The 115,340-nt window shown below is 42.6% G+C and overlaps 9 protein-coding genes across 16 annotated transcripts; 3 read left to right on the forward strand and 6 right to left on the reverse strand.

Moving 5' to 3' along the window:
• Nucleotides 1-1,010: 1,010 nt before the first annotated feature.
• LOC139658640 (syntaxin-binding protein 2-like) lies at nt 1,011-8,864 on the reverse strand (the record flags this gene model as incomplete). The annotated part of the gene is made up of 13 exons (XM_071536781.1): nt 8,798-8,864; nt 5,973-6,022; nt 5,808-5,889; nt 5,078-5,154; nt 4,900-4,975; nt 4,703-4,806; nt 4,460-4,608; nt 3,685-3,769; nt 2,719-2,849; nt 2,478-2,585; nt 1,862-1,919; nt 1,674-1,739; nt 1,011-1,091 (listed from the first exon to the last, which is right to left on the reverse strand). Coding segments are annotated over exons 1-13 (1,104 nt in total), but the record flags the coding sequence as incomplete, so codon positions are not given.
• A 2,032-nt stretch (nt 8,865-10,896) lies between these two features.
• Nucleotides 10,897-12,754, reverse strand: pet100 (PET100 cytochrome c oxidase chaperone). Its single transcript, XM_071536787.1, has 4 exons — nt 12,685-12,754; nt 12,396-12,482; nt 12,153-12,185; nt 10,897-11,458 (listed from the first exon to the last, which is right to left on the reverse strand). Exons 1-4 carry the CDS (start codon nt 12,709-12,711, stop codon nt 11,369-11,371), a joined length of 237 nt encoding a protein of 78 aa, XP_071392888.1. The 5' UTR covers nt 12,712-12,754; the 3' UTR covers nt 10,897-11,368.
• A 6,945-nt stretch (nt 12,755-19,699) lies between these two features.
• On the forward strand, nt 19,700-46,182 carry brd4 (bromodomain containing 4). 2 transcript variants are annotated; one of them, XM_071536792.1, is made up of 19 exons: nt 19,700-20,362; nt 34,045-34,456; nt 35,861-35,998; nt 36,111-36,246; nt 36,353-36,693; nt 36,873-37,256; nt 37,366-37,494; nt 39,100-39,330; nt 39,440-39,672; nt 39,850-40,181; nt 40,308-40,403; nt 40,502-40,915; nt 41,117-41,893; nt 41,999-42,105; nt 42,223-42,373; nt 42,494-42,624; nt 42,776-42,981; nt 45,141-45,399; nt 45,581-46,182. In XM_071536792.1, exons 1-19 carry the CDS (start codon nt 20,265-20,267, stop codon nt 45,647-45,649), a joined length of 4,644 nt encoding a protein of 1,547 aa, XP_071392893.1. In that variant the 5' UTR covers nt 19,700-20,264; the 3' UTR covers nt 45,650-46,182. The 2 variants fall into 2 exon arrangements, with proteins under 2 accessions (XP_071392893.1, XP_071392894.1); XM_071536793.1 differs by having other exon boundaries at nt 42,226-42,373; nt 42,488-42,624.
• A 6,230-nt stretch (nt 46,183-52,412) lies between these two features.
• On the forward strand, nt 52,413-56,031 carry LOC139658649 (lysophosphatidic acid receptor 1-A-like). Its single transcript, XM_071536794.1, has 4 exons — nt 52,413-52,588; nt 53,246-53,998; nt 54,795-55,057; nt 55,720-56,031. The coding sequence occupies exons 2-4, from the start codon at nt 53,248-53,250 to the stop codon at nt 55,816-55,818; spliced, it is 1,113 nt and encodes a 370-aa protein (XP_071392895.1). The 5' UTR covers nt 52,413-52,588; nt 53,246-53,247; the 3' UTR covers nt 55,819-56,031.
• Nucleotides 56,032-56,218: 187 nt separating this feature from the next.
• Nucleotides 56,219-84,528, reverse strand: pbx4 (pre-B-cell leukemia transcription factor 4). Of its 5 annotated transcripts, none has more exons than XM_071536784.1 (10): nt 83,826-84,528; nt 79,560-79,633; nt 65,535-65,779; nt 64,543-64,733; nt 64,269-64,404; nt 63,652-63,808; nt 62,096-62,098; nt 61,216-61,319; nt 60,272-60,358; nt 56,219-60,062 (listed from the first exon to the last, which is right to left on the reverse strand). In XM_071536784.1, exons 1-10 carry the CDS (start codon nt 84,008-84,010, stop codon nt 59,970-59,972), a joined length of 1,275 nt encoding a protein of 424 aa, XP_071392885.1. In that variant the 5' UTR covers nt 84,011-84,528; the 3' UTR covers nt 56,219-59,969. The 5 variants fall into 5 exon arrangements, with proteins under 5 accessions (XP_071392885.1, XP_071392883.1, XP_071392884.1 ...); XM_071536782.1 differs by lacking the exon at nt 62,096-62,098 and adding an exon at nt 81,104-81,217; XM_071536783.1 differs by lacking the exon at nt 62,096-62,098.
• A 3,289-nt stretch (nt 84,529-87,817) lies between these two features.
• On the reverse strand, nt 87,818-91,549 carry LOC139658647 (kinetochore-associated protein DSN1 homolog). Its single transcript, XM_071536791.1, has 11 exons — nt 91,510-91,549; nt 91,156-91,192; nt 90,773-91,052; nt 90,593-90,666; nt 89,781-89,853; nt 89,548-89,635; nt 89,373-89,423; nt 89,117-89,188; nt 88,879-89,026; nt 88,547-88,634; nt 87,818-88,453 (listed from the first exon to the last, which is right to left on the reverse strand). Exons 1-11 carry the CDS (start codon nt 91,542-91,544, stop codon nt 88,371-88,373), a joined length of 1,029 nt encoding a protein of 342 aa, XP_071392892.1. The 5' UTR covers nt 91,545-91,549; the 3' UTR covers nt 87,818-88,370.
• A 2,494-nt stretch (nt 91,550-94,043) lies between these two features.
• Nucleotides 94,044-103,518, reverse strand: LOC139658645 (endoplasmic reticulum transmembrane helix translocase-like). Of its 2 annotated transcripts, none has more exons than XM_071536789.1 (25): nt 103,028-103,518; nt 102,367-102,456; nt 101,699-101,962; nt 101,350-101,505; nt 101,133-101,202; nt 100,926-101,032; nt 100,662-100,791; nt 100,474-100,529; nt 100,203-100,329; nt 99,970-100,107; nt 99,689-99,809; nt 99,370-99,527; nt 98,732-98,907; nt 98,539-98,649; nt 98,308-98,433; nt 98,109-98,217; nt 97,728-97,921; nt 96,829-96,925; nt 96,531-96,718; nt 96,134-96,248; nt 95,813-96,009; nt 95,204-95,346; nt 94,964-95,075; nt 94,732-94,875; nt 94,044-94,634 (listed from the first exon to the last, which is right to left on the reverse strand). In XM_071536789.1, exons 1-25 carry the CDS (start codon nt 103,379-103,381, stop codon nt 94,524-94,526), a joined length of 3,594 nt encoding a protein of 1,197 aa, XP_071392890.1. In that variant the 5' UTR covers nt 103,382-103,518; the 3' UTR covers nt 94,044-94,523. The 2 variants fall into 2 exon arrangements, with proteins under 2 accessions (XP_071392890.1, XP_071392891.1); XM_071536790.1 differs by having other exon boundaries at nt 98,100-98,217.
• A 382-nt stretch (nt 103,519-103,900) lies between these two features.
• On the forward strand, nt 103,901-105,628 carry LOC139658650 (coiled-coil-helix-coiled-coil-helix domain-containing protein 5-like). 2 transcript variants are annotated; one of them, XM_071536795.1, is made up of 4 exons: nt 103,901-104,000; nt 104,280-104,420; nt 104,539-104,690; nt 105,253-105,628. In XM_071536795.1, coding segments are annotated over exons 1-4 (324 nt in total). In that variant the 5' UTR covers nt 103,901-103,998; the 3' UTR covers nt 105,282-105,628. The 2 variants fall into 2 exon arrangements, with proteins under 2 accessions (XP_071392896.1, XP_071392897.1); XM_071536796.1 differs by having other exon boundaries at nt 103,913-104,029.
• A 2,073-nt stretch (nt 105,629-107,701) lies between these two features.
• On the reverse strand, nt 107,702-111,193 carry LOC139658644 (LIM homeobox transcription factor 1-alpha-like; the record flags this gene model as incomplete). The annotated part of the gene is made up of 6 exons (XM_071536788.1): nt 107,702-107,859; nt 108,558-108,713; nt 108,836-108,956; nt 109,073-109,150; nt 109,830-109,993; nt 110,961-111,193. Coding segments are annotated over 6 exons (910 nt in total), but the record flags the coding sequence as incomplete, so codon positions are not given.
• Between the last annotated feature and the right edge of the window lie 4,147 nt (nt 111,194-115,340).

Below are 115,340 nucleotides of genomic sequence, written 5' to 3' on the forward strand. Positions count from 1 at the left end.
CTCATCTGATATGGGCCTAAATCTGGTATAATACACACCCTCCGGCAGACAAAGCATGGCTGTTACATTCAGACAGTCTATTGGGGCTTGGCAGGGGTCTGGGCCGCGGCTTTATCCCAGGCTCCTGCTGATGGAGGGGATTTCTGGATGGCACAGTTGCACATATGTGTATGATGTTAAAGGTCTTTACTCCGAGTAGTGACATAACAGCTGCCTCTGCATTACTATACATATAGTATATATATAAGGAGGTGGATGTCCGGTCTCAAGCTCTTTATGTAATATTACCATTAAGATTCCCCATTAACTATCACTACACAGTGGCAATGGTGCTTGGACATGCTGCAGAGGAACTATTAATAAGGATGCTATCATGGGGAGGTCACTTGTCATGTTGACTGAGTGGGAGGATGTTATTCCATGTCAGACATACTCTCTAAGATACTTAGTCAGTGGCAACATGGTGGGACAGCGGAGTTGTTCCCTGGTGCTGTAAACTGTAAACATTTTTAAATGAAAATGAGATAAAAACTACAGACTGACGATTATTATTCTTTTTTGCTCAAGTTAGAAAAATGTCAGTCTTACCAATAACCCATGAGGATAAATATTGAGATGTAAATTTCACACTAAGTAAGTGCACCTGTGGTCATGTCTGGTTGCCTTTATTTTGAAGGATCATGACAACACTATGATGTTTCTTTATCTCAAACTTTAGATCTATCTGACAACTACAATTCTACCCATTCTCTTTCCAATGAGTGTAATGAGCTTACCTAAGTCCCCAACTGCCTTCACAGTGCATCTAAAAACACTCCAGAGTTTTATTTTCATCTGTCAATTGTATGTCAGTATGAAAATGATGTTGTTTGTTTCCAACACTTGCTTGGATTTTTTGTTTTTTGTTAAAATTCAGACATGTTCCCCTCATCACTGATATAAGAACAGTTTTGCCATTTCTGCTTGAGATCCATGACTATATAAGCTGTATACTGCACAACAGCACTGACCTGTTCCACCTCACAGAGCTTATCAAGAGAGGCCTTGAATTTCTTCATGCAGGCTTCTGCTAGGTGCAAATGAGTGGAGTACTGTGAATCAAAGTAAATAAAGGTTATGCATTCAGTGGGGTTAATCACCAATAACGTGTTTACAGTTATGCACAAAAAGCTATTATATGGCCTATAAAATGGCCTATCTTAAAAAAAAAGCATTCACATTATTCCCATGGCCCTGAGCAGCTCAGTTAAGATTTGTGAACACAAACAAGTCTTTTTTAAAGTTAGAAACAAGAAGGACAAAACTAATTGGTGATATCATCAAGAGACACTTTGCTACACTGAAAATTAACAGGACTGAGTTTGTGGACAACAGGCCAAGTTTACTGGAATATGGGCACATTTTGAAGTTCAGAGGGGTTTAAACTAAAGTTTCAAAAGAAAACACTTTGACTCCACAGGGTTAGTAACCATATCACTGTCACAGGAATGGCTTCAGAAAGTGTCTCTTGATGACTTCAAAGATGTTCACAAACCCCGACGGAACAGTTCAAGATCATATGAGTTACAACAGTGAAATACTTCCTCAGAGAGGATTATCCCTTTGAAATAGAAAGATGATCATGAGCTGATATTAGAGATAAAGCGCTTTCTTTTCTTAATGAGATAACTCACCAAGCTCAGCTCCTTCTGATACTGGGGCATCTTCTTTAACATCTGAGAGAGATCTTTTATGTTGGCCTGAAGAGCAAGACACATTTTTTTAAACCAAACACACAGCAGAAAAAAAGCCAAATCTGCATGTTATACCAGTAACATTTGTAACAACTAAAGAAAAATAAGTACTGCAGATAAAAACTCACATTATCAGTGGACATCCTCTTACTCTCACAAAAGGTGCGGAGCAGTTCTGTCACTTTCCTGTAAGAACAGGTTTAGTTAAAGTTTAGTTACCATGGGCAGGAGCAATGTCAACGTTACACATTATTTAACAAACTGTTAACTTCACTTTTTATATATAAAAAATATATAACTTTCTGAATACAAATTCTACCCGACTACTACATATATTTTAAAAGTCAACACGCTAACCAAAAAACCAAAATAAAAAACTCCTACTATTATAAAGCCAAAATTAAAAACAAAAATATCTTTTAAATCTTTAAATATCTATCCCATGTCTTTGTAAAAAATGCACACATTAATTTGAATTAATGTAGCTGAAAGAGGAAATTTAGCTAAATGAGGAAATCAGATAAAGTGTGTCCTAATGGATGACTACATGCCTTTCAAAAGTCATTTCAGTAAAAAAAAAAAGAAAAGAAATTATGGCAGAATAAGTGAACTCATTAATCCTCTGGATGTAATCTTACAATGGAACTTGATTTAATGGTGAGTAACTTCCAGCAGTACTTGGGAAGGGCGACAACAAGACCCAACAGTGCAGAGATGAGGTTCATCTAGCTGCGTCAGACTTACTTAGTGACATCTGCTATGTGCATGTGTCTAAGCTGAATCCACAGCTCATCATCTTCATCCAGTAAAACTTCTCTCTCCTTTGCATCTCCAATGCCGGTTGTCTGATACCTTAAAAAATTAAAACAAGTGTATACAACACAAATGAGTAGGGAGATACAGTAATGAAATGGGATGTATGCATGTACACCGACGTGGCCAATCAGGTGAGCAGAGAGCTGAATTGCAGTCAGGCTTTACTCACCTGTAGATGTCCTGTTTGATATCTAGCAGGTCGTAGGCCATCGCCTGGAAGGTCAGCTCATGCAGAATAGGTGAGATGGGGTCAAAACCACGATCGACGATCAGCAACTGGGATCGCGCCTTATCAGCTCCCTAAAAACAATGAACATTATGGATAGCAACCAAAACAAAAAAGATTAGAATGATGTGAATGATGCACAGTAAAGCAGGATCTACATGCAAGCATGAAATTTATGAATACTGTCATCCATTTCCATTATGTTTTTGTGAATCTGTCAGGTCTTGAAGTCTTCCGAACAGTGGGCCTATACTTAATTTGGATCAAATCCTCAGCTTTAGTCCAACTGTGGAATTTCTGGTATGTGTGCAGGTGTGCATAACAGGTTTTTATCCATATGTAAGTTCAGTATCATTGTCAGACTTCATAATTAAGATACTGATCAACACAAACTCCAGGCACTTCAAGGTTCTTTTCAGAATAGATAATAGGTAATAGAAAGACGGAAGCACTTAAGCTAATAGCACTTTTCAACAAATTGTTAATGTGTCAAGTACGGTCAAAAGAAATATAGAGGAAGCTCAGATAAGTATGTTGATGTACCTCAGATGTGTGGGGGGCAAAAAGAGAATGGTAATACATGCCTTTTGAGACCCGTCTCAGGCGCAAGGAAATGTCAGCTAAGAAAGATAGAAAAGGAGAGAGAGCAAGGTCCAGCAAAGAGTGAGAAAAATAAGCAACAGGAAATAAAACCCAGAAACCACAGAGACACCCATAAATGGTATAAATATAGAGTTGCATCATTTCAACTAGAGTTCATCCTCTAATATGAAAAAAGAAAAGCTGGTTTAGCTGAAAATAGCAGTATGAGAAGTTGGTTCAAGCGTGTTGGCAAGAGAATACCATAAATCCAGCAGAGCACATAGGAAGCGTCGTAGGTGGTGTTGTATTCCTGAAGTGTTTCCTCACCTCTCCCATGCTGGGGTTGTCAGCTTTATGAGCATTAAGGCGCTGGTAGACCTCCTCAGCCAGTTTAGCGTTGTCCTCTGGGCCCCTAAGAGACAGAGTGGTACGCAACTTTGAACCAATCAAGTAAACTCGGTGACACACAATACCAGTCAAAAGTTTGGACACACCACGTTTCTTTATTTTTACTATTTAAGATAAGATAAGATGCACTTTATTGATCCCCTAGGGGACATTCGGGTGTCACAGCAGCAATGTACAGTACAGTAGCAGAACAAAGAGAAGGTAATAAAAAAAATAATAGAATAAGAATAGTGCAGAAAGGATATAAGCAATATACATAAACAATATAACAATATAAATATAAAACCATTAAAAAGTGTCTCAATGTCCAAAGTGTCTGAGTGGTGTTTTGTTAACATTTTCCACATTTTATAATAATAGTAAAGACATCAAATCTATGAAATAACACAAATGGAATTATGCAGCGACCAAAAAAGTGTTAAACAAATCAAAACTATCTTATATTTTCGATTTTTTAAAGTAGCCGCCCTTTACCTTGGTGGAAAGGCAAAGGCTTTGGAAAGAAATTCATACACAGGCACCAACTTCACTATTTATATTTGTCTAAGAAACAAATTCCAAGCATTTAAGCATAAGCCTTTAGATCAAAATGGCTTTAAGAGAATGAAAAACATAGTACATTCAATCAGGTGTGTCCAAACTTTTGACTGGTAGTGTAGTAATTTTACTTTATTTGTATGCGAGGCTTCTGTACCTGCGGTAGCGGATTGCAGGATACTCCTTGAGTGTGTCGCACAGGGTGGCGATCTGCTCGGCCAGATTCTCCATCATTTTGCCTTTATCTCCACTCGCAAAAGGACTAAAGAAGGAGTGCATGGAGGTGGGGTCATCGAGGGAGAACACCTGTAGAAGGGAGAGGGGTTGAGGTTTGCCTCAGTCGGGCCATAACCTGTTCAAGAGAATCAAGACGTGAAGAAAAATGGAGAAAAGTCCTCACCTGAGACTCATACGGCAGGAAAGCAACGTTGATCTCTTTTAAAGTCTTGATGACTTTGGCAACTCTGGATCTCCCAATCTCAGCGAAGAGACCATCTGGACAAGCTACAGAAGAGGAGAAAAATGACATCAACATAATTGTATATCAAAAACTGTTATTGTGTATACCACATATACATATACAACTAATGATCTTACTGTCGGTGAAGAAGATGTGTGCTGCTTTGTAAGTGAAGGCAGCGTCTTTGAAGTCACTGATGAGCGCACGGACTGACTGCAATTCAAACAAATGTTTAAAAACGATTAGGAATATGGGTAATATTAAAATAAAACACAGAGGGTCATGACATTATGAAGGGGAAGACACACATCTCACCTTCTCCACTGGTGAAATAAAATAAATGGCCTCCAGACTGGAGATGGGCTCCCTGCGTTTATTGATATCCTCCACAACTGTAAAGCGGAAGGGAAAAGGAAGACAGTTCAGTCTAAACGACCTGACCCACTTGGCCAAATGACTTCCTACTGCAGCATACAACTGCCAATAAAAGAAAACACCAATGCAAAGTGACATGCGATAATAAAAACACACCAGTACAAGCTGCCAGGACAACTTCAGTGGATGTTGGCATGAATTACAAGTGTGGAACTCGACTAGAAGGATGCAACGCCAATCTTTCATTGGACATTCAATAATTTGGTATCTTATTGAGTTTGGTGAAAAACTCTTTCTCAGGTACCAATCCAATATTTTCTGGATTGGTGGCATATGGATTACATGGCTTTCTTTTCATGCTCATCGAACCAGTTACTGAAAATTTATGTCCTGAGGATGGGGGCATTCCTAGGATAGATCACTATCATCAGGGCAGAAATATAGGAATGAGGATGAACACTTAGCATTGGCTTTGTATTGGCTCATTAAGGCCTTGCTCCGATGACTTAAGTGGCCATGAAAACACATCCCACATCATACCAGAATCACCAAAACCCTGCTTTGAGTATATTTTGTATCCCCAATTTACAATATATATGACTTCATAGCTACTAATTCATTAAGCTTTGACCCCCCAGACCATAAGACCATAAATTGACCGTATACTTACTGGTCACCCCCTCTGCCAAAATATCAGACATCTTGCAGCAAGAGGACAGAATTCGCATGCTGATGTGATCCACGATGAGGACCTGGAGGAACAAAGAAGTGTGGGTTATAAACTGAATGGGACCAAAACAATGAAAACGTCTTAATTCAATGGGGCAACTGTCACCTTCCAGTCTCCATCCTTCCTCACACTCTTGATGACCCCGTTTAGGATTTCTGTAGAGAGACAAGACATGCGATGTGTACTAAGTGTCATTTGTGAATACAGAGGTAGGTAGAAGTTCAGCTAAAACTGGAATGAAATCAACACATTTCATATTTTGGGCAAAACCATGCTTATTTAGCACCAAAGTGTGGCAGTTGATTTAAGGTGATTTGGCCAGAAAGTATGCAATATCGTGTGTAGCAGTGGTTAAATAGCCAAATATAAAGCTACATATATATAGCTTAATACCGTTTTTTCTTGATACCTGTGGTTTGATAACTCATAAAGTAAAGTCACATAAAGTCATGTGTCACAAGTCTTTGTCAAGTCAGGAACCAGGAACTATCTTGGAACCAACCCATATTTACCACTTGTATTTACTACCTGGTCAGCTGTTTCGGTGCAACGTCTTTGTGTCACATTCTTAAGTTTACAGATCAGTTAAAAGCACAGTTGGTCCATTGACTTCTCAGGCGCAGCAGCTGCGGTGGCTATACCGGCTTTCAACAAAGTCAATATTCAATTTAGTTGTAGCAGTGACCTTGTAATGAATGCTACACACCAATAGTAAAATGAACTGCAAAACCATGTCCTGAATCCCCCAACGCTTCACTACCAATGCCTAAAGGAAGTAGAGTGTGGGATGACATAATGACAAAAGAAGAAGTACAATACATGTGACGTCGCATTCTTCACTGAACTTCCTTGTTTAATATCATGAGAAACCCAGTAGCGGCTCTATAAGGCCCAAACTCTAATTACCATATGACAATTCTCTGGCTAATTGAAGTGATAGTTGGCTGATTAAATAATTAGAAAAAGCCCTCATGATTTGGAGGCTTCCATTATGCATAATTGTAATCACTATGCTATGAATTGTTTCCGTCAGTGCCACAGGACAGAGCTATCGTGTTTCAGTACTGTTCCAGGATATAGTGAACAACATAAACCAGCTAGGTAGCATTAGTTACAGTAGTTGGCAAGAATAAGAAATAATGTAGGTCTATATCGAGTGATAATATGGAAGTCAGGGTTTCAGGGTTTCTTCTAGAAAAGAGCCAGTGACAAACTGTCCATTGGCAGATTTCTGACCGCATGATGACTGAATCACAAAATATTCCATTGGGCCCTACATTAATGCAGTGCTAAAATCCCAAAGGGAATTGGAAAACATGACTACATAGAGTTCTCTTTTTGACATAAAAATAGCCAACCAATCCAAGCAATGTTAATAATGTTACACACTATCTTTCCAATGTCTCAGCCAGGTCGGGAGGCAAATTTTTGCCCAGGTAGCCTGTCTGGCCTGTAGGAGAGCTCCAAATGTTCACACTTGATTTTATTCTGTCACTGCTCTGAGTTTATTATGAATGATGATACATTTTAATTGGCATCAGTAGCAATGAAATAGGAAAGCGCTCACACACTTCTATGCTCCAACACAATTTTACTGGATGTACCATGTTTGGAGCACAAAGGCTCTTCATTAGATCAAACCCATGAGCAGTGTGCCACACTCATTCCTTTTCCTATGAGATTTCCTTATTCCAGCACCTGCATGTTTTTCTTCTCATTACCATCAATGACAAATCAAATGACAGGAACATGCAGCATTTTTAAAGAAATGCCATGGATACAAGTGGGGGTGAAAATCCATTGTGATGGTGCATTCCAAAACCTGTATTTTAAGGTGGAGTTGCATAAGAGTTTCACAATGCTCACTGCGTATTGTATTATGTACACGGGCATCATAATTTGGAAATACACAAGTTGTAACACAAGTGAATAACAAGTAGGCCTAATTGTTGGACTAATACTCCGCCCTGGGCAGGGCCAATGCCTGGGAAAAAAATCAAATCAATCAACTGTAATGTACCAGAGGATTTCATTAATTCTGACTCTTCTGGCTCATGGGGGATGGATCCAAATATTTAAACATCAAATTCATCAGTCAATATTTCAAAAGCACAAATTATTCTATAGGGTCTCCTAACATAATAATTCATAAGCAAGGGACGACATAGCCTTACTCATAAATTGAATATTAAGATATCTTTTCATTTTATGGCCGAAATCATTTTGTAAGCATAGTTGTCTTTTTTTTTTTTTTTTAGCAGATGATGACATCTCAACCTGGAATGAAACTTGGTAAAACTTTACAACTGGTGTGTGCAAATTCTAATGTGTATACAACTCCACTATAAATTATTTCATATTGTGATACATATTGTTCATCTATCAATTACATACTATTGAATGCTTTTTCTCCATTGATTTTCTCCAACTATTGCGCCAGCAAAGTCACAGGACAAATTTACTCAAGTGACTCAAAATGTAATAGCAAAACTGAGAAACTGAGGCGAGCCGAAAACACTTCCTCTAGCTAACGTTAGCATAAAGACTCCCACAGCATTTCCAGCCACTGACGCTAGCAACCTGTCTGAACAGTTTTTCTTTCACACCCATCAATGTCACGACAATAAACCACCGTTTACCCTCGGCAAATGTAGATATCAACACATGCCACATACACATACAGCGGCATACTGCTACTTTTCAAACAAAACTTGTGTTATTCCTTTGGCAACGTTTCCAAACGTTAACGTTAGCATTTTCGATAGGGACTGGAGCAGGAAGAAATCTCTCTGGGCGACCGACAGACCCTGTATTTCGTTTGATATGCTCAACTATCAAGCCGCTAAAAGATTATATGTCAATTTAAAATGTGTCTTTGGTTGTCTTATACTTCTGAATGTATACAATATTACAACGAATGGGTAACTTACTTTCTCCTACCACCGCTTTCAACCCACTGGGTGCCATCTTGACAGCAGTTTGCTAACTAGCTGGTTGGTTACTTCCTTGTTGTTAAAAATTTTCCTCTTGCTTCATGCAGCTTTTGAAAGCGAAACATTATCACCCAGTGTCTGATAGCAGTATTGCAATAAAGCAATAAAAACGTCTCAAGCGCTATTTACTTTTTTCTTCTTCAAAGAAATACCAGATTAAAAGAAAAAGTTGAGATATCTGTTATTTTATATAGGCCGACATTTATATTCATTTTAGGCTTAAACGAAGCATACAATTCCTGAAACAGATTTGCTATTTCACTTAATTCAAACAATATATCAGTATAATAAAATAAATAAAATCAATATGATCATTATCATATTTCTATAAGCACTGGTGTGTCTGTGGTGCTCAAGTGGGTTTATAATGACCATATCGTGCTTTATGGTATTTCAGCTCATATGGCATCACTAGGCTATACTATTCCTATAATATTCCTCTAAGGACATATCATTTTTTTTGTGATATCTGCATATCATCCTTCTAAAACTTGTTACAGCATTACTGATAACTATAAGAGAAAAAACACACCATCGGTCACTGCCACAACACTCTTTCATTTCCTTTTGATCACATTTTCTAAACTCCTTGTACACCTGTATAGGATTTCCTGAGGCACAGAACATGGAGCATCATGGGAGGAATATTGTCAGCCTACAATTATCACATTATGAAATACTATAACACTATATTTTGAATCCCTACAAGAATGACAGCTGTGAAAAAGAAAGGACATCTGCAAGAAACACACACACACACACACACTCTCTCTCTCTCTCTCTTTCTCTCTCTCTGGCATGCTACAATCAATCTCTCCACTGCCTCAGGAGACTGCCTGTGTGAAACATCCACTGGGCCACTTTTGATTGCCAAATGCCATGTGAGGGTATCATCTGATAAGTGTTGGGAGAAGTATTATGTTGTCAGCCCTGATGGATGAGAAGATAGACAGTGTAAGAGCGGCTGGTGTCAGATAATTCCCAGGCTCAGGGTGCCAGGCTGAGCTGTCAGTGAAGCACCAGCCTTCTCTGATAACAGACACCTGGGAGGACACAGACAGCTGTGCGGGTCTGCAGAGGGTGACGGTGTGATTTCCTGTTTTGTACATCGTATTCAAACCCAAGGCGATAATTTATGGGCTGTTGTTAGCCCATAAGCATGTCACATCATCCTCACGCCTTAAAGCAGGGGTCTCCTAGCAACCGTTGCATTTGTGCAGTGACACTTGGGCCCGGTTTCACAGACAGGTTTGGCCTAATTCTACGTATCTATCTCAAATCCTGTGTTCTTTTAACATTTGAGCATTCTCCATTAAATTTATCATTCAAGTTTAAGTTTTTTTTACGTTGTTGAGGTATATTGTTCCCGGCTTTGAGAACAGCTGACAAGCTTGTTGCCCTTCTGGTAACCTTCCAGTAGACAATTCTGAGTCACATAACCAACTCTGCAAACTCAAGACAGCTTTAAGACCACATAACCCAGTTAATGAAACACAGAGGTAGAAGGTGACTTCTCTTATGACTGTTCTTGAGCAGTTCTCTTTTTAAGGTTTCATGATGAGTATTAAGTAACCATCCCCAAACCTTGAGCAGATAATTTGGCCCATCAAAATGTTTTATGGACCATGCCAAAACAGGTCATTCAATTCATAGGGACAATTATATAACATTAATAAACTATTATTTTAGTGACTTACTAGTCAATTGTAGAGCTAAACCCAACAAAAGACATTCTTAGTCCAACAATTTAAAAACTAATAAAACAGTAGTCTATTTAGTTGACAAAATAGCATAATTACTTTTCTGATATTGTGCTTTTGTATAATACAATCAGGCAAAATGAACACTTTTGATCTAGAGTCTTATTTGATTAAGACCAACACAAATTAATCATCATCAAAATGACTAAGAGGTGGCAGTCTTAGTAATTTCCACAAAAATTACTTTTATTTCTACTTCTAATTTAAGGTTTCATCTTGTCCTTGATGACAAGGCCAATGCTTGCTTGTTTTCAAGGAGCAAATAAATGCATCTGTTACAGTAAATCAATTAGGTGAAACAAATCAAACAAACTTTAATGAAAGACAGCATTTAAAACTGACACACTAATCAGAACAGAACACATAATATACACAATACAAAATAAATTATTACAATTACGTCTGATCCAATGAGATGTTTTACAAGAAACAATCAATTAAGTATTTCTTGACACTGCCACCAAAGCAAAACATACAGTGATCTAGGCATTGAATAGCACTTCAGCAGACTTGTGTGACAGCAGCTCAGATGTGAATTTTCAACAGTCATCATTGATCCCTGGAAAACACCCAGCACACCCTTGGGGTGTATAATCTACTCAGTGATTTCCAGTGCGTCATTCTCCAACTCCAGTCCAACCTCTGCCAGTCAAGCCACTTCCCTCTTGCAGGAAAAATTGATGCTTTACCAGATGCTCTTTCAACTGTGTTGTCCAGGGGTCTTCTGCCCTCCGTCAACACAAAGTCCTCAGTTGTCAGACTCCACACCCATCTCTTTCAACAGTCGCTGCTCCTTACGATTTCGCACTCGCTCTTTGAAGTCCTCCAACTCTTTCCTCTGTAAATAAATATTACCTAATCATAAGCAACTGATCTGAGCAGCTAAAGCCGTCATATTGTGTACAGCAGTAGTTCTAAACAGATTTTGTTACAGGACTTAATTTTGACCTTGTTCGTGATTTTTAAACCTATTGTATTCAACAGAATAATTAGCAGTAAGATAAGATAGCAGTTGTTCTTTATGGATAAACAAACATCAACTGAGAAAACATGTAGGCGTTAGACAAATTATTCTAAGTATGGTAATGAGTTGTGGCTGTTGGGGCACTACTTGAGTGAAAGTGAAAAAGAAATTCAGTAAAATCATTGATTTCAAGACTTTAAAACAACCTTTCAACTTCAGACTACATGGTCACCATATACATGATGTGAAACACTTGGGTCTTGGAAGTGTTCAATAGTTGAAATTATTTTTGACACTTCTAGCAGTTACAATAAGCCCAGAAAGAACATTAGGCAAAATAGGTCAGGAAGTGGTGGCAGCATCACACCAAAGACCCTTGATAACCTCTGTGTTCATTACAATAAAGTGAAATTGGGCATTAATGAAAAATCACAAAGTCTAACTATAATGTCTGCATACAAGTGTGCTGGCACCTCAAGTCTGACACAGAAGAATGTATGACACATTGCTGTATAGACTTACTTGTCTTTGTGCAATTTTACTATCAAGTTCTGTGCATTACACTTACATGCAATTGCTCATCAGGGGGGAAGATCTCCCTCTGGATGTCATAGAAGATGTGACCATGAGAGAGAGAGAGACAGAGGCAGAGACAGAGACAGAGAGAGAGAAACGTGTTATTTCAGAAAGAACACCATAGAATATGGGTGTCACAACAGGCCCAGTCAACCTAGCCATAAACGAGGTTGCTGAAAAGACTCAACTTCATGGACCAAGATGAACTGCAGAAAATACAGATGACAATACTGACCTTTCTCTTCACTATGTATTCCTCAAAGTATTCCGCTTGATTTGAGATCCAGAACATGGTGACAGGGAAAGACAGATACAGCATCATCTGTTCAAACGGAAAAAGTATGGAATTCTGTTACATCATGACCACACTTAGCTAATGCTAACGGCTAGCTACATCAGAACACATATTTGGATATTTTGCCGATGAGAACCTAAAACTAACGAGACTGCGAAATGGCGACTGTCAAAAGTACATCCAGATATCACAAGGGCTTTGCAACCTATCAATGTTATGTTACACTTACTCTAAACACCTCTATTTTAACACCCATGTTCGCATCCAAACTTCAACCTTCACACTACTTCCGGGTTGTGAAGCTCTATGCGTAACTACTGAAAGGTCCAATCATGTGGTGAGCTACGACGCATGCACAGTGGTTGCCAGATATTGTAAATCTACCCCCAAAGACCTATCATCGATTTCCAGAATGATGGCATTTGCAGAGTTTAAAAAAATACTTTTTTCCCATATAAAACCGTCTGTCCGGACCCCAAGATCTGAAGATTACAGTTAGAATCACAGTGTGCACAAATTAAATTGAATTTCATCTATTTGCTTACGAAAAAGAACTATACTAATCCTAGAATAAATTAAAAAATGATACTATAACCTACAAATACCACAGCAACACTAAAAAAAAACAAATTTAAAGGTAAACAATTATAGCACAGTATATCCTATACCTTTAGCTAGGAGATTGATAAATATGAAATCACTACAAACTAAAGAGTACTAGAAACACACTATAGTTCCTCCCTACATGAATATACCTACAGGATTTTCGGTTAGAGTTGTAATAATTTACAATGTTTCACGCAAAAACATAATGCCATAGGATTCCAATTATCAATTTCCTATTTAGTGAGGATAGGCCTACTCATGGTTCCCTTGTATTCAAGACTGTTGGGAATTAGATGATACATTCAAGCTTTGCCATGCAAGCAGTCCATCTAAGAGCAGACGATGTCCCAGTTTCCCCATCCTCCAGTCTCCTTCAAGTTATATAAGAGATGTCAATCAAGACATATTAATAAAACACGACGTCCCTTGGTGCAGGTTAAGTAAGCTACCGGCCTTCTCTTCTCAAAGCATTTAGAAGAGCGGGGAAATCAATTTGGGGCTTTACTAAGTACAAATTAAGTACAAGTTTTTGGGGGTTTTTTTTGGGGGGGGGGGGGGTTTGGGCCTTGGGACTTGAATAAAGATACCACTAATTTTTTCCACTTCTGACAGGGACCACACAACTGTCGCGGCGCCCATAGAGCATTTTGTACTTTCCGCTAAATTCACTAACGCGAACATTCCAATTTTAGATTTTTTGTTTTTAATTATTCAGATTTCCATCCATAGCGCGTGTAGTTCCGCCATATCTCTGTCATACTCAGCTGCTGTGGCGGGTGAATTTCGTAACCTTTCTACAGGCCTATCATAGATTTTGCACACTTAACAGTAGGTCACCACGTATTTATAGTAACTTAACACTTATTAGTATCTAAAGTGTAATGCTTATTTTTACTTTAGTTCTTCGGTTAAAGTGGAGAAATGACTAGAGACTCTATATACAATGAATTCTCATAGCATTTTGGACATAGGGTGATTTGTGACATGTTGTCCACTGAGGGGCGCTGCAAACCATTTATTTTGTCCAATATTCAAAGTTAATATCGGGGAGTTGGTTGAGATCATAGTGCAATAGGTACCTGTAAAGAGCCCTTTGCTAGTCATTAAAAAAAATCCAACATATTCAGTGGGTTTTTGATCTGCATGGGCATAATTGGATCCCTGCACACGTGCCTGCAGGTAAAGATCACAACCTAAAATCATGGTATTTTATCTTCTATTGTAGCCCTATAATATTCCTATAGGGACTAGTATGGTATTTGTATATTTGCATTGGTACTTGTGGTATTTTCTTCCAATATATACAATCTTATTGTAGAATTAATACTGTTCTTTGACGTACGGGAACGACATTATTTTGAGGAGTTACAAATTGATTTTTTTTTTTTTTTTTTACTTTTACCAACATTTCCCATCGGAACTTTGCTCTTTAAAGCCCCGCTGTCTTGGACACAGCGAATTCGCCCCAGTTATCTTGCTGCAGATAAAATTCCCATCTCAGTTGCCTCAAAAATTGCCCGTGTCACACGCTCTTTACGTTCTTCACGTAAAGACCTACGTGTGACGTCATCGACAACGAGAGGTGTTCAGGATCCTCGGAGAGAAAGATCCCGCGCGCCCTGGCAACCTGATAAACCCAGGTAAACGCCGTCGTTTCAAACATCATTTTGTCAGTCATGTCGTCTCAGCAAACCGTATGACTAGACAGTGATAAACACGTTAACAACAGTATAAAGGCTTAAGACGTCGCGACAATGCCCGGCGCCAACTGAGACTGATCACTTGAACGGCGGCCTGTTCATGCTAGCTAGCTAGCTCGCTAGCTAAAGCTAGTTGGCAGTTGTCTATCAAAAGACACAATAACGGCACCTACTGTTGTAGGTAACTGACACCCCGTGCCTGTCTCACCCACCGTTAGCCACATTTACCTGACAAATAGGCCAACAAATGTTGTTACGAGCACCGTGTTAGGCATCTAACGCTAGTTTGCTCGTCGACTGTCTTGTGTTGTGGGAGACGGTGACGCCGTCACGGTGATGATGGCGCACACTCAGTCAGGCTGAGTCTATTTGCTGAGAATGCAGTCCTGGGAACAATTTGTATAAAACACACGTAAACGTTTTGACATTAATCTTCCATAAAGCTTGTTACCATTGTCTTGGAAACAAAAATGCGTTAACTGGTGCATGCTTTCAGTTTTGATATGGCACTGACGTTCATTACGAAACCCAGGCTATAATCCGAGCCCTATGGCCTAGGATCTTGGCTTTTCCGACGATGCTCGCTTGCCAACAGTCATTATTCTGCAGTTTAGCATTATATTCACCACATCTAGTAATGGCCCGTATGTCAGACAGAGTTGTGTGGGTTTGTAGTGACGATATGTGTGACTAACATGGTTTATGTAGACACAAAGCAGTGGCGTTGAGCCGATTGGTATTCTCAAACAGATTACGCTTGTAGAGGCCCGTTAACCTGGCCCTGTTGTTTTGCTCCTTTCAGGACTCTTCGTCTTTGCATTGGGTTTTTATTGTTGTGTGACGTGTTTTTGCTTTTAATGGTTGACAAATACAGTGGTAGCATGAGACATGAAGGCCAACATGATTGCAACTTACAAGTCTATCTACTAACATGAGTTATTGTGATTGGCTTCTTTACCTTAAGGTGGCACAAACATAGAAAGCTATTGCTCTGACGTGGATTCATTTAAATCTCAGTGTGCTTCAAGTGCTTCAATATACTTCAAGATCCTTGAAGTGTATTTTCTGAATCTGTTAACCAGAACTGCAGATGTTGGAAGTGAATGAACGCTGTCAGTCAGTAGTGTGATTGTCAGTGTAGTGCCTTGTCAGTGTTTTTAGGTGTAACCGCTGTTTACATTTCAACCACAAGATGTAATTATGTACATACTGTGGACACATGGGTTCAAAAGGCATGCAGATACCAGGTGGGAAGTAGACCAGATAAGCTCACAATGTTGAGATTTGTTGACCAGATTCTTCATAATATATAATCAAGTGAAGATTTTTTAATTGTGTTTCGATTTATTTAACTGGCTGCCTGCAAATTACCAACAAATTTAAAGTGAAAATGTGTGTGTGTTTCCTTACTTCCGTGGGTGTTTGTGGAAAGGGGATAATATGTTCCTCATTGATTTCTCTCTCTTAGACCTACCTATAATTTTGGTTATTATACATGTCCCATGCTAGAGAACATCTATCCTTGCACTCCTTGAAAATCTTTTACTGTTCTCTCTGGTTTAGTTGCCATGGTAACACCATCCTTGGCCTAGTTGTGAATGACCTCTGAATGAAGAGGAGCGAGTGGTCTGGGAACAAATGAAACGAGCAAACAAAATCTATTTTCGTGTGCGCGAGAGCCTCATTTATCACTTTTGAATGATTTGGCAGGAGTGTCATAAGACTTACTATAATCTTGTTAATAGTTTTCACTGTAGCAGAATATTACAAATGAAACCAAGCATTCCATGCCTTTGCGTGCGTCAGTAGGTTACCTTTTATGTTTTTGTATATTACCAGGTCATGTATAATAAAACTCCAGCATCTTGTTTGTGGGGGTAAAGTTGGCCCACCTCTCTCGTTCTCTTGTTGGGATGTAATAGACTGCCCTCTGTCATCTGTCCAAGTGTGGAAGGTTGATCTCCTTGATGGGATGCATATCTGTAGCAGCTGAGAGGCTGAAGGTGAAACGCTGTAATTTAAGAGATCACACTTAAGGATTGGAAATGGAAATTGCTGTGCCTATTTTAACTTCCTACCAATCCTGGATCTGTTTGACATACAGTATTTTCCTCTTGGCTGGTAGCTGGATGGACAGTTTCTGGGTCTGTACAATGTCAATGACGGTGATCTGGTAGCAGTGTAACACTGGTATTATGGTCTATTGACAGGAGAAGCCAAACTTGCACAGTCAAGTCTAAAAAAAAATATTGCTTTAGGCCTATTTTATGATGTTACAGTAATTTCAGATTAGTTATTACCAGATTCTTGTGTTTTGTTTTGAGTTACGTAATGTTTGGAATTCTGAAGAGAGAGGACTGGTTCAAAGGTGAGGAAGGGGTTTTGTTTTTTGTGCTACCATACATATCACCTGCACCACTATTTTTGCTTCCCTTGTTTATCCCAACACACACCTAGATGTAGAGAAGCGCACACATACACCATCTCAAGTTGGCATATTGCCTGTTCCCTCTTTTCTCCGCTCAGGGTCCCTGTAGGTTTCGGCTGCTCCGGTGCTCAGATGATTAATGGAAGTGCCTTCAGACTTTCTCGCTGAGTCTCATCTCCGTGTGCACCGCTGCCGCTCCATCTGACCCAACCCCCAATCCTAATGCAACCCTCTCCTTTGCTTTCCCCCTTCCTCTCGCTATCCCTCCCTCCCTCCTCATGTCTGAATATGTTCTTCCCCCACCCTTCGAAAGACAGGGCCATCGGTTTGGCCTTCTCTGAATTGCTGTAGGTTGGAGCTTTGTCACTCTGGCAGCTGCTGTATTGTCTCTGGGAATGGTGCATATGGCACGTGGACGGGGGAGTGGGTCTGCGAGGACAGTGTCTGAGTCTGTCTGCAGTACAGAGGGGCTGCTGCTTGTTTCATCTGGGAAATCAGATATTGCGCAGAGCTCTCGCTGGTCACCTGACAAGAGTGTACGCTGCAGAGTGTGGTGCGTTACTCCCCTGATCTCTTGGGGGTATGATGTCTGACTAATTTGGAAATTGAATTGGCCTAGTGCACTCTCAGCTGTGTGTGTGTGTGTGTGCAGGGGTGTGTGCGCATTACACTACAGATTGATTGAGAGGTGAGAGGTCAGCAGTCAGCTTGCCTCTGGCAGTGTTTGTTGAGTACCTAGGCATGTGATGTGTGGCAGATTTGACATGCTGTGCTGGAGACTAAAACTCAAGGAGTGAGAGATGAGATTTTATTAAAATGTTATCTGAAGTCAGGAATTGTCCCAGCAACACCCACCCACCAACAACCATCACTTCTTCCACCCACCCTCTTTGATTTGCTCCTGTGGTCTCTTGGCGAGTGGGTGAACAAGAGGTTAAAAGTGTAGTGTTTAATGCGGTGGGGTTAAGAGGCAGCATTGCTGGACAGGTTGGAAGAGAGGGTGTAGAGTGAGTGAGGCCTGTTTACGCCACATCTGCTCTCTTGAGATTGTATCTAGAGGTGTGACCTCAGCCTGGCAGCTCTCCTTATGTTCACTGACTCCACCACTCTGAGAGTTCCTCTGTGTCCTGCCTGCCCCTTTTTTAGGCATCATGCATTTAATAAGGTAGACAGTTGTTGCCTCAGCACTTTGACATTTTGATAAATATGATGCAGAAATTGCAAAAAAACAGAACTTAGTTTTCAGGTGAGTGAAATTGGTTCTTTACGTCAAATCAAATCTCTTGATGTGATGTGTCTTGAACCAAAAGCGTTTTGCTACAGTCCCGACAGAAATTGAAATGATCCAGGAAAAATATTCAGTTCTTCTAGAGCCGTTGATTAAAAGGATCCCGCGCCTCCTTCCGCCAGTGCAGTGTCACCACTGTACCGTCATGAACATGATTACTGCAGGCTACTCTGCTACAGGAAGGCATGGTGGGTGGTCTCCCGTTCTTTTGCTCTCTTTCTCTCTCTCTCTCTTCCCCTCTCTGTGACCGCTTCAGTCTTCCTTGTCCCTGCTGTCGACCGTTATGATAAAATACTGCCATGGTTACGATGTCTTGCATTATGTCCTGCACTCAGGATGCCAGTGGCGGGGTTTCTGAGCTGTACACGTCAAGGCTTCTCCCTCCATTCAAGTTGTTGGTGTGATGGTACACACACCGATTAGTGTAACTTAAATGAGTCACTATGACAGGAGTTAATGCTTTCATAGGTGACAGGATGGCTGTACGGTGAAGGGGGGTTACTTTCTTTAAGGGAGCAAACTTTGCCACATAACACACACCATTTTTATCTTATGTGGCTGGGTGTGTTGACATTAATAGAGTTTAAAAGTGTTTGCCAATAGTGAACAGGGGTTGTTTGCAAATAAGACAAATGTAAGAGAACCGTGCTTACTTTGAATTAGAATGTAATTTGAATTTTAATCACAGTACCGATCCCTGATGCGAACCTGTTGGACAAGTGCTCCCTTTGGTAACTCTGACCAGCATCTCTGTCTCTGCTTAAATTAACTGGTTTAGAGCTGCTGGTTTTTCTATGACTGCAAAGTCTATATTATAGATCTCCCCCGATTACAAATGTTTTCCCCTCAAAAACCCTGGTGTGGCTGCTTTTGTGTTGGCATAGTCCAGCCACAATATGAATGTGAGTGCTACTTGGGGAGAGGGTAGTGCAGATAAGGGAGCCCTTGAATTGGTGGGGGAAGGCATATACAAGATCTCTCTGAGGGAAGAGAGTGAGTGGGGGTGGGGCAGGATGAAATGGAGGGAGGGAGAGAGAGGAAGGGGGTGGGGTGCCAAAGGTGTAACAGTGAGAAAGAGAGAGAGAGTGAGCGAGAGAGGGAGAGAGGAGAGCAAGGGACCTCAAGCTATTGAGGGGGAAAGAGGGGAGGGGTGGAATGAGCAAGCGCGTAGGAGAGCAAGAAGGAGGGGTGTGTGGGCTGAGGCTCCGCTGAATGAGGAAGCAGCAGAGCCATTTTTACTGTTGAGTAACTGCACGCTGCTCCGTCTGTGCTAGAGAGAGAGAGAGAGAGCCAGAGAAACAAAGTGCTCCTCCTGGATCCCACCGGAGCCCTCTCTCCCTTCTCTCTGCCTTCCCTCTCCCTCTCTCTCTTGCTGCTGGTGTCCGTTTGAGTGGGGGAGGCCCCGGAGAGGACACACAATGGAGCGAAGAGCCCGTGGCAACTGGGCCGTTGTACTGCTGAGAGGGGGATGGGGTAGAGAGAGGACCGGCTCACACAGCTAACACAGCCCGCCGGCTTCAGGCCTCCACAGCCTCTCCTCCCCGCCTGGATCCACCCTCTTCCCAGGCTCCTTTCTGGGGCCTTTTTCCTGGAACAGCCACCCCCAAACTCAGCTTGGACTAGACTAAGGATTACTAACCGCGTACCTTGGGATTTAAGGATACATACTGGAGCCCGAAGAATAAATCCCTCCCGTGTTTTGGATGAGAGACAAGCAAAAACAAACTTATGTTTCATTCTTTTGTTCTTTTTTTTTAGTTTTGGTTTCTGTTTAGTGGAGTTCATAAATGGATTACAAGATGCATGCCAAGTCAAACGATTTGCTGGATTTTCAGAAACTGGATGCCCTTCTGGAAAAAATTGCACATTCGGTCTCTGTGAAAAGGTAATGTTTTGCGGTGAGGTAGAATCTCTTCCGAACTTTTTAAATATTTTCAGACTTACTGCCACCCTTACCATCATACAAACAAAAAATATAATTCATTGAGACACATGGTGAAATGCTCAAGAGAAGGCTAAATTGAAGACAGCCTGAAGTTATTCTTCCTGGGAACAGCACATTGTTAGCATTATCTGTAGTTTTACAACAATCTAATTTGGCAGTATATATTCAGTGTTTTGTTGAGGATTGCATTGTTGTCCAGAATTCAGCCAGAAGCCATGAACAAGCAACCTCCTGGTGAGAGAGGGGGGTGTGTGGAAAGGGGGAAGGGGCACTACAGAGGAAGAAGGGGGTGGTGTGCGTGCGTGTGTGTGTGTGTGTGTGTGTGTGTGTGTGTGTGTGTGTTGTGGCAGTAGCCAGGATTTTGAAACATCTCCTGATTCCTGGCAGGGTTTGGCTTGCTCACTCTAACTGGCTGAAAGTTAAACCTGAAAGAGCTGGCTCGATTCAGGCCGTTTCCTGTTAAAATATGCCTGAGTCATGGTTAGTCTATGTGACTCAGTTCATGTTGTCATGCACTGACTCATAGATGCTGTAGTCATTACCAGGGGATCGGCCTTAAGTTTGTGCCCTTGACTGATTTATTGGAAATAGTGGATCTTTAGCTTGCTAGATGATATCACTGCTAATTTAGATCCCCATAAGGCAGATGTAATCAAATCCATCTATATTTTCCTGGGTGGAGCATTTTATTAATATTTAGGCTTATCTTGTCTAAAACCACCATGTCTAACAACTGAAGCGGATTTTCATGCGAATTTAAAAGCTTTTTAGAAGTCATTTTCAGTGGCATCACAACCTTGAATCACTTGTACTTCTCCTGTGTTTGTCTATTACCATGGCAAACAAATACAGGTCAATGGTAGTACATTTAAAGCATCCAAAACTACGTTCAAGGCTAAAAATACAGTACATTGGGCAAGAAGTGTTAGAGCGTTGCCATAGAAACCTTGGCAACTGCCAGTGCGCTGTGTATTTTTCTTCATGCCTTGTTCCAGAGGTACTCAAATGATGTGTTACTAGACAAACGTACATGACGACAGACATACATGATACAAGAGAGATGATTGAGTTAAAAGGTGGAATATTCAACTTGGGAAGCTACTTTTTAGGGGTCTGGGAATTTTAGGGGTCTGGGAACCGCACATGTGGAGCTGGAAGATGTTTTTGTGATATCAGATCTATCCATGATCTGATAGGACTAACCATAGCAGGGTAACGGAATACAAAAATCAATATGTTTGCCCATTAAGAAGGCTTTGGGCTCCTTATCCAATACACTTCAACATTAAGATGGACTTTATTGATTGGGTCATTGCAAAAGCAAAGGATATGATAAGGATTAAAACACGATAAATAAAAGATGAAGATAGGAGATGCATCATGCTCATCAAGCTAGTAGAGTAATAATTCTCGCAATGTTGACTAGTGACAGATTTACAGATCTTTGCATTTTCATATCAAAGATGCAACAAGTAGCTGAAACGTGTCCCATGAAGGCAATTATGTTTTAATTTCAACTTAATTTCCGGTACTAGGCAATATTGTGATCTTATCAAATTGTACCGTCACTTGAACATATTGTTGCACCCTCATTTCCCATGTCAAGTTTGGCATGCTAATGAGTGGGATTGGAGTGAATTTTAGTCAATCTTTATCACTGAAATGGGAATGTTATCCTCCACTGACACACACACAATGTGTCCTACAAGATTAATGGGTCAAATTCAGTGTTTTGTACACTGAATGTACAAAATATTAGGGACATCTTCCTGGTGTTGACTTTAAGCCCCTTTTGCACAATGCACATCTCAGTTGTCTCAAAATCCTTCTTAACTTGTCTGCTTCTCTTTATCTACATCTCCTTCTTTGTGATTGGTATCTAATAAAGAAAATCAATATGGGATAATAGCTTTTACCTGGATTCACCTCATCGGCGTTACTCATGAGAAGAGTCAGTGTCCCTAATGATTTGTACATTCAGTGTAAAGAGCCATTCTTAAACTGCTACACCTACTGGAACTGATCCTGGAGGATCAAACCTGGGTCTCAAAACCCAAATTACCCCCACAACCCACATCTACCAAACGTTCCACAGGAAACACTGAAATGGAAAACTCGAAGACATGAATGCACAGAGACCAATGAATGAACATTTCTTTGTATCAGAGTGAATCAATACATCATTGCCGTGTATTGGCAGGCAGTGCAGCATTAGAGAGGTGCTGCTCCCTGGAGAAGGGTTGAAGGGGATCGTATGAAAGAGGAGAGGAAAGGTTGGATGAACAAGTAGGGAGTGGTGTTCTTGGCCTTGTCACTGTGGTGCCATTAATTATTTATTCCTTTGCTTTCAGGCAACAAAAAAAACAGGCCCTCTTTCTGACTCTTAGTGAGGGCCTCAAGTGGAATCTGCAGGCCTGCATTTTGCCTGAACTCACCCCCCTCCCCCTATACATGAATGATTAATAGTATACTTTCATGAGAGATGCAGACATTTTGCTATTATTTTTTTCCTCCTCCTTTCATGTAGGACAGTCACTGTGAGGCTACGCGCAGAACCAGATTTCCTGGTGTGAGCTGAACATCCCCCACCCCCTTCAGTAACCAGAGCCACTTCCTCTCCTCCAAACATTCCACAGCAGTCTGCAGTGATCTATGTCCAGGTCAAAGGTCAACTGTTATTCCAGAGCTGAGAGGGATGTAGGACATGCAGCAGCAGGAAGCGGGCCTTTTGATTGACCTCTATTGGAGGCTACCGCCGACTTGATTAGTCTCACATGCTGGCATTGTGCTGACAACAGGTCATTGAGACCGGTGTAGACTAATTTATCATATGGACTGGTTGGAACTCTCACTGCATATGAAGTCATCAATGCAGAACTCGGGCATCAAGAATCAGTCCGAGTCAAAAAGAACACATGCGACTCGGGTTAGAACGACTAGGCCTGATAAGATTACCTTTCTTACTGGAAAGTCTTACTGTTCTGAAGAGTATCTGTGGAAACTGGAATTTTTCAAGTGAAACTAGACTTAGAAAAGTGATTTAGGCTAGGAGTGACACCAGTAATTGACCCAGGTGAGCAAAATGTCATCAGGAACTTAGCATTGTAATTACGTGTTCACTTGAGGAAGTGGTTAACGTACATCACAAGGTTAGATTCCTCTCTGATAGCTAATCCTATCTCCCTCGTCATGATAGGCAGTGTGGGTTTGTTTGTTTTGAGAACGCAATAGTAAATCCAGTAAATCACTCCATGGTAAATCTAGTGACTGTTCCAGTGGGGCAAATTATAAATCACACTTTGCAGAAAGACTGCTACTTTAATGTTGAGTCAAATTTATTCATGAAGTGCGTCTAACAGACAGGTTTGGCAGATACAGCTTTACAGAGAACAAAGGAGACAAACGGATAAAAACAAGAGATAAGAAATGGAAACAAAAACAAACAAGGGACTTAACAAGGAGTATGTGTGTGCCTGTGTGTGAGTGAGAGGGAGAGAATATGGTGGAGCACTGGGCACCACCAGGACAGTTCACAGGAGTAAATGACAGATTGCTGGGAAGTCTGACATGCGGGAAACCTGGTGAGTCATTGTATTGTATTGTCTACTTTCTGCGGATGTATACAAGACTACGCACGCTCGAATCCTACAGTAGGTGCAGTTTGTGCTCCCACAGTTATTGCAGACGGAACAGACTGCATCTGCTGATGTGTTCCCAGAAGTTTGTTTACTCTTGTCGTGGTTACATTGCTTTAATATCAATGACTGTCACTGTGGGTATTCCTGTCGCTGATGGTAATGAGCTGCTGAGGACCATCTGGCAGTAATGTGTGTCTGTGTGTATATGATGAGATTCTGGTCTATGAAGCACTGTAGGCCAGCTGGAGCAGGCTCATATTGTGGCTAACAGCGTCTGACTGGTCCCTGTGGAAGTTTTTCTTAAGTGCCGGGTCCTAAGTCGTTAATGCCGCGGCTGTGTCTGGTCCTCGGTCCCCCAGCCATCTGCACCGTACCTGCCTGTGTCTCTGGTAGACGCTGTCTTGGCTCAGATCGGCTGCTTGCTGCTTCTTCTGTGTCCCCGTTGACCTTTGAGGAAATGGCTTTGAGTCAATCGCACAAAACGTTTGCTCTTCTTCTCAACTTGTGCCAAGAGTGAGCATCCTTCCAGATCTCCATCAGCTGCATCAGGGATCAAAATTGGCAGATTACAATCCCCAATGGGGACTTCCTGGGAGAGTCCAAGGCAACTTAATATTATGACTGATAGTGGATTTTTGTGTTCTCTTTACTTAAGGCAATAATTGGCCACAAAAAGTAATGGTGGCATGAAAAATTAACTTGCCCTCTGACAGTATCCCTCACATTCTACATCATAATTGTAACAAAAGGCCATTTTGATTGACAGTAAAATGTATTGTTACTTGACATAAATCATCCTTATTAAACTCAACAGAGACTTGCATGGAATTCTAAAATACGCTTCTGTAATCTATATATTGGGGTTTTGCTGAGAATTGTTGAGTATAAGCAAGAATATAGCAAATGGAGGTTTTATAATCAACGAACAATTTCAACATTAGAACATTTTAAGTAAAATATAGGCTACGCAAGTATAGCAAAATGGATGAATTGCAGCATAATTAGTTTTGTGCAAGATAACAGCATTAGAACTTACATACAAATTTTAAAAGAAAAAAGGTAACATATGTACAGGATGTGCTTATTTGGAAATGTACATAAAAGTCCAGATGGAGGTACCATATGTATAGACAAATAGCAATGTGCAAGACGCGTGTACATTATCATCTGTTCTCAATATCATTGTCATTATTAGAATATGGAAGGAGACAGCACACATACAGAAAAATGTAGGTTATGTGTAAGAGTTAAGTAGACTAAGTGTAAAGTAAATGGAAAAACATCAGTATCATTGATGTTTAATGTTAGTCAGTGTGAATTAAAATGCTTCACCCCCTAGGGTTCTGCGACATGGTTGTACTTGAACCCTCTTAACGACAACAGAGAGTACTCACACTGAATATAATTGGACTGATTGTACATAGTGGTACTTCAAATACACAAAGTCACACAACACCACTGTTAGCCTGTACAGTTGGGGGAAACACTGCCTACTATCAGGCTGGTAGACCAAAGCAGTTGTTTGCTGGGAAAAGTGGACAGATTTCCATCCTTAGTGGAGCTGTCTTCAAGAATTTCAAACTTTCCTCACTAAAGTTACTAAAATGATTGAGTGCCTTTCTGTGCTATAGTTAGCGTAGGGCCCTATGAAATCTGAAACTATTTTGAGACTTGCATTACCTGAGTTTGGGTTTCCACTTATTTAAATGACACTTGTCTTCATTAGATGATAACAGGTATCCATCTTAGTGTTTTTCACCTTTCAGGTTTTTCTACTGTTGTTGACTCTTGTTTGGACACTTTGCTTTAATCTCTCTAACAATCCCACATAGATTTTCCAACACACATGTACTGTAGGGATGTGCTGTAGTGACTACAGTGTAGTCCATTTTCTCATGGTCTATTATTCAGTGTAGGGTTGTCAAAAGTATCGATACTTGAAACTGATACAATACTCATTTGCAACAGTATCTATCCTCTCTCTAGTAGCAGTCAGCTGGGTTGTTCCTCAGTCAAACAATGCTACAGAGTGGTGCCGACGAAGGGGGACAACACGTCAAACTTGGTGAAGCACCTTAAGGACCGACACGCCAGTCTATATAAAGAATTTCGAGAGGATAGCAAAAGCTCCCGTTTCAACATCACTGAAGCATTAAACATTTATCATAAAAGTTAATGTACCCTGCACATCATCCGTTTTAGTTTAGCTAGCAAACCAAACATTAGCTACAGGGTGCCATGCCATTGTTCCGACGGCCCATTATTCCGAAACCCCAATAGTCCGAAAACTCCATGCCAGATGCCCGGTTTTTGACCGGACTGTCCGGTTTTCAGATGCATTGCCCGGGCCCGGTCAGAAGGCTCGACCGGACGCTGAAATGTCCGATTAAAATTATTCTGTCAATAATAATCCACTAACTCTAGCCCTGCTGATTTTTCCCTATCATTGGTGGGTATCTGTTGCTTCAACAAGCTAAAAGTGTTCTGATAGGTTCATGACTAGAGCAGGGTAATCTGCTGTGTAAGTGCAAAGTTTTGAATGAGTTTTATCGGGCCTACGTTATGGAGAAGCGTCTGTCTGTCTGTCTGTCCGTCCATCTGTCTCGTTTGCACCGGGATTTCCCCCTGCGTTGTCGGATATTAAGGGACTAGTTTGGGTCTCTTCGTCTGTGTTTTTTGCTTAGTTGCTTACAGTCTCTGCTGCAGAGGCCAGGAGGCAATATGATGTTTCACATGCTTGTGCAGTATAAGCTCACTCCCCTCAATAAAAAAGAGCAAATCATGAAGGCGATCGACACCTGTCAATCAAAAATGTGTTGTTTGATCTCAGACAGCTTTAAAATATTGTTTTCATGTTAAAGTTATATTTTAACATGAAAACAATATTTTAAAAAAAAAAGAAAGATTGAAAATAAATTTTTTCCCCCGTGGTATCGAAAATGGTATCGCATATCGATATTTTCCTGGGTATTGTATCGAAGTTAGAAATTCTAGTATCGTGACAACCCTAATTCAGTGTGTGGTCTAAACGAATATTTGCACATTTGAGGCGTGCCAGAGTTAACTAAAGCAGATCATGGACAAAATTAATCGCATCACGTTCTGCTCTCTACGGGACTGATCGGTTATTTTTAGTAATGATGTGGCCAATGTGGGCAGATTGTCTCAGTTTGGCCTCTTGTCACATTTCCTTGGAGCCTGCACAAATGTTGTCATTCTAGTTTGTCAAGATCCATCTTCTTTGCTTGTAGAAATAGTTGGATGCTTTGAGATGGTTCAGCATTGTTGTCATGGAGCCATGGCACCTTACATTGAACAAGATTGCCCTCTACTTCCTTGAACTTTGCCTACGCTGGGTTTTTGTGCGGCATTGACAATGACATAATTGGTACCAAACGCAGCTATCTGAGGAGGAGTACAAAACTGCAAGAGGGAGTGTGGAGTTGTTGTTTTTTGTTTTTTTTAAATGACACCAGAAGCGCTCTAAGGGCTGGTCTGCATCCATAGCTCTCACTCAGTTGGAGCACTACATAGTTACTTCCACTCTGTTACAATTATTTTAATGTTGTATCTAAATATTTACAAAACAATTCATAAAATCACAAAGGTTGATGTTAAACAAATATTGCAGGCCCACCCATCCATAAATTGGATAATTACAGTTCTTTGTACTGATTATCTGAGTCATGTTCGAAGCTGTTGTAAAATACCTGATGAACACACACCTGTGATCACATAACGGGCAATTTAAATATTGATGTGCTCTCTGGACATCACCACCCATACCCCCACTTAGGTGTTGCATAACAACCACTTTGTTTAGCTACTGCTTGAGGACTAGACAGAAAAAAAACATTTTATTACCATTATTTGAGTTTAAAAAATCAGATTCATTGAACGTTTGCATTCTTTTTTTTTAATATAGTGATGTGTTACTGCCATTTTATACAAGCATTTGTCCACTCAAGGCCATGCTGATCACTACAGCACAGCCTCTTGTGGGTTATTGCTCAAAGCCCCCAAGTGGAGAATATTAACCATAATACATCATTCTCAGATTCGTTTGATTGCATAGTATAATAGCTGCATTGCCCTGAAAATTGGTTTATTCTATATGTTGCTTTCTATGTGTTTATTCTATGTGTTCCCGGGTACAATTTCCCACAAAATGTGAAGTATTGACTTGCGAGGGGCCTCAACCAAAACAGGAAGAGGACTCAGATAAATCCAGATGCTGTGCAGTCCCAGGACACCTAGCTAGGTGTGCAGCATCAGCTGTTGCTGTAGTTGAAGTTCCTACAGTCCTGAAGTAATCAGGATAACCATCTCATTCACCTAGTGTATTGTCAAGAAAAATAGATCCACTCTATTATATTGGCACGCTCCAGTAGGATAGCCATCATTCAGTATCATAGTAGCCTGTTAGCCAAAATGTTCATTTTTTTTCTTCTCACGCATGGATTAGCCACTGCTACTGCAAGCGAGCATTACCCGGTACGAGGAGAGAGAGCGCCGTTTGACTGACTGATAGACTGACTGACCTGAATTTGGCTCTTGATGAACAAGTCTTGTGCCAAGGGGACAATAACTCTCCTCCTTACGCAAGTTTATTCTAGTTCCATTATTCGATTTACATTAGGACAGTTTCACATCACATCTTCTATATACATGTCTTCTCTGTACAGAGGGGGAGCAAGTGGGGAGTCTTTGCGACAGTGATGTAAAACACTAACACTAAGGGACTCAAGGAGTCGCTAAAGACATCAAGTTTTAAATTCTACTGGTTTGAATTGGCTTTAAATTAACGTTTACTGGACAAATTTGGAGTTCCACAAAGAATGTTTGGCCGTTCAGTACTCCAAAGAGTGTCAGTTATTCTGTATTTGATCCTTTTTTAAACACTTTGATAACACAAAAGTTATTTTCAAGGTATATTAATTAGCATCTTGAGCATGCAGAGGGATTAGTTTGCCCTTTAAATTTTGCCCACTGGCCCTCTGTGTCTAATAGTTTGCCCCCCCCAAACTTTGATCCTTGTTGAGAAGTATGAAGCACCTCTCTCACTGACTCACATCATGAGTTGGTGGCTGACTGTCTTTGACAGTCTTGTTAATACAAAACAGAAAACAATTAGAGCCATTTTTATGCCTTTCATGAAGCCAAACACATCAGTTCATACGGTGTTTCTTTTGTTCATCGGATATATGAGCCAGTGACTTAATGACAGGCTTCATGTCACCTTGTCACATGCACTGTACTCGTTACACGATCTGCGAGTCGCACTGGAGATGCTTATTTCATGAATTATTAAATAATGGGAATGGTCTTTAAAAGTGATGTATACCTTTCTTAAGTCTGTTTTGAGGATGCCTTTTTTCATTTGGTGTCTACTGAACAAAATTATTTTAAAAGCTTAGGTAAGTAAAATAATTCTGTTCGGTAATAAACTTTTGGCAGAAGGCAGTAGAGTGATGGGTAGAAAACTAGCCATATTGCTCACTTCATGGCTCAAATTCATCAAATTCAAACTTCTGGCCTTACTGCATGCTGGAGTATAATGATATTGAGGGATCAGATCACAAAATTGTTTATAATTTTAATAAATACTCACTAAAAAATGAGTGTGTTTTTTATTTTGGTCTTACTTGGAAAGGCTTTCAGCTTCCAGCCAGACAGGTACCACCAGTACTAGACCGGTGTGAATTCTTTTCCAGTGTTGTCATTCGACATATTGGTCAGTTAGTCAGATTCTCCATTGCGTTTCAGTGCCTCGGGGAGGCCAAGGCGGTGATCATGTGGTGTGCTAACTGCTTCCCTCTTCTCAGAAAATGACTCATCAAGAACAAGGTTAGTCACAGATCCATACAGTGGTGTGTGTTTATGTTTAAGGCCCTATTGCGAGGGTGGATTTTAGAGCGCAAGACCGGACGACCGCGCTGTCTCTGTCTAATGGTGGTTTGACTCCCCAACCTTGTGATCAATCAATTTTTTTCCTCAGAGCATTCTCTTGTTCTATATTCTATTTTTAGTCAAGTATTTCTAGATTAGTGTTTGGCCTTGGTGCTGGAGACTGTCTTAGCAGCCTCTGTGTTTTTTTTCTCGAACTCGATGTCCCTGACATGTAGCCTGAGGAGAGGACGTTGGGTAGGAATGAGGGTGCGCACTGCGTAGTGGAACACACAGTTCCTCAGCAGCCAGAGGACGCCAGGCCCCCCCCCCCAATCTGCCCACATCCCTAAACACTCCCAGGTCCTGAGACTGAGTGGGAAGACAAAGATCCACATAAAGCACACAGATACTGCAGCCAAAACCAAGACCCAACCCACCTCTGAGCTCATACTCATACTGTGCAGCTCTGTAATGGCGGGATTTTTGTGAATGAACTAATATTGGTATTCTTTAGATATGCCACAGCAACGTTTTTGTGGAAACTATGAGGTCAGACCTAGTCTTGTTTTTATGTTGGGAATTGTAAAAACAGGCGTCTAAATGAATGGTCTATAGGAAACTGATTGTGTAATTTGTCTGTGGAGACTTTTATGTCCCTTGTTTCACTTTTTCTTATTCAGCGTACATAAACTTAGGATTCACATACACACAAAAGACATCTATCATCTCCATCCAAACTGTTAATTTGCTAATTTGCAGCAGCCTTGTATTACCAGACTTTTGTCATCAACATGTTTTGGTCAGTGTGTGTGTACCGTGTGGTTAACATCAACTGTGGTGGTTAACATACGTTTCCTCATAATTAACCGTTTATGGTTATGACCTTTTGTGAGCCGATAGTGTTTGTGTTGATAGGTTATCGTTAATAGCTATAAATCAATTAGAATCTCCTGATACAAAAAAAAACCCCAATTGCATTCTATTTTCTATTTGCTCCTTTCACTGACACAGCCAAACCCGTTTGTACAATCATTCCTTTTATGATTCCGCATATCAACAACAATGATTTATCTGGACAGTAACATAAACAGGAGGTCATAATATTTCAGGAAGGCATAACAAATCCAACACATAGTCTAGTATGTAGTTCCTGGCACACTGTACTTGTAGTGAATGAGAGCATAGGCATGGATTTCTTTTGCTAGTTGCACTTTTAAACCAGAGTTTGCGGTGTCTTTTCCCCACAGTTAGGCAACATATTTTGTCTTTACATGCAGGAAATTCTTAGAGGCCTAATAATGTATGTGAAATTGCTAATTAGTGTGCTGCGTGATACGGCTTTAATGTTGTGCCTCACATGACAGCCGCTCTGGTTCCATCCTACCGGAAAGAATCAAACCATTTCTTATTAGGCAAACATTTTATGCTAGACAGTTTATGTTTGTGTTGAACTGGGGTACGTCAGAAAATTCAGACCAGTTTCTCTTGATATTGTTTTTGTATCAGCATTGGGAAACCGTAGTTTCAGTTGTGCGTGTGAGATTACGTAAGGACCTCGTCACTGATAGGCAATAGACAATAGACAACTAACCAACTCATTTTTAAGGGAAGTGCTTTGTTCTTTTATTACTCACTACGTGCATTGGATCCTTGCAAAAAAACATGACATCTCTTAAAAACATTGGTTTCTATAGAGCTTGGTATGCTTTTGATACAGTAGGTTAAAGTAGGGTTAAAGTAGGATTGTGATATTGTATATGTTACGTGCATTAAATTTGACAGAATTGTTTCAAAATAAAGTTTATTATCTTGAGTACTTGAGTATGAGATTATGTGCATCATTGATTATGGTTCAGGGTACAAATTGAACCAAAAACTGATTTCCATACTTTTTATTAGGGAAAGGGACATTAAATGTAAACAATGTAAGCTTTGTGAGGTGTAGTGTGCTGAACTTGGAGAAAAATGTAAACAGGAAACATGAGACGACGCCATTAAACGGATCCAGTTTAGACCACTTTTGTAAGTTTGGCGACAGCCTGTTGAACATCTGCATGGTATCACCGGATTAGCACATAGATTTGATGTGTTTGAGTTAGCTTGCTTTTAGTGATACTTTTATTAAATTCTTCTTGTGGTGTTTGGATTTTGAATCTTAAGTGAGCCCACTCATTCAGCTGCTACTGAACAGACGTGGTTTTGTCAAGTGTGGGTTCTGCACTACAACAGAAACAGCTGTGAACCAGTCACTGTGAAGCGGATGGCTCTAAATTATCAGCTTGATATTTGGACTGATATTAGGATTTTACCAATCATTGGGAATTGGGAACAATTCAACATATTGGTGTAGTAGTGTTGTTTTTTTCCTCAGCCCTTGAAGGTGCAAATCCATTTATGAAGTAGGGCTCTCTGCCCTACCAGGAATCTCACATGAGGAGATTTTTTTTTTTTTATGCTTCATTGATAGCGAAAGTGTGAGAGAGAAACAGGAAGGTATGGGAGAGAGAGAGGGGAGGACATGCAGCAAATGACCGCGGGCCGGATTCGAACCCGAGTCGCTGAGGGAAGGACTGAGCCTTATGGTACACGCTCTACTCGGTGAGCCACCCACATGAGGAGAAATTTAATGAATTTTTTAGAATCTTCCTCTTAAGTTCAGACTCATGTGGGTTAGGCTACTGCCCACATTCAAATTCACAAACTGTCACTGCAGCTGCTCTGAGGGTGGACAGTACGCTACATGGCTGCTCAAATGTCAGAGGAAAAACAAAATTGCATCAGAGGCTTATTTCAGGTGTATTGCACCATACTCCTCTCAAGTGTGACACCCCGCCCCCTTTCAGTCTAATGTGAAAATGAATAGAGGTGTAAAATAATTGCCTTTAACAACGTCCAACGCGAATATTGACTATTTATTTGTTTCCGATGGTTCCTCTATTGTGCATTTCTTTATTTGTGGTGGTGGATTCTGATGGGTTTTGAAGCTGGTTAGGGTAAGAATGAAAATGTAAAAAAAAACCTAGCCATACTTGGCATTCCAGGATTTAACAGCTTTATGACGCAAGGATAATGCAACATTTGCACCATGGTTGTCCTTGTCAGTAATGCGTTAAAGTATGTAATAACGTCATCATATGTCATGTCTACTTACATTATTTCACCCATTTTAAGAACAGAACAATTGGTAAACAGGATCCAAAAATCCAATTAATTTTTGCCATAGGTAAAAAAAAAAAAAAAAGGATCCGGATTGAATTCGAAAGCCCCAAAATGACGACAACACTTCACAGGACAGTTAAGAGCAACACAGAAGTCCATACTAGGTAGAGAGTTACACTGTGACCATTACAGTCTGCTGTAGATATGTTACGCTTGACAATGTTCTACAACAAAGTAATTTACAATTACAATTTACAATTTCCCATTTGGACTGCAAAATGGACTGGACTGCATTTATATAGCGCTTTTATCCAAAGCGCTTTACAATGCCTGCATTCACCCACTCACACACACATTCATACACCGATGGCGGCAAGCTACCACGCAGGGTGCTGGCACAACCATCGGGAGCAATTTGGGGTTCAGTGTCTTGCCCAAGGACACTTCGACATGTGGACTGCAGGAGCCGGGGTTCGAACCACCGACCTTCTGATTAGTGGACGACCCGCTCTACCTCCTGAGCCACAGCCGCCCCATTTGGCAGACGCTTTTATCCAAAGCGACGTACACATGAGATTTTAATACAATACAAAGCAGTGGAGAATTAATATATATCAGTATATCTCATGCGTTAGGCTAGCTGTTCTGTTGTTATTAGAATATGATGCTCTTTTTACCAACTGATGCAGCTGATGTTGGATGATTGACATCCAAGAGGAACTAATGGCTCAAAGAGTTCTCAGATGTCAAGTAAACTACGCAGTGATTAATGAAGATAAGCACGGCAACAAAAGTTAGATGATACCAGTACAATGATGACCTTGTTAACGAACTTGTTAATGAGTTGGGTTAATCGCGGTAAATGGTTGCAGCTATAAAGGCTCATCTTGCGGTGTATAGACATGTTAATGACTGTGTGCTCCCTTCCCTCCCCAGAGAGTCCAGTGAGGAGTGCAATGGGATCAGCGGTGCTCTGTCAGTGGAGTCTGTGCCGGGGCCAAGACTGAACTGGTGTCCTGCCAACACCGCCACCCCTGCCCCTGCTCCAGCTCCAGCTCCAGCTCCAGCTCCCGCCCCGGGACCCGAGCCCACGCCCAACCCTGTTAGGATGGGGGACGGCCTGGACGCAGCGCAGATGTCAGGCAGCAGCAGCAGCCAGGGGCAGCCCCCCACCCAGCCCCACGGCAGCGCTACCGTCATAGTCCCAGAGTACATCAACACCAACCGGCCCAAGCGCCAGACCAATCAGCTGCAGTACCTGCTCAAGGTGGTGCTGAAGTCCCTCTGGAAGCACCAGTTTTCCTGGCCCTTCCAGTCACCAGTGGACGCAGTCAAGCTAAACCTGCCTGTGAGTGCTCGCTTTGTCTGAGTCTGCATGCGTGATGGCATGCAGCTCAGGAATCTCAGTGGTGCACATAGCATGACATGCACATTGTCACCATATTTCTTAGCGTCCTTATATTCCAGCTGTAGCCTTATGGTGATATATGCTTGTTATATGTTGATATATGCTTTATGTTGATATTTTAAAAAAAAAATCAAGCACAGAATCCTTAAATGATAATACCGGTGTTTATTTTTATTTTTTTTGTGCCAACCATCTACAGTATGTTGCTCCTCTCCTTAACATTATTCTTGGTGGCGTCTGCCCACAGTCAGCGTAGTTGGAAATATCAGGGCTCGTTTTCCTGTCTTCAGAGGAAGCTGCAGGGTGTGCTTGTCACAATATAAACATAAGATGTAGACAAAACTTTTCACCGGTCACTGACATTCTGTGTAATTACGCAGTACTTACTGTCAGTCACCTGACACCCACAGGAAGAAATTAAAATCTCTGCCAGGAAATAATCCCTGTGTCCCCCTATAAACTTTTTTGTCACATCCTTGTCTTCTTATTTTGGATGTCTTTGTTAGGCGGGACAGCAGTTAATTTCAGGCTAGGTTTAACTCTGTAAAGTAGTAAATGTTAAAAGAAGAAGAAAGAAGTTTCTGTACACATAGCATGCATTGCAGAATGAGTGGGGGTAATGTAAACTAGATGCAGACAATAGCAAATGGTAGGGCTGGACGATATGGACCAAAAATCATATCTCGGTATTTTTAGGTTGAATGGCGATACACGATATATATCTCGGTATTTTCTACAAAGTGGGCTAAATGTTCAGTTGTAAGTAGGGCCGGGCAATATGGACAAAATCAAATATCACAATAGTTTTGACCAAATACCTCGATATCGATATTGCAACAGTATTGTAGGGATGACTATTGGTGCTTTCACAAAATATTTACACATTGAGATTTTTGATAAATAATCATCAGTAATGTGGGTATAATGACTAAGTGGGTAAAGGCAAATAATAGAACAGCTAGAACAGTCTGGTAAGTTCAGAAAATTACATCACTTGCCATATCACGATATTACGATATCCAAAATCTAAGACGATATCTAGTCTCATATCACGATATTGATATAATATCGATAAATTGCCCGGCCCTAGTAAATGGGCTGTAACGCTAAATGACAACCGGTATTCTCATTTGATTAAAATCCAAGCAAAAGGTTAGCCCTTGTGCAAAAATCCAAAATATGGGTTCATGATCTATTTTCATTGTTTGAGCTCACTTCAAAGCACAGCAGAATGCCATACCACACTAATGGAAAACCACTAATGTAACAACATTGAAAAGGTTCACACAGCTGCATTACATTGCTTGCTTGCATTGACTAAGTACTTGTGTTTAACCATTTTAGGACTATTACACAATAATCAAATGTCCTATGGACATGGGAACAATCAAGAAAAGGCTTGAGAACAGTTACTACTGGAATGCCCAAGAATGTATCCAAGACTTCAGCACGATGTTTACCAACTGCTACATATACAACAAGGTAAAATAGTTGTATATTGGAGCTATTATGACCATGAATGCTCTTCATGACATAGATGCCAAAGATGCGGATGTGCCTGTACTTTTCTAAGAGTGTTTGTCTCCCCCTGCAGCCTGGAGATGACATAGTCTTAATGGCTGAGGCACTGGAGAAGCTTTTCCTCCAAAAGGTCTCAGAAATGCCTGAGCAAGAGACTGAGATTGTTGTCATGACAGGCAAGGGACGTGGCCGGGGCCGGCGGGAAGGAGGTATGTGATTCACCCCCTCAGGCCAATATGTGCTGTCAACAAATTTTTGTGCTACTGTCGGTCATGAGACGGGTTCTTGATCTAAGTGTCTTTGTCTCTTATCAAGGTCTGAACTTGAAACCAGGACCCATCATCGATCCTTCGTCCACCACCCCACAAACACGTGGTCTGTCCAACCTGTCAGCAGCGCCACAGACCAGAGGACCAGTGCAGGGCCCGCCTTCTCTACCTCCCCAGCCTATGATGCAGGCCCTGCCCCCACGTGTGCCCCCGACGTTACCTAGCCACGCGCCACAGCTCGGAGCTCCCTACTCCCTGGGCCCATCAGACTGCACTCCTCAAGTCCCCATCATGACCTCTGTGCCTCCCCCCACTCAGACCCCCCTTCCCCCCACGTCCATCCAGAGCACTGCCCCCATGCTGCAGAACCCTGTACCCATGACCAAAGTGAGTGTGACTGACAGAGGGGAAATATGCTTGGGCAGATGGGCATGTTGTTCAGCACGCCAGACAGTATTAGACGAGTATGGTTACGTTTTTGGCATCTCAATCTAATCTAATCTAATCACTTATTTTCCTCCCACTCTCCCCATCTCTCTGCTTTCTTTACTTTTTCCGCTGTGCAGCAGAGAAAGAGCCAGAAAAGGAAAGCAGACACTACAACGCCCACAGCAAACGACCAGTTAAGTGAGTCTTCCCCAGCAGAGTCCAAGTCGGGGAAGACGTTGCCCAGGCGAGAGAGTGCCCGGCCCTCTAAACTGATCAAGAAGGACGCCCCAGACTCCCAGCATCACATGGGCATGGGGATGGGACTGAGTGGACCAAGCGGAGGCCATAGCCCCAAGCCGCAGGATCAGCTGGGATACTGTGCTAGCCTCGTTAGGGACATGCTCTCCAAGAAGCACGCTGCTTACGCCTGGCCGTTCTACAAACCTGTGGACGTGGCTACACTGGGACTACACGACTACCATGACATCATCAAACACCCCATGGACCTCAGCACCATCAAGGTGTGTTGAAGACAGCATGGTTTAACCAAGGGCACCATGAAGGTATTTGTAAGAGGAAGGATTTGTCGCATGGCTAGCTGTTAATGTCCTTGATTTGATGTGTTTGTAGGTCAAGCTGGAGAACAGGCAATACAGGGAAGCCCAGGAGTTTGCTGCTGACGTACGGTTAATGTTCTCCAACTGCTACAAGTATAATCCACCAGACCACGAGGTGGTGGCAATGGCACGCAAGCTACAGGTAAACACACTAACATGCAAACAATCGATTTGACAAATGACAGTGTAAAGTTTTCTCTGTAACCTTTTCAAACCAACAATGATAACAACCATCATGATATTTAATTATTTTCCCCCTATACAAGTTTTGGGCTGTATCCCAATATTATCATACACTGGTGTATTTGAAAATAATCAAGATATCATATTCAATACAGTGATATAATTTACGTTCCACTCAGGGTCTCCATTAGAGTTTTTTTTTTTTTTTTTTTTCCCCCACAAAACGGACCCTGAAACAAAAGCAGCTTTTATGATGACTATCTAGGAAACCAAGTGGTACAGAGCTACTTTGTGCTGCAATAGCAGAATGAAGAGAATATTTGCATCAGTTTTGTAATTAATATTTTAATAAGTTTATTGGCTAAAAGTATATGCTGTATATGACACCTAAATGTTCAACAAAGAGTGAGAATGTCACATGTTGGCATCTTGGGTATCATCGGCTCTCCCATTTGTATTTACGACATCATGGGGTTGTTCAAGTGCCCTATACCTGTATTTATAATATTTCTGACAGCACTGAAGGCTGCATCGGCTTACTACTTTAGTGACTGTGTGGCTGTAGAACAAGTGCGGAAAATCTACTTTTGGACCCATAGTGTTATCGTTTGGCTTCAGAACACATGGATTATGCTGCATGAGCTGTTTGGAGTTTTATGGTAATTTAATGATAATTTAATTGGGCTATCACATATGCTTGCTGTTTATTAATTGTTATGTATAACAGCGCCACTAGAAGTTGTGACTGGAGTGCTAAATATCCATGCAGGCTAACTTTGAAACAGCCACTCTAAGGGAAGGTGAGGGAAATTACAAATATGGTAACTGCCACCGTTTATTAGTTCAAACCAGATGTTGAACTAATTTCCAGACTCGTACACAAATACTTCTGCCAGCAGACCTGACCCAATTTACACACAACTTAAGGTGAACAAACACCGTTTGTCTTTTTGGCCAGAAAGGGAGCTATAATAGCCTCTATTAGACTGTTTATGTGTTTGTTTTAAGGCGTAAGAAGACTACCCAGCCGGAGCCCCATTATATTTGGGCATGTTAAAAAAGTCTATCTTTATCACATCTTAGAGAGAACTACCAGCAAACCTTAAGTTCTGTATGATGTCAGCGATCATGTTTTATCCAGTCTTGTTTTGGCTGACTAGATGAACAAAATATATATTGGATTTTTAAAAATGGCTATTTTTGTTCTAATTGTAAACGATGTAGCAGGAATTTGGCATCCGCAATGATAAAAACATCATGATCAATATCCCTGGGACATAATTTCACAATTCTGTGATAAAATTGTATATCCCGCAAAAATATGGAAACGATACTGTCATATGAAAAAAACTGATAATGCCCAACCTTACCCCACAGTGCTGTTAATGCGTAACTTAGCAGTCTACCTGAAGGATTTTGTAGTCAATCAAGTCCAAGAACTCTCAAATTTAACCAAATAAAACCACAAAACCGATCGCTTGAGCTTCAGTAATCTTTTTCAGTATGTTCCCACAAACATCAGCATACATTTTGCTCAGTTTGTTTGTCTCTGCTTATTTTGTAGGATGTCTTTGAGATGCGTTTTGCCAAGATGCCAGATGAACCCGAGAGCAAGCCGCTGGTGTCTGCCCCAGCCCCTACACTCCACCACCCTGCCCCCGTCAAGCCTCAGCCGCCTTTGGGCCGCGTCGCCTCGTCCTCCGACAGCTCCAGTGACTCGTCCTCCGAGTCAGAGTCTTCCACAGACGACTCTGAGGAGGAGAGAGCCCAGAGGTTGGCAGAGCTCCAGGAGCAGGTCAGTGGCCAGAGAAGCTTCAGTGTAGCGCTCCTGCCTCAGTAGGATTAAATTCGTTGTCCAGCCCTTGGTTCCCTTGGTTGACTCGTGGTCTCTTCTCTTGATACAGTTGAAGGCTGTCCATGAGCAGCTGGCCGCCCTGTCCCAGCCACAAGCCAGCAAACCAAAGAGAAAAGAGAAGGAGAAGAAAGAGAAGAAAAAAGAGAAGCATAAGAAGAAAGGAGGAGGTATGCCTGGCCTGGTGGATGAGATCCAGGAAACTACACCAGTTCCGCAGCTCTCTAAGAAGACCAAGACCAGTAACAATAGCAACAAGGAGCTCGTTCCCAAGAAGAAGCCCAGGTGGGTCAATGAGCTTTGTACCAACTTTCTCCACCCCAAATCAGGCAGTGGTTTAGAAAAACCCTTGCATGACGGTTACATGATGGATGTTTCTGTAGCCATTGCCTGGGCACTACACAAACAATATTTTATTTTGTCCACAACCCTCACCATTATGTTTGTGTTTTGTCTCTGTAGTAAAAAAGAGGGGCTGAAAAACAATCACCCCTCCATCCTGCAGCCTGTTCCCAACCTGGAAGATGACATGGGGGCAGCTGGGTCATCAGCCACAGGGGAAAAGTGCAAGCCCATGTCCTACGAAGAGAAGAGGCAGCTGAGCCTGGACATCAACAAGCTCCCTGGAGACAAACTGGGCCGTGTGGTGCACATCATCCAGTCCAGAGAGCCCTCGCTCAAGAACTCCAACCCCGATGAGATCGAGATTGACTTTGAGACGCTCAAACCCTCGACGCTGCGCGAGCTGGAGAGATATGTGTCTTCCTGCCTCCGAAAGAAGAAGAAGGTCCCAGGTGAGCCGCTGTAGGGAACTAGTCGAACTGGTCACTCTGTTTTAACACCTGAGCGTGTGCTTGTTTTGACACTTTATCCTGGAAACAATGTGTGATCCGATGTATTGCTCTTTCTCCTCTTTGCAGTTGAGAAGCCTATGGAGGCCTTGGCTGCCTCCAAAAAGGCTGGTTCCTCTTCAGAGAGCAGTGGCTCCAGCTCAGACAGTGAAGCTGAGGAGACAGGTGAGGCATGCAGCTTTTTACCACTCAAATCCCCCTAATTACAAGAATGTACAAAAATGAAGTGCCTAATGTTTTTTTTACATCCTTTGTTTTTTCAGGAATGGTCCCAAAGCAGCAGAAGAAGAAAGGCCTGTCTGTGAAGGAAGGAAAGAAGACGCATCCTCACATTCAGGGCGGTCCTGCGGTTCAGGCTGGGCTTCATCCCCAAGCTCCGGGCCTCCAGCCCAGCGGTCAGATGAAGCAGCATCAACAGCATCAGCAGCATCAGCAGCATCAGCCGTCTCCTGCAGGCTTCATGGCTCCCCCTGTAGCTGCGCTGGAGTCTTCCCAGATGCTGGAGAATAGCTTCGACTCCCTGCCGCACTTCGGCCAACCCCTCATGCATCTGCCCCACCACACGGGCAACTCCTCCTCACCTGCACGCCCCCACATTAACGCCCACTCTGCTGCTGGCCCAGTGTCCCCCGAGACCCACCCCTTCCTCAACCAGCATCCCGTCCTCCCGTCTCCAGGTATGGCTGGAGGTATTCCTGCATATTTTCTATTTCTATTTCTATATCTATATCTAAAATTCTGCAAATTACAACCAAAAAAATCTGGTGTTTTTGGTCACAATCACAAAAAAACCTCTGGAGGGACTGGTACTAAAAACCACACCACTGTGACATCTAATCCACTTTTTCTTCTTCTCTCCCTCTGTGTTCCAACTGTAGCCTTGCACAATGCCTTGCCTCAGCAGCCTTCTCGGCCCAGTCACAAGGCAGCACCTCTACCTCCCAAACCCCCCCAGCAGCAACCAGCACCTCCCCAGCAGCAGCCCACCCTACAGCAGCAGCAGCAGCAGCAACAACAGCAGCTCCAGCCCCAGTCAGCACCCCCACCTCAGCACCAACTTCCCTCTCACATCCTCCACCCTCCTCAGCCCCTGCACCAACGGCCCCTCTCCCCCCCAACACTCACCCCTCAGGGCTTGCTGTCCTCCCAGCCTCCCCAGATGTTGCTGGAGGATGATGAGGAGCCGGGGCCTCCGCTGCCTCTAAGCCACGTACAGCTCTACCTGCAGCAGCTCCAGCAAGGCCGGCAGCCCCAGCAGCCCATGCAGTCCCTCCAGGCGCAGGCTCGTCAGCAGCAGCAGCAGCAGCAACAGCAGCAGCAGCAGCCGGGCCAGGCCCCTCTGCTGCAGTCTGTCCAGGTGCAATCTCAGCTCTCCTCCCAACCCTCCCTGCCTCCTCCCCAGCTCTCTGTCCAGTCCCAGGCTCAGTCAGCCCCATCGCACCAGGCGCAGCCCCAACAGATGCCCCCACACCAGGCCCGCCACATGCAGCACACTCAGCAACAGCAGCAGCAACTGAGCTACCCAGGACAGGCTGGTCAGTCCCAGGGGTCACAACACAAGGTGTCCATGCCGGCCAGCAAAGCACAGCAGATCATCCAGCAGCAGCAGCAGCAGCCCTCCCCTCGGCAGATCAAGGTCGACCCTTATAACACAGGTGAGACCCAGAAGATGAGGCAGAAATGGCATTCCTGGATTAGCAGAATTAATGCTGTGTAGATGATTTAGGTTGGAGTTTTAAGCACCTTCCTTCGGTTGACAGGTCACCTGAGGGACAACCCCTCCCCTCTCATGATGCATTCCCCACAACTACCCCAGTATCCACCTGTGGCTCACCAGTCTCCACCTCACAACATGCAGCCCAAAAAGGTGAGTAACCTGTGTGCATAGGTAGGAAACAAAGTATTTGTGTCTAGTTTTGTGCACGGCTACAGTGTGTTTCTGTATCCCTGTGTGTGACTGTGATGCCATGTGCTTGCCAAGCAGCAGAGGGCCCCCATGAGCCACGTTGTGTCTAAGGAGGAGAAGCTTCCCCCGTCACCAGTGATGAGAGGGGAGCCCTTCAACCCCGCCATGAGACCAGACCATCACAAACATCCCGACAACAAGCCCTCTCATCCAGGCCACGGCCAACAAAGTGAGTACCGAGGAGTCCTGTTCTTCCTCTGTCTTTCTATGTTTGGAATACATAAGAACTAGAGCCTGTGCAGGATATTGAGACCGCATGTGTGTGTGTGTGTGTGTGTGCGCTGAGCAGATGTGAAGCCCATGGACAGCTCGCGGCCTGTCATCCGCTCCTCTGAGCCCAGTGGGCCGCCCTCCTCCCTGCTAGACAAGGATAAGTTCAAGCAGGAGTCCAAGGCACCTGTTGCCCCCAAAAAGGTACAGGTGGGTGCAAGGGTCAGTTATTTTTTTAATCATCTCCTACATCTCATAAAATTTTCAGCACTCGGTGTATTAAGCTTGGAGGATTACGAGCTTTGTGATTCGATTGACGATTAACATGCCTCCCCCTCTCGTCCTTGTGTGTGTTTCTCAGGATGTGAAACTGAAGAACATGGGCTCGTGGGCCAGCCTGGCGCAGAAGTCCACATCGGCGCCCTCATCTGCGGTGAAGTCGTCGAGCGACAGCTTTGAGCAGTTCCGCCGTGCCGCCAGGGAGAAAGAGGAGAGGGAGAAGGCCCTGAAGGCCCAGGCAGAGCAGGCGGAGAAAGACCGGCTACGCAGAGAGCAGGAGAAACTACGGTAAGAGAGACAAGAAGACAGGAAGAAAAATATATAGAGGGCTGCAGTGTTTCCCCCAGGTTGGCACTTTACCTTTACTTATTGAAATCATGATATACTATTGTTGTATGTTGAGGACAATGCTTAATTTGTAAATGATGAGGTCCCGGAACACCAAGTGGTCGGTGTTCCCGCATGTTGGTGTGGAGGGAAAAGGTTGTTGTCAAGACAACAAGCGCATTGGAGGCACGGTGGTGCTCAGTGCAGCCATACAGCTTACTGTAGACCAACACCCTAAACATTACGAAACGACCGACTATATGACCTAGAGTTCCGACTACTGCTGACCTATAACAATATTTGATTATTGCATAGGCTACATAATGCTCATTTTGTCCAAAACGATGGGTTTTTACAAACCTGCCCTTCAAGTAGTGGACTAATGATGTAACTGCGCTGTGCACAACATAAAATGCCCATATACTTGGCTGGGAGATATCCCAATCATACATAAACACATTAAGGAAACTGCAATGGCTTCAACCATTTACCAGACAAATTCTGGCTCGAGTAGTTACGCATCAATATTCAACACAAATACTTTCATAGGATATCTACTTTGAACGTAGGAAACAATGTCAGCGAATAATGAAATGACAGCAATAAAACGTATCATGGTCATGCCATGCAGCTAGAAGTCGGCCTAAATGTGCACACTCAGCTGGACCGTGCTGGTTTTGCCCACATTGATGTGGCTTACAGCCCTTCACTCAACCAATTATTTCTGGACACTCAACATAACATGCGCAATGTCCCACATATTTAACTGTGGGACTTACAGGTCCGCACTCCAAATAATTTCTGTTTTAATCTATGCAAATATGAATTTAGATGTTATTGTCCCAGCAGAGAACAGTTTACAAACAAAAAAAAAACACGCTTACCTTGTCTAATTTTCCCAAAATAGTCCACACAGCGGACATATGGACAGCAAATTCAACTGTCTTTTAGCCATGAGGATGTCTGAAGTTTACCATATACTCTGCAGAGCAGCTCACTCGTGTGACGTGATTACTGTGCGCTTGTTGCTACTTTCTAATAGGGTAATCACCTGTCTTCATATGGAAATGAGCCAATTCGGTTTTTGGAAGGGAGGGGAAAGGAAGAGTCAGCTATTGGGATTATTACATGGCAGACAAAAAAAAAAAAACCTTTCATGCCACCAGAGGTGCCAGGTCCACGCAAATAAGTACCGGAATGCAGGTAGTCCAAAACCGCGAGGTGCCAGCACAAATTAAGCACTAGTTGAGGACCTTGCTTCACAAAACTAACAATAATCAAGTGTGAGTGTAATAGTCGGTAAATGTTGCACAGGCTACGTTTTAAGCTATGTCTCTCTATTCAGTTCATGTCGGCACAGACCCAACACAACTCAAATGAGCCCCGACTGTTTGACCAAATAGGCGCAATGAATTATGGCTGTGACTCAGTAACACACTTGACAGTAGATTTGTTTGAACACTTAGTGCATCACAGCTCCAGAATTTACTTGGGTGGTTGCTTATTGACTTGAGCGGGCGCCCAAATACAATGAATATATGGGAAACCTGAGGCTGTCAGGTGGTAATATGCCCTCTGGTGGCCAAACTGGAGGTCCACAGCTCTTACCAACAACAACAGCAGGTTGCATTTCTAAGCTTATGATCCAGTCATCTCAAAATAATGAATAGACCTGGTTATTTTTGTGCTGTGTTTGGCTGTGGACTGATCATGTCATCACTAATACACTGAAACACCATAGCATCTTGTCAGCTTACTATCACTGTCTTGTGAACGATGCCATATGCAAGATTTTTATGTAAAAATCCACATGAATCAGCCTAAATCAGGAAGCAGAGCTGCAGTAGAGGAGGGCGTCCCATGCCTCGTAGTTGAACAGCCGTAGATTTGCTCTTATTTACCCAAATGAAATTCTGGTGTCCAAATCAAAACTTCAAAATCAAAACACAGCGAGCGAGCGCTCTGTACAGAGACTCATCAGCATTCGATCTTTTAAACCTTGTGCTTCTAACAGTGACCTAAATTTGGAAACACATCAAGGAGATTCCTGAAGCCTGTATAGCAAGATGGAAAGCATTTGACTTCACCCGGTATAAATTACTGGCCTGAATGTTTTCCAGGGGTCGGGATGAAGAGGACGTCATAGAGCCGAGCAGAAGGGTGCACGAGGAGCCCCGGAGGCGGCTGGAGCAGCAGCACATCCAAGCCCCTTCGCAGCAGCAGCAGCAGCAGCAGCAGCAGCAGCAGGAGCCCCCGCCCGCCGCTGTCCAGCAGCCCCCCCAGCCCCCCACACCGCCTCAACCCGCCGCACAGAACCCGCTCGACCAACAGAGGGAGCTAGCGCGCCGCCGGGAGCAGGAGAGGAGGAGGCGAGAAGCGGTGAGATGAGTTTCTGCTTTATTGGAGTGTATAGAGTGGAAATTGTCAGAAAATACAAAAGAGAGGGGATGACGTGATGCGCACCAAAGGCTGTGAGACGGATTTTAGCACGTACAGTAACGATAACGAATCGACATTGTGTTCACATTTGTTGACATGAATTGTTCTTTTCTCTTTCCAGATGGCAGCAACGATTGACATGAATTTCCAAAGTGACTTAATGGCTATCTTTGAAGAGAATCTGTTTTGAGGAGAGGAGCGACTGAAACGTAACTGCAAAAAAAACAACAAAAAAAAAAACAAAAAAAAAAAACAACTAATGATGTAAACTTCCTCTGAAGAGAGATCGGTAACCATGTACCACAGAGGGACAAGAGGACTGTATGTAGCCGCGACGAGGCCCTCAGACTGAGTCCGAGAGCCGGACGGGCGGTCGCCGCTTCCTGCCCCTGTGGACCGAAAGTACAAACGGGGATACTCTCCATCGTTTCTGATGTCATGTCCTGGGGATTTGGCATTGCCTGCCCAATCGTAACGAGAGAGAGAGAGAGAAAAAACTCTGGCACACTTGCTGTTGTCACGCTTGTTTTCTTACGGTGTGCGTGGGCGCGAAGGCAAACAATAATTGTAAGAGGACAGACATCCCAATAACTATGAAAATGCTCTGATAATGTACTGACAGACTGTGCCGAGGCGTTCTGAAACTGCCAGATGTCTGAGGTGGCGAAGAAGACTGGCCTTTTATGTTCTGTTCTGTTTTTGTTTGTTGTAAGTGAACACATGCAATGGTGAGATGGGGAGGGGGCGGGCGGGACGGGTGGGGGGGGCGGGCAACTTCCATACTGTAAATCATGTATATTTCTCAGCAGAGAAGGTACAGTTTGCCTTACACCTCTTTCCTATACAGACCATAATATGTTCTGTGGCCTGGACACACGAACAAACCAATAACAACAGTTACAGCCAGGAGTAGGAGCAGCGCAGACCTTTTTTCATCATCTAGTATCTACTGTAAAGAAGTATTTTCTTATACTACAATAACTGTTTATTTTGGATCTTTCTTTTTTTTCTTCTTCTTCTTCTTCTTCTTCTTCCTCTCTTTAGGTTTTTAAACCTTCACACCAATACACTCCGCCACCTATGTCTATGCCAAACAACCCATTACCTTTTATGCTAAATTCCTTGTCCTAAAACATGTAGGTAGCTAGTGAAAACTCCCTAATATATGCATTATCATAATTCCAGCAAGTATTTATCAAAGACAGAATCATTTGAAGTTTTCATAATAATGCCTTGTCTTTTTTTTTTTTTTTTTTTCCTCCATTTGAAAAACAAGAGCAGGATCTTGCCAGCAGAGAAGGGAAAAAAAAGTCCAGCTGTTTCTGAGCTTTAGTTAGAATATGATTTCACTACAACTGTAACACCATTATGTGTATTACACCCAGAGGCGGGAAATGTTTTTAAATGTTTATATCATCGGCCTCTTTCACAGCAGATGCACAGTCACACTACTGAACCGATCTGTAAGAGGAGTAGCTCCTTGTCGTCGTTCCCCTCGGTCGGCCACAGTTTTGCCGCGCTCCGATCTCGCGCCTAACGGGGTTTTGATCAAATGGCAATATGCAAAGAGTGTTCAAGGGATTCAAGGGAAATAAGATACAGACACTGAACACCTTACTGTAGCTATTACAGGAATCACGTGCGTCAAAAAAAAAAAAATAGTTCCACATTCGTTGAAGGGATCAGAGAAGAGCTCCCGATTAGTCTTTACATCGAGTCTCCTGATCCACCGAGGGCGCTCTGCTGACAGTACACAAACACAATAAACGATTACAAAAGCTCTGAAAACGTTGAAAAAAAAAAACAGTTTTGATTTATATCTTTGTTCTTGTTCGATAATAGTGGATGTGAGTTCTAATTCTGTTATCGGAGACGTTTGGGTCGCACCGCGCGGATTGGTCGAAATCTGAATGAATCTCGTCCTCTCGACTTGTCTCTGGTATGGTGGTCTTATGGTGTTTTTTTTCTCCAGTGCCTGTATTGTATTGCGATTCTAGTTGGCTTATATTACACTTGGGGAGGGGGGGGGGGCGGGGGGGATATAGGAAGGACTGGGTGGTGTAATATTTGAATGGGGAGGGAGATTTCTTCTTTTTTCCTTTTTTTTTCTTTTTTTTTTTTCTTTTTTTGGAAGAGTTTGTGTTTAAAAGAAAAAGAGAAAAAAAAAAAAGGAAAGTCAGCGTTTTATATTTTACCCGTTATGAATATTCAGGTTTTAAATTTAGTTTTAGCTGGACTTCTACGATGAGTGTACACACCTGACAACTACTTTCTCATTTTGTTCAATCAGTAAATTTTTAGGTAGATACGTTTCAGCGTTGCCACATTAGCGTTTGAGTGTAAGTCTAGGTTTGTGAGTGTGTATATTTGGATGGCTGTGTGACTGTATTTTTTTTTTCTTTCTTTTTTTTTTTAAGTTTGTGGTGCAGGGAGGCACGTTCCCCATTGTAGATAAGCATTAGACCGGTGAGGAGAATACACAGTGCTTCAGGAGAACTTGTTTCTCTGCTTAAGTCACCTTTTTTCATTTCTATGAAGTCCACCATATAAGAATATATATAATTTTTATTATTAGACTGGTTTTGAAAGGGTAAAGAGAAAAAAAAAAAACTTCATTCCTTTAAGCCTTTTATTCTTTTTTTTTCCTTTTCACAATAACTGTTGGACATAATGTGCCATGAGTTCTACAGAGAATGTGCTGACCCGCAGCTCAGCCCAGAGTTTGCTTTATTCAGGTATTTTATTTTGTGTTACATTTGTTCTGTTTTGGGGTTTGTGTTCAGACATTTTCCTCGATTTATCGTTTGGTATGTGAGTGGTCTATCGAGGTCTATGATTCAATCTGTTATGATCATTGAATAAACTCATCTCTTTTATAGAAAATAAAAAAATAAAGTAAATGCTGTGTGTCTTTTTATTAGTAGCGGCACTCGATTCATCCTGCTGTCAACAGAGCGGCTCATGACTGAGTCGAGGCAAAATAACATCCCAGCTGTGTTTAGCTCTGCTCTGTGCCTGTAAAGGAAGGGTCAAATTGCAGGTAGATGGACAACAACTCACTGACAAAACAGCAAATTAGAAAGATGTTAACATGCCAGTGAACAGACTGATGGAAAATTAAGAAACCCATCAGCTCCTGACCCTGTCTCTCTTGTCTTCTTTGAGGAAACCTCTCATGTTTTTCCTTGCCTAACTCCTTCATGACACTCCTGCTCATTAACCACACTTGTTTTTTAATTTAAATGTTTTTCTACCAAATCCCCCCTCTGTCCTCCATTTCAGTTCCTCAGACTCTCCTGGCAGCATCAGTCATGTCTCTTCTCTGAAGGACAGGATTGATGATTGCAAATATTCCAGGTTTTAAGTCTGCTGAAGATCTAATGCAGTCATTGGTCAAGAGCTGTATGAGAATGTTCAACAGGTGCTGACACTCACATTTGATGTGAAGTTGTGTGAGAATGTTGTAAACAGATCATGTAGACCAAGTTTGACATTGACAATTTAAGTTATAAACCAGCAGGCCATGCCCAAATGGACTGATCACAAAACCTTTTGACTATCATTTTTTGGACTAACTCAGCATACGCAACACATTTCATATCATTCAGTCTGAAGGATTCCAAAGTATACATTTTGGGCATTTGTGGTGCTCCCTATTCATTTTTGAAAATTAATAATATGAATTTCCAACATCGAAAGCACACCTTGATGGTGGACAGATCACATCGAGTCATAATAGTATCGGACAAACTGTCGTGGAGTTATAACCAACGTTGAAAGTTCTGTTAATGGACATTTTTTATTTATTTATTTAGTTGTGCAGGTTTATACTTGCATCTCAATGTACCACATCTGTCACTGTATCTCAGCTATGTGCCACATTGTTACATTGTGACACTTGGTCAACCAGACTCACACACACACACTCTGAATGTACAAATCACTCGGGATGCTCACTCTTTTCATGAAGTACACTGATGTGGTGAATCCAACTAAAAGCCATTATCTCTTATTGATTTTCTTTATTAAAGATTAGATTTGGATCAGATTTCCATTATTAAATTTTAGATTTGGTTTGACAAACAAACTGATTTATGGGCAGGAAGTGGGAGGCAGTCGGCCACGTGAGATAGACTCAGCCAGACCACTTCCTGACTACAGCACCTCACAGAGAGGCTGCAGACACACTGAATACACAGCATATTAGGGACACTTACTCTTTACTCTTTTGATGAAGTACACTGATGAGGCATTATCCCTCATGGATTCCCCTCATTAAATCTACACCAATCACAAAGGAGGAGATATAGATAAAGAGAAGCAGACAAGTTGGTGAAGGATTTTTAAGCTTTGAGACAACTGAGATGTGACTGTGATGATGAACTGCAGCTCAATGTCAGGAGGATGTTCCTAATAATTTGATACATTCAGTGTACAAAACACTGAATTTGATCCATTAGTATTAGTATTTTACCCTTTGTTGCAACCTGTGTGTTGATTTAAAAATGGCTTTGTACAAATAGTTGCTGGAATGGTTTCATTTGGACCAAATTTCTTGAAAAAGTGACATATTGACTCTTACAAGTTTGTTGGTTAATGGCAGCCATGTTGTTTATGTAATGGTGCTGGTGTAGACAACATGGCTGTATCCCAGTCTATTACGGCTATGTGTCATGTTTGGTTTCAGATTTATGTTGAAGGGGTAAAAACAACACAAAAACAATAGGCTCTTGTGCTCTGGCCATCAAATTTTTTTTTTTTTTTTTTTTTTTTTACCAGGACCTTGAACTAAACAGACTGCTTCATCACTGAATGACTTCAGTGTTTCTTCCAACACAAAGACACAAACAAACTCTTCACATTTCCCATGCCCTTGTGTACGCACACATACACACTGTAACCAGTGCATGGAAATGTTTGACTTGCAAACTCAGTATCATCTTTTAAGTCGCTTCTCAAAACCCACTTGTTTAAGAAAGCCTTTTTATAATCTGTTCTGCTTTTATGTCACCATTTTGTTCTCCTGTTTCTAAGTCTGTTTAGGATCCTTGCTTACTCTTTTTTTGTTGTTTTTATGCTGCTCTCGCCCCTTTCATGTTGCTTTATTCTATTTTTGCCTTTTTATTGTTCCATCTTATTGTTGTTATTTTGCTTTTTCTCTTTTAGTAGCTACTGCTGCATTTTTTGCTATATAAATAAAGCTTATTATTATTTGTCTTCTGTTCTGCTTTTACCAACATCTGTTTGTGTGGATCTTCTCTACTATCCACACCTGGAGGCTGACTGGGTTGAAGTTTTATAAAAGCGTTTTATCACATGACTTTTGGCACATGTAAACTGAGTATGTACATGGAGCGAGAGAGAGAGAATACACTGTGGTTCAAGACAAGTTCCTCTTACAGCACTGTAGATGTATTTTGCATGGCGGCAGGTGGGAGGGAGGCCGGCCTGGTGGTTAGACAGACTGTCCTGATGAGACTGATGATCCATCCATATCATCAAAACACTGAACCCCAACCTGCTCCAAGGAGGCAGTTCCTCTGGCTGCCACTTTTGAAAAAGAAAAAAGAAAAGGAAAAAGAGAAGAAAAGAAAAAACAGGATAATTACATATTGGGGTGTACAGAAGGACACAAGTATTAGCAAAAGTACTCAGTGGAATCAAATATGAAGTGAAACAGTAGTGGCTTGTTCTGGCTGAAACAGGATACTGGCCTTTGGGAACAGTTGTGCCTCAGCTATATGGGTTAAATGGCCTTTGTCAATGTAGTAGACATCGTTCCTGGTTGTCAGGCATATAGTTTGCAACTGAGTCTTTCTTTGTATATACAGTATATGTATATGTATATGTATATGTGTATGTATGTGTATATATATATTTTTATATATGTACAGTACTGTGCAAAAGTCTTAGGCACATGTAAAAGAATAAAAGTAAAGCGAAGATGCTTTAAAAAATAATTAAATGAAAAGTTTCTAAATATAAAAAAAATGTACTATAAAGAGCAGTCTACTGACACACTAATGCAGGAAAAAAATGAATAAACATCTAAGACACAATTTACATATATACACATATACATATACATACACATACACACACAGACACACACACATATGTGTGTGTGTGTGTGTGTGTGTGTGTGTGTGTATATATATATGGTATCTTTCATAGGCGTATATAGCTGGGAATATATGCTGTGAAAACGACATGAGGGGAAATCAGCAGCAACCAGCATTCGTTAGCCTGAGTTAGCTAGTTGGCATTTTAGTGGTTTAAGACAAGTGGATTTTAATGGTGATGCTTTTGTTTTTCACAAATGACAAAAACATATGTGACAGACGACAAAACAAAGATACTGTATTTATTGTCATAACGTAATACAGGCCAGATAATGACTGCTTCAGTTAGAAGAGACAGAAAACGTGAATTTTAACATTAACATTTAAGTTTGCCTTCCTCTAGTTTCTATGTACTGCTGCCTTCAAGTGCTCCTCGTAAACTCCCACTTCGAACAGCACAAGCCGTAAATACAACCTGTCTCACATTCAAGTGCTTTTAGCCGGAGCTAATGACGAAATGGACGCTGAAGCAAAGTGGTTTTTGGTGACTGTTTTATTTTAGAAGCAGCACAGAGCTACTTTGAGCTGCAGCGGCACATTATGCATTTGGTGGATGTTTTAGTTAAGTTATCAGAAACAAAAATGCTTGACAACTAACGGTTACACAAAGTGTTTAAGTAGTACAACAATACTAATTATTTCCGTAGAATGCCAAACAACAACATACGATAATAAAATACACCACTTTAACCATCAATTACTGACATTGCATCGACAACTCAGGTAGCAGAAATCTCCGTCACTTTTTGGGTCGTTCGTTCGTATATACGACATTTCTGCCTGCACGTGAAGGCAGCATCGCTACCTGTCTCTCAAAGCCAGCTGAGCGGAGTGAAAATGATTCTGACTTCTGAGCGTCGATCAAAGGAGAAGAGGGACGAGCTCAAAATGTGGCGCATGCAGGTGAAGCAGTAACAGTAAACTCCGAGGCTTTTTCATTTATAAAATGGTGACACGTCGAGCTTTATTTCGGATCAGGCTGGATGGAGGATACTCTTAAATCGGCGGTAAGTTTAAAGCGTTTTACCGCATCTTCTGTATAAAGTCTAACGTACAACCTTTGAACGACAAACTGAGTTACTGTTTTATTGGATAATAAGACATATCCCGTGAGTACAATTGCTTTCGAGTTGACCTGTTTGTTTCATTTACGGTTTTGAAACACGTTACAACAAGAATAACAATCTGATGGGCCTGTGTCTCTTATCTTGTTGTCTTACCCAAGAATTATGGGAGTATGGGGGAAACGATGTTTATTCGTCGAATCGTTGACCTGTCTTAAAGAAAGTAAAATATAACCCGAGAAATATAACCCGAGTAAATATCTTTCTGTTTGTATTGGTGTCTGCCTAATATAGTGATAACCAATAGAGTTCTTATAGTTTACCTTCCTACTACATCATCGTGGATGTCTTAAATACACACAGACCTAATCTGAACTGATTTGAGGATATCTGCACTTCTGGGTAAAAGTTGTGTACTAATGTAGATTTTTTTGTTCTTGTTTTGACCTACTTTCTATTGGCATTTATTGGAGTATGGACCTAGGTTAAGAAATGTATTGATTTGCACACACACACAGCTGTGCACCAACTACTATACTGACTGTAGCCTGTCTGTAGACTTGTCTGACCCCTCTCTCACTTCCCGTTTTCTGTCCCTAGTTATGGCCATGGAAACCAGTGACTGGACCGCCTGCGACTACAGCCACAACGTGACTTTCTTCTACCAGCTGGTGGGTAAGAACATCAGTGAAGTGTGGACGTCCCGGGACTTTCTGGTGATCGGCCTGGGCTTGACGGTGTGCCTCATAGTGGTCCTGGCCAACCTGCTGGTGATGGTAGCCATCTTCATGAACCGGCGCTTCCACTTCCCCATCTACTACCTCCTGGCCAACATGGCTGCGGCGGACCTGTTTGCAGGCATCGCCTACGCCAACCTGATGCTGAACACGGGCCCCTGGACCGGCAGGCTCACCAAGAAGCAGTGGTTCATTCGCGGGGCTTTGATCGACATCAGCCTGACGGCCTCCGTGGCCAACCTGCTGGCCGTGGCCGTGGAGCGCCACCAGACCATCGTCACCATGCAGCTGCACAGCACGATGACCAAGCGGCGCGTGGTGCTGCTGATCGTCTGCATCTGGGCCGTGGGCATCGCCATGGGCCTGCTGCCCTCCATGTTCTGGAACTGCGAGTGCGACCTGAAGGACTGCTCCACCATCGCCCCGCTCTACAGCCGCCGCTTCCTCATCTTCTGGGCGGTCCTCAACCTGCTCACCTTCTTCATCATGGTGGCCGTGTACGCTCGCATCTTTGTCTACGTGAGGCGCCAGAGCCGCTATGCGTCCCAGCACTCCTCGGAGATGAGGCACAACCAGACTGTTGTCAACCTGATGAAAACCATCTCCATGGTGCTGGGTGAGAAGTGGCTGGGGGGGCTTGAAGGCATTGTGTGACAACAAGGGTCAAGTTCGAGAGTGTTTTTTTGTTTTGAAATCTACCACAAAATTCATTGGGTACTAGAGACCAGCAGTGACTCTCCATGACAACAACACATATCTACACTGAATATACAAAATATTAGGAAAACGTCCTCACGCACAATCCACATCTCAGTTGTCTCAAAGCTTAAAGATCCTTCTCTAACTCGTCTGCGTCTCTTTATCTACGTCTCCTCTTTTGTGATTGGTATAGATTTAATGAGGGAAATAAATAAGGGATAATGCCTCATCAGTGTACTTCATCAAAAGTGTAAAGAGTAAGTGTCTAATATTTTGTGTATTCAGTGTATAGCCTCTCTGTGAGGTGCTGTAGTCAGGAAGTGGTCTGGCTGCTCAGAGTCTATCTTACTGGTGGCCGACCGCCTCCCGCTTCCTGCCCATAAACCAGTTTTTCAACTCCAACCGTGTTTGTTTGTCAAACCTCATCTGGGTACGACACGCTATTTCCAAAGGCTTCTGAGGTTGTGTAATTCCCCAGAGCGTCACACTCGAATATAAAACCTGTTCCTCATCACAACTTTCTGTGATTGCTCACAGTTTACTCATCTTTTAGGGGCATGTTCCAAACCAACGCTAATGACACATTGCGACATTAAGCAATCAAGATACGAATGTTAATCATTGTTCCACTGTTCCATTTGTTGAGTTTGTCGATGTCGTTCCTTCCCCGCCCTCATTAATAACTCTCTTCTCCTCTCCTCTCCTCTCCACAGGGGCCTTTGTGATCTGCTGGACTCCCGGCCTCATGACTCTCCTGCTGGACGGGGTGCTGGGCAAAGACAGCCACGCCCACGCCTACGAGAAGTTCTGCCTGGTGATAGCCGAGTGCAACTCCCTGGTCAACCCCATCATCTACTCCCTGCGGGACACGGAGATGCGGAGGACGTTCAAGTGGATCCTGTGCTGCCTGTGCAGGAGGCGTGCGGGTGGGCCGAGGGAGACCTCTCCTGTCCAGTTTGACTCACCACAGCCAGAGGTACCGCAGTTACATCAGGGGGTTAAGTACAGGTGGGGGGGTGGGGGGGTGGATGGATGGAGTTGTTTGCTGCAACTCATGTTACAACCTGCAAAAATGTCAACTTAACACCATCTCAGCATAGCGAAACAGAGCTTCCTTGTTCGATAGCCTACAATCTAGATGAACTGGGGAAGATAAAACGGCCTAAATCCCGCTTGTTTTCTTCAGCGTGCCTCGTTTCTCTTGCGTTGCCCGAGGGTATTTGCTTTCGCACTCTTCCCGTCAGTTGAGAGAGAGCCACCCAGGTCTCCATTCATTACGTTCATGCACATGCTGATTCCGTCTCAAAGGCAGCAGATTGGCAGTAAAAGATAATGTTCTCTGGTACCAGGCGCCAGCAGGAACCAGGACATTCCTCGCTCTTGATTCCCCTCCTTCCGTCTCGTTACTCCTGGATTTGGTCGCCCAGCATGAACGCATCGCCACATTCACACTCCATACTGATACTGGCTTTTTGGAAATGGTTAGATGAAAAACAAAAGTGTCAAATAATGAAATATTGGATTCAAGAGTCATATTGTGTCAAGATGGGATTTTCAGAATTGTCATTTGGATTCAAAACCGTTTTTCTCTGCTCTCCAGTCCTGTTATTCTCAATACATTATGCTTTATGTCTACAGGAAAACATTGGCTGTGTCCAGAAGTCAGAAGACAAGGCCATGTGTATGCCACAGCACGCAAACGATAAGGCAGACAGTTGGACAATGCCAGTGGTATGATGGCTCTAGGCCAATAATAAAGTCTGGCTTTTACTGCCATCAAAGCAGGACATCCACAGCAATGGTTGTGTTGCCGCAGCTTGTTTGCCTTCATGGATGATTCTTCACTGTTTGTGTTTTTTTTTCAGCAGGACATCAGCCAACTTGTGTCAAACTACCTCTCTGCCATGTTTGCATTTGTGAATTGAATTGAAAATATAAAGATGCATCTATTAAAAAAATAAAAAATAAAAAAATATTTATGTTGGTCAAGTGCTGTCACTTCAGGATAATGTGTTCCTCAAGACAATGGGTGACACAGTGTTCTGTATCGAGTTTCATTCAAGATTCAGATATTAATCATCAGATGGTGCAATCTCTCCTTTTATTACATTTGACTATCACAAGAGCATTTGTGACAAATTATAAAATGAAACACTCCTAAAATCTGAAAACAAATACTGAAAAAATCACACTAAATCATTTTATTAGTTTTCTAATAAGAACACTACAATTTGTCATATTCTTCCTTTTGTTTTACTCTTTCTAGAACAATTCTAAAGTTGAGGTATAAAAGGAGTTCATACAGACTCACAAGTCTGAAAACAGTGGGGATTATATACAAGAGAAATGGAAAGACAGAGGTAGAGAGAGGGGTAAATACAAGGGAAAGTGAAGAAGAGGGGAGATACAAATATACTAATAATAAAACAAAGAAATCAAAAAGGTTTAAGAACTCATTTGGTGCTGTGGAAGTCATTAATCACCCGCAGAATTCAAACCAGATTGAAATATGATCAACCTTTAGAATACAAAATTAAGTTCTGCGAAAACATCCTGTATTTTAGAATTGCACTGCTGCTGCAAAAATTACAGGGGACCAAAAAAAAAGTGTACATCGAGCTTCGTAAGTATTTGGACTTTGACGTTTTGGCTCTGTACTCATTACTTTGGATGTGAAATGGCACGACTATGAGCTTAAAGTGCAGACCGCCCACTTTAATTTGAAGGTACACTGAAGCATATCGGATGAACAGTAAAGTAACTGCAGCCCTTTTTTGTACATGGCCTCCCTCTTAAAGGGTGCCAGAAGAAGTTGGGACAGAATATTATATTCAATTAAGTTGTCATTTTTAATTTGTGGCCAAAAACTCTTAAAAAAAAAAAACATCACTGCCCTCCCACGCTTATATGCAAATGTATAGATTGCATATTTTCAGAGGGTTTCTCCCGGCAAATTTCCTCATAGGAATCCATAGTAAAGTTTACTAGGATTAACCTTGCAGAGAGCAAGCTCCATCTGCATCTTTACACCTAGTTGTGGTGGGTGATTTAGTTGAAGACTTTAATAGTCCTTGTGACTATTTACCTTTTTTTTTTAAAACAGTTTTTCCTCTATCAACGGAATCTCAAATTTACTTTCATGTGTTCATGGGATACTTTTTAGTAGGTCTCACTCGAAACCTATGAATAAATGCATTTTGAAGCACAAAAAAATAGGTGAAAAGGGAGGGTGAAAACTTACGGAAGTGACTGTATAACTGAGGGAGTGTGGGAAAGGTGGGGGGGGGGGGGCTAAATCTGAGTTAAGATAAAGTCCACGGATCAATGTAGCGAAATACAAGTTCATTTGAAAGCCTCAATTGATAAAATAGTCTTTCCACAGCACCAAATGACTTTATACCAGTAAACCCTACATTGCCACCCAGTTATGTAACAAAAGACCCAAATAATATTCAAAATTGATAGAAACAGAGTAATCGCGAACCCTGCGACACAATAAAGGCCAAATAAACCTGGCATCTCAACCAAACAAAACATCAAAAAAGTTTATAAAAGGAAAAAAAAAAATACTGAAACATTCCACAAACTGTACAGTGACATCCATTACAACTGGTAGAAAAAGGGGGCACGGTAATTTGGTGTGGTGATAACATTATTTGTAAGATATAGCCATATGAATTGTGATGAGTAACAGTAAAACAAGTACTTAAATCTGGGATATTACACATGACAGGCTTACAAGCTCAAGTTTTGTTCTGTAACATATGGTTCAACAAAGTCTTGATTTACATTTAAATCTTCATAAGGCTTTATCTTACTATCAAAATGCTTTGTTATTCACATAATAGTTGATGTATAAAATAGTTCCAAAGGATGGAAATCCCCAAAAACATCACATGTGTGTCTTATACACGTGTTTTACTACACCCAGTGCTGCCTTTTTTTTGGTAACAGAGGAGAGAGAGAAGCCCTTGCCAATTGGCCAAATCAAAGAACTAAAAAACAAAATAGTTGTGGTTTACCAGAAGATATTCAAAGGATGAGTAAGGGAGAGAACATGCCTTCTCATGGAATGGGTGCTCAACTGCACACAATCAAATCACAGGTGTGATGTGACAGTCCTCGCTCCACCCACCCTCCCACGAAGCCCTACAACAAAAGCCCCAAAATAAAATAAACTTGAGGCATGACAACACCACACATAGAAAGACACAGTTACAAATATAATTCCCTCCTCTCCTCAAACTGAAAAGGTGGCTGTGCACCAACTTTAGAGAGACATAGAGTAGCATTATTACATTGTTGATCGTGGTATTTTTGGTTTTGGTACAATAGAAGGTTGTAGTGTGTTGCCTTGGGCCCGTGAGCTTACATGTTTCAAGTTAGGGAGGAGATCTCAGCTGAACCCCATCTAGCGCGTCATTGGCTGGTGGAAGTACCCAGCCTCTATAATGCTTATAAATGTATGAGGGCACCAGCCAGTTTGACTGAGACATCCAAAGAACACTGTACACGCGCCCACGCAGAGACACACACATTATTCCTTTTTGGTCTGTCTGAAATCATTATACCCTTTCTTTTTTGTTAATAAAAGTGAAGCTAAAAACTTGGAAGGTTAAATGAAAACAATATCACACCTAAAAGTCCTACATGCATGGAAGACGGTCACGTTTCTAAATTCATGTCACATTTGTCCCAATAACACATCACTGCCCCAGAATCTTTCCACCCCGTTCTCCTAACTTCATTTAGATGCTTTATTGAGCTACTTTTTGGTGGCTGGTGCATTCTTGGTGAAACAGCATTAGAAAATAGGCTACAATCAAATAAACTAGTTGACAGAAAGCAAGAAAGAAAGTCTACAAGCCGTCTACGACACCCTCTATTGGTTAGCAACAAAAAGGGCTGTTAATTACATCCACTCAACCAAAATATTTTTCTGTCTACCCTTTCCTCTCATCAGCCCTATTGTGTCCCGTCCTGCCTGGTCCAGAGTTAGAACTGGCTGAAACAGTGATCCCCACAGAGGCACCCAGAAAAAAGGATGCCAAAGTTTGTGCTTGACACATCTCATATGTCTGCTCACTATGAAAAGGATTGAAAAGCGGAGAGGTGTGTGTTTGTGTTTGGGGAGGGGTGCATGCACATGTGTGCATATCTGAACTATTCACTTTGAAATCTCCACCAACGAAACGAAACATCAAGCTATAAAGGATTGGAAGATACGACAGTGTCTTTGTGTTGAGTTGCCAGTGGGTGTTCATGGAGGAACAGATGTGTTGACAACTACTGGGGCAGCACTTTGGTACAAGCAAGGTGAGCAGAGCTCCCTAGTGATCCGTATCAACACAGAGTTTGGCAACAGCCAGTGACTGCTGTCAAATGCCAGCGCCAACGCTTCATGAGATACAGGCAATCACACACAGTTTTCCAGAGCAAAGGGTCGAGTGCAGAGGTCAATAGCACATGGACAGGCTGTGTGAGTACTGTGTGAAGTTAAGACGTGCATATACACAGATAATGTACAGACATCATGATCACCTACACAGCTGGGTGAGTGGTTTTCAAAAGGTCCTTAGTAGTGAAGATGTTTTTCTTATCTGTCTCGACATCAGTCAGCTCCGTCCCTCTTCCATTCCGAGTTATGGAGCTTCCAGCATTTAAACAGAGTTGTGGGGTGGAGGGTAAAGTCCTCCTAGCTACTGTTCAGCTGTCCTTGTCCTGTGGTCCAGCACGGTGAGCGTTTATGAAAAGTGTGTGCGGCCTTGCGCGGCTGCCTAGTCGAGGGACAGTGAGAAATGGGGGACGGAGGGTGGTGGTCGGAGCGGACCGCAGAAGGAATGGAAGTGATGGCAGGGAGAAGGTGAAGCTGCGGGAGAGGCGTTGTCTCAGTTGGAGGTGTCAGAGTGGACGCTGCCAGGAGGACCAGGAGGAGAGGTGACCGAGGGGGGGTTGGTGGTGTCCTGCCAGCTGTTGTTAGCCTACAAACAGACAGGGGACAGAATATTCTATATGAAAAGGGTATCAAGTTGTATCATGACTTTCAACACTGAGTAGTGTGCTTACTGGCCAATTTTCCAGGGAGTTTCAATTTTACTGAAGCGTTAGTGAATGGCAAATGTGTATAGTCTACATTGGAGTAGAGGACATAATATCAACTACTGAAGAGGAGCTTAGAGCTGGTACTCACATCCAGGCGGTGAGGGGTGTAGAGGCCACTACCCGACAGCTCCTCATAGCCGCCCGTCAGGTGTGTAGCACGGTGCAGGGTATCCACCTGTGAGAGACAAAAAAGATCCACAAATGTCAACACTAAATCTAACACGAATACTACATAATACTACCACATATCATCTTCTATCAAACTACACACACAGGCTGAACAGAAGAGCGACGGCTTCCACAAACCTCTGCTGTATGCCTCAATGCCAATCAGCATTTTTCATGATTGTTTCACTGCTAGTGTACTTGCCCCATCAGTACTTTAAAGTCTCTCTTTCTCAGGTCACTGCTTCCCCTGAACACCATGGTTCACCAATCTGAATCAGGACTCGCCATCATACCACTTCTGCTCTCATTCCCATGGAATGAGAGGCTGCGTTTGAAGCCGAAAGGCCACGCAATTCAAAATAAGTTATGCTTTATCTCTTCTTGCAATCAGTCTCATTGAGTTTTGTTTGTTGCTAATTACAAAGCCATATAGTGCTCAACAGCAGAAATATGTGGATCCTTCCAGAACAATGAAACTGTGCACTTCCACAGGGGAACAACAACCACAAGGGCAGCTGAGTTTGAGGAAACTTCTACCTGGTCAGGGCAGGTGAGGGGGTGGAGATGCGGAGACATGGAATGGAGAGATGTTGGAAGGGAAGGAAAAACCAAGGACTAAAAAGCACAGGAGGTAGCGACAGGGTTGGAGTGAAGCCTTAGGCTCCGCGGGACACACCGTACTGGGCAGACAAGGGTCAGGAACCGCAGGGTATTTGTGTGTGTGTGTGTGTTGGGGGAGGGAGGTGGGGTCAAAGGTAATGCCAGGGTGAGGTTAAGGCCAGAAGGAGCTAGGCTAGGGGTGGGTGCCCAGGGGTGCTGGGTGGACGGCATTGAGGTCGACTTGTCAATGTCCTCAGTGCCTACCTGCGGCTGTAGAGAGGGGGCGATGCTGAGACCCTCCCCGTTGAGCGAACGCAGGCCAAGGTAGGTGTCGCCTGTGTGAGACAAGCTGTATGACCCCGATGACCCTGCAGGCAATACACTCAGCCAATCAGCCACGCCAGGGTGCCCCGGGGGACAAAGGTCACAGTCGGTCACGGGCATTGATTAGCAAAAAGTACAGTCCCACCTCATGACCCGAGTCACCGCTGCAACATGAGAGTCGCCGGTCTCAGCCGAGAACGAACCCGCTTTACAACAGCGTGTTAATGAACTGTAACATCCAAGTAGTCCGCTGCCAAACTGACCACACCAATTTAAAAAAGTATATCTGACAGCCCTGAACTAGTACTGCCAAAAGATGTCCCCAACACAAAAGGATAGCGAAGGTGGTAGCTCATTTTCCAAGCTGGGATTTCTTTCTTTTCAGCATACTGACACGTGCATATCAGTTGCACACACAGATTCTTGAAATGTACCCCAGATAGAAAATACCACCGTAACTAAAACTAGAAGTCTACTTAATGCCAATGTTTACAAACATTATAAACAGACATTTTTGCAGCTTCAAAATACATTCAATGCTCATTTAAGTGTCACATTAGTTCAATTTGTGTGGCAGGGCTGCCCCTCTGTTATTATTTGGATTATGTTTTCGGCTTTTGAGAAAGGATAGGACTGAATATGAAAGGCAAACGTCAGTTGGTGGTGTTCCTCCGTCATCATGGGCTACAATCCTGCTTGGGGGTGGGGGGTAAGGTGGATGGGTGGTGGGGCTGACAGGAGTGGAGGACATGAGGATTTTCAGCTTGTGGAAGTATAAGCAGGGAACTGACTGAATCAAAACAACTGAATGATCACCTACCTGCTCCTGTCTGCTTCCTCAGCAAATTGAGGTTACTATATTATTGTTGTGTCTGTGTGTGTGTGTGTGTGTGTGGGTGTGTGTGTGTGTTGAGCGAGTGATTGTGTAAAATTTGGACAATGTGCTACATACAGACAGTGAACAAGGTGGCTCACGCGATAGCAAATAAAAAGAAAAAAACAATGGGGATGATTGGAGAATGAAATCAAGAGAGAGAGATGTACAGAAAAGAGCTTCAGACCAAATACATCGGCCTCAAGCAGACATCAGGCTAGTCCTTCCAACTGATATCCAAGAATATCAGAACAGTTCAAGTGACATTCAAGTGTTTTGAAAATATGTTAGAAAAGAACCTGACAGACAAAACACACAAAAGACAGCACAAGTTGATCGTAAAGCTTGGCTGACAGACAAGCAGACTTAGGATGCCCACAATGCACAATATTCAGCCATCTTTGAGCCACAGCAGCAGTCTGGTCTTAACCAAACGGTCTAACAGAACCGAAAACATAGTCAGTAATGAGGATGTTGTTTTTGTTCTGATTGAGGCAACCCCTGTTTTCAATTCATCCATTGCAGTCAATGTTCATGGATTAAGTGGACCGGGCAACAACTGCAACTATTTAACATTAAAATTATTTAGCAAGTATTTACTCATAAGTCTGAGGTTTTGAGAGAATATGATTGGGCAACATCATAAAATCAAATCCTGTCTTGTTAGTGTAAGGGAGATCTAGCTAGGCAACTATCTAACTCAGATGGCAAGTAGGACAAAAACCCCTACATAGTGGACAATTTGTTTCATGTTTTTCTGAAGTCGCAAGTTTGATTACTTGTTAAGAGTAACAGCTTAACAGGCCTTGGGCAACCAATTAAGCAATACTGTCTGCCGTTAGAGGCCAACATAAGGTATCATGTGGTTGGAAATTTTGAGCACCAGAACTACAGTGTGGAGGAACTGAGAGCTGAAACTTGTGGCTGACCTAAGGAACACATACTGTGCAGCCAGAAATCAAGGAAACGGATCAACAAAGTGCTGCCGGGCAGGGGGGAAACTTATGGAATTATGAAATCAGCACATCATTGCATTTTGTATTGCAAAAGTGAGAGCAAGACAAAGAAACAAATATTCTTAGAGGTGATTCAGCCAAGTTAAGCCAACACTGGAGCTAGCTTGCTACAGTTGCAGATGAGCTAAAATTATAGCAATAAAGAAAGCATTAGCTGGCATTATATATGTCTTTCAGTTTCAGTTTATATACTGAATTATTATTACTATAGCCTGCTCTTTTTCATATGTCAGCCAATGCAGACTTCCTTTTGCCAATCATTTAATGCAACATAAAACAGGATAATTTAACATGGCTTTGAACACAAAGTGTGCCAGCTGGCTGTGAGACCGCATTTCTTGTGCAGTGTGGGGTTGCCTTGGGACATTCCCACCCCCCGTCATAAGTGTGTGTTTCAGTGTTTGAACTAAAGTGTGTGTAGAGGAACTGAAGCCTGGTGATGAAAGGGGGGTTGTCTAGATGAGAGACTGATGGAACATGTGGTACCTGAGTTGGGTGTCGCTGGAGAGTTAGCCTGGCTAGCCTGCGCCGACACATTGGCAGCATCCACCGCTGTTTTAACTGCGTAGAGGTTCGCTTCCTCCTGGAACTTACCAATGTTCTTCTTGTAGCGTATTCTCTTGTTGCCGAACCAATTAGAGACCTGAGGGACAGATGGATGTTAGATATTCTAACGCAGTGTTTCTCTTAAATACATTTAGCTGCGGAAGCTCCTCACAGCTGGAAAATTGCCCCCACAGCTAGAAAAAAGTCAATATAAAGGAAAATTCATCATCCGTCCTTATTGCTCCGCTTACCCCACCAAAAAAACAATTACAGCACAAATGTCCACGTATAATGATATAAATATCCAAATAAGAGCCATTTTTAAACTGCAACATGCACTGGAACTGACATGGGCTCAGGAGCGATCCTGGGTCTCACAGTTAAAATTTAGCCGACATCCACAAAAATATTCTACAGAAAACACTGTAATTCTAGCAGAGAACAATTTCACATAGTGCTTCAACTACACAGTCAGCAAGATTGTGTGCTGTTATTCAGTTTTTGCAGAGAGGAGTATCTAGGGGGAACAGGGTAGTAGCAGTGGCAGCGCAATTCACCTGAGACACGGTGATCCCACACTTTTTGGCCAGCTCCTCCTTGGCCTCCTCACTTGGGTAAGGATTAGACAGGTGGGAGTAGAAATACTCGTTCAGCACCTCTGTTGCTTGCTTGTTGAAATTACGCCTCTTGCGTCTGACACAGAGAGATAAGAGACAATGACCAACATGCTTGGCATTCTCATATTTAACATAGTCACCTCGACATGCTCAAAAGCATGATAAACAGGCATCTAACACACACAGACAGCCAGACACACACACACAAACAGACCTGGCGTCAAGGAAGCGAGAGCGCAGGATCATGACAGCCTCGCAGGTGCTCTGTTTGAGCTGCATCTGGATGGAGCTGAACTTGCGGTGGATGATGGCCACCATGCGCTCAATCTCCTTGGGAGAGATGGGCCGTGTGCGCGACTGCTCTCTCAGCAGGTTCATTACATGGTTGGTGAACTCGCTGCATGCCTGGAGCAAGGAGAGATAAAGAGTTTGACTCCACTGGGGAAAGACAAAATAAGTACAGATTCTTGTCCAGTCCCATGGCGCATTTAAGCCGATGACACGTGGGCCTAATTAATGATCAGTTCATTTGATTGTGATTTCAGCTCTCTGGCTCCCCTGATGATCAGCTGCCTTAATCTCCTCCATGGAGAATATAATAATCTTAGGCTTCTTGGTTTGCTAGTTAAAGTTAGCAACTGAAACATAAAACAAAGCCGATAGTGGTTCTAAACCCTGTACCAACAAGTCTCAAGAGCAGCGACAGGCAATCCTGTGCCAGGGAGGGCCGAGAGTCTGCAGGTTTTCATTCCAGCCATAGACTACACTGGCTGATTTCACTGTTCAGTTCCTCCTCTCTGGTTAAAGGTGTGCAAATCGGTGAAATCAGCTGGTGTAGTGTTTAGTTGGAATGAAAACCTGCAGACTCTCCGTCCTTCATGGCACATGGTTGTCTCTCCCTACTCAAGAGTGTGCAGATTTTCATTCAGAACACTACAGCAGCTGATTTCACTAATTAAAGCACCTCCAACCAGAGAGGAGGAACTAATCAGAGCTGCGGTAGTGCTTGGTTGGAATCAAAACCTACATACTCTTGGGTTTAAGTTTCACAGTATACAACTTTTACTTCCTTTTAATATTGCTCAGTACAGCACAGACTTTTGATAGCACCCAGGTACAGAGGAATGAAGTGACTAACCCTGACTGACCTGAATTTGGCTTATTATATCACTTATATATTTGTAGATATCAGCATTCAGCCCCAACCTGCTCGTATTTCTCCAGCTCAGAGTGGTATATCTGGCGGATCTGGGCGAGCTTGGCTCTGTAGTCTGAGTGTTCGATGCTGCCGTCATTGGGTGAGCCCCCTGCTGCTGCTGCAGCTGCAGCCGCGGCAGCTGATCCCCCGCCCTTCTCTGGTCCCGACACACCCTCGGCTAGCAGCATGTTGTCCAATCGCATGATCTGGGGGTCTGGGGGGTCCTCCTCCTGCACACCTCGGATACTCAGCACTGGAGAGGAGAAGAGAGAAAGCAATGAAGTCAGGCAGGCAAGGTATAGTGTTTATCTGTACTAGAGAAAGCTCTATTCCATGTTTAAAACCACCCAAGAATAATGTTTGTTTTAGCCAGAAAACCTATCTAGGTCTAAGTTGAAAACTTGTTGGTTAAAAAGTTGAAAGAACCCTCGCCGAGCTAGACCTTGAAAAATGACAGACCACACATTTTCCCCTCAGTCAAAGAGAAGGCTAATACTGTGGGTTCTAGCAGTGTATGGGAGGACGCTTTATCAATGCTAAAATTCAAAGAGAAGTGCAGCGCTGTCAAAACCCAGTCAAGATTCTCCCCTGAGTCATTGCTCCGAGAGCCTGGCTGAATTCTTAATGAGCCTGCATCTCCTCCAGGCCGCCAGCAGAGGGCAGTGTGGCCCCTCGGTGGCAGGCTGCCAGAGAGAAGGGGGCATGAGGCATGGGACCAGTAATGGGAGTGCATGTGCTGTCACTATGAGCCCCACTGGCCATAAGTATAGCTATCAGTCGCTGCTCTCCACCACTGTATTAAACCAGGACCTCTGTCAGCCTGCAGCCATGCTCTCATCTCTCTCTCTTTCTCTCACACATACACACACTCCCTTGCAAAGAAACCACTCTCTTACCGAAAAGTTTCAAGTGCAGAAAACTGTCTTTTCTGCAGACCTTTAAGTGTTTAAACTCTGTTTGGCTTAATTTCCCCTTTCTCCTTTTCTATCATTCAACTTCAGAAGGTAAGAGACGTATCTTGGCATCATAGGTCAGTGGCATGGATGCATTCTTTTATGCTTCATTTGTGCTATAAACATGTTAATACTGAGATGTATAAAAACCTGAGACACTATATAGTTAACACAGTGCCATTACATCAAAATTAAAGATAAGAGTAGAGGAAAAATCTACCTCCAGTATTAGCCGTCCTGGGAATCTGTATTCACCAAGCATTTTGCCTTTATTACTTTTATACACCAAGCTTTATTTTTACTGATGAGTGGAAAGAGGCACTAGACACATGACTATTGGCAAAGAAGAAAAATAATATTATTAAGGTTACATCGGCAGCCTTTAATAGCTAAATGAGTACATCTGGAGTATATTTGCAATATAAAAGTGAGGGAGTTGGTGGTTGGACTGTTTGTAAACTCATTTGGAAGTATGTAGGCTAAAAAAGTAAAAATGTGTTATGGATGTAAATATTGTTTTAGAGGATTCAACACAAACCATATGTTTTGGTCTGTATTCAAGTTCAAGAACAGTGGACTAAAACAACAAACGTAAAAGCCAATTTAAAGGATTTTGAAGGAGACAGATGCTGACAATATGGATGACAAGATTAATCCCAATGGAAACTGGGTGGCATTAGGTGCTTGTCCTCTTTAAGGATTAGCCTATGCTAGTTAGTCAAAGCTCATCATCAAAAGGTAAGGGGGTGCACTTAAATTGCTCATTTAAGAGCTTCTCTTGTTAACACAACATTAACAATCTTATGAGTCTTTACGCTGGTGACAGAGGTTCACCATAAAAGACAAGATCACGTTGAAAACAACTTGGCAGCCGCGGTGAAGACAGAATTCATAAGTGTTTGCTGTACTGTAAAGCTTACAGATGTGAAAGAAATGAGAGAAAAAACAATGTGGCGTAAAGTTTACAACTGCCGTGGCGCAGTAGATGAGTTTTCTTCCTTTTCGAAAACTTCATCACCATTTCATAAAACGGGTCTGTTCCACCATTTAAGGCCTCTCTTGTAACAATGCCTCTAACTTTCCCTCTTTTTCCAGCGAGTCCCCTATCCAGTTCCAAGTTTTTCTTTCCTCCCCTCGCCGTTGATTTTTTTTCTTGTTCCTTCTTGCCTGGTTCTTTCCCTCTACTTAGGTCTTCTCTCTCTCCAAGGCACATTCCTTTTCTGCTGCTCCCCCATCTCAGGGCTCAGGAATGCAGCAGACCCAGCCGACTGAACTAATGACCCCGATTCGCCCATCCCTCTCCCTACTCTTTCTCTTCAGTCACTCACAAAACACCTCTTTACTACTTAGGTAGATAACCTATAGCTTATTCACTGATCAAGTATCAGAACATATTTGTTTTGTACCTGTTGAATCTGCATGGTTAGCTATATGATTTCCCTGTGCTCTGATGGGATTGGGACATTGTGTGTGTGTGGAGACATTTAGTCTGGGCCGTCCTGAGGCAGCAGTGCAGCTAGAGTAGTTTGCGTTAAGAGGAAAAGACCATTTTCAGTGTTTAATTCACAGAGGAGTACAACTGACCTGCAGTGAAGAGGGCAACTGTGGCTCTTGAGGCTTCTCACCTCTCCCCCCTCTCTTTTGGCCCCACTCCTCATTATGGCCCCCAGCTGTAGCCTAACGCCCCTACATTCCCCTAATTACTCCAATTAAGCTGTGATTACCCACAACTGCACTCAAGCACAGTCTAGTGGCCTAGTGGGGGCTATGGTGGCTGTTAAGATGAGTTAAGATGCTGCACAAAAAAGGGAACATATGACATGGAAAAGGGTAAAGGGAGTCTGAATTCTTCCACTCACAAAGCAACCACAAGCCACAAAAAATAATGAACCTACAGGTCTGAGCGCTGGCTGGCTGGCTGTTTCGCTCCAAAATCTAACCAGTGTTTTCCTTTTGATCAACTGGTTCTTGACAACGCCGCTGGGCTGCTTCAATTACTGAAGGACTAAAACTCGGAATGCTCTAAATAATGATTTGGAAATTTTCTTTACGCCAGTAGGGAGACAGTGTAAAGGCCCGCAAACTGCATCCACAGCTCTTAGAAACCACACCATTATGCACACGTTACCACCCTAGCTGGGCTGTGTGGCATTGAGAGACGGAGCAAGCAACCCATACTATGAAATATTCAGGGTATCCAGCTGGGCTTCCACTGCATACATAATCATTCTCATTTCTGCACAGCCAGTATGGAAACGGTGTGCTGTGCAGACACAATACACAATGTATGAAGTGGTGCAGGTAAGGGTGAACAACCTAACCAACAGTATAGTGCTGTACATTAACTGTAATGTCTTCCACACATAGGGAGAGATAAGACTTAAACGCAGTCAGTATATCATTGCTCAGCTCACAGCACATGCTTTATCCTTGTCTGTCTTTTCCCTCGCTAGCATCCCCTTTTTCACTCTGCCCCCCACCCCCCCCCTCTCCACCCCCCAATCCCCTCCCCCCTCTCCCTTTCGGCGCACCCCCACCCACCTCCCCCAGTGCCCCCCTCTCTCCCTCTGTTCTCCATTTCAGTCGAGTTCTCCATGTGAGCCGCAATCCCTCATGCTGTCAGCCCCCCCTCTCCCTCTCTCTGTAGACAGACAGGATTAGCATTTTAATTGCATCAGCTCCCTTGGGTATTCTCAGCCTTTCACTGGGAGAGAGCAAGGGAGCGGGAGAGAGAGAGAGAGAGAGAGAGAGAGATAGAGAAGGAAAAAAGAAAAAAGGTAAGGAGAGAGAGAGAGAGGGTAGAAGGAGAACCAAGGAGAATTGAAAAAAGGAGTCACAGGAGAAGATATGTGTGCGCGAGAGGGAGAGAGACAGAGAGGGAAAGAGAGAGAGAGAGAGGGGCTACAGAAATATACAGAATTCAGAGTACAGACGTGCCAGAGAGCGAACGAGCGAGAAAGAGAGAAAAGATAGGACTGTGAAAACATCAGTTTTTCCTTTCATTACAGGCAGAGAATTCAGATAAAGAGAATGGGTCAGAGAGTGATGGTTTTCACAATGAAAATATGCTACATAAATATGCAAATTTACCTCACAAAAACTCTGTGAAAACAAATCTCAACTGCAGCACTAAAGGATATGAAAGGTAAACCCGTGTAGATACTGGACTTAAATTCATAGCCGGATATAAACTAGGGTCTGGGCAATACAACTGCAGCTAGTGAAAAGGAGAACTGGGGACAATACATAATACATAAAACTACAGCTGCACTTTTTTAACATGGTGATTTTCACTCTTCACAGCAAATAAAAAGTCTTCAGATGTACACAAGAGAAGAATAGACTTGTTCCTGAACTGTGGAGGACTGAGGCTATTGAACCCACAGCTTGAATTTAGATTCCAGGCTCCAAGCAATACAGTTGTAGACTATGAAACTTTTTTTTTTTTAGACAGACAAGGATGGCAGTTGGAGTGGAAGTTTGACTATACGCCCAAACCTGATTGGGCCTGATCCGATGTTTTCATAATTCCCCTGGGTTTGGGCAGGTTGGCTTCCAAATGTGCAGGTAAACAGTGATGAGTGGCGTTAGAGAAGAGGCAGCAGCTTGGTCAGAGTCCTCTTGACCTTAAAAGCCATCCAGCGAAATACAAACTTCTCCTTCATTATGTCCAGTTGGTGCAAGTGCATAATCACATCTGCTCCTAGCACGAGTAGTGGACTACAACAACGAATAGGAGACTAACTCTAATAGCAGTCTCCCAACAATATGATGTGTTGTTACAGTTAACAATTATGGTCAAGTTTTACAAAGAAAAAAAGTTGCTGCATGCTTGTTAAGGTATTCTTATTTACCATGCCATCTCTGGAGAACATGTGTTACTGGCAAAAAAATTGGGCTTGGGTGCAAAAAAACAATGTGGCCTTGGGCTAGTTTCGAGCCTGACCCATTAACGCTCAAGAACCAGCATAAATAAATGAAACATGGTCCTGACGGGCTTTTTGCCAAATGGACATTGGGCAAGATGTTTATGTACTGCAAATTCAGCATAAGAATTGTGTACCCCATTCTACTACAAGGGTGTTTTATTGTAGAGTACAGTCAACTTAATGAGCCCAATCCATATGTCCATTGCTTCTTTAAGCAGCTCACGCTAATCAGCATCTGTCTGGCTAGTTCACCAAAGTCCTGTTGCATGCAGCCCCCCCACCCCCCCTACCCCAACAACACACACACACACACACACACACACAAAGGAGTGGTAAGCACTCAGAGTAAACAGTGTGTTCTGATTAAGGTGTGAATTGGAGAACTCACACCTTGGTCAAACACAACACTTCAGACCAACACTTCATTAATCAGCCCCTTAATTAACTAAAGAGAGAGGGACTTGGACACCAGAGCGATGACTACGGTGTACCCCCCCCTTGAATGATCACACCCTCACACTCACTCTCTTTGCATACACACACATAATGAGAGAGATGGTGGCAAAGAAAATAGGTTATTGTATATTACAGCACACTCACAACACACTACAGTACATTTCTGTTTTGTCAGTTCATCCACACCCCTAAAACTCTAGGAGTCTCCTGTTAATACCTAAAAAAAAAAAATTACGATCTCTTTTTATTAAGGTGCATAGTTTCTGCCAGTTATCAGTTATATTCTCTGTAACAGCTTTTATAATAGTTACAACTAAGATTAAAACTCTGGGTGAAAAAAAATGAATCAACAAATAAAGTAAAACTTAAGTATGAAAATAGAGACTGCACTAAACTGAAACTATAATCTCTACTCCCAAAATTAACTGAAGTTATAACGTGCTCAATAAAAATGGGGTCAATATATAACTAGTCAGAAACAAATGATGACCCACCTTTATGATCAGTAAATTGATGCATATGTGACTATGATTATCACAGGCTGATTCCTTAACTTAGTTTTGTCCATGTCATTTTTAACACTAGACTCATCAAATTGCTATTTTGGACGGATTCTATGAAGGTATCCATTTGTGTTCCTTACATTATTCACGTATACTTGACCAGAAATATACTTAAACTGAAACAAATATCTTTTCAAAAGTAGAAATTGAAGTTAAAGTATAAAACACCATCTGTGAACCAAGTGACTCTAATCAAACTGAAACTGAAAATAAAAACACAAAAAATGAAAACTAACGTGAATCCCATAACTATAATATCTCTGAGAGACGCCCACGTTCTCAGGGCAATTTAAAATCTTTTTCTAGATCCTAGTTTAGTGTGAAAATGACACGAGGGCTGAGACAAAAAAGTGTTACAGAGAATATCATGCATAGTAGAATCCCTGTGGTCGAATTTATTTAAGACAATATCCCCATGTTCAGTACAGTAGTAGACACAGAGCAAGATGGAGGCATGGAGGAAGCATGAAATGTCACAGGAGGAAGAGGAGGATGACGAAGAGGACCCAAGCAGGAGGCTTGTTATAGCACCGCTAGAATCTTCCCCCAGTCAACTCTCATCAGGCCAGCTGCCTCCTGTGCTCATTAGCACCGACTCTTAAGGAGCTCCTAAAGACTTTGTGAAAAATGAACGCTCATTTGAGAGGTCGTTAATTTGCACTGTTATGCAAATTAGGTGGCAATTAAGCGATAGATCAGAAGAGCAGTGCCCATTTATAACAAGTGAACAAGCATTATGACACAGTCAGATGGTGCCGGAGAGAGCTGAGGCTACATGGTTAGTCCGCACAAGTCCAATGTTCCAACTAAGTAAGGAATAAAATCACTCTGTGCCTATGCAGTGTGTGGCAAGTGAGGATAAGATTCTGCCAGTGGAAGTGTGGGAGAGCATCCTTAATTGGCTTAGCTAACTCATACATACATAGCAGAGCCCATGTAAAACAGACACCCTGGACACGGCTAGTGACAGGGAAGTGTTTGTTGTATGTGTGTTCACACCTTTGCGTGAGGCAGACAACTTATTCTAGATTAGCATACAGCCCTAACACATCAATCCAAGTGTCATCCATCTAGACTCACTCCCCGACAAAGAGCTCCAGGATCTTAGAAGGAGAGTGGGGTCCCCAGCATCCGCAATAACCCAAAACATACTCCTAATCCTGGGGTGGCTGGTGTACGCCCCCCTCCCCACCCGCCCTGATGTCTCCATCTCTCCCCTGCATTTATGACATGGTGTGAAATATACAAACATACTGTCTGGGACTGCGATGTGCAGTACTACAGAGGGGTGGAAGGCTCCCATCAATTGTAATTAATCCTTAATTAGTCAGGATTAGGAGCCGGGCTCCGACACTCTCCCACCCCACCACCACCAAGCTAATGCAATCCAGCTGAGGCCACATTTACATATCTTTAATTAAAGAGACGTGCGGCTTCCTTTAAAAGCAAGCCTCAAAGCAGTGTGAGAGGCAGAGACATGCTGAGAGGGAGGGCAGATGAGATGAAGAGGTAGGAGTCGGCCCTGGACACCCACAGCCTTGTGGGTGATCCTGGACCAGCACTGATGGGTCACTCAGTGTGTCCTGATTACTTGTTCCTGGTTATAAATGACAGGAACAAGTGTAGCCGGTGCAAGCCACAAGATTGCCATCCCACATAGTGCCGTCAACTATTAAAAACACCAATATCCAGCCACACTGTTCTCTCTCAAGTATTGACAGATCACGACCCAATCACAGCCCTTAGTGAATCACAGCCAAAATCATACTGCAGTGTTAAGATGAACAATTCCACAGAGCTTTTCCAATCCCAAAACCCACTCCAGACAGCCGCTTCCCTCTTCAATATACAGAGGCCCAATTCCTACAGGAATACTACCACATGGGGAAATCAGTCGGCCCACACACCATTAGGCCTAGGCTGAGGGGTTGGGGTGCTGTGCCTCCCCAGTTTGAAGGCTTGCGTTGGGGGTGGGGGTGTGTGGGGGGTGGTGGTGGTGTCTGTCAGGGCCAGGGGTCTGTGTGATATTAGCCGTCTGCCAATCTGGCTTGGGGAATGGACACCGAGTAATTACTGCTGCTCTTACTGCCTCATCAATCTCCCTCTATCACTCAGTGCACCCCCCACCCCTCCTCCCATCCGCCCCCCACCACACACACACACACTCTCTCTCTATCTTTTTTCATTCTCTTCTGCAAAGGAGCAGGGGAGAAAAACCGATTGAGTGGCAGGACACCACAAACCACAACAGAGATTCCTGCAAAAGCAATGAGATAATCCAGCTCCACTGCATACAGAGTGAGTGTAAATATGAAAGGGACACGTAAGAACTTTAATGATATGAAGCTTTGGGTGTGACTGGATAGTGGTGGACGGCTTACTCTCATTTTAGACCGTACTGGTCGTTATGTGACCCAACTGAAGCTACCAGACCTGTGTCTTCAGTCTGTCTGCCACAAATGGTAATCAAACTATTTTTATTTTCTGAAACTTCTTACTGCTCTTGGGTTAAAAGGCAGTGCAGGCTCCCCCTCGTAAAAATATAATAAAAGACTTAGGTTTCCAACAACTCATAAATTTTATGGCTACGTTCCAAATTAAGCTCTTTGAAAACGAATAATAATTAAACTGCTTTAATGAGGCTTGTGATTCACTGGACTTCAGGTGCTGTACTCTATCAAAGTCAGGAGCCAGGAAAACATCTAAGTCAATAATGTGAGGATTGGGAGGATTGGCTCCCAACAACATTTGAGCTTTAACAATTAAGTAAGCACCATCAAGTTTTTTTTTTGTTTTTTTTTGCTGTTGAAATTCACACATGGCCTCTGAAATGATGGGTTTAAAAATGAAAATGAGATTTCTAAGGGACTTGACATGTTACGGGTTTCTGCTAACTTTGAATAAACAAATGACAGCTGTGTGTTACTCCCAGCAGTGTTGTTTTTTTGTATTTTTACAGCTACAATAATGCTGTAATTCAATTAACATGTAATTGGGCCCATTTGGTTGCTGAATTGTAATTAGGACTACGTTGTTGAAGGATTAAAGGGGAATACCACTGAATTGAAGCTTTGGGATGTTATTCCTCTGTCCTAGGACCATTCAGCCTATATCAGATTGTTTATAGACAGCAGTGAACGCAAACATTAAATGAGAAAGAAGCGTCACCCCAGCTCCTGTGATGTCACACTGATACGCAGCCCCCTACAGAACCATCTGGAAAGGATGGAAATGCAGATAAGGGAATATTTAACCAATTAGCCCTTTTGCATCATTCCTAACAAAGGCCGCTCTAAAATCACTGTTAAGCACAATGTTGAGTGGCTTATTGCTTTTATAAAAATGGCAGTAAAACACCATGATTGTATTAAAAAAAGAACACAAATGTTCAATAAAATTCTTGATCAATAGTTCAATAATAATAGTAATTGTAATTATTCTGCCAAACAAAAGAATTCGCTCTTGAACAGTAGCTAAACAATGTAAGGGTTCAACATTAATAGGTTTTTCCATTTGCCCAGTTGGGCCAGTACATCAGTGAAAATATAGTAGGAGCAATTAGAATACTGGCCAGCAGGTAAAGATGAAAATACACACATATTTCATAATAATTAATTACGATAAAATGTATGATATTGATTAATGATTGAAAAAGAAAAAAAAAAAAAGCAAATAATTGTGAATAAATTAGAAATGTATGAATTGTTAGAACTTTGTAAAATTGAATAGTTTAAATTGGCCTTTTTTACACTTTTCCATGGATGAGCTATCGCAACCAACTGGGAGTAGCTTCCCTGTATATGTAACCAGCAGTAACACTGAAAAACAGACCAGAGGGGAAATTCATGCGGCTGGCAAGTCTGACCCTTCATCTGTCTTGTCATTATATTAATGGGATCTGATGAGGGGTTGTCAGCTAGCCGCTTTGCCAACATACTAGCCAAGTGCTGCCGGCTCTTATCGTGGGCATCGACTGTGTGTTTGCAGTAATTGTTAGTGCCTTGAAAAATCAGCCGGCTTGATCCACCTTACTCAGATAGACGACAAACGGTACAAACACTACGGGACTCATTCACAATTTTCCAGGCAAGGAAATGATCACCTCTACAATGACAGAAACACCTTTTTCTTTTTGCTTTGGAATTTGAAGTTCCCAGCACCGTTTCTGCTCCACAAAACTCTGAGTAACTCTGAGGTGGCGTCCGGTCTGATTGGTCAGAAGAAGCACAACAGAGAGGAGAGTGGGCCAGTGACAGAGCAGAGAGGCAAAGACACCAGACACATTTCTGGGGCACTGGCACAACTGGGCACCTGACTGACCAAGCCATTGGCCCAAAGTTAACTTACTGGCTGTGTTACTGGCTCCAGGTCATGGTTGCTGAGCAACACATACTGTATGTTCCATATGAGTGGTGCATATCACATGAGCAGTGATTTTCAGTTAGCGCATTAACATTTAAGTTAACCTTTATGCGGTCAAAGGTTTGCCTTTATCAGGTATTTAATAAGAGCTTTGAATGTGAATGAGCCAAACAGAACTCGACTACTTGTTTTATGATTACTGATTTGGAACATTAAAATCAAACCTGAATTCTTTAGCTGAGTGGTTTTCTACCTATGTTTTACCCCAAACTGATGATCCACATTACAGGATGTAAAGATAATGTTATGTTCTTATTATTTAGCAGCCTAATTATATTATTTTTAACTTAAAGCTAAAAAAAGGTTTACATTGCCACCTGGCCAAGAAAGTGAACTTGATTCCACAAAGCCCTGGTATGAAATCTGTCAAAAATAATGAGGTGTATTTGTGGGCAAATGTTCTATCATTCCAGTTCTTTCTTAAACTTAAAGCTGCAATATGCAACTTTTTTCACATTAAAATAATAAAAAATTAATACGATACATATTAGACATTATCAGACTGTCTGTGACCTTGTGTGTACATGCCTAAATCCCCCCCCGTTTGCCTGAAACTGGCTTTTCAGTGATGGTTGGGATGTTTTGGGATGTATAAAATTTGCTGTGAGTGTGTTTTTGTGGGTGTGTTGTATGAGCACAGCCAAAGGTGAGCCTGGTTGTGGCCATCAAGGTGAGGCCAGTGGCCATAACACAGGGAGATCACAGAACGCCAACAATGGCACACAGCAGTAAGAGAACAAAGTAAAGCGAAACTAAACATGCGGCAGACAAGACGTTCAAAAACATGGGTCAACATAAGCATTGCTTTTCCACACTGGCGCCATCTGAAGAAGATGAAAGGGCTGAGAAACAACACACAGCTGGCTTGTATACTGCTAGACACGTAGGATGCTAGCCAGTTTGTTCAATTTTCTACACAGCCCACAGAGTTCATCAGACAGCTTTTCAACATGAGTGAAAAGTGTTAGGGCGTGAACTTGCCCAACTGAGATGGAGGAGGGCAGGACTTGCAATACACTTTGCTGCCTCAAAGCAAAAAGTTGCATATTGTAGCTATTATTTCATCTGGAAAACTGTCCAAAAATAAACAACTGAACATGTTCAGGCTTCAAAAAGAGGGACTTGAGCTGGATGACAGAAGAAGAGTGAGTGACACATTCAGCATAGTAATTTGTCAAGCATGGGAAATGCATAAAAGTAAAGGAGGAATACCTCAAACAAAACCAAACTAAATGAAAAACTTCTGAGAGGAACTGCAGTGGCTTGCGAGAGATTTTGGCATAAGCTGTCCCATTGCACCAAGAGCTATTTTTACAGCAAATACCCATGAGAGCGAGGGGGAACAGAACTGAGTCGAAGCAAAGCCACTGTCTCTTCAACTTTGATCATTTCCCGTTTCTCTCCAAGTGCTGTAATGTCTTTTTTCGGAGCGAATCCTTAACAAAGAATTAACACAAAAAAATCAAATTTCACACAGATGAAGGTTATGTTTAATGTGAGAGCTCAGGACAACAGAGGCACTGTAGTGGAGGAGGAGTGTGTGTGTGTGTGTGTGTGTGTGTGTGTGTGAGGGGGGGGGTACTGGCATTTGCGCAGAACATTTCCTTTACAATGAAAACAATCTAACCAACTGCAGCACTCAGAGGAATTCACCTCCCCTCCCCCACTCCCCACCTCCCCTCCTCCACCACCACCATTACATTACCATATCAAAGCCCTGAGTTCAGAGCAAGTCTTCTCTTTCAAGAATGGGAGCGAGGCAAAGGGAGGGAGGGGGAGAGGACAAGACCGAAGCAGCAGGAGTAGACCCAAGACCGAGTTTGCTTTTATCCCTGTGCAGTGTGTGTGTGTGTGTGTGTGTGAGAGAGAGTGAGAGAGAGAGAGAGAGTGAGAGTGCGTGGGTGTGCCTACAAGTGCGTGTTTGTTAGTGAAAAGACTGCAGAAAATCTGTGGAGATACTAGAGGACTACTGATTGGGTCTTCCACAAGCTGCGCTGGAGAAGTCAATTCACATTCCAGAGGCACATAATGGAGCCTGCAGGGGGTCCGCTGGGGTAGCAGAGAAATGCCAAAGCAGGTACACAGTGCAGTTACGAGGGCATTACGTGGCAGATGGCCAGCAGAGTACAGGCAAAGCCACAGATCTCCACACACTGCCTTTATGTTTGGCATATTCAACTGAAGCATACCCCAGTGTTTACCTCTACATACTGTTCACCACACCTTGTCTGTTTTTCCACTCAGCTCACTGTAGCTATACACACTCACAGACCCTCTCTCTAGTTTGCTGGGAGACTAAATGTGAAAATCAAAGTGAATGGCATTAGGGTAAATAAGACCACTGGTTGCCTGGGAAACAGTGTACCCTGCCCCACTCACTCAAGCCTAGCCTTTACTTTCCTCCAATCACTGGAGAGCAATAATACATTATTGACAGAGGGCCACAACAGGCAGCAGTGCAGCATTTTCAAATTGTATTTGAACAGGAGAGATTTGCTGTAACGAGATACATAGAGAAATAGACAGAGAGAAAGACATAAAGAGAGAGAGAGAGACAGAGGGAGAGGATTCAAAAACCCGCCCCATTCACACTACCATAACCATCAATCTGCCATCTACTCCTGCCCTCCTCCTTTGAACCATACTAGAATCTGTCAGCTAGCTGACTGGAATAGCTAACAAGATGGGAATAAGCAGCTAGTTTACTTCGAGTAGGCTTCTGAGTAAGTGCAAATACGAAATAATTACATAAGCAATCATTTACATCAGGTCTTGTGTATTTGGAATAGAGCATTATTTGTTAAGACAAGGTCAGAATTGTCATTTTCAATTTGCTCTGCATGTAATGTTTGGATGACGGTATTGCATTGATATGCATAGTAATTTATTCCCAATACACAATTACCCCACACTGGTGTAGGGTTGTTTAACAATGTGTAAAAAAAACACATCCCTTTGTACTGAAGTAGCATAACAGTTTATACTACATAGCAATAACCCCTGTGGAGTTTTCCATATGTGCCGGCTGTCAACTAGCTGTGCATGAACTTACTGTCAGGATCAAGTTTCAGTTCTTGAAGTAATAGTTTGGATATGGTAGCTTCAGGTCTACATTCCCCCGTCTTAATCTAGTGATGTATGTGCCTGATGTTGTGACATTAATCTGTGGGCTGGGTTTCCCCCCACAGTTCAAGAATTTTGTCACATTAAAATTAAATAATTTGAGATGGAAATTGACCAGAATGCAAAACTATAACACCCAGCAGACAATTTTTCCCCCATTCTGCTATTCCATGTCCAAATGGAAATCACAAGTACGATTTGAAAAGTTACTATATGAACACAGAGTTGGTCTTGGTCTTTCAACTAGTCTGACTAGTGTTTCCAAGGGACTAGCCCAATAAGATTAGTTTCGGCGGTCAGCATGAAGTCTGGACAGAGGCCAAACATAGGTTAAACTACAAACAGGAATGGATGGGATAAGCTTGAACCAATGCTATATTTTCAAACCCCTGCAGCTAAATCAGCGCTACAACCTATAGGATCAATAGAATGTCAATAGAGTTCTCTGTGTGGCCAATAAAAGATCAACTTAGTGCCAGGGAAACAATTATCGGAGCAAAGGAGCCACCGATACACTACATCTAAACACTGGGATACAACCTGAACAGACTGAGAATATAAAGAGACCAAGTGAAGTAGAGACTCACCCGTCTTCTCTTTGATCTCACAGAGAACGCTGAAGAGGGCTGGCTTCATTCTGTGACAGTTCAGGGCATGCTTCCTGTAAGAGAGGAGGGAATAAAAGAGAGGCGAGGGGGATTACAATAAACAGACCTCTATCTCAAGTCGCTCCATGTCCTCCCCCATAAAAACAGGTAGAGGTATTGTATGTATTAGGATACAGCATTTTCAAGAGTGTAGTGCAACACAGAATGACAGAGCCATGCTGTTTAAAGGCATTTTCAGTAGCCAGACGCCTTTGTCAGTGCACAAGCATCCCTAATGTGTCTCAACTAGCAAGAGTAATGTTGTCATTTGGATGCTTTGCACTGTGGGATAGGCAATGATGTCAAACCTCAAGATCACCATTATTGTGCACCTGATTTCACAGTTAATACATGGAAATCTAATTTCTACCTCTTACAGAAAGACATGTTCTATGAAAGTAGATGGTGAATTGATAAAGACAATTAGGATTGCCATACAGTATAATAGTAATTAAAAAGGAGAACAAGCAAAACGCCTACCGTTCAATGTAAACAAATCAAATCATATCTGAGAAACAGAAATGCATATGAATACACGCGCACACAGCTTACCCCTTTGTCTTAAACACAGTAAGACTGGACTACTGAAGCAAAAGCCTGATCCTAGAATGACCCTGACTGGCATGCCACTACTGAGCGTAGTGTTAACTACTAAACACTGACAGTACAAAAACATTAACATCACAAAAAGGAGTACTTTGGCAGAAGAACGTATATGGAACTGCATTTCTTAAGTTTAAATATATGTTTTAACTTGCATCCAAACACATATAAAAGACACATATGACAAAAACATCTATAACTCGTGTATTTCTGATCACTTGTTTTTCAGATCCTGTAGTTTACACAAGCAAGGCACTAGCAGGTATTCTATGGAGATATTCAGTCTTTTACAAATCACAACAGCCATCATCTAGAGCAAAAACAGAAAATTTTATGTTATTTATTACAATTTTAATCAGTGATTGGAAAAAAAAACATTACTGATGTGCAACATACAATTCAAGTTTACATGGAAAAACAAAACCAGCATGAGGCCTCTGCCTCTAACAATGATGAGCACGAATTGGAAAAGATGAAACACAAAGAAAAAACTTGAAGATCGTCCCAAAATCAGGCATTCCTTTTCCAAAAAGACATCACCAAGGGCACATTTAAAACAACCACAGATGAATATGATTTGGCTACACCTGACCTCAACACCAATTCCAGTTGTGAATGTCTACTACACTATGTGATGACTATGGGGACCAGCACCAGACGAATGTTACGCCTGTATGCCAACGAAGTGTACCTATGTTTCTATGAAGATAGCAAGGCAGTTTGGTGTAAAGAGTAAGCGTCTAGAGTGAGTATGTAATTATGTCCACCTATATATCAGTTTCATTTTGTCACTGCTGGATTTGAGTTGGGGGGGTTGCCTTCAACATGGAGGGTATGAGCAGGAGGGGGAGAAGGGGGTGCTCATGCGGTCCTGTACTGACCTGTGCTGGAAGTTGAGTGGCAGGCCACCCCCTGCCGTGCCCCCCCCTGCTCCCCCTCCCTCTGTGGGGTCGTCTGATCCACCCCAATGCGCCGGCGACTCCTCTGGCCAGCATCTGAACATATGGCGACAGGGTGAGAGGATGAGGGCGGGGTGGTGTGCAGGTAGTGTACTCTGCAACACCAGGTTCCTGTGCTGCCCTGACCACTCCCCATCCCAACACACTGCCACCCTACGCGACAAGAGCGCCACGCTCCTGTGTGAGCCACCTCACACGTTCATTTGTTGATCATTACTAAGGGGAAGATAATTCTGTACATGGCAAACTTGATTGGGGTAAAGAATGATGTTGATGAGGGCTGTGCATTAGAAGTAATTCCAGCTGCGGCAGTGCTGCAAGTCCATATTAGCAGACCTATTTTGTACACATAGGCTGCTTTAGTACTGAAGTCTGCTCGAGTTTTTGCCTTTTACCTGGAGTAAACCCAAGAAGGAAATTAGCACCAGCCAGATGCTGGTACAGTAAGTTCAAGCTACTCTATCAGCTAACGGTAAACAACAACTGTTCAAAGGCCGAATATTTCATCATTAGAATCACCTTTATTGATGATGTACATATGTACATGAATGCATTAAGAATTTGTGCTGTGCATGCTATATAATCTCTATCTAGTTCTCTGAACTACAATAGGCTGCATTCTCCTACGAATTAGTCCTCCACACATATGGTATGGAGGAGACATGCTCTGAGTGGGAGTTTAGATCAATACACATCTCTACCAGCCTAGAGCAAAGCAATCTTTGGCACTTCCGAAGCAGCCACACCTTTATCTTTAATTAGTTTTTCAGCACAGCCTTTTAAAATCTACTAATAGGCCACTTCTATTCTAGCCAAGTAAACAGTTCCTTAGACAAGCACTGTTTTTTTTTTAAATCCACAAAAAAGTGGAATTCACATTATCTGATTCACCTTAGTATAACAACTAGGCTTTGTTGTATAAATGGTCATCACAAATCAGAATGATACAAAGGGCTAGTGACAAAAGTCAAAACCCAGAATAGGCAAATAATAATAATAATAATATAATACTACTGATAACAATAATAATATTCAGAGAAAAACTAAAGAAAATTAGATGTCTACACAGAATAATGCCAAGCAAAATGTTTCACTCCGATGATTAGGATGAGCTATTAAGTCCTCAAACTTGTTCTGAAAAAAGGTAATATCCCAGTGTTCATAAGCTGCTGGTATAGCATCATCCCTCCCCCTCACCACCACCATCTCATTAATAGAAACTCGATTTGCGGACAGCTGCACTCGCGTACACATTATAGGAGAATTGATTGCACCCAGCACACAATGAAAAGGATGAACACCAGGGAGGGAGGGAGTGAAAGAGGAGTGAATTAATTAAGAGAACCAGGTGGTCAAATGTTGGGTGGAAAATCACTAGCTAATGACACATCACACTGTGGCCACAGTCTTGCAGTGGACGCTTGTCTATTGTTAAAATACTAACGCCTCAACTTAAGCTGACCTTATGCTCCTTCGAGCCACATGGCAAATGAATGCGTGTCATTGGCATATTGCTATGCATACTCTCGACAATCATGATATGTAAACATACCTCTTGTGCAAACATAAGTGAAGAGTCATATGAATGAAAGATTGCTGTCATCACGGGCAGTACTGGCCCGACATCATTTGAGGCCATTCAACAATCACTATCTTAAATTATCTACTAATTTGCATTTCAATGACAAACGTTATCGACAAAAGCACTCATTAGATGTAGAAAGGCATTTAAGATAGCCAACACATCATCCACGCAATTAGGTACTTTGCTGTAGCCTAGATTTTATTAGACGCAGGTAGACCTAATTAGGCATATTCTGTTTAGCAACATATCAAAGCTTTGGTAGCATGACCAGACCGCATTTCGCTTAGATGGGCTGCCTCCAACAACTAGCAAAACAAACAGAGAGCCTTTTGTATGTTGTTGGTTTACTCAAAGTTTTGATGGATTGTCACATATTAAAACCTAAAGAGAATCTGAGTCGCTCACGTTATAGTGACCTATGAACCAATGTAGCCATAATTGAAAGTCTCCTGAAATATCTAAGATGCATCTTTGAGATGCATGGGGTACTAAAGGCCATAAAATATTACAACTAATGTAGCCCGAGGATGCGCGGGGCAAATAGTATTTTGCGAAACCGAGCACAAAGTATATTCAATGTAAAGCAAAGACAACATGTGCTAGATAAAGGGGTTAGGTCGATTTTATAAGGCTATCATTATCATAGCGGGTAAGGGGTCAGCACTTTTTACCTTCAGTGAGCATTGTATGGAGAAATCTTAACTATTATCCCCATATTTAGCCAGGAGAGTGTGTTTATAAACTACAGGGTTAGGGTTTGCAATAAAGTGCGAACTTCCGACAACAAAGAAACAAGCAAAGGAGCATGTTTTCAAACTACTGCAAACAGCACTGCAATTTGCGTGTACAAGTTACCCTACAAGTTAATTTATTGTTTTAGCAGCTAATTCGATACACTAACATGTGAAGTTACCTTAATGTTACCACTGTGCATTACCGCACATGAATGTGAAACTCTTCGACTATTAAGCAGAAAATAAGAAAGACATCCAGCATATTTTAGCCTAGCTAGCCTGTGTGGAAAATATCGGCATTTTCTCAGTCTTTCGCCTGTCTTACCTGGCCTGTGCTTCGTCCAGGCTTTCGTCGGTGATGGCCATTATTTGCTGTAGGATATCCCCTATGTCTTGTTGAGGTTGACCGAGTGACTGCTGTTTCCTGACCGAGTCTGGGTCACCCACATCGGCTTGTGATAGTCCACCGAGTCCGGCGAGACCCGTCAGCATCCTGGTCTGGTCATCCATACTTTCAAAGAAAACTCGCCGTTTTCCTCAGTCGAAGAATACACACAAATAGCTAGCCAGTTAGCTAGCCAGCAAAGTATTTTCTACGACAAATCATACACCACTTCTTAATTTACCCGATAGCTAAGATTAGCAAGTAGTTACCCGCTGTTGTCAAAAAACGATAGTAAAAAAACACGCTCTACATCCGCCTGTGTTTTTACTTATTCTCAAGTCAATAAACGCGGCCAAGCTAATGCTAGCTAACTACCGAGTGAAAAGCAGCTAGTAGCTGTAGCCCAGCAAAAAAGCAGCAGTGACGAGCTCAGCTAGCCACACATGCACAGACTGTGTGAGCTGGCGGACAGCGCCTCGCACATTTTCGAAGAAACGTAAAAATAACGTGCAAACACTTTTGCGTTAAAATAAAACACGTCAGTCCCAAAAAGCACTAGACGTGTCGTGTGGACACCGAGTAAGCTGTCGGACTGTCCAGCTCCAGTCAGATATCGTCTATCAAAACAGACCAGGGTTTGCCATTGTTGTTGTCGCGAGGGGAGCGTGAGTGTGTGTAGGATGTTCTGGGCTGCGCGAGCGGTGTGCGTTACCCATTGAACACCAGAGAGCGTGAGCTTGCGTGTAGGCTAATCAGTAGGCTAGTCTACTGTAGAAAACGAGAGCTAATTTATTCAGATACTCAGCTATGTTAGCTGGTGTAATATGGCCAGCAACATAGAAAATGTGAATTTTATTTCGCAATGATGTTGGACATGAAGAGCTTTCCATCCTCTATAACTGAATAGCTGTTACCTCAGCTCACATATCCAAGATTTTCCTCGTGCACGGCCTTTTTTTGTGGGTGCACGGCCTTTATTGCTAGCTAGAGCCCTCTACGTCACCAACATTGGTTGACCACTATCATAATTACGTTCAAATGTTGAATGTTATATATGCGACGCACCCATTTTTCTTAATATGAATGAAAAAGTGTAGCCTATGAACCGATGTAATTTACATGTTAGAGTTCAGCAGCATAATAGAACACGTTTCAAAACAAAGTAAAATGTGAAATTAATTCTTAAAACAACACTGTTACAGAGGTATTCTGAAGGGCTGGGATAATGTGCTAGTTGACCTTATGCCATGCTACATAGTTGTAAATCCAGAAAATCGCCTATTATGTTGTAATAACCAAGGTGTTAAAGCCACAGGTCTTGCAGGTCAGAGGAGACTGTGGCTCCATGTCAGTGGTTGCTGCAGCTGGACAGATGCCCCTTGGAAACCTGTGCTGGTGCCACTGGTGAGGGTCCAACTATATAAACCTCACTGGGTCAAACAGGGCACACCCAAAGTGTATAAAACACTGTGATATTAATCAGTGTGTTGAATGGGAGAAGGAAGATTTACTAAGACAGTCTGCAGTGACTTACTGCTTTACAATGATAGTCTTCAACTGAATATTGAAACTGATTTGGTCAATATAAGTCCAAAAGTATATTCACTGATATGCATATGTGTACACAGATAATGGCAATTTTAGAGGCAATATTAGAACTCAAAGCAAAACAGTCCAACCCAAGACCATCACTCTGTCCTAAACCCCCAATGAATGAAACATCCCATCAGTTTTCAGTATGAAAATGTTGACAGCACAGATTGAAAACAAGTGTCCTCGTTTTTTTGCAAACTGGGCAATTCTGCTGTAGTTTATCACTCAGATCAGAGAGACAGCTTTCCAAGACGAATGGCCAGCTGAATGGATGTGGAGGAGAGCCGCAGCCAGCGCTGCTGTACTGAGAAGAGATGATGGGTGTGCATGAGGGAGTGGGACCAAACTGGCAGTGGTTTATGCTGACTCTCCACACATCCATCTACTACAATCTGTGGCTAATCAATCTAAAGTTAGAGACAACAAGAATAGAGAATACAGTAAACCTAAACAGTAATTGCTCTTTGCATGTGCATATAGTACAACAATTTAGGCTGAAATAACCACAGTGCAGTGGAATTTAGCCCTATAAAAAAGGTTAGTTCTACCACAACTAAATCTTCAATCTTGTAAAATCCACTGTTTGGCATCCAGGTTTCAGACAAAAAAACAAACTGTTTTCACTTCCTTTCTTTGTCAGTAGACTATAAACAAGGAACCTGAAGGAAGGCCTGGGACCCCCTGCTCACCTTCACCATAGCAGTCAAAAATAACACATTAAAGCCTTTCTCACCACACCCAAGGCACCTTAATCCAAATGTGCATTACTTCCAAATCAAATAGTCTAAAAAATAACTTCTAACAAGGTGTTTCCTGGGGTCACCTAGATTAGTGGTTCTCAACATGAGGTCTGGGGACCACCAGGGGTCCTTGAGGGGGTACCCAGCAAATTGATGAATTGTTAAACTTCACCATTATTTCATTTCTAAGAAGTTAACACAATTAGAGAATGTAGAAGAAAAGACTATTTTCATCATAGTTTCATTGTTATCTCTCTACCTACAATACAGATAGTCATGGAATTCTGGACAAAATCACATCAAACGATTAAAATATTCTCAGATTTGGGTCTGAGAGACAAAATCTCATCAAATGGGGTTCTGTGGTCCTAATGTGTACTACATTAGGGGTCCTTGATGTGAAAAAGGTTGAGAATCACTGACCTAGATGACAGGACATTTAAAACAGCAACTCAATTCAGCTTGGGGTTGAACAATTTTCCAGTGAGAAGGTGCTATAGTGTCAGCAACTGATCCCACTGTCATTGCCTATCACTGTCAACAGACCTTTTTTTTTAAAAATAAGGAGACAATTTCAGTGATTTCTTAAACTTCGTTGCGTGTTTCCATTGCCGATTCATTTAAAGAGCATTCCTGGGTAACTTATTTTAGTTTGGATGCTAAAGACGCCCTCCTCTCACCCCACAAGCATCAAGCCTCATTTTCATCTAAATAAGAATCGATCTCTCCTGCTGCGCACCATCCTTCCTGACTCACAACTCTCACGGTCATAACCCCGCTTCCCTTCTCCTCGCTCGTCTCTTGAATACAATCAGGAGTAAATCTCACTACACACCATGTTGAGGATCATAACCGCAGAGCACAAAAAAGTCATTCACATATTTCATGTTTACAATAAGAAGGATTTCCCCCTGCTGCAATTATCAAAGGAACAGAATGAGTAGAAACATTAATAAGTGAATAGCGCCAAGAGAATTAAACTGATGGAGTGCGAGCGAACAAAGCTTTGACTGACTGGCACAATGTCAAAGCTTCGTTCTGCATCAGTGACCCAGCCAAATGCAAGAGATGGGAGTGAGTCACTGTGGGGGGAGGGGCCTCCTCCTGAATGGTCAGGGGACACTCAGGAGGTGGAATAGATGCAGCACCAGGAGAGAGTAAATCTGACTGGAAATGAGCGTTAAAAAGGACGGGACATACTGTGAAAATCATGGGCAAACTACAGAGCGAGTGTCATCTTCATTCAAACTGCTTCATGTTTTACCCACAGCAAAACGTTTTTCACAGTTAATGCTTTCCTGTTATGCATATACAAGTCAGTTCCAAATGAAAAGGCAGGTAACCTCTGAGCAAGTTTCATGAGCAACCCTTCTGTTTTTGGAAAAGAGACCATGTATACAAGCAGGGTTCCCCTACTCCTTAGGGGATTCTTATCGAGGACATTTACAAAGCATTGATGAAACTGCACAAGCATATACAGGATTTAAAAGTGTCCTCCATCACTGCAATTTGCATGCAGTGAAACCATTTCAGAAAGCATAAAAAATGTGCTTTGGTAGTTCCCATTATATTCATATCTGGTTATTTTAGGACCACAGATCAGTTTGGTCCTAGCAGGTGGGGAATTGCTTCCACAATATTAATTAAATGTTAATGGGAACTTTTGAGAGGCAACAGCAACCTGGTTTTGTAGGACCAACATTTTCTGAGACATTTGTCAAATCCTTTATTTTCCATGACTGGAAATCTCATCTTAAATTGTCCAGTTTTTACAGGATGAATCTTTACTAATTAAAGCAGAATTGAAAAATCCACTGAGCATGTCAGTTTTGGAAAAAGAGCTGCATTGCCACCTGCTGGTCAAAGACATGCATTACCTGGATCTCTCTGCTAAACAATCCGGCTGCTCAAACTGACTGAAAGGGGGTTTTGTTATTAAAAAGATAAAATTAGGGTTTACTATATACAGTAACACAAGACACCAAAGAGAACAGTCAAATCCAGAAATAATATGTACAGATAGATCATAGAGCAGTAAAACAAACAGAAATATATGTATAATTCTGGACAGGACTACAAATGAGCTCCGTGTCATGAAGAGCCCGGTCCATTAAGAGAGTTGATGGGTCTTGCTCGCCTCCGGCCAGAGGGACTACGAAGTCGCAGAGGATAAAGGAAGCGCCACCAGATTCCCGATGATGTCAGGTGAAAGATCCTGGAATCCTTCCTCTGCCGCTGGGGGAGGGGAATGATTGTGTATTAAACTTGCCAGTTCATTGATGAAAAACCATGAAATAATTCCATAGCGAACATGAAATATTTCCATACCCAATCTGCCACTGGTCTCTTTCACCAATAACTGTGAATGCTCCTGGATGGTCAGAAGCTCTCGAACCATCTTGCACTGTGTGTCCATCTACATAAAAAAATATTAATTAGAGATTAAATACAATCATGCAACAGATCGTGATTGAGAAATAAAGTGCAGGAGATGTGGAGTTTTCTTGCAGCCTGTCTTGAGATTTTCACATTTGAGTCATTGCACTTAACCAAAATATTCAAACACCTCTAGTATTTCAATGGATCTCAATAAAAGCTACAATATTTCCAATGATTTCCCCCATGAAGATCATTAAAGTTTCATCTAATTTCCAACGTACCACCATCTCCATAGTGTGCAGTATGGGCTGCTGTTTACAGAGCAGACTTCGGTAGTCTGGTTTACTCTGTATGAGCTGGTGCTGTGAAGACCGGGCCAGAGAGGAGGGGTCTAACGTTACACCGCTCTCCTGACCCTGCTCCACTTTCCTGTGCAAGACAAACACAGAATACGTTATTGACACACACACTGTAACAAGCAGCAGTATCGTATCCCTCGATGACAATACACACGCTCACTTTGCCAGTTCCTTCGCTTTACTCCGGTGTTTGTTCAACAAAGCCTCCCAAGAGTCACTCTCTGCCTGGAGCCTGAAACACAAAATGGTGAAGACTGAAAAGCACCGCACATGTGGTAGGTTACTCCAAGTTTGATTGAATCGTTTCAAGTGTCTGGAGTCTGGTTTGTATAAAGACTATGTGCGCGGCAACTCACTTTAAACAAGAACAAAAACATGTACACCCAGTGAATAATGGTGAAAAAGAGGAAACATGCCTGTGGATGGCTTTCTGGGTCTGTTCCATGGATTTCTGCACTGCAGGGTCACTGGAACGAAAACCAAACAGTCAGAAGGACAAATGTAACAGAAAAGGGCAATTTGGAGGCAACAACAAAAAAATCAATCAAGACACCCATTGCAGTGTATAAAGAAAAACAGCAACTGCATCACCTAGCTGTAGCAGCGGGGAGTTGTTGACACTGTGGTTCACTGCGTATGCTTTTGGCCAGACAGCACCATTCTTTCTGCATGTGCTCAACTAGGACAAGGAAAAGGACAGAAATCAATTAAGCCAAATATTTATCTTCCACATCTTCCGTCTTCCAGTTTTAGTCTGAAAGACAAGCTTTATGAACCATGTAATAGATGCAAGCCTATCAAATGTAGTTTGGACAAGCACTAACCTTGTTTTTGAAATGACTCCAGCGAGGCGTTTGGCGTTGACTGCAGCGAATTTTGAGTTCTCTCTACTGCCAACTAGAAACAAAGCAGGGGAGATTAGACAGATAAATCCATCAGAAATTTGACCTATGACCAATTTGAATTTGAACTATATCTCAGCCAAGAGCTACTTGAGATCTCTGGGCTGGGTCAGGCTCTTTAAGAACGTAAATCCTGCCAACACAGTTTCCAATACTGTTTATACAGTAAATGAATGTGGTGATTTTAAATTCTAATTATTGATTTGAAAGCAAGCAAAACTGTAGGCCTGTTTTTTTTTTCTTAAGACAGCCCAGCATTAGATATAATCATTTTAAAAAGGCATGATCTACTTGGAGGTGCTGAAGCAGACTCCCTCATTTGGGACTCATTACTTCATTAGTATGTATTCCTGAACAAAAACATCAACACTTATCTCTATAGTTTGGAGTTTAACATTACACTGAATCCTAGACTTTGATTTTATAACAATGCATTTATAATAATGTAAAAATCACTAGTTGTTTGAGTTGCCCGGATCCAAGGAGGAAGGCTATTTACAACAGTAAAGAGAGCTTGCCTGTTTACTGTTTAAGCAGTGAATGTTTTCCTGGACCTATTCCCTTTCCAAGTGTTTACTGCTGAGTGAAAAAGATGAATGAAAATATGGCCTTTTTTTTTTTTACTAAGAACAGCCAACTCCAGTGAGGTGGTGAAAAGTGTAAAGTATTTATTTGTTCATATATTATCAGTTTTGTTGAAATGATTAAGATCCATGTGGCCCAGACAAACTCACCCTCATTGAAGCCTCCATTAGTTTCTCCAGCCTCTCTTGCTGTGACAAGGACGTGCTTATGCTCCTGCACAGAACTAAGAGAAACACAGAAACACTGTCATTCACACTACAGACAACATATAAATGCCCTCACTATTCTGTACTACTGACAAATAGGAGGCAGAAGGACAGGCGACTGACTCTGATAAGGGTTGGGGAGAGCAGGGAGAGAGCGCCGGCCTATGGTGGCTCTCCTCCAGGATTTCCTCCGTGTATTGCAGCTGACAGAGGGTCCTTCAGTGGGGACGAGTCCCTCCGAGGTTTCTGCCTGCATCTCTTCTCGGCCTGTCTCCATACCTCCCTCCCCTGCATCGGGCATCGGTGTGGTGGAGGGTGGGGAGCCGGTGCGAGGTGACTTGCTCGGGGTTGCTCGGCTGGGGCTTGTGGAAGCTCTTTTGTGGCTCTGTTTCAATGAGTTGACCTTGATATACAGTGAGATTGAACAAAGAATAATAAAGTAATCAACTTGTGGCATGGTCATAAGAGTCAGATCAGCTGTTAAGTTGATGGTAAGTGTATTTTACCTCATCCTGGGTATCTGCAACGGCGTCACACGCGCGACTGTTAACGACAGAGTGAATGGATCAGAAAACTTTGTAAACTTACTACACACAGACTGCTACAACACGTTGCTCTGCTAAATATTTGGCTATATTATTAGTGTTGCTATATAATAACATTAACCGTACAACTAGTTAACATTCGCTAACAACACTAGTCTGCAGACCACACACATGATTTGCTTTGAGAGCGAAGCTCAAACGGAGATACCAATCGATTTGAAACTATTTTATTCTATTTATCGAATACAACACAAGCATATAACTTTTCGACTGTTTATCCTGTTGTCGTACTTCCAAAAACAAAAAGATACAAACCTGTCTTGTGCTGTTTTCAATTGTATATCCGCCATTTTTCTTTCAAAGTTTCCTTTGCAGAGCGCGCCCAACAAGCCTGAGCTATGCATGCTGGGAAATGTAGTGTGATATTAGGTGAGTACAGCGAGTTTAGTGACCTCACTGTACTTTAGCCTATATTTGTTTATCTTGTATTAGGCTACCATAGATTTTTTTTGTGGCATCATTTTGACTCGTAGTATGTGCATAATAATGTAGTCAGTTTTGCTGTGATATTTGTATTATCTTTCTTCATTTTCTAAAAAGGGCTATAAACGTGCTGATATTCAGTCTCTCCCAAGCAGCCTGAAAGACTCTTTAGGGAATCAGATGCAGGCTGTAAATAACAGGGCATTTCTTCTTAACTGATGTGTGCCTAATACAGACTCTTACTCTTTGGCTTTGCTCTTCTTGATTCTGCTGGTTTGCTGTGGAAGCTTCTCAGGTTTTGCAGCTGCAGGTAGTGAAAGATTAAGTTATATCCCTTTCTACTGGATTTAATGATTTTAGTTTAACACAGTTGACTTGACCATGGACAAAAAGCAGAGAGAAAAGTGTAACATTATGTAATTTATTGATTTTCCTCATCTGAATATGCAAACGCACACAGAAGAACAGCCTAAATTCTCACTGTCTGTCTGTGCTTCTTAGAGAGGTGGCCTTTGGCGCTGGAGGAATCAGATCCTGCTGTTTTGATCGCCCTGGATCAAGTTAGAGGGAGTATTGACCTATAGGTTCAAACAGCACTGAGCCTGATCCTCTTTGTTCAGGCTGGTTGGATTTTTGATGTTTAGCAGAAGAGTGTTTGGTGCCCGCCCAGCTTCCTGAGGTCAGGACCTTGTGCTCAGCAGCTCTGACCTCCTGCCTGGCTGGAAGCAGGATCTTCTGGGCCGGATAGAGCCTGGCTCACCGGCTTCACTCACCAGACTGATAAGAGCCTTGATGTCAATATGATCTGTCACCTCATGAGTGTCCCCTGTCTGGCATTCTCCCTTTTTTTCAGCAAAATTGTTTTAGACTAATTGATGAGAACATTCTGCCTTACTGGGATGTATGTAATCATACTCCATATTGGCCTTACTGAAAATCATGGTTTGCCAAACTACAACTACAAAATGCACAGGCTGGTAACCAGAGAATTTTGTTAGGCTACAAACTGTTGTATCCACATCCCAAGTAGTATAATTAAGGTTTGACTAATGGCTTCCTGGGCATATTTTCATGATGAAATTATTAAAATGCACCTGAAAATGAAAAAAAAAAAGATTTTTGTTTGTTTAATTTGTTCATTTTTTTTTTTGTAAAATAGCTTTGTGAAAGAATAGGATCATGAACTGACCCATGCAGATGTAACCAAGCCCAGGTGTCATCATCCCCACTACGCCTAGTCAATTTTTAACTACCAGGGAGGCATTGGACAGTGAATTACACATAGTTTAAGAAAATGGCCAAAATGCCCCAAATTTGAGAGTAAATTCTTGTCCTAAAAAGAAAAATGCAGGACTTTTGGAAGCCTGTGCTATTGATCACCAACCAAAACCTCCTTTAAGGGAAATGAGAAAACTTCCATCCCTATATTTTATTTCAGAGAAATTGGCATCAATCTCCTTTTATGAATAAGCTCAAGCAAAAACTAGCAGTCCAAACAGTTGTTTAGAGGAGGCTGGAGACAATTACTCAGAAACAAATGATGTGAAAATTGAATTAATGGTTTAAGAGGAGGCTTGATAAATTATCCATAGGATAAATATAATGCTTCTAAACACCCTTTGCTTTGCCCTTCATAAACTTTGGATTGTGTTTAATAAATCATTAGTAGTCTAGTGATACAATTTGGGACAGTGGCATCTTAAAATCAGTGGAAAGGAAACTTGGCTCATTTGTCACTTTAGATTTCAAGGCCCTTTGATTGCTTGGTACTTGTATACTTGTTTTGAAATGGAAGGGATCTGGAAGTATCTAGTTGGATTTTTTTGTGTATGTATTCCTTTAAGTCATACTGACCCCAGAAAGAACATATGATTCAGATGGGAATGAGTGAGCCAACATGGAAAAAGCTTTTTTTTTTCCAAGCTGCTGTGACGTCTGTTCATCAAACATACAGTAGTTCATATGAAAAACAAAGAGCCACCAGTTGTCTATTGCTGATCTAGGCTTCCTGAGACCAGCGTGCTTGGCAGTTAACATCAGTTTTTAAGTAAACACGCAGCTCAAAAGCTACCAAACTTGTCTTTATCACTTGTCTTCGTCTCAAACTAATGCTTCATGGAATGGCACATTTCATCCCGGCCAAGTATATTTGTGTATATTTGTGATCCACATGAGATGGGTGCAGGAATTCGATTGCTTTTCTTTGTAGTGTCACAGCATGCGCTCATGTCCTGATCATTTACCTATTTCCTTACTTACCTATTTCCTGGAGCATGGCTGTTCACAGCCAGCTGTTTGGCGTTTGCTGGACACGCTCATACTTTCCATGCACACGACAAAACACTTGACGACCTCCATAACTTGTATCTGTAAGTCTTTTTATAAGTCTGTAAGAGATTTTTTTTTTACTTTTTACAAAATTAAGGAGAGAAATCAAAAAAATTCAAACACTTTGCAATTCTCTTGGAGAATGCCCCTATTGTGTGCCTGTACGTTTCACATTGGCTGGCACACAGTCTCGCACTCCACACAATACTGCTGTCTTCTTGGCCTTCTGTAGGAGGGGGGAGGGAGAGATGAAGCAACAGAGAGAAATACAGAACAAACTGGGTTATGAGGCATAAAGAAACGCAGAGCTGATGAAGAACTGGTAACAGAGCTGGTGAGGGAGGGGCAGAGCAGGACGAAGGGAGGGATACGCATAGGAGTGTGCAGTACTGCGCGCCGTGGCCACCTCAGCTGTCTTGTGCGTGTCCCAACAGCTTTAAATCTCCTCTTCCTCCTCCAAAGTTTTCTCTCCCTTTACAGTTTGGTTGCTAAGGGCAGCGGTTGCTGTTGGCATGAGTTCAAGAAGGCAGCCTGAGAGTTCCTTTGCCCAGCAGAAACTGCAGGATGCGGTCCACCAGTAGGGCGGCGACAAAGTCCACCACGAGAACCTGGGCAATGACTAGTTTGAACTGCAAGGAGGAAAACAGGCAGCGGGTTAACTCACAGGGTTAGTACAACAATACAGTACAATTCATAGTAAAATAATGACAAAATATGCCGGCTCACCTCAGTTGGAATATCTACAAGAGCAAACTGTTCGTTGAATTCTGGCGAGGAACCAGTAAGCAGTCCCACAATGGCTAAACCTGACAGGGCGATACTCCATAGTAGTGGTCGATTCTCACTGAGAGACTCCATGAATGGGTGACCCTATCAGACGAGACAGGGAATGTGATGAGTCTGTTACACTATAAAGAATATAAATATGGCAAATATTTGTGGCAATGAGAATGAATACCTTGTAGTTAATGGCAAAGGTGGCCATCTGCATGGCCATGGACATTATGTACACGGTGCTGTTGATTAGACTGGGCTCAAACTCTTTGTATAGGTCCACAAATTTCTCCTCTCTGCAAGAGAAAAGACAAATGAATGTGATGTCTAACTTTGTAAAGCGGTGTTATCGCTCTTTTTCTCTCTCTGCATGTACAGTATGTATGTGTGTGTGTGTGTGTGTGTGTGTGTGTGTGTAATTCACCTGGGAGGACTTCTGCTCTGTGCCCCTCTGTAAAGGTACACCAGACTGCAGAAGTGCACAGCAAACTGCAGTAATACGGTCAACACCGTATAAAGATTGAAGATGTTTGGTAAGGGCCGCTCTCGAGACAAGGATTTTAGTGGCTGTGTAGACAGGAGAGGAAAAGATCATTAATTTGGTTGCTACCTTGGACAATGGCCAAGGATTTAGACTGCCGCTCTTAACAGGATCACAACTTCCAACTTCTGCCCTTGGCATCTTTATCCCCAGGATAAAGAAACACTTAATTCTCTTTGTGATAGCCAAGGTGAACTCATATTAGGGGGCTCCTTTGGGAAGGAACCTGTGTTTTTTTTTTATCTTCCTTGTTTCTTACTTTAATAATTTGATAATGTGGTTTAGGTCTCCTGCACTTAAACAAATATTTTAGGATGAACAGTGGAGACAGAATTTACTTTTTTGAACGTGACTATGACCATTCTTGATGTTATCTGCTGTTTGTATTTTTCCATTTCTCGGTAGAAGATTACCTTGACCAGGAGGACAAATCAGACACAACATAAGCCTGATTCTCAGGTCACTCTCAGGTAGTGAGACTCATTTTCTCACCTTTGACCTAGAGATGAAGAGGAAGCAGCCGGCCAGCAGCAGGCCCTGCAGGGTGGCCTGGAAATCGCTGAACTTGACCCCCTCGAGGTAGAGCACGGACTGGCTGTAGGCCAGCACCAGGGCGTTCAGAGCGAGGATCTTAAACATCTGGAGTGTTGTCACTAGAGTGCAGCGGCCCTGCTTTATTACGTGGCAGACTGGGGAGGGAGAGGAAGGAACCGGCTTCAGAAGAGGGGAGGGTATGTTACGTTTGGGTACGTTTGGGTATTTGCCAGCTGTGATTGTCATGCAACTGTGAAATTACGAATGCCTGTTACTCACTGCACTGTATGGAGGAGAGTTTGGAGGTGAAGGGCGCAGCGATGGAGGCATCTCCCAGTTTCACTACTTGTATCTGATCCTCTTCAAGCTCCCGTAAGACTTGGCTGATCCTCTCCTGCGACAGAGCAAACCCTGAAGTTTAGATCAGCGCACAACAACTCTATACTCCACCCAAGGGTGCCAACACAAAAGGTAATCTATAATGCATGCTGCCCCCTTCATTTAGATAATGAGAGACGGAAATATTGAGGTACATTTTAGACTTTTTGACCCACAGTGCAATCGTTTGGCTATAAAACACTTGTATTATGAGCCGTTTGGAGAATTTTGATGGACCAAGCACCAACACTTTCAGTCACTCACAAAGACACACACACACACACACACACACCCCTACCTTTTGTGCTGCCAGCTGCTCTTCTCTCTGGGCCATCACCCTCTGCCTCGCTGCCCTGGAGCTCAGTTTGCCTCCTGAACTTGGGACAGGCGGTAAAGGTCTGGATTCTGCTGTGGATGTCTCCTTCTCTCTTCCCCTTCTCTTTTTCTCAGGCATGCGCTCAGGGGCGTTGGCTAACAGAGCAACACCTGAGGGGGAGGAAAAAGAAAAACTATCATCACTAAACACTGTTGGTACCAGGTATAGAGACACAGGCTTGCAGTATTGATGCTCTTGCACGGTGGTTGTTAAATCTCACCTATGTGGGCGTGCTTGAGAGCGCCGACATCATTTGTACCGTCACCACACATCAACGTCACATAACCCAGCCCCTTTAGGCTAGTGATCACAAACTCCTAAAACACAATAGACAACCGTCATTAATCATAGCTGAACATTTCCAAAAAACCTTAAAAAGGAAAATTCCACCCTCGGATACTCCTACACTGTTATATATCATATATCATCAGTGCGTGATGTTTGATGCGTTCCAGGAGTCATTTTTTGATGAAGTGTTTTTGGTGTACCCACTTTCCCTCAACCTGCCTCGTCTACTTCTACTTCAGTTAGCGATTTCCTACATTTCCCAGAATGCCTTTTCGACAACCTTCAGACAATGTGCCTGAGCTTGTTCCAATCAGCTGTGGGTTTTACATGTAGGTGGAGTAGTGATAGCAGAGTTTTTCCAGTCGAGCAAAAGCAATGCATCAGGTCTTGGGGCAGCATTGCATTATAGACTATTGAGGTTACTGTCAGTCAAAAAAAAAGGCATCTCTGCCTCTTCTACGATGGATTTCTCCCTGTATGATTACTGAACATCAGAACAAAATGGTGAGTCTGGAAAGAAGCCCTTGCTCTTTGAGTCTGAGGGTCTGACACCAAAACCTGATGTTTACCGCTTATGTTTTAGATAGTTGAAAACCTCCATTGTAGCTGCGCTGGAAATATCTTGACATGTCACGTCATCTATGTTGGCCAGTTATCCACAGAAATAGGAAAAATAAAAACAACAAACAACAGAAAAGGCCAAGAAATGCAAGGTACATAGCCAATAGCTGTTTTTTAACAGCAGTGAAGTGTTTTAGGGTGAATATTTCCTTTAAGAGCATGAATTGCAGATAACATTAGCATGTAACAGGGTGACGACTGAGGACCCACCTTCTGTTTTGGGCTGACCCGGGCAAACACCTGTACGTGAGGCAGGAGGTTGTGGAGTAGTCGGGTGTCACAGCTCAGTCTGGTCAGCCCCTCCCCTGTTACACACAGGTCAAACTGACGGACGAATGAGGAAACTGAGGGTGGGGGCAGCGGTATGTGCACACTGCCATCTATGGACTCCCACTGCCACTCACCTGGAAAACATAACACACCAGATCAGTGACAGATAATTCTACACTATGTCCTTCTTGGCCAAAACAGCTAAATGCATCACTACAGGAATCCTGGTGCCTTTTAGCTATGACTCTCAGTACGGACATTATTCTCAATATATAACTGGCTTACTTGTGTAATGCATGCAATTCTGAGAGCTTCTTTTACCCTGAATGGGACCCGGCTGCAATATAAGTGTGTGCTCCTTCTGGATGAAGTGCAGCTCTTTTGCTACATGGCACGCCGTTAGGGGGTTGTCGCCTGTGATCATCACCACCTGATAGCAGAGAGAGTGGGATTACACATCTAAAAAGTCAGATTGTGTGCGTTTGTGTGTGCGCGTGTGTATAGTAAATAGCTTATTTACGTGATGCGACGCTTCCTGGATCTCTTTGATGACGGCCTTGCTGTCGCTCTTGAGGGGGCAGGAAACAACCATGAACCCGGCAAAATGCAAGTCGCACTCCAGTGCGTCCCGACTCATCTCCCGGACCTGTGCAACCCACAAAGATCCAGCTCAGTCTCTTAACAAACCTCTTCTCCTCAGACAGATTGTATATTTAATATTTCTCATAGGAGAGTAAAATAAAATATGAACCTGCTGATGGCTGAGGTGTCCTATCTCTTTGTATCCCAAGGCCAGAACTCTGGCCCCTTCGCGGGACATTTCCCTGTGGACCTCGTCATAGCTTGCTGGACACTCTGAAAACTACAAAACAGTCGGGTTAGAACAGCAGCATTTAGGTTAAAAGTATTGTTGGGTATGTATTAAGGATGGTGTGTATACCTACCATTCCCCTAAGTGTCTCTGGAGCTCCTTTGACAGTGGAGATGTAGCAGAGCTCAGTGGAGCCCAGTTTCTCGTAGGAGGCCAGGACCGACATCCGCTTCAGAGCGCTGGCGAAGTGGAAGCGCTGGTGGATCTTAAGCCCCTGGGTTTTGATGCCACGCGGAAATACCTTCTCATCTGGTCACAGAGACAACGGTCAGTGAGGCACACACTTACACATTAAGGGGTACATGAACTAGCTGACTCATCAACCACTATTTGACCAAGAAACACTTTAGAGAGGTAGTGAAAAGGTACCCAAATGCATACAGATCTCTATCTGAAAAAGTGAGACGACTAAAGCATCATTGACTGTGTTACATCTACATTCAATTGTACACTATTTGGAAATAATGGGGGTGGGGGGATTGATACACTTGTAAAGGCACTGAGTTAGACCAATTAGCTGAAGCCAGGTAGAGTTTCCTGACTGAACTTGCGTTGCTCATTAGTATGTAAAAGTATGCCAAGCCACATGCATATGAACAGGGACACGCAACTGTACTCAGACACACAAACATGAGCATATCCACTTTCTCACACACACTTGCCACTGCCTCGCACTGAACTGTATGTTCAGTGGAGGTAATTTCCCTGTACCTTTAGTGAGGGTCCAGTCCGCAGCAGTCAGCATGGCCTTCTCCAGCGGATCTCCGACCAGCTGTCCATCATCCAGGGTGACCAGTGAGTGGCAGGTGGCCACCACCCGATGGGTCTCCACTGGGATCTCAGACACCGGCATCACCTCCTTCCCTTCTCTGTCACAAATGCAGACATCACTTGACATGATCCACACAGTGCAAATGTATGCAAATGTTAGGATGGCTTGCTATGTCAGCAGCATGGTGCGTTTTGTGTTTGCACTTCACAAATACGAAACGTTCAGCGTAAAACACAGAGAATGGTAGGCAGAGTGTACCTGAGGCCTGCGACTCCTCGCACCACCAGACTGTCACTGGTCAGGGTTCCCGTTTTGTCAAAACAGCACACCTCCACTTTCCCTGCAAATGGTATCCTGAAAGGCTCGGTGCAGAATACATCTAGGGATGAGGAGAAAAAAAAAGAAAAGAAAAAGAGAGTTGAGTGTCATAAAAGCCAATGAAACATTGCTGTTATGAACCTATTATTACCAACGCTTAATACAAGTATTTAAACATATATACTGCATGTGTGCAAACACACAAGTACACGCAGACTTACAAAGTTTGGCCAGGGCGATAAGCGAGGTGTTGACCGCCAGAGAGAGCTCTATGGGGAGTTCTGGAGGAACCACCGAGGTGAGGATTAGGGTGCACTCCAGAAACAGCTTATAGCGGTTCCTACTCAAATCCTTGGTCCCTATAGAGGAGTAACGCAAAGAAAAAAAGATGTTTATCACTATGATTTTGTTAAATAAGAATTACACCCTAGTGAGTCTATTCTGCGCCCCTCACCTTCTACCCACACATAGCCGGCTGCAGCGATGGCAAACACTAGGAGGAAGAGGATGAAGATGAAGGTCTCCAGATTGTTTGCCGTCACTCTCTTCACACCAAAGAGGATGGTCCGCAACAGTTTACCCTGCAGGCAAGCACAGTTTGCACACATTCTAAGTACACATACAGTTTGTTCAACATGTCCTATACAGAAAGATGTCTATTTTTGGATGACAATAGGATCAGAGAGAGTGACAAGAAAACTCAAATCCACTCAGCATCTCCTCACCTGAGAGGTGTAGAATCCTGTTCTCAGTACGTACGCCACACAGCCGTTATCTACAGCTGCAGATAAAGGAGAAGACTAATGAGCTTGCATGTTCTTTTGAAGAGATGGAGACAGATGCCACTATTGACTTCACCAGTCAAATGATGTTAATTATTAACAGATAAATGAGAAGAGGGATTATCACTCACGTTTGAGTCCAGCACTGGCCTTCAGAGGAGGGCTATGCTGGACCACCTTGGTCCCACCAGAGATGACGTGGAGACGGGAGTCCGTCTGGAGGTCCAGGATTCGCTCTGGGTCCAGGTCCTCCACTGGCTCCTAGACACCCCATAATGTCAAGAATTATGACAAAACCTCACAATAACGCTGTACCATTCAATACATATGAGACTCATACTCTGAAGTCTGGCCCTCAGTTCTATGTAATGTTATCATGTTAGTTTGCCTCTGACCTTCATCTGGGGCACAGACTCTCCAGTCAGCATGGCCTCATCCACGATGCAGCGCCCCCTGAGCAGCAGCACATCGCACGGTACCAAGTTGTCCTGGGGCGAACGTCCTGAGGGGGAGGAAATACACATATGGAACACACATACACACACACTCAATCTGAAGTAAGTAATAAAGTTTTTTCCTAAACGACGTGACAGGAACCTTACCTACGGAGACGATGTCACCAGGGACAAGCTCATCACTAGATACAGGTCTCCACTTCCGGTTACGATACACCTGCCAGAAAACACACACACACACGCATAAAATAAATTTGTGACGCTGCAAAAACATGGGAAATATACTGCAGATAAAGAGGTTTGCGCATGATGTACAACAAAATGTCTGTTTATAACCTCCAAATTCAATATATATGAATCCTACCTGGATCATGTAGGGCTTATTCCCCATGCGGCGGATCTCAGACATATTCCTCATTTGCTGCTGGACCAGGGAGGCCTCGAATGCCACCAGCATGAAGAGTGTGAAAACGCTGTAGTACCAGTACTCATCCAGACACCACAGCCCCACGCAGAATACCTGACAGGAGGCAGAGAATCCATAACTTGACATGGACACAGACTCGCACTGTCACTGGGTCAACAACTCCATATCTACTGCAAATAGCCCTTCGACAAAAATAAGGATTACAAAATAAGGCTGTTCTACAACCGAAGCAGTCAAATAAATTGTAGTTTTGCATGACCACACACACACACACACACACACACACCTGGAACACAAAGAAGGGAGCGGTGGCTCTCTCTTTGAAGAGCTCCAGGAAATCTGGCACCACCATCTCAGCGCGGTTGGTGCCGTAGCGCTTTTCTGCCGCTCTGAGGTCGGCCTCCTCCTGGTAGCCGCGCCACGACTGAAAAAAGCCCATCGGGTTAGCGATGGGAAACGCCACCGGAAGGAAACATTTCTTCTCTTTGTTGTCAAAGATGTAGCGGATCTTCTGAAACTCAAAGGACAGAATCCCCTCGCCATTATCATCCTGTCATTGAACATAAGAGAGGGAGAGAGAATGAATATGAATTAATGACAAACACGTAGTATTTGTATGTAGTATTTCAGTATCCATTCAAGAATGGTAGGGCATTCATTCATTCAGAGACAGAGGTAGACTTAAAACCACTTCTGCTAAAGAATAGAAAGGAAAACCTGTTGTGTCTGAAATGCTGCGTGGGAGAAGAAGAGTATGCAAATAATGATATTCCCTTTAGACAAATCCAAGCACAAATGAGAACAGAAAAATTAGGGCTGCATTACAGGTTGCCTACATTGAAGCCAGGCCAGATCAAGCAGTAAATAGTCAGTTTTAGTCAGTGTGAGACATCTGGGACCCGCTCCCAATTAAGACAACAACAAGAAGCTGATGGGGGGAAAAAGTGCACTGACCTGGTCCCTCTGAAGTGCCACGAGCTCCGCAGAGCCGTTGTTTGGGGTGGGAATGACTTTCGCCAACGTAGCCTTGTGTGTGTCTGGTTCCTGTGTATACAAAGTGAACAGGTGAGAAATTCACACCCTCACTCTGGCCAGGTCACTCTGTTGTTTCTGGTAAATAAGACATGCTCTAACATGCAGTTGATTAATCAATATGAAGTTGCAGCACATTCTGGAAGAACAAAAACTATTAACATGTGTAAAATCAAAATTTATCATTAGGTTTAGGTGCATAAAACAGCCTGGCATCATGTCAACAACTCCCTGTGTAATTTTCTGAACACAAAACTAGCATCAAGATCCTATTATCAGGGAAATCCTTGCTGTTTCACACTTGCAGTAAAAGCTTGTTCATTCATGTGTTCAGGGGCAACATGGTGGCCTTCTATCAGGATTTAAGTCCTGTGCCAGCACACATTCACTCTGCTGAAGTGTCTTTGAGCAAGACACTGAATCCCTAATACTTCCAGGGGTGTTGTCTTGCAGCTGACCCTGACCTTTAACCTCCTTATGGAGGGGGCACGAGAAAACAAGCATTTCCCTACGGATATGAATAAAGTATCACCTTTTTAATGTTATTACTATTACTATTATTATTATTATTGTTATTATTTACCTTGGAGCAAGTGAGCCAACAGTGCGCGTGTACGGACCAATAACCAGAGAGCGCTGTAAGGACGTGCGCGATCCCGATGGCAGCTAGCGCCAGCAGGCCTGCCTCCGGATACTCTGAAGCACCGTACACTCCTAACCACACGTACAGCCAGCCCGGGTAGAGGACTGCCAGGAACGGGAGGACAGTGCCGTGCAGTAGCCGGGGCCTCCGCCTGTAGAGAGTCACCGAGCTCACCAGATCATCGCCGGTCCCGTTGTCATGCTGGTTGTGGTTCATAGAGGGGGCCATTAGCAGCTCACCCGGCCCACGAATCCCGTCTGCAGCCATATTCCCCTCTTTCTTAGCGTCGTTCATTGTACGTCCCTCGCTTCCCGGGCCCCCTCTCTCATCCACCACCCCCCGTCGTGCTGTAGCCGGTAAAAAAAAATGCAATTGTACACACAGAGCGGCGTCCCGTCCAGCTTTCAGAGTCCGTTTTCTGAATCGCTCGTTCTCTCGCCGCTGCTTCCGCGTACGTAAACACGCAAAGTCACGCAATGTTCTTTTCGCTGTCGTAGCACAACACATGCGAGCAAGCTGCCAAGTATGCGTCGTCTTCCAGATACTGAAAATTTATTTTTGGGGGGCAAACTTCATACGACATGTGTATGAAGAGTTTTCTTTGACAAAATAATGAACAGAGCGTACATTTGTCGTTTATTTTTTTAACGATGCGATGAGCCGTCCCTTTAAGAAATTGAAACGTCACAATCGGGGAGGAGCCAAAGTGTGAGATTGACACGACTCTGAACCAATAGAATTAAACAACGATTTCATAATTCTATGTTTTCCTCCTATCGGGTGGAAACAGGGTGTACACGGTAGTAAACTGCACAGACATGGCTCCACATGCAGACACACTGGCGTTGTAACCTTGATTCATCAGTTAAGTCTTCAGTTGCAACAAGCCCCCAGTTATCTTCCAGAGCAACATGTAAGAAATACATACGATTCGTTTCAAGAGTAGGCTACATTTACTTTTGTTCTCATAGTCTAGAAATATAGTGGAAAAACCTTTACTTTGTGTGTGATTCATGTCTGCATCCTCAACAAAACTGCTTTATTACTCATTATCATACTCTTCTAGTAGGGAATCAGGCCATATCATATATTTATCAAGCTATGTTTATAAGGCTAATGGCTTTGGCTCATTGGACTTGTCTGGCATGACCTGACTGATTCACCCATCATGTACCTGTCTGTCACCTTTCAGGCAGGCTGCTATGGACATCACGGCAAAGTATTGCCATAAAGAAATGGAGGAGTACGGGTCATGTGTGGCCTCCAACCCATCGACATGGCAGCATCAGTGTCATGAACTAAAGATGAAGGTTGCTCAGTGCACATCTTCACAGTAAGGCGTTCAAATAATTGTGTGTATCCTCCTATAATGTGATACTGACATCACCACATCTCACCAAAGCACTGTAAAGCATACTCCTGTTCTGTCTGTCCCCTAAATGTGACCGCAGCCCGGTGATCCAGAAGATCAGATCGGACTGCTCCAAGGAGTTTGTGGAGTTTGAGCGCTGCCTCAGAGAAAACCAGACCGCACCTACCTCCTGCTCCCCACATGTCACCCGCTTCCTTGGCTGTGCGGAGACAGTGGATCTCAGTGGAGTGGGTGAGTCTTGGACTGGAGCAGGTCACAAAGAAACAGCTGTGAATGGAAGTGATTAGAAAATAAAAGATCGGAAGATTATAGACTAAACACCTCCACTTGTCCCTTCAAAGAGCTACTAGGTGTAAATTTCTCTACACTACATGGCTTGTGCATGCGGAAATATTTCAGACATGCATGGGTTAAGTCTTGTATTACCTGGGCATCTTGAGTATTGCTGATATGAAGACACTTGTATTGTATTTGGTTTAGTTGTATTTGTTTTTTTGTAATGCTCATACTGTTTTAATTGGAAGGGGGGGGGGTATTTCTGCAATTGTAGTATGTATTTATGTATGCATGTATGTGAAAGCATGTGTATACATATATGTTTTTTAACATGGACCCCAGGAATAGTAGGTGTTGCCTTGGTAACAACTAACAGGGATCCGAATAAACAATAAACACTGATGAAAAAGACCCCCATTTTATTAAGTCTGTTAAGTGGAGCTAATACTCCACCTTCATTGTCTTTTTATTACTATGTTAATGTTCAACATATCAATAGATTTTGCTCTTTTCTCAGATGTGAATCCGGTCCCTCAGCCTTCGTAGGGTCCGGTCATCTTCCAGCGCCTTCGGAGCAGAACTGCCTCCACAGCAGCGCAGATGGGCTGGTCTGCTGTGGATGGAGCCAAGTTAAGTACAATAACAGTTCGGACATCTGTGTGTTTCTTAAGGAAAGGAAACAGAACTCATTCATTGTGACCCATCCACTCGTCGATGGGACTAATTTCTCAAGATATAGGAGATAAACACTGCAGCACTGTGAGCCAGAAAGGGGTCAATGTGGTGCAACTGGGACGAATATATTTTGACTTGACATGTGAATATTAAGTACTGTATCGTCCTTTTACTCTCTACATATGTGTGTTCAGGTGAAAATATAAATAAAAATACTTGCAAGCAAGACGGTAGTTTCTGCTGACTTTTGTTGATCCGTTTCATTAGAATTGATGTCAGACTTGTATTACTCATCCGGCCCGGTTATCCTCTGTTGTTTTCTGTTCCCTCCCTCACTCCCCCTCTCCCCTGGTCTGAGTCACAGTAAAATATTAAACTGGAATGCATCTCTCCCCCACACACCTCTCCCGACTACCCAATGACCGAAGAACAGGGAGTCTGGGAAGAAAGGAGACGGAGGGGGCAGTCCACTTCTAATCAGTGGGACTACTGAGAGAGACATAGGGAGGATGTTGAGTTATGAGCCCTTTGACTACTAAGCAGAACCGTCCCTTTCTGGTTCACTTATTAAAGCTTTAAAGGGGGTAATCGAGAGGAAAACAGATTCTTCCCTGCAAATGTAATATCATTGGTTTATACTTGATGTGAAGGGGATCCTTGGTGTGTCATCATGCTTCAGAATTCAGGAGAAATGAGAGGCAGACGTACTTCAAAGATGAAACCGCAGATTGTATTGAAGATATGGCAACATTACATTCAAAGCACATCACCTGGCAGTCACTGAACGAAAAAAAAAAAAGTCAGATAGTAGGAGCTCACCTAATACCGCACAAATAAGTTACATTCACAAAAATATCACTGTAAAAATGGCATTAGTCGGTGATCAGAGTCAAACATAATGTCATGAAAGAGAATGTCACAAGCTGTAGCCAATCACTGGTACCTAAATGAAACAAATATCCTAATCCTATTTTATTATTCTGCACCAGAGTCTGAGTCCGCTCCAGATGCTGCGTAAAACCTTCCTGCTATCCAAACTCGTCTTGAAGCTATATTTTCAGACCTATTTTGTGACACATAAATATCATGCTACAGTTTAAATATTCGTTGATTATCACAGAAGAAGGTACAAAATATCTACCTAACAACATCGATTTTCAGGAGATGTTCCGAAGAGAGAAATTATTACAGAAAGTGACTACAACAACTGTATTAATTGTAACCACACAGTCATACTCACATTTATTTTACATTTGGAGCACATCGTCATGTACCCAGCGTCCTAAGTTTTGGGAGTTAATAGATCCATTGTTCTTCAATTACAGCACTGCTTTTTAGTGAGCACAGTATAAAAGAAAAGGGAAAGCTGAAGCATCGATCCCTTACACAACCCTGTTTCCGCATAAGGCTCTTCAAATGACCCTGTAGTGTTGCCTAAATGCTTAAAAAAATGTGATTGCTTTTTTTGGTCCACATTTTTCTTCTCGTGCGTTATCAAAATTAAGGTAAGAATGTGATTTGGAATTATTTCACGTGGAGAGTTACTTCAAAAAACCCTGTTTGAAGTGTATCATTGGGAAAAATAAATTGTAATCCTATCCAGCACACTATCCTGAGTTGGGGCTCAGGTCACATAAACATACAGACTAACCTGAGAGCAAGATTCTACTCCAATCCATATACTATATGTTTCAGTCCTTCACACACAATAGCTAATCACTAGTTCTATCAAAAAACTTGCGCAATATACTTTAATTTAGACCTTCAGCTGCTCCTAAGCCCTGCCAACACTGTCCCAAATAAGTGTAACTTGATTAATTCACTGTCAGCAAGCCATTATCCTCAGTAATTTATGATACCAAAGTTTACACAAATTTATCGCGTGCCAACATGTTTGACAAGTTTCTTTTGTTTGTTTTTTGTTTGAAAAGTGCTGTAAAACCCTATGTTTGATTAAACATGACATAAATACACAAGAGAAACTGAGGTCCTTTTACATTTCTTGTACGTTTACAGTGTCTATATTTCCAGCATGTGATTCTTATCTAGGAGAGATTATGGGGACACTATGCTAATCTAATAGTTATTTCCACAGCTGCAAAACGATATTATGACTACGCCTGTCTTGCGATGATTTTGGCCTTGTGGTAAAAGCTCAGAACTGTGTTTGGGTGAAGGCTGTCTCATGGAGAGTGGTCCGACAGGCATGTCGATGGACAGACTCCATTAGCTGCATCTCTGAGAGGTGAAAGGTGGAGGAGGAGTAGGGAAAGGGTGAGAGTTTATAGGGGTCAGGAGGTGAAGTAGGAGTTCTGCATGGAGTAGAGACGGTCGATGGGGTTTCCCACCCGCCCCGGCAGGAGACTGCCCTCCCCTGTTGCTAAGAGACAGTCACCAAGGTGACCGAGGCTTCCATCGCTGTCCAGGTCATGGAACACTGTCTCTGAGTCTGGGGGGGGGGGGGGGGGGGGGGGGGGGGGGGTAAACAGAGTGAGAGTGTGTAGAGTTGAACTGGAGAGAGCACAGAAGACCATGGGAACAAGCACAATATATTAACCCCTTCAATCTATTTATTAATGGATTCACCCCAAAATTAAAATCCAGTCTTTATCTACTCACCCCCATGTCAGTCAAAACTCCATTTGATTCATAGGACCACAAAACACACAGTGAGTTGGCCCATCTCAGCCTTCTCTCAAACTATTGAAGTTAAGGAGGTCATCTTCTTACAGTTCCAAAAAAGCATAAAAATGCCCATCAACTTTCTCCAAACAGCTCATGCAGCATAATCAAAGTGTTTCGTAGCCAAACCATTGCACCATGGGTCCAAAAGTCCAACAATCACCTCATTATCTCCTATAGTTTCCTAACTGTCAACACTCAAGTACGGCGATCTGGTGAAAGACCTTTTTACTACAGGATGTTCATAGGGTTAGCACAGAGAGTGAGGAAAATATAGGAGATAATGAGGTGACTATTGGACTTTTGGACCCACGGTGTAAAGATTTGGCTACAAAACACCTGGATTATGTTGCACAAGCTGCCTGGAGACATTTTAAGCTGTTTTGGGAGTGAGTAGTTAATGACTGAATCTTCATTTTGGGATGAACTACTTCTTTAGTCTTGCGTCTTTGCCCCCTGTCTTACCATAGGAGTGGAGCTGCTCACTGGTCATCTGAGGCGGTGTAAGCCCGTGTCGGAACGGCTCTCCTCCGTAGATATTGGGGTCCAGAGCCAATAGCTGCTGACGTGGCAGTGAGGGATATCCCAGCATCCCATCCATTCCGTGAGTGCTAGAGCCGTCTGTGTGGACATAAAAAATTCCCTCAATCAAACCCTCTTCACCTCCTCACCTGCCCCCCTCTCTGTCACTGCCATGAGCGATATGAACGACTCGGTCTCCGCGTCGTCACTTTATCTCTTACCCTCGCTGTCGTCGTTGCTCTGTCGGCCCCCTCTGCTCGGCCCTCTCCTGGGCCCTCCCAGCTGCTCTTGCTCCTGCTGCTGCTGCTGCTGCTGCTGCTGTCGGCGAGCTATCTTCTTCATCTGAAGCACAGGAACGCACACTGTCAGTATGAAAATTGTGTGTGTGTATGTGTGTGTGTATGTGTGTGTGTGTGTGAGAGAGAGAACATGCCCTGAAGGAATATGTAAAGTCTAACCTTGGCTCTCTGGTTTTGAAACCACACCTGCACGACTCGCACTGTCAGTCCAGTCTCAACAGCCAGCGTCTCTCTTACCTACAGGTGAGAGACAGAGCCATGATGTTAATATGATATGAGGGAGAATGGGGGAGAATACCAATGTCATTTACAGTTAAAACCCATTTACTTCCATCTACATCTAGTTTCCCCCAATCATTTTGCAATGTATGCAGTATGTAATTAGATTTCTTTTTAACATTTACTCGTTTTTCATTGTTTTTAAAATACAAACCTAGCTTCAAATGAACTGCTGTTCCGTCTCACTAAGAAGCCCCAAATAAAAAGACATAGATGTGACAATAAAGTTAGTAAGGCATTAAGTTTTGAGGGATTATTTCCTGGCAGAGTCTTGCTGCGGGTGTCAGGTGATTGACAGTAAGCAGAGCGTAACGTAATGCAACGTGGGCACAATGAAATAAGGATAAAACAGAAAGTTTGACAAAACCAAATTAAGGCTTTCATGTTTACTGTGATGGATTATCTAGGTCGGGCAATTTTCAAGTTTGTGGAAATTGTTTTTCATACTGCACAAAAATGAATGGCAGCAAATAGCTTCTTCTGAAGGTAGGAAAATGAGCCCTGATATCTCCAACTATGCTGACTGTGTGCGGACACCACTAGGAATAATGTAAAGGAAAGAGGCAACATAGATGAAAAAAACACCGGTATTATCCTTCAGCGCTGTATCCTGTTATATAAGAGAGAGTCCGCTCACCTTGCGGCAGGGCTTAGAGGACACTTCAAAGGAGGCCTTGAAAGCGCGTCGCTGCTGTGTGGTCAGGATGGTGCGGGGTCGTTTTGAACGCTTGTGCTCTTTGCCTTCATCGCCGCCCTTCCCCCCACCAGAGCCTCCTCCACCATCCTCATCCTCACTCTTCACTAAGAGAGGTCGGCAGAAAACACAGCAGTCAGAACAGAGCGCAGGAGAAGGTGCATTTTCATTGTTTTTCCACACACATAAAAAGATTATGGACATAGAGAGGCAGGCTTGTGAGCAGAAGGTCTCCGTTTCAAATCCCTCAGTTTAGAAACGGAAAAGTGGAAGTGTTTAACACTGAGGTGCCCCAGAGCAAAAGCTTTTATCCCCCAGTTGCCCAAGGGGAGCAGGTCAGCAGCCTACAGTGAAGGATTGGGGTTGTACTGAACTCCTTCCTATAGTGTGAATGTGTGGAACTGTGTATGAGGCAGGCTGTGCTGAAAATGAATGCTGGATGAGTGAACGCTCAACATAACTCTTCCCTGGATGAATAAAGGTTCTGATGGTGATTGGACGACATGCATTTAACCAACTACTGACAAATAATGTATAATGTAATGTATAATAACAAAATCCCCCAACAGAATAACAATAACTTATTTAATGAATGAATTGATGAATTAACGCTATCAACAGAATCAAAAATGCAAATGAATTGTACAAATAATGTTAAATAAATACAGTTACACTTTCGGATTAATACCAACATCTCATTTTGGGATCGTCATCCAAAAGCTTCCCATGTCAGATTATATTAGGTGGGGTTTACATACATATTCATAAGCATGTCTAGGTGAGTGTAAGTGTGTGTGCATGTGTATGCGTGTGTATGTGTCTATCCCACCTACTCCATACAGACAGGGCTATAAGCCTGTGAGGTTTCCCTTCACACTGATGGTTGGAGAGATCAACACCCAATCCCTACCAGGAGTGCTGTTCTGAAATTAACCCTAAACTAAAAGAGAATTTCCTTATAAAGTATCACAGTATTATTATCCTTATTCTAGAAAAAACAAACAACACAAACAACTTTTGAATAGACTTTTAGGAGGTTCAGGTCAAGCGATCCTGTCACAAAACTGACTCTACCTGATTCAGTCGGGGTGGGACTGATGGCGGCCAGCATTTCTCTCTCCTTCTCGTAGTCGACGCGACACAACAGCTGGCCCTCCTTCAGCACGAACTCATCACCTCTCTGCAGCCGGCGCTCACACTCGCAGCAGCTGAAGCAGCCCAGGTGGTACACCTGGCCCAGCACCCGCATTATCAGTTCAGAGCGGCCAATCACCTGCAGGCAGGCGCTGCACTTCCTCACAAACAGCCTGGAGGCACGCAGACAGACAGAGAGACAGACAGAGAGAGAGAGACAGACAGACAGAGAGAGACAGACACATGGGCATGTAAGTGAAGGATATGTAGGTTAAGACACAAACATAAACTGTAAAACAGAGGAGTGCACAGAAAGAAAGGTAAGGTAATTAAAGATGGAAGCACAGACACAGAGCATTGACTCGTTTACCCTCAGCTCCAATTATTCTGGAGATTAGCATAGTCTCTTAATTAAAGGTCGTATAAACATTACCCAATGCACAGAGCAACAAGGTGAACATCTGCTAACAGGCATTACAGTTGTCTGTATTGTTATATTGTATTTTCTTTTCTCCCTCTTGACAGTAGGTGGCAGTAGTTCACCAATGATAAGGGAGCTGCCTGTTGCGATTCTCTCTCTTGTGATTCCTTAAATGTTGAGATCTATCTGAGAGAGTGAGCTTCAATCGACCCATATCCCACCCACAGACTAAAAGCAATGATTTAACATGATGAATAAAGTTAAAGTTCCAGTTTAATACAGTCTCTCTCTGAGGTCCATTGGTTTTCCCCATGACCACTTCTCTCCTTTTGTCCCTCCGTCTCTCCTCCTGTGAGATGTTATAACCCTTCAATTTCTCTCCCGCCTCACCATCTCTTCACATCCCCATTTCCATTCAGCGGGCCTAAGTCTCTGCCATTAAATTCCTCTCAAATCCCTGCTCTCTCACTTCGGCTCCCTCCCCCCTCCCTCCCTGGCATTTTCTGCCAGCATTCCCAGTTCTCCCTCACGCCCTCCCAGCCTGCCTCCCCAGTTCACTGAAACTAATAAAGACAGGATTAATTAGATTGTTGTTTAAACAGTGCGATGGCCAGACAGACGCTGTAAACTCATAACCAGGGATTGGGGATAGCATGGGGTTAATCTCTCTCCTCTCACTTATGCACACTAAAACACACATACACACACGAACACACACACACACACACACACACATGCACGCACACACACACACACACAAAATCCATATACCTAGTCTGATATTGGCTGGTTACTCACGGTAACCATGTCATATCCCATCATCATACTTGTGGTGTACAGTACATCTGCAACACACCTGCCATCCCATCAGGAAATATTGACAGTGCGGATACTTTGGATCATCAGAGCATTACACATGAAGAGGAGGATTTACCAGGTAGACAGAGCATAGGTGTAAAAAGGAAAAAGGTACTTGAAGGCAGAAATAGCAGCAGAAAATAACAAAAACCTGAATAAAAAAAGAGGGAGGATGAGAGAGGAGCGGAGGGGGGGGAGGAAGGGACGAAGACAGAAGTGTTGACGCTCCCTGACTGAGTGATAGGAAGGTGTTGCTGCCCAAATCTGGAGTGCAAAGAGGGAGCCAGGTCTGCACATTAGAGCCCCTAATCTGTGATTCTGTCCCAAACGCAGCTGCTACGGCTAATCTTTCTCAATCCATCTGCCAAACGCTCCCCAAATTCCCCAAATGACAGTGTCACTAACTTAACATCATAACACAAACACAGGCATCCCTACAAGCAGCCTTACACAGATCTATTGTGACAGACCCTTGCATTCAACTACATGTTGCTCACCCTCTTTTATTGAAACGTTACATTGCATCTTAGAGATGCCAGTAGCATAAGATGTCAACAAACACGCCCCACGTGTCAATCATTATTCCTGGCATTGAACCGATGCCTGAAAGAGAGCAATCGCAGCTCTGCTCTGCACAGCCTCAGTCTCCATCCAAGTGCATAGTGCTGCACCAGCATACCTTAAATACTTCCTTTCACTGTGAAAAATGACAACAGAATCATCAGAGAATTGCTTGACATAAGACTAATGATGTTGGCGGTTGAGTCCCCCTTTCCCTAATCGGGGTGTACACAGCACGGTAGGAATTTACTCAACATGGCAAATGAAGGCAACTTGGGGCAACTGCCACAGAGGGGGGTCTGTAAGTAGATCAGTCTAATCCCTCTAATAGAAGCATCATTCACACTGGCCCTTACCAGGGGATATAGCTTTCAATAAATCACTATGGACAGAACGGGTAAACCCTTTACAGCACAGCTCACACACACATATGAGGTAAACCTGGCCAAATTTATAGCATCTACGCAAACATACCCACACATTGTTTAGCCTATATTTCAATATTCATGTTTTACACAAAAATGTTGACCTTTACATATCTTTCTAGTCATTGCAGAATATTGCAGATCTTGCACAATGTGCCTGAATATGTTTAGTTTGGTTTTTACATGATTTTTGCATGATTACCTATAGAAATTCCCAAGCAAAATAGGCCACATGGCTACATATTAATTATATAATGTTCTGTTCTGCTGCGAAACGTCCATTTTTGTCATAAATTTTTCTTCTTAAAATTATTTTATGGCATGACTTTGATTCTTTAAACGTCATCTATACATCTAAGAGGCATTGGCTTAGAGCACCATCCTGCATAGCAAAGTTCTGCCCACATTTACAGTCATTGCTTTTAAAAGAAAATGTATTCTGGTTTCTGATATCCCATGTTAACTAACAGCAAAATATGTACAATAAAATGCACATTTCTAAAATAGGGTTAACCATGTTGATTATGTAATGGCATTACCATAAAAACATGACTTCTAAAGTTTGAATACATCACCTAATATAGGCATGTTTTTGCTCACACCAGGATTCAGTGGAAAAATGAAAATATGCATGACATTGACCTGAGATACAGAGAAACTTGTTTTTCTTGCGTTTGAATTTCCAATATATATATATATATATATATATATATATATATATATATATAAAAAGTGGAAATTCAGATAAAGAGAGTTTAAACCGCTGAAAGGTAAAAACCAATGGTTTGCAAAGCTATCTGAAAGGATATCTTCAAGTGGACTTTATTTTGGATTTCGGGGCTTTCATTTTATGAAATGATATCACTATCTGTAATAGATACGATACATACATGATTACAAAAGAGATAAGCGTGAGTGCATGGACCGAAGAGTCAACACAGTCCACCCTAAACCTCAGGAACCTCAGCTGAGGCAAACTTTATCTTCAGTGCACATGGATTACAGAGGGGTGAAGGGGCACAGGTAATTACAAGCACACAGATTATGAGATCCAAAGTAGAGAGGGGGCACAGGTGATGTATTATAAGCATTTGGCGTGTATATTCAGCCCATTCCTTCATGTGTATTGTTAGAGCCTAGGCATACAAACACGATAACAGAGTCTTCATTATCTGCACAAGCTGTGTGTCGTGTGGCATTGCTTTGCCTGTGTGCTCTGACAAGCACAACAGTGTCTGGACTGCAACACAATCACTCCATAAATATGTATGTGTCTGAGAGTGATTACAGTTGTTGTGCTTGCTTCCATAATTGACGAATAATTATACAGGTAAGGGTTTGCCTGAACTGACTCCAGGTTTTCATTGTATCCTATACTCGTTAGGTTTGGGTCAGTTGTCTGTATGCCAGCTCAGGACTCAAACTGGTAAATTTAGCCTCACTCTAGACCCCAGGCTCGTTAAAACATACAAGGCATGAGGAGATGCACCAGAAAAAGGCCTGCCACCCATTTTGATTCCTTATCCATAGTTTGAGATGCATTTCTGTTCCTGAACATGTGATGTGTCAAGGTGTTCATGTATTGCAGCTTGTGATTCCCACATATATTATGTGTCCAGAATGACCATTGTGTGTGGCAAACAAATGGGTGCCTATGCATGTCCTGAAAATGTATAAGTGCATGCAATGCATCATGTGGAATTGATATGAAAAGTACAAATGATATGTAACAATCTTACTTTTAAGTTGTGTTGTGTTTAGTATCCATTTCTTAGATGTGTGAGTGTGTGTGTGTGTGTGTGTGTGTGTGTGTGTGTGTGTGTGTGTGCGTGCGTGCACACTTGCAGCGGATATTGCTCTGTGAAGCAAAATGGCTCAGAGCCAGGGTTCAGTAATCACATCATCTCCTTTTATTAAATCTCCCTGCACTGCTTCTGTGTTATTAAAATCTCCCAGCATTCCCCACGATACTCGCTACCCCTGCCACCACTCACTCACACTCACACACACACACCGATACACACACACACACACACACACACATATATAAATATA

Source organism: Centroberyx affinis, unplaced genomic scaffold, assembly GCF_046629955.1.
Source record: "Centroberyx affinis isolate AG114_WGS23_722 - 3 ecotype Tasmania unplaced genomic scaffold, CSIRO-AGI_Caff_v1 ptg002940l_1, whole genome shotgun sequence".
In the NCBI taxonomy this organism is placed as follows: domain Eukaryota; kingdom Metazoa; phylum Chordata; class Actinopteri; order Beryciformes; family Berycidae; genus Centroberyx; species Centroberyx affinis.

What these genes read in the sequence shown, in the direction of transcription:
- pet100 (XM_071536787.1), bottom strand. Translation starts at nt 12,711, where the DNA reads ATGGGTGTTAAAATAGAGGTGTTTAGA. An exon ending in TTAAAATAGAGGTGTTTAGA is followed by an intron (nt 12,483 to 12,684) that starts GTAAGTGTAACA and finishes CCGTTTGAACAG; the next exon opens with ATGATGCTGTATCTGTCTTT. An exon ending in CCCCTGATGAGCAATTGCAT is followed by an intron (nt 11,459 to 12,152) that starts GTAAGTGTAATG and finishes ATTTATTTACAG; the next exon opens with AGGAAAGAGTTGGAGGACTT.
- brd4 (XM_071536793.1), top strand. Translation starts at nt 20,265, where the DNA reads ATGGATTACAAGATGCATGCCAAGTCAAACGATTTGCTGGATTTTCAG. An exon ending in AAAGAAGAAGAAGGTCCCAG is followed by an intron (nt 40,182 to 40,307) that starts GTGAGCCGCTGT and finishes TCCTCTTTGCAG; the next exon opens with TTGAGAAGCCTATGGAGGCC. An exon ending in AGAGAGCAGGAGAAACTACG is followed by an intron (nt 42,982 to 45,140) that starts GTAAGAGAGACA and finishes AATGTTTTCCAG; the next exon opens with GGGTCGGGATGAAGAGGACG.
- LOC139658649 (XM_071536794.1), top strand. Translation starts at nt 53,248, where the DNA reads ATGGCCATGGAAACCAGTGACTGGACCGCCTGCGACTACAGCCACAAC. An exon ending in AACCATCTCCATGGTGCTGG is followed by an intron (nt 53,999 to 54,794) that starts GTGAGAAGTGGC and finishes TCCTCTCCACAG; the next exon opens with GGGCCTTTGTGATCTGCTGG. An exon ending in TTGACTCACCACAGCCAGAG is followed by an intron (nt 55,058 to 55,719) that starts GTACCGCAGTTA and finishes TTATGTCTACAG; the next exon opens with GAAAACATTGGCTGTGTCCA.
- pbx4 (XM_071536782.1), bottom strand. Translation starts at nt 84,010, where the DNA reads ATGGATGACCAGACCAGGATGCTGACGGGTCTCGCCGGACTCGGTGGA. An exon ending in TGAGATCAAAGAGAAGACGG is followed by an intron (nt 65,780 to 79,559) that starts GTGAGTCTCTAC and finishes TCTCCTCTCCAG; the next exon opens with TGCTGAGTATCCGAGGTGTG. An exon ending in ACACCCCTCACCGCCTGGAT is followed by an intron (nt 60,063 to 60,271) that starts GTGAGTACCAGC and finishes GTCTGTTTGTAG; the next exon opens with GCTAACAACAGCTGGCAGGA.
- LOC139658647 (XM_071536791.1), bottom strand. Translation starts at nt 91,544, where the DNA reads ATGGCGGATATACAATTGAAAACAGCACAAGACAG. An exon ending in CTCCCCGCTGCTACAGCTAG is followed by an intron (nt 89,424 to 89,547) that starts GTGATGCAGTTG and finishes TTTTCGTTCCAG; the next exon opens with TGACCCTGCAGTGCAGAAAT. An exon ending in ACCCAGAAAGCCATCCACAG is followed by an intron (nt 89,189 to 89,372) that starts GCATGTTTCCTC and finishes TTTGTGTTTCAG; the next exon opens with GCTCCAGGCAGAGAGTGACT.
- LOC139658645 (XM_071536790.1), bottom strand. Translation starts at nt 103,381, where the DNA reads ATGAACGACGCTAAGAAAGAGGGGAATATGGCTGCAGACGGGATTCGT. An exon ending in GGCCAGTGCTGGACTCAAAC is followed by an intron (nt 100,530 to 100,661) that starts GTGAGTGATAAT and finishes CTTTATCTGCAG; the next exon opens with CTGTAGATAACGGCTGTGTG. An exon ending in TCTCAAGCACGCCCACATAG is followed by an intron (nt 96,719 to 96,828) that starts GTGAGATTTAAC and finishes CCTCCCCCTCAG; the next exon opens with GTGTTGCTCTGTTAGCCAAC.
- LOC139658650 (XM_071536795.1), top strand. An exon ending in GCTCAGTGCACATCTTCACA is followed by an intron (nt 104,421 to 104,538) that starts GTAAGGCGTTCA and finishes ATGTGACCGCAG; the next exon opens with CCCGGTGATCCAGAAGATCA. An exon ending in AGTGGATCTCAGTGGAGTGG is followed by an intron (nt 104,691 to 105,252) that starts GTGAGTCTTGGA and finishes CTCTTTTCTCAG; the next exon opens with ATGTGAATCCGGTCCCTCAG.